The 137,682-nt window shown below is 44.9% G+C and overlaps 3 protein-coding genes across 11 annotated transcripts in view; 2 read left to right on the top strand and 1 right to left on the bottom strand.

Moving 5' to 3' along the window:
- Window positions 1–17,583: 17,583 nt before the first annotated feature.
- FCF1 (FCF1 rRNA-processing protein) lies at window positions 17,584–31,900 on the bottom strand. 3 transcript variants are annotated; one of them, XM_040477716.1, is made up of 8 exons: window positions 31,836–31,900; window positions 31,462–31,529; window positions 29,610–29,681; window positions 28,864–29,012; window positions 24,763–24,835; window positions 20,091–20,178; window positions 18,569–18,663; window positions 17,584–17,863 (listed from the first exon to the last, which is right to left on the bottom strand). In XM_040477716.1, exons 1-8 carry the CDS (start codon window positions 31,836–31,838, stop codon window positions 17,815–17,817), a joined length of 597 nt encoding a protein of 198 aa, XP_040333650.1. In that variant the 5' UTR covers window positions 31,839–31,900; the 3' UTR covers window positions 17,584–17,814. The 3 variants fall into 3 exon arrangements, with proteins under 3 accessions (XP_040333650.1, XP_040333652.1, XP_040333651.1); XM_040477718.1 differs by lacking the exon at window positions 31,836–31,900 and adding an exon at window positions 31,769–31,793 and having other exon boundaries at window positions 17,815–17,863; XM_040477717.1 differs by lacking the exon at window positions 31,836–31,900 and adding an exon at window positions 31,660–31,742 and having other exon boundaries at window positions 17,815–17,863.
- Window positions 31,901–31,971: 71 nt separating this feature from the next.
- AREL1 (apoptosis resistant E3 ubiquitin protein ligase 1) lies at window positions 31,972–80,826 on the top strand. 4 transcript variants are annotated; one of them, XM_040477712.1, is made up of 21 exons: window positions 31,972–32,092; window positions 34,737–34,806; window positions 49,096–49,410; window positions 54,117–54,177; window positions 55,060–55,286; window positions 56,246–56,483; window positions 66,046–66,215; window positions 66,455–66,635; window positions 66,842–67,089; window positions 68,811–68,888; window positions 69,776–69,917; window positions 70,049–70,170; window positions 71,141–71,216; window positions 71,960–72,069; window positions 72,978–73,157; window positions 73,327–73,452; window positions 74,149–74,278; window positions 74,366–74,424; window positions 77,073–77,162; window positions 77,568–77,743; window positions 77,849–80,826. In XM_040477712.1, the coding sequence occupies exons 4-21, from the start codon at window positions 54,162–54,164 to the stop codon at window positions 77,949–77,951; spliced, it is 2,472 nt and encodes an 823-aa protein (XP_040333646.1). In that variant the 5' UTR covers window positions 31,972–32,092; window positions 34,737–34,806; window positions 49,096–49,410; window positions 54,117–54,161; the 3' UTR covers window positions 77,952–80,826. The 4 variants fall into 4 exon arrangements, with proteins under 4 accessions (XP_040333646.1, XP_040333648.1, XP_040333649.1 ...); XM_040477714.1 differs by having other exon boundaries at window positions 34,737–34,824; XM_040477715.1 differs by lacking the exon at window positions 34,737–34,806 and having other exon boundaries at window positions 55,060–55,256.
- Window positions 80,827–122,054: 41,228 nt separating this feature from the next.
- The window catches only part of LTBP2 (latent transforming growth factor beta binding protein 2), a 105,521-nt gene continuing 89,893 nt past the window's right edge, over window positions 122,055–137,682 (top strand). For 2 of the 4 annotated variants that reach the window (XM_040477708.1, XM_040477707.1), the window contains exons 1-2: window positions 122,061–123,218; window positions 129,878–129,948. In XM_040477708.1, coding sequence (XP_040333642.1) covers window positions 122,725–123,218; window positions 129,878–129,948 — 565 coding nt within the window. In that variant the 5' untranslated portion in view covers window positions 122,061–122,724. Of the gene's footprint in view, window positions 123,219–129,877; window positions 129,949–137,682 lie in introns of all 4 variants that reach the window. The other 2 variants (XM_040477710.1, XM_040477709.1) reach the window with 2 other exon arrangements.

Raw genomic sequence — 137,682 nt, 5'->3', positions numbered from 1 at the left:
TTTTTTTTTTTAAGTTAAAGAGGTGCCTGGGTGGCTCAGTCAGTTAAGCGTCCGGCTCTGGCTCAGGTCACGATCTCACGGTGCGTGGGTTTGAGCCTCGCGTTGGGCTCTGTCCTGACAGCTCAGAGCCTGGAGCCTGCTTCAGATTCTGTGTCTCCCTCTCTCTCTCCACCCTCCCCTGCCTGTGCTCTGTCTCTCTCTCAAAAATAAACATTAAAAAAAGGTTTTTTTAAAAAAAGGTGGGAAGGAGAAAAGTGATATTAGCAGAAAGCTGAGAAAGATGAGATTAGGTGGAGGGAAGTGGAAAGGTTTCAGGGATAGTAGGTTCTAGCTGTCTTGACCACCATCCCATCTCTCAACCACCATTCGTCTTTCAGCACCTACTTGGGAGACAGCACCTTTGTTTAAACAGCCCATTCCACATTCTTTCTCCTCATTGTTTCAAGATAAAGATCCAATTGGGCATTGTTGAGATGCGATAGAAATCCTATGCCCTAGATTCTTACTCTCAGAGAACAAAGATATAGTTGGCTACTCAAACATTCTAAGCCTGCACGATTTTCAAAAATCACAGCCGCCTTTATGATACAGAACCCCTATCTATACCAGTAAAAGAAGCTTCGTTGTGTGATGCTCTCCTGGTGACATTTTAATAACACTGATTTCACATTATGTGACCAACCCCAGGCCAATTTTTCAGAGATAATTTTTACTAATCTAGCATGAAAAAAGCAAATAACAATAAAAATATAAAGTGCTCTGGGGCATCTGGGTGGCTCAGTTGGTTAAGAATCCGACTCGATTTTGGTTCAGGTCATGATCTTAGGGTTCATGAGTTCAAGCCCCATGTCAGGCTCTGTGCTGACAGTGTGGAGCCTGTTTCAGATTCTCTCTCTCTCTCTTTTTCTTCCCCCACCCCTGTGCTCTCTGAGAGAGAGAGAGAGAGAGAGAGAGAGAGAGAAAGAGAGAGAGAGAGACAGAGAGAGAGAGAGCGCTCTTATTCAAAATGAACTAAGGGATGAATTAAAGCACAAATCACACAGAAGGTTTTGTGTAGGAGATTCCAGAGGGGGTTAGCTCTTAACTGTCAATGCTGTCATAGTCAACTTGCATGAGTCTTCTCTGGAGTAGTTTTATAACCCAGCTATACTTCTCTTTTTTATGTTTCATTCTTGCTGTTGCTAGGGGGACTTGAGTGAGGGCTGGGAGGTAGCACTTGATTGGTTAGTGGTTTGAGGTCATATTCTGATTGGCTGATGGCTTACATGCCATTTTGAGGAATAAAAATCTCTGCTAGCTCTTGCAGCATGTCCTGTTCTAAAGAACAAGATCTAGAGGCAGATCATCTACTGTTGGACCTATGCATCCTTCAGCAGGCATTTCATAAGGATTTTGGATGGTGTCTAGACTTAGAGCAACCTGGTCATGCGTAACCTAGGCAACGTTAGTGTTTCTTCCCCTCCCTATTACCATGGAGTAATGTTCTCATTTTATCCTAAAGAAACCCATAGGTGTTCCTGTGGAATCCCAATTGCCATGTAGACAGTCCTTTCCACCATTCCCAATGGATCACAGTGTAGGCGAGCCCGGACCTTGAGGATGGTTGTGTCCATTACAGTTCTTTGGATGTTATCCATAGCAACAGCTGCAACTTAAAAAAATGTATTGAAAAGATACTGTGGAAGTCACAAAATAGACCAAAAGGTCATTTAACTAGATCTAGGAGTAGGAAGAAACCAAGGCAGGAGCTATTCTACCATCAAAGCTCTGAATTCTATAAGAAACAAAGTTCAACTCTTTTTTTTTTTCTTTTTTCTTTTTTCTTTTTTTTTTTTTTACACCTTTAGCCATTCAGTGCCTTTTCAGATATGTGGGATGGCGAGAGGAAAGATCTGGAAGAAAGAGCCTCCAGTGCCCCCCTCATCTTCTATAGTGAAAAGGCTGGGTACTTTAATCTCATCATAGCTGCACACAATTGGGGAGAATGTAACACTCCAAAAACAGAGCAAAACAAAAAAGTTTGGGTGCTGTTAGGAAGGAGGAGTGGATGTAGGCAAGCAAAAACAACAAGCATTCATTACCCTGGGCCTCTGTTGTCAGGCAAATATGCTTAAAGACAGGAGCATAAAAAGGAGTTAGGCAGTATAGATCAAATGCAAAAAGAACATCACCAAGAAGATCTTAAGAACAAATACAGGCACTTTTAGCAAGGGTAAAATTGCGAATGACTTTAAAACTGAATAACTCATGTATTAATTAGGATGCAGACTAAGCTGCTGTAACAATGAGACACTGAGGTATAGTGGCTTAAACAAAATAAAAGTTTATTTTTCATTTATACAACAGTTCAGAGGTAAGCAGCCCAAAGTTGTAGTCTTCAACATAAAGCTTCCACCTCTAGGTTCAAGGTGGCTGCTCTGGCTCCTGCCATCAAATCTGCATCCAGCTAATAGGCAAGTAGATGGATTAGGGAAGCAGACGTTTAAGGAGCATGCCTTTTAAAGTCATGACCCAGAAGTGATACATATCACTTTCAGTTACATCCTGTTGGCTATAACTTAGTTGGTTGGCTCTGCTTAGCCTCAGGAAGGTTTGGAAACCAGATAAAACTCATTAGATATATTATTAAGGGAAGATGAAAGAGTGAATACTGGGGACAACTGGCAGTATCTGCCACACTGACGACACCAAGTTCTAATAAGGCTGTGGAGCAACAGAAACTCTCATACACTGTTGATGGGAATACAAATGTGAACTTAAAGAGTAATTTAACAATATCTTACAGAACTGAAGACACATAATGCCTTATGACACAACTTCACTTCTAAATATATATCTTGGACTAGAGATACTTTTATACATATGTACAAGAAGGCATGTAAAAAAAAAACGCAGCCCTGTTTGTAATAGCAAAACTTGGAAACTCAAAATCTAGAGGAGACTATCTAGAGGAGAATGGATAAACAAAATGTTTAATATTCACACAAATTTCATGCAGCAATTAAGGCAAATGAAGGACAGCTAAATGTATTAACATGGATGAATCTCACAAACTTAATTCAGAAAAAAAAGACTATACATAATAGGAATATACCCAAAAGAACTAAGGCAGAGATGTGAAGAGATATTTGAATACCCATGTTCATAGCAGCATTATTCATGATAACCAAATGTGGGAGCAACCCAAGTGTCCACTGACAGATGAATGGATAAACAAATGTGGTTTATACATACAGGGGAACATTATTCAACCTTAAAATAAGGAAATTTTGACACATTACAACATAGAGGGATCTTGAACATGATGCTAAGTGAAATAAGCCAGTCACAAAAGTACAAATACTGTATGATTCCACTTAAATAAGGTACCTAGAGTACTAAAATTCATGGACCCAAAAGATAGAATCATGATTGATAGGGGCTGGGGGAAGAGGAGAATGGGGAGTTGTTTGATGGGGACAGAGTTTCAGTTTGGGAAAATGAAAAACAATTCTGGAATTGGTTGACGGTGATGGTTGCACAACACGGATGCACTTCATGTCGCCATACTGTATACTTACAAATGGTTAAAGTGGTAATTTTGTGTATTTTACCACATTAAAAAAAACTACAAATGATTTCGTTTATAGGCAGCTCACAAACATACACCTTACAAACATATTGCCAAGGTATTCAAATAATGGGTAAAACTATAGTGAAAATCAAGAGGATGACAAATACAAACACAAAATACCATTACCTCTGAGGTGGGTGGAGTTGGGAGAAGTGAATGTCATCAGGCAGGATTACAAGGAAGGTTCAAAGTTATGGGTAATGTTCTTTTTCTTAAATTGGGATGGGGTGCAAAGGGGTTCCATCTTAGTAATCTTTTACCTTAAATATGCTCCATATGGGCCGTATTTTATGTTATATTACATTTCATAATTCGAAGGCATATATATTTAAATATATAACATAAACTTATACCTTCAAATGCATATATTATATATTTTAATGTGGAAAAATTAAAGGAGAATGGAGACATATTAAAGTGGGTTAATTGAGGAAAAATTAGAAAAAATTATTAAGACACTTGTTCTATACTCTAAAACATAGCTTCAAGCTGTGTAATCCCACCTCAGTCAAGTGTTTGAGAATTAGGTGTAGTGAATACTACTGTTTGCCTGCAGAACATCCATTTCCTTCGTTCTTCCTTCTTTTTTTTTTTTTTTCAACGTTTATTTATTTTTGGGACAGAGAGAGACAGAGCATGAACGGGGGAGAGGCAGAGAGAGAGGGAGACACAGAATCGGAAACAGGCTCCAGGCTCCGAGCCATCAGCCCAGAGCCCGACGCGGGGCTCGAACTCACGGACTGCGAGATCGTGACCTGGCTGAAGTCGGACGCTTAACCGACTGCGCCACCCAGACGCCCCTCGTTCTTCCTTCTTAATAAAATTCCAATGTTGTTCAGGTGTTCACATCTCCCATTATGTATCTCATGTCAGTCAGAAAAGCCAACCATCTCCAGCCCTAAGAGTAGGTCCCAATTAGTTTAAGTCCATTGTGATTAGATCATCCCACTGACATTTACTGGGAGGTTCTGTAGGAACCTAATCAGCACGTGATATTTCTTTGGCCACCCAAGGGTTGGCATCTGCCCAAAGTTGGTACAATCATACTGAAGAAAAGGATTTTTATTAAGTGATTGGGAAAGAAGCCCTCTTTCCTTCCAGTGGATGCGAACAAGGAGCTTCTGGCTGTGATTGCTGTTTGCAGCCAACTGGGGGCTTTGATGACAAAGCCAACAGAAGGCAAAGTTGGGAATTGAGGGATGTAGAGCTTCAGATCTGATTGTACTGTGCACAGAGCTGCACTACCTTTGAAATTCCTGTTATTCAAGATGCATCTCCTTATTGTTTGCACTGAGAGCACCCTAACTGAAACCCGGATATATACTCTAAGGACACGTATGGAAACAAGAATGTCAGATACACAGTTGGGCCCCATGGAAACTCAGAAACTCCACTAGGCACTCCAAGAAGGGCCGCACCTGTGGGCCTTACAGAGATTGGAATGTGTATCAGGATATGAATGGTGCTTAGGACCCAAAGTAGATGTAGCTGTCACTCCCTCGGCATTAGAAAGTTCTTGATCAATTCCTACCCCAGGACTGGTGTTAGATGCACCCCTGCTTTTATGTATGGCTTCTACTCTGGCTATAACTGTTCAACTCTTCATGTCTTGAGACCTAAATTCCCCCAAGAGAGGATCTACTTCCTTAGGCAGAGGTACTAAAGTACTTAGGTATCTTAGCGGGTAGAGTACGTAGGAGGTACTTCCTCCAGTTTTGAGTGCTCTTCTCCTGTCCCAAGTTAATGCTGGCCTTCATGTTCTAGATCCCATCCCTCGATATTATTCCGTCACTTACCTTTTCTCTCCACTATATGTGTCACTTATCTTTTTCACTACTTTTTATTTTGAAAAATGCCAAACCTACAGAAAAGTTGTAAGAATAGTAAGTAACTAGTAAGAATAGTAAGAATAGTAAATAGTAAATAAACACCCTCTACCCTTCATCTAGGCACACATTGGTTAGTGTTTTCTTACATTCTCCCTCTTCCTCCTTCTTTCTCTCTCATCTATTTATGATCTATCGTATCTATCTATGCATCCATCCATCTTTCCCCAAACCTTCAGATACTTGAAGATACTGTGACCCTTCATACATAAACATTCAACGTGTATTTCCTAAAACAAGGGTATCCTTACATGTATCTACTATATAATGTTCATAAGGAAATATAACATAAATATAATTGTATTATCTAACCGTCAGTCCATATTTAAATTTCCCCAATTGTCCTAGCAATATCCCTTATGGCTTCTTTTTTTCTTTTAACTCAGAGTCCAATCAAGGATCACACATTGCATTTCGTTGTCATGCCTTGTTGGTCTCCTTTGATGTAAAATAGTTCACCAGCCTTTTTTTGTCGGTCTGTCATGACATTGACATTTTTTAAGAATCCAAGTCAATTATTTTGCGGAATGTCCCTCAATTTTGGATTTGCCAGATAGTTTCATCACAATTAGATTTAGGTAAAATAATTTTAATTTGGGAGAGAAATATTACATGTGTAATGTATCCTTTTATATCTATCACATCATGATGTACATTATGTCAGTTTGTCCCCTTAACAGCAACATCAAGTATGGTCATTTTGTTAAGGTAATGTCTGCTGAATTTCTCTATTGCAAAAAAATATATAACTAATTTGTGGCATGATACTTTGAGGCTCTGGAAATATCTTGTTCCCCACAGTTGTTCACCAATGGTTCTAGCATCCACTGATGATTCCTCCCTGAAACAGTATTACAATGGTGATTGTTAAACAGTGATTTTATATTTCTATCATTCCTTTTACTTAATAGTTGTCACATTCCTATGTACAAAACTCTCCAATTCCATTGTTTTTGTCTATTCTTTTTTTAAAAAATTTTTAATGTGTTTATTTATTTTTGAGACAGAGAGAGACCGAGCATGAGCAGGGGACGGGCAGAAAGAGGGGGAGACACAGAATCTGAACTGGGCTCCAGGCTCTGAGCTGTCAGCACAGAGCCCGACGCGGGGCTCGAACTCACGGAGTGTGAGATCATGACCTGAGCTGAAGTCGGACCCTCAACCGACTGAGCCACCCAGGCGCCCCTGTATTTGTCTATTCTTAATATCTTATGGAATCACAGATTCTTTACTAAAACTCAGTGTGTGTATCAACATGTTGTACACCTTAAATCTACACAATGTTATATGTCAAATATAGTTTAAAAATCAATGTGATAATCCATTACTGTCATTATTAATTTTGATAATTAAACTCTCAAATTTGGCCAGCATGAGCTTTTTCAGGCTGGCTCCTGTGTCTTTGCATAAGTTCCCATCAATTTTTGAGCAGTTCTTTGCATTTTTCTATAATTAAAAAATTTCCTTATTATGGAGAAGGACCACAATGCTGACATCAGAAACTCCTGAACTTCCCCCCTCCCAGGGACACACAGAATGTACACACAAAGCAATTCCTTCTGAGAGAAGTCCAGAAACTAGCTGAGTGCCTATTACACATCAGGCAAATGGGAAACACTCACCTAAAACAAGGTAGGAAAGGCTGAGACTCACTGTCGCCATGAAGCTCATCCTCAGCATGGCGCCGTACCATTGGGAGGGAACCCCTAACTCCCAACTTCTTCCTCAGGAGTGAGGGGTTTGGACCACACATCTAGTGCCCCAACTGTTAAGGCTGCCACACCAGGAACAGGTCCCCAAAACACCTAACCCTGAACAACACAACAGGGCTTGTGTCCACGAGTCCCACAGACCATAGCAAACAAAGCAGCAGTTCTTAATGGGAACGGTTAATGGGAACGGGACTTCCTTTGATAGTTAAACTTTCACTTCTCACTGTGTATTGCTTGGAATCTTGTCTATTTTTTATTGTACTAAAAATCACATCACATTAAATTTACCACCTGTATCATTTTTAGGTGTATAGTTCATAGTGTTAAGTATATTTACATTGTTGTGCAACAGATCTCTAGAACTTTTTCGTCCTGCACAACTGAAACTCCATATCCGCTAAACACTAATTTCCCCTACCCACTCTCCTCTGCACTTGGTAACAATGTTTCTACTCTGTCTCTGGTTTTAGCTACTTCAGATACTTCATGAGTGGAATTATATGGTATTTGTCCTTTTATAATGGGCTTATTTTGTGTTGGACAATGGTTGATACTTATCTATGTTGTAGAATGTAACAGGATTTCCTTCTTTTTTAAGTTTGCATAATATTGCACTGTGTATTTACACCACGTTTTCTTTCTTTATTCATCTATCAGTGGATATTTGGGTTGCTTCCACCTCTTGGTTATTGTGAATAATGCTGTAATGAACATGGGTGTGCAAATATCTCTTTGAGATCCTGCTTTGAATGCTACTGGATATATACACAGAAGTGGGATTGCCCGATCATATGGTAATTCTATTTTTGATTCTTTGAGAAGCCATTATACTAGTTTCTATAGTGGCTGTACCATTTTGCATTTCCACTAACAGTGACAAGTGTTCCTTGTCAGATATTGATGGCATCCTTACCAACAGTTGTTATTTTCTATTCTTCTGATAGTGGCCATCATAATGAATGTGAAGTGGTATCTCATTATGGTTTTGATTTGCATTTCACTTATGATTAGTGATATTGAGCACCTTTTCATGTGCTTCTTGGTTATCTGTGTTACCTTCTTCAGATAATTGTCTATTCAAGTTTTTGCCCATTTTTAAATTGGGTTATCTGGTTTTTTGTTGTTGAGTTGTGGAAGTTCCTTATAAATTCCAGATTTTAATTCCTTGTCAGATGTAGGATTTCTAAATATTTTCTCCCATTTCATATGTTGCCTTTTCACTCCATTGACTGTTTCCTTTGAAAGAAGGACTCTTCAAAATTTGATGGGGTTCCATTTGTCTATTTTTGCTTCTGTTGCCTGTGCTTTTGGTGTCATATCCAAGAAATCATTGCCAAATCCAATGTCCTCAAGTTTCCCCTCTACGTTCCCCTTTTAGTTTTAGGTCTTATGTTTAGGTCTTAAATCCACTTTGAGTTAATTTTTGTTAAAATTTTATGGTGTAGGAGTCATTTTTCCTTCTTTTGCATGTGGAGTTCCAGTTTTCTCCAGTACCATCTGTTGAAGAGACTGTCTTTTCCCAATTGTGTAGTCATAGCACCGTTGTCACAAATCATTTGGCAATACATGCAAGGGTTTATTTCTGGGCTTTCTATTCTGTTCCATTGGTCTATATATCTGTCTTTATGTCAGTATAACACTGTCCTGATTACTATTGCTTCGTAGTGTGTTTTGAAATAAGGAATTGTGAGGTCTCCAACTTTGTTCTTCTTTTTCAAGATTATTTTTGCTATTTGGGATCCCTTGAGATTCCGTATGAATTTTAGCATTGTTTTTCTTTTTCTGCAAACAAATGTCATTGGGATTTTGATAGAAATTGTACTGAATCTGTAGATTGCTTTGGGTAATATGAAGATTCTAATGATATTGAGTCTTCCTATCCAAGAACACAGGATGTCTTTCCATTTCTTTGTATCTTCTCTGATATTTTTAGTAACGTTTTGAAAATTTCAGTGTACAAGTCTTTCACCTCCTTAATTAGGTTTACTCCTAAGTATTTTATCCTCTGATGCTACTGTAAACTGGATTGGTTTCTTAATTTCTTTTTTTGAATTGGTCATTGTTGGTATATTAAAATGCAACTGATTTTTCCATGTTGATTTTGTATCCTGAAACTTTGCTGAAAGCATTAATTAGTTCTAACCATTTTAAAATGGTTTCTTTAGTACACCTGAAACTAATATTACACTGTGTTAACTAACTGGAATTAATATAAAACTTAAAAAAAAACAAAAATAGGGGTGCCTGGGTGGTTCAGTCAATTAAACATCTGACTCTTGGTTTTGGCTCAGGTCATGATCTCACAGTTTGTTGAGTTCAAGCCCTGTGTGAGGCTCCACGCTGATAGCACACAACCTGCTTGAGACTCTCTCTCTCTCTCTCTCTCTCCCCCCCCCCTCTGCCCTTCCCCCGCTCATTCTCTCTCTCTCTCTCTCTCTCTCAAAATGAATACATAAACCTCAAAAATAAAATTAAAAATGGTTTCTTTAGGGTTTTCTACATATAAGATCACATCATCTGTGAACAGAGATAGTTTTACTTCTTTAGATGCCTTTTGTTTCTTTTTCTTGTCTAATTATTCTAATCCAGACTTTTTAACAGGTTCTTTATCAGTTGATATAGGCTAAGTTATACTACAGTAATAAAAACATACAAAAAGCCAACCAAAACGTCATAGCTTGAAATAACAAATCCTTATTTACCATTCACTCTAATATTCCCATCATTAGGCTGGGATCTAGGCAAAGCAAGTTTCCATCTCTGTTTTCATGACTGTCAAGAACAAAACAGGGAGCATACCTAATCACGCAGGGACTGTTAAAGCTTCTGTCTAGAAATGAATAGGTCATCTTCACTCACATTGCCACACCTAACTTCAAACATGGTGGGGGACAGTATTCCTGCCCTGGGTCCATAAAACACAGTCAGAAATATTTGCCTAACAGCGCAAACAACTGCTACACTCTACCCTTTTAGTTACCAAATGTTGACCTCACTTCCTCACTTTCCTTACCAGAGGCCAGATATACACAACCCTCTCCATCACGAAGACATTCTCAAAATCTTATCTAGTCGTGACATCATGTTCAAAGCCCAGGATATCTAGGTAAAGAACAGCAGTCTCCACAGCAGGGGGTGTATATGTAGTAGTATCTTTATCAGGAGGTACAGCTTTTTTTTTTTTTTTTTTTTTTTTTTGACTTAAAGACCTATGCACCAAGACAATGCAAATTATCTGGCCTCATATACCAAATATACAATTGGTGGAATAGGAACAGGACAACCACAGTAAACACTCCCATTCAGAAAAGGAAAGAAAAAAGAACACATAGAAATAACTGGTCTCTGGTTGAGCATCTGACTTGGGCTCAGGTCATGATCTTGTGGTCTGTGAGTTCGAGCCCCGCATTGAGCTCTGTGCTGACAGCTCAGAGCCTGGAGCCTGCTTCAGATTCTGTGTCTCCTTCTCTCTCTGCTCCCCCCGCCCCCCCCCGCCCCACGCACTCTGTGTCTGTCTCTTTCTCAAAAATAAATAAACATTAAAAAAATTAAAAAAAAAAAAAAAAAGAAATGACTGGTCTCTAGCAATACTGTCTACAAGATAAGCCATGGAAGAGCACCTTAGTTTTGGGACAAAGAATTCAGAAAAAAGCTAAAAATAAAAGGATAGTCAAAGGTATACAAGGGGAATGCTTAGAAAAAAAGAAAAGAGAAAGAGAAAGCAGAGATCCTGTTCTCAATATCAGAAAAACTAGAATTCAGGCCCAAATGCATTAAATGAGACAAAATGGATACATTATAACGCTAAAGGCTACAATTAAAATATATCAGTTATGAAAACCCATGGACACAATGATACAGTAGCAACTTTTATCAAGTTGAAACTCTAAGAAGTACAAGGAGAAACAGACAAAATATACTATTAGGAAACTTCAAGGTATTTCTCTCAGCTTGAGTCAGATCAAAGTAAATAATAATAAGGTACTGAAGACCAAAAAACATGCAGGTAGATCTTATGGACAAATACCAACCTTTTACCCTGATAATATCCTGATAATAGAGATTGTGCCTCCTTTTCAAGTGTACATGGAACTTTCATGAAATTGACCACATTTTAGGCCACCAAGAAAACCTCAATAGTTTCCATCTTGCATATTCAAGCAGCACATTCTTTTTGCATGTCTTTTTCCATCTTTTAATTTACTGAAGTATGATCTACCTACAACAAAATGCGCTCATTTTGTGTGCATTTCAAGGTATTTTGACAAATCAATATATCCAAGTAACCATCACAATAAAAATACAGAACATTTCCATAACCACCACCCCCAATTCCTTTTTAATCTGTACACAGCCAACCCCCACCCCCACCTCAGGTAATCAATGATTTACTATCACTCTATAGATTAGTCTTTTCTAGAGTATAAGTGGAATTACAGTGTATTTTTTGTGTCTTTTGCTTAACTTGATTTTAAGATTCATCTATGTTGCTGTATCAGTTCATTCCTTTTATTGTTAAATAGTATTCCATTGTGTGAATGCACAATTTATCCATCTACCTGTCCATAGACACTTGAGCTGTTTCCAGTTTTTATCTATTATGAATGAAGATAATAAACACTGATATATAAGTCTTTGTGTGAATATTGTTTTCATTTCTCTTGGGTAGGTTCCCTAGAAGTAGAACTAGTGGGTTGTGTGCTAAGTGTACAACCTATCATTTCTAGCTGTTCTGTGTCATTCTGCTTTAGGTGTGTTTTGTAATACCACACGGCCACAAGATTTAAAAAACAACCAACCAGGGTGCCTGGGTGGCTCAGTCAGTTAAGCGTCCAACTTCGGCTCAGGTCATGATCTCACGGTTCCTGGGTTCCACCCCCGTGTCGGGTTCTGTACTGACAGCTCAGAGTCTGGAGCCTTCTTCAAGTTGTGTCTCCCTCTCTCTCTCTCTGTCCCTCATCCACTCATGCTGTTTCTCTCTCAAAAATGAATAAACATTCAAAAACACTTAAAAACTATCCAACCCGTGCATTCGTCTTAATAAGAAAACTTACCTAGTCACATTCATCATGAGAACTGTGCATTTGGACTTTTCTCTGCCATCTTACTTTATGTTTTCTACTTAACATTATTTCTTCTTTCCTTCCCTCGTCTGAATTTTTTTCTTTTGTGATTTACAGAGAGTGAAATGTTGAAATCTCCAGTGGTGCAGTCCAATGGGTTTTGACAAAATATATATATATTTTTGTTTATTTTTATGATTGACTTTCCCTTTTCCATTTTTTCCCTCCGTTGGTTGGGGAGACATACATCCTATATTAGTTAGGATTAGGCTTGACTATATAATGAAAGTAAAACCCAGGTCAGCTTTTCCAATGTAGGGCAAATATGATCACTCAGTTCCAAAGCTTACATTACCTAACAATTCTTCCACAGAGAATAAGAGCAACTCACCTCTCCAGTAAAAGCTCTGGTTAAGGCTAATTGGCTTGAGTTTGATCTCCCAGGGTTGAAATAATCACAGCAGCAAAGGGAGTAAGAATATTTTGATTGGTCCAACCAGGAGGTGAAACATCCATATTAGGTGTTGGGGGAGGAATGAGCCACAATCTAGTCCTAGAATAATGGTTTTCTCTAAGAGGAATTCTGTTAGCAGAGAAGGGAGGGTAGGAAAAGAATTATTTTCAGACCTTTTTCTATCCATATATGTATATTGCCATATAAATTTACATATTTTTGTGGTTTAAAACAAAGTAAAACAGGTATCATGCCATACCTAATTGTTCTATAAGTTGCTTTTTTATTTAAAAAAATTGTTTTTAATGTTTATTTATTTTTGAGACAGAGAGAGACAGAGCATGAACGGGGGAGGGTCAGCGAGAGAGGGAGACACAGAATCTGAAGCAGGCTCCAGGCTCTGAGCTGTCAGCACAGAGCCCGACGCGGGGCTCGAACTGACGGACCGTGAGATCATGACCTGAGCTGAAGTCGGACACTTATCCGACTGAGCCACCCAGGTGCCCTTATAAGTTGCTTTAAAAAATTTTTTTTTCAACGTTTTATTTAGTTTTGGGACATAGAGAGACAGAGCATGAACGGGGGAGGGGCAGAGAGAGAGGGAGACACAGAATCGGAAGCAGGCTCCAGGCTCTGAGCCATCAGCCCAGAGCCCGACGCGGGGCTCGAACTCACGGACCGCGAGATCGTGACCTGGCTGAAGTTGGACACTTAACCGACTGTGCCACTCAGGCGCCCCGTCATAAGTTGCTTTTTTAAAAAAAATGTTAATTTATTTTTGAGAGAGAGCATGAGCCGGGGAGGGCCAGAGAGAGATGGGGACAGAGGATCTGAAGCAGGTTCTGTGCTGACAGCAGAGAGCCCAATGCGGGGTTGGAACTCACAAACTGTGAGATCATGACCTGAGCCCAAGTTGGACGTTTCACTGACTGAGCCACACAGGTGCCCCTCTACAAGTTGCTTCTTTTTCTTTAAAAAAAATTTTTTTTTAAATGTTTATTTATTTTTGAGAGAGAGAGAGAGGGCACAAGCAGGGGAGGGACAGAGAGGGAGACACAGAATCTGAACTAGGCTCCAGGCTCTGAGCTGTCAGCACAGAGCCCAGCGTAAACCCACAAACCACGAGATCATGACCTGAGCCAAAGTCGGACACTCAACCGACTGAGCCACCCAGACATCCCACAAGTTGCTTCTTTTTCTTAACATTAGGTCGTAGTTGTTTCCAGGAAGTAACATAGCTCCTATTATCATTAATTGTGGTAAAACATACATAAAATTTACCATTTTAGCCATTTTAATTTTTTTAAGTTTATTTATTTTGAGAGACAGAAAGAGATAGAGAGAAAACGTGAGGGGTGGAGGGGCAGAAAGAGAGAATCCCAAGCAGGCTTGGTGCTGACAGATGGGAGTGAACTCACAAATGGTGAGATCATGACCTGAGCTGAAATCAGGAGTTGGACACCTAACCAACTGAGCCATGCGGACACCCCCATTTTAGCCATTTTTAAGTGTATAGTTCAATGTTTTTAAAGTACATTTACATTGTTGTGCAATCTCCACAACTCTTTTTATCTTGGAAAACTGAAACTACATACCCATTAAACTCCCCATTCTCCACTCCCTCCAGTCTCTGGGAACCACCTTCCTACCTTGTCTCTATGAATTTGGTTACTGTCGGTACCTCACATAAGTGGAATCACAGTTTTTGTCATTTGGTGACTGTCTTATTTCACCTAGAATAGCATCCTCAAGGTTCATCCATGTTGTAGCATGTGTCACAATTTTCTTCCTTTTTCAGGTTGCATAATATTCCATTGTATGTATATACCACATTTTGGTTATTCATTCATCTGTTGATGGACACTTAGATGGCTTAGATGACCCATCTCTTGGCTATCGTGAATAGTGCTGTGAACACGGGTGTGCAAATATCTCTTCAAGATCCCGTGTCAATTCTTTTGTATATACTCAGGAGCAGAGTCGCTGAATCATACGGTGATTCGATTTTTAATTCTTTCGGGAACCACCACCCTGTTTTCCATAGTCACTGTACCATTTTACATTTCTAACAGTGCACAGCAGTTCCGATTTCTCTACATCCTTGTCAACACTTGTTGTTTATTTACTTATTGTTAACAGCCGTCTGAATAGGTGTGAAGTGGTATCTTCTAGTGATTCTGATTTGCACTCCCTAATGATTAGTGATATTAAGCATCTTTTCATGTGCTTGTTGGCCATCTGTGTATCTTCTTTAAAGAACTGTCTTTGAATTCAAGTCTGCCATTTTTAAATCTACTTCATTCTTTAAAAAAAAAATTTTTTTTTAATGTTTATTTTTGAGAGACAGAGGGGCAGAGCATGAGCCGGGGGAGGGGCAGAGAGAGGGAGACACAGAATCCGAAGCAGGCTCCAGGCTCATAGCTGTCAGCACAGTGCCTGACATAGGGCTCGAACTTGTGGAACTGCAAGATCATGACCTGAGCCAAAGTCCGTGCTTAACTGACTGAGCCACCCAGGCGCCCCATCTACTTCATTCTTTTTAAATGCACGTGACATTCCATAGTATAGTTGACCCTTGAACAATATGGGTTTGAACTGCCCAGGTCCACTTATATGTGGATTTTTTTTTTTTTTTTGATACGGTATTAGCAACATATTTTCTCTTCCTTATGATTTTCTTAACATTTTCTTTTCTCCAGCTTATGCTATTGTAAGAATACAGTATATAATACAGGCAATAAACAAAACACACTTTTATTGACTATATGTTAACAATAAGGCTTTCAATCAAGAATAGGCTATTAGTGGGGCACCTGGGTGGCTCAGTCGGTTAAGCGTCTGACTTCGGCTCAGGTCATGATCTTGTACTCTGTGGGTTTGGGTCCCGCGTTGCGTTCTGTGCTGACAGCTCAGAGCCTGGAGCCTGGTTCAGATTCCGTGTCTCCCTCTCCCCTGCTCATGCTCTGTCTCTCTCCATCTCTCAAGGATGAATAAATGTTAAAAAATTAAAAAAAAAAAAAGCCCACTTAAGAGTAGGCTATTAGTAGTTAAATTTTGGGGGAGTCAAAAGTTATACTCAGATTTTCAACTGTGCAGAGCATCAACCCCCAATCCCTGCATTGTTCTAAGGGTCAGCTGTGTAGATGTAACATAGTTAAGATCCTCTTGACGGAAATTTACATTCTTTCCAATTTTTCTCTATTACCAACAGTATAGTAGACACCCTCCTAGACACTTCACCATGTGTGAACGTTTCTTTACAGATTTATACTTATGCACTTATATCACACTGACCATGTATTTTAAAGAAAATCACCTGTATAATACCGATAAGTAACCAAAAAATAGAATCTGGGTCTCATCAGATATCTGCAATTTTTGGTCAGCCATTTGTCTTAAGTTTGAGGGGCTGCCTTGCACAGAAATCCATAATTTTAATGTAGTCACTTACCAATCTTTTCTTTTACAGCTTTTACGTTTTCTACCTTACTTAAAAATTCTATCCAAAGAGAAGATGCATTTTTTTGTGTTTTTTTTCCTAAGACTTCCATAGCTTAAAAAAAAAAAAAAAAGTTTAGATCTTTGGTCCACTTGAAATACCTTCTCATGAAGGATATGAAGCAGGAATGCTAAAATTTTTTTCAAATAGATAGCCAACTGGCCATAATGATAATATAATAATCACTGACACTTACTGAACAACACTTAACTTGTGGCATGTACTGTTCGATTTAATCCCACTTTATCAGGCTTGTTTGGAGGATTAGACAGCACATTGTTCAGAGGAAACAAGGAAGACACCACGTGGTTATGTAGTGTGCCCAACTCATACAGAGTATTAACTGGTGGAATCCGGATTCTAACTCCAGTAGAATTACTCCACACTATTTGGCCTTCCAATAAAATTTCTTTTTCCCACAGATTTGAAATACTACCTTGATAATACACCAACTTGCCATAAATATACCAATTTATGGACTTTCTATTCTATTTCAATGATCTCTTTGTCTATTTTTACGCTACCTTGTGATCATTTAAAACATCTAATCACGTTATTCACCTTAATCACATTTTTAGTTTAATTAATTTAACTTCCTGTTGACCTCACATTCAAGTCCAAACCCTTTAGCATGTCATATAAGGCCCCCTCCCAGACACCTCCTACCTCTGGAGCCTCAGATACGGGTATAGATCTCTTTCCCTTATATTCTAGTTAGAAAAACCTTCTGGTAGTTTTCTGAGAAGGTCAAGCAGTCATTCCATTAGCATCCATGTCTCCATGCTTTTGTTCATGCTTATGCTTCCTACACCTCAATTTCTTTACTTCACATATTGGGCAAGCACCTATTCGTTTTTAAAAAAAGTCTTTTTTAAAAATGTTTATTTATTTTTGAGAGAGAGAGAGACACGGTGCAAGCAGGGGAGGGTCAGAGAGAGAGGGAAACACAGAATCCAAAGCAGCCTCCAGGCTCCGAGCTGTCAGCACAGAGCCTGACGCGGGGCTTGAACTCATGGACCGCGAAATCATGACCTGAACCGAAGTTGGACGCTTAACCGGCAGAGTCACCCAGGTGCCCCAAGCACCTATTCATTTTTAAAGATTAAGCCAAATATTACTCCTCTAGCCTTTTCTCCCTCTCCGTTCCAACCAAGTAGAAAGAAATCGTTCTTTTCTCATATATAGGTCTATTCCCTCTGACTTGTAACCTGGCAACATTATATTTATTCATATACATGTTTCTCTTTTCCTCTATAATATCAGTGTCTTGCTGGCAGGACCATACCTTATTAAGCACCTAGTATAACCTTAATAAATATTTGTTGTGTAGATCAACATAAAATAACAAGCATCAAATTATGTGTGCAATCATCTGATTTATAAAAAGATGCAACAAAATTCAAAATGATACAAAATGTCAATTTCAAAACAACATCAAAAGTGAGTGTATTCAGCCATACTCAGCTCATAACAGAGCAAATGGGTAAGAAGGAGAATAATTCCTGTTACAGCGTATTGCTACATGAACTGGCAACAGAAAAAGTTGGTAAAGGAAGGCAGAGGAACTCTATCTTTAGAGTGTTAGAATTAGAACCGAGGGGCTCCATAATCATCTGGCATCCGCTCAATGTTGTACCTGATCAGGACAAAAAAATTAACACTGGTAAGAAAGGTGGGTCCAGAACCCACCTAAAAACCCACCCTTTACTGACTACAACACTGTCATCTTCCCACTATGAATCCTTTTTGTCAGTTGGAACATTTCAAAGGGGTATCATAATAAATGATTTACAGCAAAATGCTGACTTTAACATATTATCTTTATTCTTCAAAGTCAGGAAGTTAACAAGTGAGGGAACCAGGCACTGAGTCCAGGTAAGCCCAATTCCTCAGCCCATTCTTCCCACTATGTTGTACTCACTCTTCCCACGTTGAAAAGCATTGACATGGGAACATCCAAGCAGGATAAAGACCAGTTTTTGTTTTTTCTGATAAGCTTTTAGTTTCCCAGAAAAAGCGCTAATCACAACTACTAGGCTTTCAAAAAAAAAAAAAAAAAAGATATCTCTGGCCAAACAAATTAGCTTAATTTAAATTACTGCTTTGTATTTAAAGCACATCTATTTCTTCTACTAGTCTTATTGTAACAATGCGAATGTCTCATTCCTAAATCCTAGCTTTATCTTTTGCCCTCGTTCTTGTTACTTCATCTCGTTTCTTCAACTATAACTACATAAACATTTGATACGACAATCACTTTCAAATCTTCCTGCAACCTGACCTCATTTTCAACTGATATCCACTATATACTTTTAATCACTTCCCCAAGAGACAGTCTCACCTATGGTTAGAAATGTACATGATGGGAACTCCAGGGATCTTCCGGATCCTTCGTTTAAGGTCCCGGTCAACTGTGGCCACGATGTAACACTTGTGCTGTAATGAGACACCCATTGAGTATTCACACATTGAGTCTATTACTGTTTAAACTTTTTTTTTCCCAACGTTTTTTATTTATTTTTGGGACAGAGAGAGACAGAGCATGAACGGGGGAGGGGCAGAGAGAGAGGGAGACACAGAATCGGAAACAGGCTCCAGGCTCCGAGCCATCAGCCCAGAGCCTGACGCGGGGCTCGAACTCACGGACCGCGAGATCGTGACCTGGCTGAAGTCGGACGCTTAACCGACTGCGCCACCCAGGCGCCCCTGAGTCTATTACTTTGTCATACTGGATAATGGTACACTGGCTAATCTGGAGAATTACTCATATTCACAGTAAAGAGCAAAGAAAAGGTGATAACAATTTGTTGAGTAGCTACTATAATCTAGGAGCTCTTACTTACAAAACATAATAATAAGTTACCTGGGGATAATGTAGCTCTAAGAATCTTGAGGGGAAGAAGATAGAAAAACTATTCAAAAGCTGCAAATTGGTTTTTGTCTCACAAGTGGAAGACATTTAGGGCACATTTAAGACAATTTCTTGTTTGGGAAACACCCAAAGAGACTCTATGCAAAGGCAAGTAAATATGTTAGATTAGAGGGCATAGCTTTCGCCTTTCCTGGAATCTCTGGGATTGGGCCTACTCTGAGACCTCGTAGTGGTGGAGGCAGGCTACTTCCTAGCCATGAAGCTATAACAGGGTCTCCAGGACGAGTTTGAGCCTAGCAGCTCTGAAAGCAACAACATTTAGCTGCTAGTTGTATCATATTTTACTTCCGTCATACCCAAATCTCTCATTACGTTTTGAGAAGAGTTGTAGCCTGGTGTCAGTTGTGCTGTGGGAGATTAAGGCAAATGCTGTCTCTACCCATGGGATGGAGTCGCTAAAGGGATGGAAGTGTGGTCACTAGATGAAGATGATTATCTTCAGCAAAGAGGGGCTCTAGAAAGGACAATCAATAGCAGAAGTTTTTGTGGTGCCGACAAGGAGGCCAGAACGGAAGACTCAAAAACCTAGTTATTCCAGGGTCCTTGTAAGACAGCACCCTGGCAGACTCAGATGTAACTGAAAAACATTCATGGTTAGGCACAGTGGAAAGGAATAAAATTCCTGCATGGGGAATAATGGAAATGGATTATGTTTGATTCACAGGGAGGTGAAACCTGATATCATATGTACATTCGTTCCCTTACAGCATTTTATGGAGACAACTTGTAGAATAAAGAATCGGTAAGTGCCCCAAGTCACACACCCAATAAACATAGGTGCTGAGATTTGAAACCCATGTGTCTCGCCCCCAAGCCTGCGATTTTTCCATTACAGTTACAGTATACATTTCCAACTCACTTCCTTAAGTAAATGAGGACATCCATGCTTCCTATGAAGGGAAACACAAAGTAAATATTTAAATGATGATACCTGAGTTACTCTCTGTACTAAGCAGTCATCTGCATAGGTTCCTTTGTGTGTGCATGGTAATCGTTCAAATCTTGGATCCTTGGCAATTCTAAAAGGTTACAAAACTGGATTAACAAAAATACTCAGGCAACTGGATAACTTTCTGAGTCTTGATCTGTGAAATAAGAGTGACTTGATCCACGTGGCGATTTTAAGGCCCCCCTCTCCTCTTTCAGCTTATCTTCTAATTGGAAAGACAACAGAAAGAGAAGGGAATTAAAACTTACTGCCAGCTGGTGCACCTTAGGTCATGTAATCTTCACAAGACTCTGAATTATTATATTTCCATTTGACAAATGAGGAAGCCGATTGAGAAAGATTAATTTGTTCAAAGTATACAACTGGAAAAAGCCAGGATTCAAAATCAAACAACTTTAACCTAACCATTTCCTTTTTAGAAGTTGTCTTCCACAAATGTGCAATAATACAGGCACAAGGATGGTCACTACAGCACACTTTAAATAGTGAAAAACTGGAAATAATCTGAATATCCATCAGCAAGGGAAAAAGTTAAATACGTTGTGTTGCCCCATCCTGTCTAAAAAAAAAAGGAGGTAGAGCTGTCTGTACTGATATGGCAGGACTTGTTGAATTAACAATCTCAAAAAAATTAAAATTGCTGAATAAACAAAACAGGTCATGGAACAATATACCTGTATGATTCAATTAAGAAAATATAACTCGGGGCGCCTGGGTGGCTCAGTCGGTTGAGCGTCCGACTTCAGCTCAGGTCACGATCTCACAGTTCGTGAGTTCGAGCCCCGCGTTGGGCTCTGGGCTGATGGCTCAGAGCCTGGAGCCTGCTTCCGATTCTGTGTCTCCCTCTCTCTCTGCCCCTCCCCCATTCATGCTCTGTCTCTCTCTGTCTCAAAAATAAGTAAACATTAAAAAAAAAAATTAAAAAAAAAAAACTCTCTTTCACTGTTTTTCTCTACATTTGCATTGTCTTAGAAAAAAAGTCTGGAAAAACATACACTATCTACTAACCCATCTCAGTTGTCACTCTTAAGGTAGAAAAATGGACAAAGTATGAATATACAGGGGACTTTTACCTTTTATTGTATGTATATGTTTATCTCGTTTGCCATGAATAAATCAAACATGTTACTTTCCTACAAATTTGAAAAAGAAAAATCCCAAGTCTGTGATTCTGAGAGCCATGTTCTTCCTATTATGTAATAATGACGTGTCACAAGCTGAATAAAAATACAAGGCAGCATATGGGTACCAAGTGCAAGAAAAATACTCCATGTTGCAGTAGGTCGGAGCTAAGTCACTGTGGATTTGGTATACTTTGAAAAAAATTACATGGAGATTAAACAAAATGAAGACAAAAGAACATTCCAAGCAAAGTGAAGGCAGGCACATTCCAAACAGGGCACCAACCATCTATAAAATGGCTCAGTGGTGTTCAGGGAAAAGTGAGCCCATGTTTCTGGTGAGAAGAGCGTTTATGCAGAGGAGAGGAAAATAGGACTGGGAAGACAGAACTTCTTGCAGTGACACTGCCAAACTGCTCTCCAAAGTGACTGTCCACTTTACATCCTTATGAGAATCCTCACTGCCCCCAGTCTTAACTATTCGTGGCATCGTTAAGCAGACTTCATTTCTTGCCAATCAGCTGGGTATGAAATATCTCCTTGAGAATAAGGATTTTGCCCTTGTCTTATGGATTTGTGGTTTTTTATAAATTTTGAAAATAAGCCCTTTGTTGATTATATGCGTTACTAATATCTTCTCACTATCTGTGGCTCGTCGTTTCACTTTGTTTATGTTGTTTTTTTGTTAACTGGTAGTATTCAATCTCAATATAGTCAGATTAATTCGTTTTCCATTATGGTTTGGACAGAAATTCCTGCCCACACTGAAATCACTAAGATGTTCTCTAGATTTTCCATAAAAATCTAGACACTTAATCTACCTGGAATTGATTTTTGTGAAAGAGGTGAGATAAGAACCCAGTTTTCTTTCTTTCCACAGGAATAATCAATATTTTAATAGTTTATCACTTGCCATTCATCTAAAACACTACCACTCTTATACATTAGGTTCCTGTTTTTCTTTGCCTTTAAAAAAGTTAGCTTTATTAGGTATAAGTGAAATATAATAAAATTCACTGACTATACATGTAAAATTTGATTAGTTTTGACAAATTGATATATTCACATCAGAATCTCCACACCTGAGATACAGAACATTTCCATCACTACAAAAATTTCCCTGTGTCCCTTTGCAGATGCACTTTTCTCACGCTCAGCTTCAGGTACTGGTCTATATTCCATTAGTATAGTTTTGCCTGTCCTGGAACTTCATTATAAATGGAATCATACTTCTGGATTGATGGGAATGTTCTATTTCATGATATGATGGTGGTTCCATAACTGTACACATTTGCCAAGCCCATCACATTATACAATGAAACTTGGTGAATTTTATAGTATCTAATTTACACCTCTAAAAGGTCACACACACACACACACACACACACACACACACTCATTCATTCACACACACACACACACACACTCATTCATTCACACACACACACACACACACACACACACACACACACACACACAAATTCACTGGTATATCTTGGACCCTGAATGAGTCTTTCACCCAGGCATGATTTTGCAATATTGATTTGCAATATTGATCATTTGGAAAATAGCGATTCAGTGAATCACACAAATCTTCCAAATACTGACACATATAGTTATACAATATCAAAAAAAGCACACCCAACACCTTCACTGGTCTCAACAGAAAGGTCTTGAGTATTGGGAATGTGATAAGCTCATGGTTTTCCAAAACTCTAATTTTCACTTGGAAGCCTGAACTTTCTCATTATGATACAGTAAGCTGTTTTCCTTGAAGTGACAGATTCACTGCATTAATTTTCGAGAAACTATCCGCTAAACACTAAAGTCTGAAAAACCAGTGTTTGTCAGTTATTCTTCACGTAAAAATGACACTCTATGAAAAAGCAGCTGGTCTGGCTCACAATTCCAACAAGCACACAAGAGCTGCTCATTGAGACAAGCTTCAATCTTTGGTAAGCAGCCGAAGTGCTCGAGGTGTACTTGCCACTTCATCACAAGGAAAACCAACATGTACCCTAGGGGCGAGATGTAACAAAATCAACAAATTTTAATACTTCATCAAGGATATTCTTTAAAAAAAATTTTTTTTTAAATGTTTACTTATCTTTGAGAGAGAGGGAGAGAGAGAGGGAGGCAGGAGGGAGAGAGACTGCACATACGAGCAGGGGAGGGGGCAGAGAGAGGGAGACACAGGATCTGATGCAGGCTCCAGGCTCCGTGCTGACAGGAGAGAGCCCGATGTAGGGCTTGAACTCACGAACCGTGACATCATGACCTGAGCCAAAGTCGGACGCATAACCGACTAAGCCACCCAGGCAGCCCTCATCAAGGATATTCTTAAGTGACTATGGGTTTTTGGTTTTTTTAGTAACCTCTACATCCAACTTACAACCCTGAGATCAAGAGCTGCATACTCTACCAACTGAGCCAGCCAGGTGACCCTGGGTTTTTGTTTGTTTTTGTTTTTAAATGTCATGAGTGACACTGAAGAATAATACAAAGACTACTAACATTATTTTGGTCCATTGCCTTGATTGGTACTAAGGCACCAGCATTTCTGCCATCAGTACAAATGTCAGCACAGTGACAAAGACAATGTCTTCCTACTATTGTGAAAATAGTATTGTTAACTCCTTGAAAAGGTCTCTGGGACTCCTAGGGGTCCAGGGACCATACTCTGGGAACCACTACTTTTAACTCAAGTGTAGTTTCTAGAGTAAGCTCAAAACCTAGAATGTGAATACTTTATGTGTGAGATTTTTTTTTTTTTTTTTGAGAGGGAGGGAGGGAGAGAGAGAGAAAATATGAGCAAGGGAGGGGCAGAGAGAGAGGGAGGCACAGAATCTGAAGCAGTCTCCAAGCTCTGAGCTGTCAGCACAGAGCCCAACGTGGGGCTCGAACTCACGAACCATGAGATCATGACCTGAGCCGAAGTCAGACACTTAACCAATTGAGCCACCACTTTACGTATGAGATTCTAAAATAGATATCTAGATAACAAACTAATAAAAAGACACTTTCTAATTGAAAATCTAGAAGAACTTAAAAAGAGGCCCACAAGACTACTATGACTAAATAACTTCATTCAAAAAGCTTCAGTTTAGGGGCGCCTGGGTGGCGCAGTCGGTTAAGCGTCCGACTTCAGCCAGGTCACGATCTCGCGGTCGGTCCGGGAGTTCGAGCCCCGCGTCAGGCTCTGGGCTGATGGCTCGGAGCCTGGAGCCTGTTTCCGATTCTGTGTCTCCCTCTCTCTCTGCCCCTCCCCCGTTCATGCTCTGTCTCTCTCTGTCCCAAAAATAAATAAACGTTGAAAAAAAAAAATAAAAAAAAACAATAAAAAAAAACAAAAAATAAAAAGCTTCAGTTTAAAAATCTCTAGCTTTCACATGTTTGCTTTCTTGATCATAGTTAACTAGTTTTGTATGATTTTTACTTAAACTAATTATCCAACAAATCTTTGGACAGCAAACAGATGGAGGATGGTTAAAAGAATCTTCAGTGTAACAAAATGTAGACCAGCTCCTTCCTACCTTAGAGCCACTCGATACTTTTGCCCCAACTTCTCAATTTCAGCCATTACACAGTCAGTTATACAAGGGATACCTGCCAGGGGAAAAAAATATACAGATTAATAACAGAACTTGTAAAGAAACTGGTTTTACTTTCCCTGAATTACATCCCATTATAAGTCTTTAAAAGACCCATAAGGCTTCTGAAATCACAGCAGAATAAGCATACTGAAATGAACAATAAGAACCAGAGGTAGATAAAATCTCTATTGATAAAGAAACTAGAAAACTGTCCCAGCCCCACACCACTTAAAGTGTCATAAATGTATCTGGGAGAGAAATTAAGTTGAATTCCCGTCATTCTTTCTATATTCAAATAAATTCTAGATGGGAAAAAATTTAAATGTGAGCCAAAAGAAACCATGAAATTAATCAGAAAATGTACATTTGATCATATCAAAATAGAAAACTTCTGTTTGACAGCTGTCAGTCCTATTAAAATAAAAACAAACTAGGAAAAATATTTCTACACATTTGTCAAAGGGCTACTTTCCTTAAAATACAGAGACCTTATAATGATAGCTTAAGTTATGTGCTGATTCCCAGACACTGTGCCAAGCACTTCACAAGGCTTATCTCATTTAATGTTCAGAATAATACCTATCAGGTAGCATTATTATTATTACCATCCCCACTTTATAGATAAGGAACCTAAGGCACAAAGAAGTAAGTAGAAGCAAATGGTGAAGCCAAGATTTGAACGGAGACTGTCAGGCTATCAACTGGATTCTTAACTACCATGCTACATTTCAGTTCATACACTTCGGGTCATAGAGGAAGAAATACAATGGTTGGCGAGCATAAAGGTGCTCAATCTCACTCCTAATTAAAGAGATATAAATTGAAACAAGATTTCATTTTCTTCCTATTAGAGTGGCAAAGACTAAACAAGGAAAATACCCAATACTGAGGAGACAGGTATTCTCACACTAAGTTCGTAGGTATAAAAATATGAATTACCCTTTTAGGGCAATTTTGCAACACCTATTAAAAAATATATACATACCTCTTGATACTGCAATACAGCTTCTAGAAATGTATCCTAGGGGGCGCATGAGTGGCTCCGTAGGTTAAGTGCCTGACTCTTGATATGGGCTCAGGTCAGGAGTTGGAGTCCCAAGTAGGACCCAGTGCTGACGGCGTGGAGCCTGCTTGGGATTCTCTCTCTACCCCTCGCCCCTTCTCTCTCTCCTCTCAAAATAAATATTTTTCAAAAATTACTCCACGCTAACAGAGATAAATTCACACGGATATTCTCTACAGCCTTATTTATAATAATGTAAAAACTGCAAGTAATCCAAATATCTAACGGGATATTGGCTTTTGAAAATTATATAAACAATACTCTGTAAGCTTAAAAAAGAATGAGGTCCTAGTGGATACGTACCGATACAGCAAAGGGTTCAAGATATATGTGTTCAATGTAAAAAGTAAAAGGTGAAAGATTTATTCGATCTGAAAAGAAACCAGAGTATTGTTCAATGTAAAAAGTAAGAAGAAATGGATGAATAAGATGTGATCTAGGGGCTCCTGGGTAGCTTAGTTGGTTGAGCGTCTGACTTTGGCTCAGGTCGTGATCTCGCAGTCTGTGAGTTTGAGCCCGGTGTCAGGCTCTGGGCTGACAGCTCAGAGCCGGAAGCCTGCTTTGGATACTGCGTCTCCTTCTGTCTCTGCCCCTCCCCTGCTCATGCTCTGTCTCCCTCTCTCTCTCTCAAAACATAAATAAACATTAAAAAAAAATAAAAAAAATTCTTAAAAAAAATGTCATCTAGCCATACAATAGAATATTATTTGATAATGAAAAGAAAGAGGCTTTAACATGGATGAGACTTGAAAACATGCTAAATGGAAGAGGACCAAATATTGTATGATCTCATTTTAATGAAATGTCCCAAATAGGCAAATCTATACAGACAGGATGCAAATTAGTGGTTAACTAGGGGAGGGAGATTTGAAAGGTTGGGGATGATGGCTAAGGGGTTCAGAGTTTCTTTTTGGGTAACACAATGTTCTAAAATTGAATACAGTAAAAGCCATTGAATCATATGCTTTAAGTGGTATGTGAAATATATTTCAAAGCTGTTAAAAAAGACACAAATATAAATAGTAAATAATCTATGATCCATTTTCAAAAATAAACAAAAATTACCTATAGTTCAGAGACTATATATGAGTTTTTAAAAACTGCCCCTCTCCGCCTGGGTGGCTCAGTTGGTTGAGCGTCCGACTTTGGCTCAGGTCATGATCTCACCGTTCATGAGTTTGAGCCCTGTGTCGGGCTCTGAGCTGACAGCTCGGAGCCTGGAGCCTGCTTCGGATTCTGTGTCTCCCTTTTTCTCTGCCCCTCCCCCGTTCCCACTCTGTCTCTCTCTGTCTCTTAAAAAACTGAATAAAAATTAAAAAAATTTTTTTTAAAAAACTGCCCCTCTCTGAGAAAAGGCATTAGAGGAAGCTTTAATTTTTTTATGCTAGATTTTTTTTTATAAGTACAGAGATATTTTTGGATGTGTACACAGTTAAGAAATTTTCAAGTAAAGTACCATGTCCAGAAGAAAATCAGTAAAATGGAGATCTGAAATCAGTAAGATCAGACAGTCATGGATTCAGAGAGCAATACGCACCTTGAGAGGATCAATTTCAGAGCCATACAGCAGTGAAACAAGCAAGGGCTTGCTTCTGGAGCAGGAAAGGAGGCCCAGGAAGATGACTATCAAGAAAGGGAAGGTAACAGGGAAGAGGACTCATGGACAGAAAAGAAAGCTGATGGAAAGCTAACTTATCCTCCCTCATTGGAACATCAGGCAGAAAAGGAGCTATGGAAAGGTCAAAGGGGCATCTTCAAGGGAGGAAGAAAATAAAAGTCTTCCTTCAGGTATAAAGGCAAATGAGGAACAATTAAGTAGCCAGAGCTTTAAAAACAGTTAAAGAATCTCCTAGGTAACTGAATTTGTATTGTTCTTGAATATTTCTTCAAACTTTGCTTTGGGGTATTATGTTACACAGAAGACTGGAACACAGACATCCATATGAAAAAACTGCTGTTCCCCGAGGCTTTCCCACCCCACCAATTCTAATCCTCACAGACCACTATTTTACTTCATTAGCTGTTTTTCTCATTTGGTGGTTACCTTCATATCTTGATATAATAAAAATATGCAGTCACTTTTATGTTTATTAATTTTAGGGCATTTGTCAAATGCATCTTACATCACATTCCTTACCTCATCTTCCCAACTTATTATTTTTAATAAATCTGTAAACAAAATTTACATTACTATAAGTCTACAACTATTATTCATTATATAGCATCTTTTAAAAATTAAAGGAGGTGAAAATTTTTTCCTTTGATTTATTCTTACGGCAAAGCATAAGCCTAATATTCATTTGCACCTTTAACTAGATGACTGGAAAATATATAAACATAAACCCACCACAAAACGCAACAGATCTCACTATTAGGAAGTTATTCCCTTGTACACATGGCTTAGACTTTCTTCTTACCACTCACGGTGGTGAAGGAAGATCACTTGAAGGAGGGGACACCTAAACACAAGGGAAATCTACTAATGGTAAACTGCATACCAAGGTGTAAATAACCTATTCCAGTCCTTTGTGGTACAAATAAACCTATTCCAGTCCTTTGTGGCCAAAATGAATAAACCAGCATCACTTCTAGTTCTGTGATCATAAATGGCAAAATACCTTATTTAGCTTTTTCACACTAGAGTGGAATGGAGCATGTTTCCTCCTTAATGTAAAATAATATAATAAATTTTCATTTAGCCAAAATTTTAAAATGAACTCTAAAACAAAAAATTCCCATCCTATGTTCAAAATTGATGTCCACAACAATGGTCAAAGCAGGCTAAGTGTTTTCTGAATTGTGAAAGTTTAATTGTTCCCAGTCAAATCTGCATTGTATTTCAATTTACTGAAAATGGTCATTGCTATGGTGAGCAATGGCTAGAAATCCAATTAACTAGGACCCCATTCCCTTCATGTATTTGGGTAAATATAATTTTTCTCTAAAACATCAGAGAAAGGCAAATGTATGATACTCACACTTGGCATACAGACAGTCCATCATTGATTGTACTAAGTCAAGTTTGGCTTTAATGGAAAAGTTGATAAAGTTGGTATCAACCAGGATGTGGTAAGGTGGGCCCAGCTGTGTGTTATATTGGAAGAATAAGCAGGAAGGATGTTGGGGGCTGAGGGAAGAACATACAAAACACAAAATAATGTCTACATTGATATTTTGATATTAACAATGCAAATGAAGTCTCTGCTTCAAACAGTTTGCTATAGATTAAGCTCTTTTTTCCTTACTCATTGGAAATAAATCCTAATAAATCTTGTGATGATATATCCATTGCCAATCTAGGGCAAAATGAGAAAATAAGGAAAATATGATGAAGTTTCATCAAGTGTATTTATTTAAAAGGAATGACTTTATTCTGAAATTCTGTTCTTACTATTTTTGGTGATACATTCTTTCATCAAAATGCTGGTGTGTTAGACAACAACAATGGTTTCTTTTCAAAGATCTTGGGGAAGAAAAAATTAATAATTTTAGATCTAATCCCCAAGATTTAGAGGAAATTTATTGCTCCATGAAATTGGAATTGATACATGTTCACCAACCACTGGAATTGATACATGTTCAGCAACATGACTTTCATTTGCGCAGTTGTGCCAGATTTACAAATGACTGAGCAAATCAGCTCAGGGAAAGCCTGGATTTCTAACAGTTCTATGGTTCTAAAATGTCTCTTCTAAAGGAAAACTTGAAATTTTTGATTACTTACACTTCTCTTTCCTTGAGTGCACTGGGATCTTTCTTTTCTTTCTTTTTAGGTTTCAATCTATCCTTCTCTTTACTGGAAGAAAGAGAGCAAATTAAGTGCAAGAGACAAGAAAAAAATCATAGCAGTTATAACCTCATGCAAAATTTAAAGTTTCTGAGGTGCTGTTTTTGTTTTTTTTTGGTCTACAGAGGAAATTCTGCTTTGTAACTTAAAAAAATTTTTTTTAACATTTATTCATTTTTGAGAGAGACAGAGCATAAATGGGGGAGGGGCAGAGAGAGAGAGAGAGAGAGAGAGAGAGCGTGAGCGCGACACAGAATCTGAAGCAGGCTCCAGGCTCTGAGTTGTCAGCACAGAGCCCAAGGCAGGGCTCAAATCCACGAACCATGAAATCATGACCTGAGCCGAAGTTGGATGCTCAACTGACTGAGCCACTGAGGTGCCCCTGAGACGTCTTTATGTTTATATCAACATAAACTTTCTAAGCACAAATAACTGTGTGGGAAATAGGCTGGAAGTAACATAATCAGTTAAACACTATGAAATTTAAAAATCTCTAGCCAACAATCTATAAAAATTGTCAATGAGTAAACAGGCATTATACTATTACCTATTATTTCTTTGTCAGAAGCTCTTCATATCAAGGATCAAAACCCACTTCAGTGCAGTGGAGAAACAGGCTGACATTTACCTTCTGAAGACTCAAATGCTCCAAAAGTAGGAGGAAAAAGTTTCCTCCATATGCCTCTTATAAAAGGCTAAAATGTAAAAAAATACATACATAAAATTTACCCCTTAACTGCAAATAAAATATTATCAATGAGGCAAATTCCCTAAAAATTACATAATAAATACAAACCAAAGGCTGAGAATACAATTTTTTTAAATGTTTATTTTGAAAGAGAGAGAGTGCGAGCAGGGAAGGAGCAGAGAGAGGGAGAGAGAGAATCCCAAGCAGTTTCTGCAGTGTCAGCACAGAGCCCGACATGGGACTTGATCCCACAGACTGTGAGATCATGACCTGAACCCAAATCCAGAGTCTGACCCTTAACCAACTAAGCCACCCAGGCACCCCAGAGAATACAGTTTAATAACTCTGAAAGCTATTCCTTTGTTCAAATGCTATTAAACACGATGAAGACCAGTCTTTCTTTTCTTTCTTTCCTTTCCCTTCCTTCCTTTCTTTCTCGTAAGCTCTAGGCCCAATGTGGGAGTGGAACTCATGACCCCGAGACCAAGAGTCCCATGCTCTACTGTTTACTGAGCCAGACAGGCACCCCAAGACCAGTCCTTACTGAATAACTTTGTCTATTCTTCACTGAAGCAGGGAAGCTTACAATAGGGAACATGATTCCACTCTCCCTCAGTGGTGTGGATTCTGGTACGATTTATAAAACGGAGAAGTCTAGGTGTTTTCCTACTCTTTCTTTCAGAACTATTTAAGTGGCAGGTGCTGGGGACACAAGATAAACATGGTCTCTGACCTCACCATCTTTCAACCATTTTAACAAACACTCCCCCCACCCCTGGGAGGAATGTAGGAGTGTAATGGCAAAAACATAAAAAGATAATCCTACCAAGCTTTCAGGAGGCTTAAATGTGATATGGCAGATGAAGTATACAAAAACAGTGGAACAGCGAACACTTCAGAAATGTTTAGTTTCCCATCCCCTTCCCCAGTGTAATCGCTCGGGATCTAAATGGCTGTTACACACTTTCCTAGTATCCTATGCTATATACATCCAAGACACAATACTTTGAAACGTAAGCACAAAATAACAACAAAAACTTTTACTACTTATGCCCTCTTAACTCTGCTATCTTTGGATATAGATTGATTCCAGATACTCACAGCCTCTGATCTCGGAGACTAAGCATTCGCTTCATGGTCGCATACTTTCTTGCTTTCTTTTGCTTCCCCTTGAAATAGAAATTTTACAGTTAAAAGAGCTGGAAATACATTGCATCTTCTTGAGTTTTTGCTCGTCTTTTTCCATCCCTTTCCCTTCTTCCCTCAAACACCCAGCACCTCTTAGCCTCTGTGCCCCACCTGGCCCTCTCCCCACTCGCTAGAGCACAACAGGCACCGCTCAGTGCAGTTTAAGAACTACAGTCAGAACGAAAATAATTAAGGGTAATGTGGAGGAAATCTAGCTAACTGCTGACTGGCTCTATCTCCACCCAAGATGTGGTCTGACAAAGTCTCTTCCCAGACCCTCCTCGCACCATGTTCACGCCGCACTCTTGTTTCTTCCGGAATCACCAACGGCGCGACATTTTTGCATCATCCAAATACTGCTTCCGGCAAAGGCTAGCCCGGAAGCGGAAGTCGCTTTGGGAAACGGAAAAGCCTGGAGCCGGTTCCCAGCCTGAGCGGTGATCTGTACTGGGGTCTCTCGGGGGAGGTTCTTGGGCCGGTTTTGCGCCGGGTGCTGCCGTCGCCTCCCGGAGCAGCCGAGCTGGGACTCCGCCGCGCTGCTGGGGTAACGTTTTCTCCTCCACCACTCTAGCCCGGCGCAGTGCCCGAGGACCTGCCGGCACTAGAGTTCCAGAGAGGCAGGACTGGGGTAGGGGGGACGGAATTCTGGGTTTCCCAGTAGTTTGGAATACATTCTCCTCATCCCTCAGCGCTGGGGTGTCAGGTCTCTACGTTGCAACTGGGAGGCTGTCGTACCTACCTGGTTCTCCTAGCTGACTTGGTGCTTCGTGCAGTTAGGTGGACGATTCTCCAGATTCTCTCGAGTAAATACCGTGTATTCGTTTCGGTGCAGAGGGGGATGAATCATCGTTTGAGGGCCTTTTTGAGACTCTCTCCAGAAAATTGGAGCATAAGCTTGCATATGTTACTAATTACCAAGCCAGGAAAATGGTGGGAGAATAATTGCCATTTATTGGGAGGATTTGGTGCGTCACCCTTACTGGAAAAGGGAGAGGTTTTGAGAATAAGAAGGGAAAGAGAACTTCGATTTTTTTTTTTTTTTTTTGAGTAGCTGCTGTGCACTTTGGTGATTTTTAACCTTTTGGAGATCACGTACCCCCTTGAAGCTTTGTGGAAGGCCAGGGACTTTTAAAACAATGGGTACACATACATTTGTCATACAATCGGTGAGACTCAGAGATTCCGAAGCCCATCTGTGGACATTCTAGGGTCTGTGAACTTAAGGTTAAGAACCCCTATCTTGTATACCGTACGTGGCACTTTAATTATGTTACCTTATTTGACCTTCACGATAACTTGAGTACCCTCCTTTTACATGTGGGGAAGCCGAGACTCAAACTGTATTCAGAGGTTTGTTCGAGTTTGATTTAATTCCAAAGCCTGTGCTTTTCTTATTGCACAAAGCTGTCCTTGCATTTGAAATCCAAAAAGGTTATTAGGTTAAAAAAAAAAAAAGCTGGCCTTTGCATAGCTCTTAGTATGAAACATAGTGTATTGGTTAACATGAACTTTGGAGTCTGACTAATGGAGCTGGCTCTGAATCCTCGCTCTGCTTCTTACTAGCTGTATGACATTATCTGTACCTCAGTTTCTTCATCTATAAAGTGGAGATAATCTCAGTCGAACCTGTCTTATAGGGATGTTATCAGAGCTAAATGAATAAAAATGTGAAGTCCCTAGAACAATACCCACCACAAATAAACCCTGTTATTTTCATTGTGTGTCTTCCAACATGTGGTGGTATTTGAATTTTATGCCAATTGTATTTTAATACAATTTGGATAACAATGGGTACACATACCCATTGTTTTGGACCTGAAATGTGTTGATATCCACAAGAACCTTATAAAGTTTTCAGTTCTTGGAAAGTTCAACCGCAGGGTGATTTCTCATGTTGATTTGTGTATAGGCACAGTTTTCTTCCTTCTTCTCCTTTTTCTTTTGGGCTTGCAGGCATTTAATAGCTTTGTAGTTCACATACCTGACTTTGTAGGCTCCAAATTTTTTATGTTGAAACAGTTTTATCATTGAACCATCTACAGATACTGTATGGGCCTCCTGCTTTACCCCATTTGCGATCACTGAGAGTCCCTAATCTCTTTGAGACAGCTTGTCTGCAAGCTGTCATTCGTGGGTAGAACTGAGAGCTACCACTTTTTCAATGCATTAGAACCTCTTGGTGCTTAGGCAATAACCTTTTTAAGCAAACACGATCAGTTTGTTTTAAACATTTGGATACTGATCAATATTATAGATAGGTTCAGAGGGAAAATTGCAAATAATTAAATAGTAATTTGCAGAAGAACTGACAGAATACTCTCCTGGTAATGTGTACGATGAATATTGGAATCCATGAACAATAACAATTTTTTTAAAAAGCAGTTTGTAATATCTGTTCTGAGAATTTTCTGGCTTCCTTGTTTGTTAATACTTGAGAGGGAGCAATGTTAGTGAAGGAACACCCCAGGGAATGAGAGCATACTTAGAAAAATGTTTTTGTTGAATTGTAATTTTATCGCATTCTGGGATTCTTATAGCCTAAGGTTAAAGTACTGAGATGCTCTATAGCATGTTTTGATGGTGATGGGAGTGGGGAGATGGTGTTGCTTTGTGTTGGGTGGGAGCAGAAAGTAATTGCTTTTGATTACATACTTGTGAGAAAAAGAAATGGTTTTAGTCCTTCTCAGCAGTCAAGAGGGTTGTTTTGTACTTTTCTGCAATCTTGAAAGAATTTTTTAAGGCATTCAACCCACAGTTTTGAACACATAATTGGGCTTGGAATTCATTCCATTCACTAATTGGTCTAACTTACTAATTTAATAATAAATTTCTTTATAAAATTATGGATAATGAAAGATTCCTTTAAAACGCTTGTATTTCAATGTTAGAAAGTTAAAGGTAGATTCACTTTTGTGGCCATCAAGGGAAAAAAATAACACACAGATATTTTCTTCATTTTCAAGTTACAGTTTTTACACTTATTTTTATGTCTCGTGTGATACTGAGTTCTTTCCCCCAGCATTACTTGTTATTAATTATTTTTCTGTTTACTTGGCCGCCTCCTAAAAATATCGCATGTTGTACAGCATCTTCTGCCCCTAAGATACCGATACTGAATTGGGATTGCAAAGATACCTCAGAGGTCCGTTCATTCAGAAGGCACTTAACAAGGGCCTGTTCTGCCCTAGGCAGTGTGCTGGGTACTCTTCAAGAGCTCAGGCCTGTGTTGGAGACAGACTTGTGAACAGATCAATTATGGTAGGTGGTTCAACAGAGGTATGTAAATTGAACTATTTTATAAGAGTTATTCTGCCTGTTCATTTTTATGGAAGTGGTCCAGGTTGGAGTGCCGTCGTGTAATATATATTACACATACCGTTTTAATATTACAACGTACCCTATAACAAATCAGACTTTATGAACTGAATGGGTTCTAGTGTATCATTTTACTTTTTAAATGACTTTAGTCATTAAATAGCTTAGGTTTGAATTTCAGTTCTCTTTCTTTGGTTTCTTTTTTGAAGCGTTCATGAATGTTTACCTTTTACTAATTTTCTTTTATACAGTGGTTTTCAAACTTGTGAGGTTGTTAAGCCTGATTGTAGTTCGCGTGTATGTAAATGTGCGCATACGTCAGTGTGTGCGCGCCTGCGCATGCCTGAAGCCTTGATCCGGTGTTGAATCACCATGATGTTTTCCTGGTGGAACTCTTGAAGCCTGTTCTACAAATGTGGTTTAATAGAGTGTTCATTTAGTTGTAAGAAACCACACAGTCACGGTAAACACTAGCCTGAATTGAACAATGTCATACGATTTTAATATGAATTTTTGCCTTGAATAGTTGGATAATTTGCACCATGTTTTTTTTTTTGGAAATCTAGATGCAGCATCATTTCAGTGCAGTTTGCCTGTTGGTGTTGAGATGCTGGTAGTCAGTATCTGTTCATTGTATTTTCTATTCGTTATTTTTAACGAATAGGTAAAGGTAAAGGTAATCTAAGAATATACAACATACATTTTCTGCAGGTTCTCCTTGCTCTTATCCAGAGATCTAGCCCAGGTTATTTTAACCTCTCTTTTGTCCACTTAGAGAGGTTCCCCCCCCCCTCCATTGTATGTATGAGCTAATTTTTCAAGTCTTGCTGAGGAAGGAAACCCAGCTGGGCTGCATAAATGGTTTATGGAAAAGATTGAAAAGGATTTGAAAACAAGTGTTTTAACCAAGCATTACCTGGATTGGGGTAGGGATTAAAGTGGCATGATCAGAATCCTAGGAAGAATAAGAATATAAAGTGTGAACAAGATGTAATTTTTTAAAAACATTTTATTTTGGAATAATCTTAGATTTACAGAGAAGTTGCAAAGATAGAACAGAGAGTTCCTATATACCTTTCATGTAGCTTTACCCCTAATGTTAACATCTTACATAACCACGGTACATTTGTCACATCTAAGAAATTAGCATTGGTACATGTTAACTGAACTACAGCCTTTTTTCTTTTTTTTTTTTTTTTTTGATTTTACAAGTTTTTCCTCTAGTAGCCTTTTTTCTGTTCTAAGATCCAGTCCAGGATACTATATTGTGTTTAGACCATGTGCTGTGCAGTTTGGATAAATAGGCTGGGGTTTCCAGTGGCTTTTTCTCTGCCACGCATGTGGATCAGTAATCCCCTCTGACCAGTGCTGAAGAGAGAAAGTCATTGACCATGAGAATAAACAATACTGTATAGGTAGTGTTTTAGTATCCCCTTAATTCCCAAAGCACTGTTAACTCGGTCGAAGAGTTGGCTTTGCTCCCAGGAGGGTGGTATGAAGTTTTCTGAGAAGCTAAGAGCTAATCCTGATTGAGGGGCCCTTCTTGGGCTCCACTAACAGCATGTGCTCCCTTCATAGACTTTACTACATGGAACTATCACCACTTGTTTACTTGACTATCTTCTTTACTAAACCATATGTTTCTAAGGGGTCAGGGACCATCTTACTCATTTTGGAATCCTCAGGGTCCAACATAAGCTTGGTATATGATAGATTCTTTTTCTTTTATTATTTTTGTTTAGTTTTGAGAGACAGAGACAGACAGAGTGTGAGCGGGGGAGGGGCAGAGAGAGAAGGAGACACAGAATCCGAAGCAGGCTCCAGGCTCTGAGCAAGCTGTCAGCACAGAACCCGATGCAGGACTTGAACCCATGAACTGTGAGTCATGACCTGAGCTGAAGTCGGATGCTTAACCGACTGAGCCACCCAAGTGCCCCTGTGATAGATTCTTAACACACATTTGAAGAAATTAATAAATCCTTGTTTGGTAGCATTGACTATTAGATCAACAGAAGTTTTGTTTTAATACTATGTAAGTGTTGAGTTTCTCCTTCAATTTGAGCCGTCTTAGTTTGCCAATTCTGTGGCTAGTTGAGTTTTTCTTCCTGGAATCTTAAAGAACTATAAAATACTCATTTAAGATTGCTCTTTTTTTTTTTTGATTATGTAAATAAGTTATTTCTTTAAAAATAACAGAATAGATGGTAGTAGAGGTAGAAATTTTGTTAGCTTTTAAGTGCATGTGTGACAATTCCAGTTTCATCCCACTAGGCTGTAGATCTGGCTGTGTGCCTGCCACTTCATGCACAGTTAATGAAATGACACCTTCCTAGACTTATCGAGGGAGACGGCTTGTCAGATTCAGAGAATTAGTTTAAAATTTTTCCTATTATAGCCAAGATTCAGTGGCCCAGGGTCACCTAAGCATAAAAGCTGCCATGGTATGGGAACACAGGGGCCTGTCCTGATTCTGTGGATCAGGCACAGTAGATTCCGTTTGGTAAATAGAAAAAAAAAAAAAAATCACGATTGGAGAGAGTTGTAAATTGAAGCTGCTGTTTTCTTGGTGTAGATGAAAGACTGTGATGGGGCATAGATGAGCCAGTTTTTCTATTTTGTTTTTTTCTCCAGACATCCCAGGAAGTTACAAAATGAGCAATGATAAATGGGCCCTTGTTTCCCTGTTTTACTCACATTAGCTTTGAATCCCTTTTTCCCTCCTTTCTCTGAACTATGCTGAGAATGGCAAAGTCTGTTCCAGGGGGCAGTTGAATCTAAACTGTGCTTTCATATGTACTCTTTATTTCAAGTCTGAACAACTCTGGTTTGTTTTCAAGAGAATAGTTCAATAGAGAAAATCAATATTAAAAAATGCAGAATTACTTTTATGTCTGCCAGCTTAGCCTTTATAAGCCTAACTTTTCTTTTAACCAGTGAATGATAACTTTTTTCAGCCTCCTTTCAGGTGATAGTGAGCTTATAAAAGCTTCTCTTTAAAACCAGAAGGGCAAGTAGTTCATTGTCCTTGGCTTAACCTGCAGGTGCATGGTCTGGGTTTTGGAATTTTGTTGTTGTTGTTTTAAGACCCAGCATCAGGGGTCCAGAAGGTTTATGTCAGTTTGAGGAGAGCTGAGGGACTAAAACATTGGCTACATTTAGAAATGCCATTTATTAGGTTAAAGAGTAGGGGGAATCAGCTAAAAGATTAAAAATCTTCCCAAATTCTGCAATAGGCTGTAACTTAAATCCTGCTTGGTAATATGGGAAGTTGAATTTGGAAGAAAGCAATAATAAATCTGAGTAATTAATGAAATAAAGAGAATGCAGGAGCTTAAAAAACTCTTGTTAAAAATTTTTTTTATTACAATATAGTTGACATACAATATTCTCTTAGTTTTAGATGTACAACATAGTGATTGGACAGTTATATACATTATTTTTTAAAGTTTACTTATTTTGAGAAAGTGAGCACATGCACGCACTCATGCAGGGGAGGGGCAGAGAGAGGGGGAGAGAGACTCCCAAGCAGGCTCCGTGTTGTCTGTGAGGACCCCAATGAGGCGCCGGGTCTCCAACTGCGAGACTAGGACCTGAGCCGAAATCAAGAGTTGGACACTTAACTGACTAAGCCACCCAGGTGCCCCAGACAATTATATACATAATGAGATGCCTGCTACGATTAAGTATAGTTACTATTTGTCACCGTACAAAGTTATTACAGTATTATCGATGATATTCCCTGTGCTGTATTTTTCATCCCTGTGACTTATTTATTTTGTAATAAATGCAAAAGAAGTCTGTACCTCTTACTCTCCTTCACCTATGTCACCCATCACCTCACACCCCTCTCCTCTGGCAGCCATCAGTTTGTTCTCTGTACTTATGAGTCTGTTTTTGTTTGTTTATTTTGTTTTGCAGATTGTACATATAAGTGAAACCATGCAGTATATGTCTCTTTGTGTCTGGCTTATTTCACTTAGAGTAATACCCTCTAGGTCCATCCATGTTGCTGTGAATGGCAAGGTTTCATTCTTTTTCATGGCCGAGTAATATTTCATTTTAAATATACGTGTATGTAATGTATATATATATATATACATTATATGTATATATACATTATATGTATATATTATATATGTCCCATCACATCTTCTTTATTCACTCATCTGTTGATGGACACTTAGGTTGTTTCCATATCTTGGCTATTGTAAATAATGCTGCGGTAAACATAGGAGTGCATGTATCTTTTCAAATTAGTTTTCATTTTCTTCAGGTAAATACCCACAAGTGAAATTTCTGGGTCATGCGGTGGTTCGATTTTTGATTTTCTGAAGAACCTCCAGACTGTTTTCCACAGTGGATGCACCAGCTTACATTCCCACCAACAGTGTACAGGATTCCCTTTTGTCCACATGTTCACCAACACTTTTTATTTCTTGTCTTTTTGATGCTAGCAATTCTGACTAGTGTGAGGTGATATCTCATTATGGTTTTGATTTCCATTTCCCTGATTAGTGATATTGAGCATCTCTTCATGTGTATTCCTGTTAAATATTTTAACAAGAGATTTTCTTTTGTGACACTTTTAGAGAAAATTTCTAGAAAAAAATCTTTGCCCTGGTGTTAGGTGAAGATTTTTTCTTTAATAGGATACAAAAAAACAACCTAAAAGAAGAATGTTAATAAGTTGGATTTCATCAAATTCAAAACTTATTCTTTAATACCATTAAGAAAATGTTAAAAACAAACCACAGAAAATATTTGTCAAACATGTGTCTAGTATATAAAGAACTCTGAAAACAACTAAGTAGTAGGACAAACAGCTTGATTTTTAGAAATACAAAAGATTTGGATACCAAAGAAGTGTCACAAATAGCCATTAAGCACACGAAAGCGTACTCAATACTGTTAGTCCTTAGGGAATTGCAAATCAAAACCACAGTGAGAGGGACGCCTGGGTGACTCAGTTGGTTAAGCATCCAACTCTTGATTTCGACTCAGGTCATGATCCCAGGGTCGTGAGATTTAGCCCCAGGATGGGCTCCAAGCTGAGCATGGACACTGCTTAAGATTCTCTCTCCCTCCCTCTACCCTCCTCCCTCGCTGTCATTCTCTCTCCCTCTCTCTCTCTCTCTCTCTCTCAAAACAAAAACAAAAACAAAAACCCACAGTGAGAGACCACTTCACACCTATTAGAATGGGTAAGATTTAGTAGCATGTTCTTTAACCTCCATGTGTTTAGATTTTTTTCTTGTGGTTGATTTCTAGTTTCATAGTGTTGTGGTCAGGAAAGATGCATGGTTATGACTTCAATCTTTTTGAATTTGTTGAGACTTGTTTTGTGGCCCAATATGGATCTGTTCTGAAGAATGTCCCGTGTGCACTTGAAAAGACTGTATTCTGCTGTTTTAGGATGGAGCGTTCTGAATATATCTGTTAAGTCCATCTGATCCAATGTGTCAAAGCCACTGTTTCCTTATTGATTTTCTGTTTGGATGATCTGTTCATTGATGTAAGTGGGATTTTAAAGTTCCCTACTGTTAGACTACTATTGATTACTTCCTTTATGTTTGTTGTTAACTACTTGAAGTATTTGGATGCTTCCATGTTGGGTGAATAAGTATTTAAAGTTACTATGTCTTCTTGTTGGATTGTTCTAGAATGATAAAATTTAAAAGATCAACAATGCCAAGTGTTGGCAGATGTGAGCAACTGGAGCTCTCGTACATTGCTGGTGAAAATGCAAGATGGTACAGGTGCTTTGGAAAACAGTTTGGCAGTTTCTTTTTTTTTTCTTTTTAAATGTCTATTTTATTTATTTTTGAGAGAGAGAGAGTGCGCGAGCAGGGGAAGGGCACAGAGAGAGGGGGACAGAGGATCTGAGGCAGACTCCATGCTGACTGCAGATAGCCCGATGTGGGGCTCAAACCCACGAACCATGAGATCATGATCTGAGCAGAAGTCGGATGCTTAACTGACTAAGCCACCCAAGTACCCGGACAGGTTGGCAGTTTCTTTTAAGTTAAATATATACTTATCATATGGCCCAGCAATCTCACTCTTAGCTGTTTACCCAAGGGAAGCAAAAACATGTGCCCACACAAGACTTGGGCTTGAATGTTCGTAGCAGCTTTATCCTGAACAGCCCCAAACTGGATAGAATCAAATGTCCTTCAACTGGTGAACGGATAAAGAAATTGTAATATGCCCATATAATGGACTGCTACACAACAATAAAGAGGAATGAACTACTGGTACACGTAATGACATGTACGGGTCTAAATAATGTGGTAAGTAAAGAAATGCCACAACACAAAGGTCTACATTTTGTATAGAACGCTATTCGGCATTCTGTAAAAGGCAAAACTATGGTGATAGAAAGCACATCAGTGGTTGCACAAGGGGATCATGAGGAGACTTTGGGATGATGAAATGTTCTGTGTCACCATTGTGTTTTATATCCATAACCTTATACAGTTGGCACAGCTCTAATTGCTTAAGTTGGTGGCTTTTACTATATATAAGCTATACCTCAATAAAGCTGATTTTGATAGGATTTTTTTTTGCCATTGATTTATGTGGGATTAGAGACTGGATTCAGATTAGTTCAGATCTGAATTTGTTATAGGCACTAAGATAATTTTGAAATAATCAGTATCCCTGAATTGAGTCGCAAAGAGCTTACTAGTTATCAGTGTTGGGTCAAGTTTAGGCTAAGATTTTTATTATTAGTGAGAATAGATGGAAATCAGATACACATTTTATTTGAAGTTGCTTGATCAGAGAATGAGAGTTCCAAATAATCAAGGAAGAAAACCTGGGTGCTGATTTTTGAATTCCCCCTCTGGCCTAAATCATTACTGTTTCTAATACTGTGACCACCGGTTTCTAGAAGTACTTCCTTTTGGCTCTAGTAAACCACTTTTACAGTTTTTCCCTTTTCTCTGATTGTTCCTTTTCAGTTTTTGCTAGCTCCTTTTTTGGGGGAGAAGGCAGTACGTTTAAGGTTGATCTCCTCAGAGTTGTGTAATTGGTCTTTTTCTTGGTCTACTTGTTTTCCATGCCAGTCTTGGTTTTTTTTGTTTTTTTTTTGTTTTTTTTTTTTTAATCTCCTGTGTCTTTTAACTGCCCTCAGGGTACTGGTATTTCCATGGCTTCAGATGCTTATGTCCATTTGTCTTGTGGGTGTATTCACCCAGATATCTTATAGACACTTCAAACTTAACATGTTCAGTTCTGTGCTTATCTTTCCCTCTGTACTGTCTCTGTGTCTTTCCTTCACCACCACCATTCATCCAGGCTCCCAAAAGTAAAAATTCCTGATTTGTCCTTGGTTTCTTGCTCTCCTTTATCTTTTTGACCTCATAGGTCACTAATCCTGTTGCTTCTAACTGGGAAACAGTGCCTACGCTAGCCTCTCCCCCTCTGCATCATGACCAGTTTCTCGCTGCTCCCTTGGACCAGCATCTTCTGGTCTTTCAGCCAGTGGTCTGTCCTCCTCTTCAGAGTCTCTCTCATATTACCGCCAGAGTTATTTCTTTTAAAATGTGTAAGCCTCTTTCTCCCTTAACTTAAAAAACACCTCTTGGCTTCTTTGGTTGTGGTTGCTTAAAGTCTAAAATGAAATCATATTTCTTTAAATTTCCAGGTTAAGTATTTCTTGAGCTCTCATTCTTCCTATCCCAAGAATCTTTTCTCTTTTTTTTCCTTTCTTGGGGTTCTTGACACATCAGGCTCTACATTGCCTGACTCCTTCCTTTGTCATCTAGGTAACAATAGGCAAGTTATTTTAGCTCTCTGTGCTTCTGTTTCGTAATCTGTAACATATGGATAACAATGTAGGTACTTTATATGGTTGATGTGAGTTACGTGATACATGAAGCACCTCAAACAGTAGTAGTAGGTTCTCAGTAAAGGTAGATTTGTGTTATCATCATTCTCTTTTAAAAAAATTGTTTTAATGTTTATTTATTTTTGAGAGAGAGAGACAGAGCCGAGCAGAGAAGGGGCAGAGAGAGAGGGAGACACAGAATCTGAAGCAGGTTCCAGGCTCTGAGCTGTCAGCACAGAGCCCAATATGGGGCTCAAACTCATGAACCTGAAAGATCATGACCTGAGCCAAAGTCGACGCTTAATCAACTGAGCCACCCAGGCACCCCGTTCTGTTTTTAAGTTTATTTATTTTTGAGAAAGCATGAGCGGAGAAGGGGCAGAGGGAGAGGGGGGGCAGACGATCCAAAGCAGGCTCCATGCTGACAGCAGAGAGCTCAATGCAGGGCTTGAACCCACAAACCATGAGATCAAGACCTGGGCTGAAGTTGGATGCTTCATCAGCTGAGCCACCCAAACGTCCCTGTGTTATCATCATTCTTGAGGAAAAAAAAAAAAAAAAAAAAAACAGTCCGTATTTTGGATCGTTGCTGTGGTTGCTTCCAAATGGGATTTCTCTGGAAAACCAATTAGTCCCTCAGGTATACACAGTGCCATCTTCCTAATTTACTGCAGGTTGGGCTGCCATTGTGGCCTGGGTGCAAACTTCCGTCGTAGCCGGGCAACCGGGCAGCCTGGTTGGCAGTTAAAGCCACATCCCCTGAGGCACCCGTCTAGTGCCAAGTCACCCGGGGCTAGTTTCCAGCCCTTCCTTTTCTTAGTGGATCTCCACTTTATTCCTGAGGCAACTGAAGAGAAGTAGTTTGTCCAGGATTACTCAGTAGTAAGATTCATGCTCTTGAGCATTATACTGTACTGTACTGAGAATCAGTCACCCCAGTTTGGCCCCATTTGGTCTTTCTAAACACTTTGTTTTCATAATGCTGACCTTTTTCATCCCCTTTCTTGACTCAGAACTTTTGCTTATGCTGTTTTTTCCACCTAGGGTACTGGTCTTTTCTGCCCTGCCCTGCGAATGCTTGCTCGGTCTTAATAGCTCTCTTGTCTCTTCTGTGAATGCTTCCTCACTCTCAGGCAAAGTTACCTTTCTCCTTCCTTTGCCCCCCCACACATTGTTTATTCCTTTTTTGTGGCACTTGCCTCGTTGTATTGTCCAGCTCCCACTTTGGACTGAGTTCGTCCAGGTTAAGAAAATACCCTGTCTCATTTTTCCGTGTTACTTTAGCTTTTAGCACACAGCCTGGCAGACAGCAAATGTTCAAGAAATATGAAATGAATGAAGAATGAACCTTACAGAGGAACACGAAGATGTTGGTGAATTACCATCAGTGAATTACAATTATGTTAGGCAAAGGGAAAATATAGATATCCAAGGATGGGGAACAAAGCAGAAAAAATAATTTTATTTAAAATGTGAGTGTATGAGGGGCGCCTGGGTGGCGCAGTCGGTTGAGCGTCCGACTTCAGCCAGGTCACAATCTCGCGGTCCGTGAGTTCGAGCCCCGCGTCAGGCTCTGGGCTGATGGCTCAGAGCCTGGAGCCTGTTTCCGATCTCTCCCCCTCCCCTGTTCATGCTCTGTCTCTCTCTGTCTCAAAAATAAATAAACGTTGAAAAAAAAAATTAAAAAAAAAATAAAAAAAATAAAAAAAATAAAATGTGAGTGTATGAGATGAGTGATAGTGGGGTAATAGACCATGAGTTGAGTGGGGATTGTAGTGCTTTTCAAACTTTTAAGCTCGATTACCTCTGGTGGTAGAGGATAGTGGGCATGTAACCCCTTGGGGGCTGGGAGCAGAGCCCCAAGCAGCCTTTCTGCATCAGGTATCAAATCTCTGAATATCTTGACCACACTCATATTTTCTCTTTAGACATTCACGCAAATTGTGCATTCTATTTTATTACCTATGAGTGTTTTAATGTGAACAGGGCTTCCCCTCCCCACCCACCTCATCCTTTAGTGAAAAGTTGCTGCACCAACATGTGCCATTTATCCCCTGCCTTCCAGCATATTGACATGCCCCAGTGCCCAAATCTGAGAAGCATGGAATGGGGTCATAGTCTAATATGGCGGCATTCTAGCTTGCTGTGATGTGGGGGATTGTCTACTCAGGAGTGTTATGTCATAGAACCGAGGAGGGTGAGCTCATCCTGTTCTAACGAGGCTGTTCCTGGAAGGCTGCAGTCAGTTGGAGGCACCTCATTACCAGATCGCTGGGGACCAGCTGGAGAGAGTTCACAGAAGACCCACAAGAATGATTAAGAGACTGGAGGGGCTGACTGATGAGGAAAGAATATAAATGAAAACCGTATAAGTTGGCTGAACCGAGGTAGCAGGAATACACAACTGTGTAAATATCTCAAGAGAATAAACTTGATGGGGGAAGGCAGTCTTTTATGGTGGGGATTTGGGGGAGAATAAACCAACGGTGAAATTAAGCAGACGAAAACGTAAATAATCTAAAGTATCTGATGGTGCACTTTATTTCTTAGAACCTCCTTAGGTCACTCTAAATTGTCAGCGTTTTGCTTATTGAATGATTTGTTTTGATTTGTTTTGTTTTGTTTTAATTTGATTTTCCTGGACTGTGGCTGGTGCTTATGTATAGAGAATACTGAAGACTACATCTTTCAAAGCCAATGTCTTTCTTTTGTCTTTCTTTGTGGGATTCAGTGGTTGATATTTGGAACTCCTGTCTGCTGCCACTGCCTCTTTTGTTATTCACCAGAATTCCAAAGTGGACTTTCACGTCAGTTTTTCACAGGATTTTTAATAATAGTTTAAAAGTAGATACTGAGTCAGTAATGTGTATAGTAATAATTTTAGAAACCTGGATATAGTATTGGTCCCTGAGGTACTGGTTTTAGGAAATTATAGCCTTGATGAAATGCAAGCATAATTGTAGGAAACTTGTACTTTGGGAAATGATTGTATAAAATTCCTACTTGGGGTATGGGAGGCGTAGAACTCTTTTTTTGTTTGTTTATTTTTGAGAGAGAGAGAGAGAGAGAGTGAGAGCGAGAGTGCAAGCAGGGAAGGGGCAGAGAGAGAGGAAAACACAGAATCTGAAGCAGGCTCCAGACTCTGAGCTGTCAGCCCAGAGCTTGACGTGGGGCTCGAACTCGTGAACCTTGAGATCATGACCTGAACCGAGGTTGGCCACTTTACCAACTGAGCCACCCAGGTGCCCCCGTAATACTTTTAAATAACAGTTGAAATTCACCAGGAGAAATATTTGCATAATATTGCAAGTTTTATAGCTCTTTTCCTAAGAGGGGGCAGAACTGGATTGGAAGAAAATGACTTTATGCTTTTTTTCATTTATTAAAATGAGTTAATTTAACACAAAGCAGTTATGTAGCTTTAAGGCTAAGACCCTATGCTGGAGGGTGGTAAACTTTTTTTTTGTAAAGGGTCAGATAGGAAAGCTTCGTAAACCATATGTCTCTGCAGCTACTCAGCTTTGCTCTTGTAGCGAGGTTCTGTCTGGATTTGGCCTGCAGGCTGTAGTTTGCCAATTCCTGCTCTAGACCCTTGCTCCTGGAAGCTCGATCTGCAGACCAGAAGCATCAACCTTTCCTGTGAGTCTGTTAGAGATACAGAATATCAGGTCGCTTCTCAGAGGGACTGCCCTAGAGCCTAGACCAAGCTTCTGAGACTTCAATATTTATAGGAATCACTTGGAGACTTCAATATTTATAGGAATCACTTGGGGGAACTTATCAAAGTTAAGAGATAAACCGAACAGCATACTAGCTACTGGGAGACAAAGAAGAGTAAGACCCATCAGTGTCTTCCGAGATCCCAGAAGTCATTAGGAGACACTACTGTATAAACAATTATAATACAGACTAATAAATGCTATAATAGAGATATCTTCAGCATAGGCGTATCACAGAGGAGCAAATGATTGGTTCTGCCTGGCATGGGGGGAATTCTCAGAGGGCCTGAGAATTGGACCAGGAAGGGGGATGATGCTTGAGCTGAATTTTGAGGCTTACTGGAGACACTGAAGCATTGTGAGGGGTTATGTGTGGTAGATTGTGGTGGGTGCAGTAAAGATGATGTTAGAACTAGGGGTTATTTGGGGCACCTGGCTGGCTCAGTCCGTGGAGCATGCAACTCTTGATCTTGGAGTTGAAGTTCGAGCCCCATGTTAGAGGTAGAGATTACTTACAAATAAAATCTTAAAAAAAAAAAACTAGGAGTTATTTAATAACCAAATAGCTGATTACAGGGCTGGAGGCCCACTAAGATCATAATGAATAGAAATAAAATTGCAGGGGCACCTGGGTGGCTCAGTCAAGCGTCTGACTTTGGCTCGGGTCACGATCTCCCGGTTCATGGGCTCGAGCCCCGTGTCAGGCTCTGGTGCTGACAGCTCAGAACCTGGAACCTGCTTTGAATTCTGTGTCTCTCTCTTTCTCTCTGCCCCTCCCCTTCTCATGCTCTGTCTGTCTGTCTCTCTCTCTCAAAAATAAATAATAAACATTAAAAGAATTTTTTTAATAAAATTTCAGTACATTCAGGGGTGCCTGGGTGGCTCAGTCGGTTAAGCGTCCAACTTTGGCTCAGGTCACGATCTCATGGTCCGTGAGTTTGAGCCCCGTGTCAGGCTCTGTGCTGACATCTTAGAGCCTGGAGCCTGCTTCGGATTCTGTGTCTCCCTCTTTCTCTGCCCCTCCCCTGCTCATCCTCTGTCTCTGTCTCTCAAAAATAAATAAAAATCTTAAAAAACCTTTTTTAAAAAATTTCAGTACGTTCTTTTATTTTTAGCTAATTTTTATACGCCTTATTTGAAAAAGAGGATAACTTGCCTGTTCTCCCCCAAAAAGTTATTTGTTTTCCAGAAGTAGAAACTTTTAATATGTTCTTACATCAGTAAGAATTTGGAAAACACTGAAAGGTACAGGTAGAAAATGAAAGTTGTTTATAATTTCATACAGCAAAAGATGACTAGTATTTTTATGTTCCTTCTAGTCTTGTTTATGTAATGTAATATTTTAAAAATTGCACTCATGCCATGTAAATAATTTTGTGCTTACTTTGTATTTAACATTTTATTTGTGAGAAATTTCTTTTGTTATTCCTTAAAAGGTGTCATTGTTTAATGCTTAGATAGCATTCTAATTGATCTCTTACAGTTTATGTAACTGTTATCTTGCTTGTGGATCCTGTAATCTGGTTCCAGTTGCTGGTTGACCCGGCTTTTGGCTCACGTATTTGGCAATTCTATCACCATATTTTAAAATAAATACAAATACTTGTTTATTTTTTATTATAAAAGTTTGCCAACTTGTTTGATCGGCTAGCCTTCACTTATTCTGTTCTGCTGTTCTTACTAACATTGTGGGTTTTCTTTCTTGGTTTCCCACGGTAGGGAGGCAAGTAGGGTAGTCATTAAAAGCATGGATTCTAGGTCCAGGTTGTCTGGGTTTAATTGATCATTACTACCCATGTGCGTAATCTTGAGAGAGTACCTCAGTTTCCTCGTCTGTAAAATAGGGGGATAATTCTCTTTGTGCCCTGGGGTTTTAAGTTAATATATATGAAGCACTGAGCGCGGTTCCCACCATGTGGAAAGAGAATCTCCTTTTGTTTAGCGATGAGTAGTCTTTTCTCATTTGTTCTATGGTGGCTGTTTGCGTATGCTTTGCCATAACCCCCTTTCTGCTATATTTAGTTCATGAATATCTTTGAGTTACACGCTGACTTTACTAGACTTTACTTAGTGACTTTATCTTGAAAGTCCACAGATTTTCGTTTCCCCGCTCAGAAAAGTAAATAACACTATTTAAAAAATAAAACCAGCGTTGTTAAACCATGTCTTGGAAATGCATACGTGGGCGCGAAGGGAGCAGACCGCATGGGCAGATAGATTAGGTTTTGGAGCTTTTTGGTGATTTCCCCTTTCCAAGTGAGTGTTGCCATGATTCCTTATATGGCATACGAGGCCCTCTGCATTGTGGCCCCACCTATCCTGTGCTTTCATATCTCTTCACCTTATTCTCAGCCCCTGTGCTGCAGCCCTATTAAACTGGAATTAGGCATGTGGTAGTGATGAGGCTCACTCTTTAAAGCTGTCCCTAGTTGCTCCTAATGAAGGATCGCAGTCAGCTGGAGCTTCCTTCTGGGGAGTGACACAGTTAAGGCAGTGAGGTTGCCATTGCCCCTTTTCGTGGAGTTTTAACTGGGAAAGCTTGGTCCAAGTTTACCAGGCCTTGCTTGTTTTTAGTGCCCCGGGATTTGTCCTGCCTCTTCTATATCCTCTTCGTTGTTTTCTGGGGATTCTCTTTCAGAATTAAAGACCTCTTCTACTGACCTTTTTTTCTCTGTCGGGTAGGATCCTGGGACAAGAGAACAGATGCATCCTTTGGCAGTTGATTGCACCATGCCCTAGAGAGAAGTCCGGGATAACAGGTTTTGGGGCTATATTTCTCCACCCTGGAATTCATCGAGTTCATTCCAGAACTATTGACCCTCTGCTCCTGTGACATATCCTCAGTGAGTGTCTGATGGACAGACGCTTTCCGTTGACCTTGCAGCAGTTTTCTCCCCTGTGGAAGTTGGAGGACAAGGTGAATGGTGCCAGAAGTTACCTGCTTTGGTGAATAGGAGTGCTCGACCTGGTGCTCAGAACATGGGCCCTCGTTTAAAGGTAAGACCATAGACTAGTTAACATTCACTTGTTATTGGAATGCAGAAAGTGGACTCAGGGGCCAGTTCCTAAGCCTTTTCAGCAACGGATAGCTGTTGAAGTGCACAGTTGCAGTTAGAATCGATCCCCTGCCCTAGAGCACCTTTGAGGATGAAGAAATCCGTTCTCTGTTTCTGGGAAATGACTTTCACAACCCATCTTCGATGTCCAGGCTAAAATTTATTTCCTATTGTAATTACAAATCTTTAGCCTCGTAAAAAAGCAAAGAGTTTTAGAATGTGTCCGTTAGTCAACTCTTAACATTCCCTTGAGACAGGCGTTTTCAAGTATTCCCCCTCCCCCGCCTTTTGTAGGCAATGTGAGCCAAAGTACTGTAGTATTAAGCAACTTGCCCGGGATCTTTTAGTAAGCAAGTGATATTTCTGCATTAGATAATTGGTACTGCATTCCATTTTCCTTTGTCATGCTTTATTTTTATTTCAAAAGATTTAAAAAGGGGCCATAAGCATTTATTTTTCTAATTTTAACCTTGTGCTGGGATTCCTCCCAGGAAGATTAAGTAATGTTTTTCATACTTTCTTTTACCTGTTGTTTTTTTTAAATCTTCCCTCTTCCCAAATATCTCGCTGTCCCTATGACTCCTTTCTTTTCCTGATTTAGTGTTGTATGAGGTTTAGAACATTGGGTTTCAGAGTCAGGCATGGGCTTGAGTCTCAGCTCTGTCATTTAACCAGCTGGGAGATGTTCAGCAAGTCCTTTCCAAGCCCAGCTTTGTTGTTGTTGTTGTTGTTGTTTTTGATCTGTAAAATGAGAATAATAGTTTTTATTTTGCCAGGTTGTTACAAGGACAATTACTTAGGCTAGCACATAGAAGCACTTAGTGCGGTATTTTGCCCTATTGTAAGCGGCTTAGTGAAGGTAGGGAGTATTATGTTACTACTACTACTGTTATTCTTCTAGCTTAGAATATTCCAGTTTGCTGAATTGTGTAAAAGCAAGAACACTAAAGAGATGAACTTGAAAAAAAAAAAATACTCGTGCAGCCAAATTGCATGAATTAGTATGGCAGAGGCTTAACATACTGCTTCTTTGTGCTTGAGTTAGACTTGGGAAGAGTTCCAGAATAATTTTATGAAGGAGAAGTGTAAGCAGCAGAAAGTGGAGGGTGCTATAGAAACTGTTATAGAAAAATAAAAGCTCAAGATAAGGAAGATAGAACCAGAAAACCAGATACCAGGCCATGCATGAGAACCTATGACTCTAGTTGTGGGTATTTGGTATATACTTGTAGAACTGAAGTCAGTTGGTAACTTGTGGTCCAAAGAGTTTACAGTCCCTGGCTCAAGTGAATATACTGCCAGTTACCGAAGTCTTTAAAAACTGTATCTAAAAGGAGGTCCTATCTAGAAAATTCCTGATCCCTAGGCATTCTGGACAAAGGAAAGAACAGACATTTGACCCTATCTGTTCAGATACTTCATTCATACTTATTGCAATTACTGTATGCAATTATGTTGGACGCTGTGGAGAATTCTGAAGACTAGTCTTTGCCTCATGTTACCACTCTGAAATGGAAAATAAAACAAACACAGGACTAAAATGAAAGAGAATGTAAGTGCCAAAAGATAAATAAAAGTAGTGTGGGAATTCAGACAAGGGAGGGAATTTCTAAATTGAGGCTCAAGGAAGATTTCAAGGAGGGAAGACAGGACCTTCCCTAGACTTTAGGGTTAGGAGATTGCCCACGGATGGAGACATGAGAGGGGAGTGGTTAGTCTAGGCAGAGGAAGTGATTTTGCAAAGCATGGAGATGTGTTTCAGAGCCTATATGTAAAGATAGAAAGGACTCGAGTCAGGTAGATCATAGGATAAAATAAGGTTTTGTGGAGATGAAGCCAAGGGAATACTGTGGGTGGGGATAGGAGCAGAGACAGAGCAGGGAGAGCCTTGCCAGAGTCAGAGAACAGAAAATGCTTACAGAATTGAAGTGAAGTCTGGAATAAAAATGATTTGAGTGATAAAGACAGGGAGGCTTTGTGACAGCATTCAAGAGGAACAAGACAGGAGGAAAATGTAAAAGGAAGGCAAATTCAAAATGTGACAGCTGAGAGATGGGTAGATATTTATTGTTGGGGGGTTTCTTGAGAGCTATTGTAGAGAAGTGAGAGGTTTTGTAAAAGTGGGGGAGAAAATGGACAAGGACTCAGCAAGGTCGAGCTCAGTACTGCCAGCTTCATGAGGACTGAGACTGTGGCTGTCCCAACACTGTTCCCCCAGTACCTGGCACATTAAGTAAGTACCCGGTATTTGTTGGATGAATTTGAATTCTTCATTATAAATATTTTCAGGCATAAAATTAGAATAGTGTGAAGAACTCCCATGTAGGCAGAGATTTGAAACACAGTAAGAGAAGCCAGAATTACCTACCTTCAGTAGACAATCCTGATGCATTTCCCACTGGAGAAACGGGGAGCCAGTAGAGAGGTTCCTGGAGTTTTCTACTGGCTCTGACACAAAGGGATAGTGATGGCACTACCACTATTGGTAATGATTTTAATAACAGTTAAAACTGACAACTCACTCTGGGCCAGGCACTATTCTCGGCTGTTTACGTGTGTAAACCCATTTAATCCTTACAGCACCTCTGTGAGGTACACATAGATATACCCCATCTGACAAATGAGGAAACTGGCTCTCCACAGAGAGATGAAATAACTTGTCTAATGTCGCACTGTGAGTGACAGAGAATAGGTATGAACTCAGGTAGGCCGGCTCTGGAGTCCACGCCCTCACCCTCTGTATTGTCCTGTTTGCTCTACTGTTTGATTTTAGGGTCCTGATGGCTGTGGGGAGTTATATTGAAGTCCTACCGCACTGAAGGAGATGGTGCCATAGAAATTAGTAAATCTCAGTTCTTTTTTAGCAGTGAGAGTTCCGAAGCCTGGACAGGTCACATAGTTGCGGCCTTGGAACCGGTTCGCAGGCCTCTGACTTATTGCTCATCCACCACCTCTCGCAGTAAAGCTTCTTATAGTTGTCAGAGGTAGTACATAGGAATTTCCCAGCCCTAATGCTGGGAATGCCATACATTTGGTGGTGTTCTTGTTCCTCCAAGGAGTAAGAGACTTGAGGCCACAAGTCCTATAACATCAGCCACATACACTTTCTTCTCTACTGAGTGTTACAGCTTTGCTAAGGGCCAAATTTTCATATCATGGATCAGATTGAATGACATCCAACTGAGGGAGTATTTCAGTGAATTCAGACAGTTAAACTGCTAGTTTGGGTTCTACGAAATCATCTAGCACATCGTGTAAGGTGCAGACAGATGCTTTTTGAGAGACAAAAGCAGCTTTCAGCATAAGGTTCCGGGATATGAGCTGCCTGTTTGGGCAGGAGGCTCAGTAGTTGTGATCCCAAATTTGGGGTCTATATATTGTCTTTTTATAATTGACCCTTTGGGGAGCAGCCTAATCCATGTGTATTGACTGTTGTAATGTTCCCTGTGTGGATTTCTTTGCCAGTAGATTTTAGACCAGTCTGAACAGGGATTTCTATGAAACTTGACATGGTCATTCCTCAAATTACCTACTCTCCGTGGATTCCACTGGATATATTGTTGCTATCAGAGGAGCTAATGGCCATTTTCCGGTCTCTCACTTAAAATTTTCCAGTACAGTTAGACATAAAAGCATACCCTATTTATAAACAACAACAAAAACAGAACCTGTTTTGGTCCCTCCCAAATTTGAGCCTAGAAATTTTCAGCCGTATGGTCTCTAAGTAATATTCTAGTGCAGATAAAAGGCGCTGAGTTGAGATAACATTGATAACCTTATATACATTGACTTGAATGAATTCACTGCATTACAGAATGGAGAGCTTTTACAGGTTCTACTAAGGTCAAAACTCAGCGATCGATACCACTGTCAGTGTACATGGCATTTTTTCTTGGCAATACCTTGGGTGGTTCAAACGAGTAATGAAGATTGACGTCTTATTCTGGAAACAAGTTTAATAACAGTGAAAGTGTCCCCTTGAACCCTGGCCCCTGTTTGAATTGTTCTGACCTTGACAGGCATCACTTAGGATAAATAGAATCTCCTCCTTTTGTTCCTGTCCTTGGCCTTTCTGCTGAGCTCATCTTCCATGGGACCTGTTGTCTGATTGGTAAAAGCAAAAGTGACTTCTCTTACATGCCCGCTGCTTCTTATTGGGATGACCGGTGGTTCACTTTAATTACATGCCAGCATGATGATAATAATACTTGCTTTTAAAAAATCCACATTTGATATAACTATTTCTACTTAGATGAATTACTTCCAGAAGGCAAATAGAAGGGGAAAGTGACTCCATTATCCTCTTTGCTTGTGTTAATTAGCACTACTTTGCATGGGGGAGGGAAACTGTCTTGGGGCCCTGGATCTGAGAAGATGAAAGCCATGTTATTGCATTTTGTAATTAGCAATAAAGCAAGTGGCTGTTTGTGGTATTCCTAGGGTGGTCGTAGATTGGAAGCCTTTAGGAGAAATGATGTAGTCACCATTTCGCTGAAATTTGTCATAGGGCACCTGTCAAACTGGAGAGAGAGGACAGGGACACAGTAAGGCCAGAGTCAGTTGACTCAAGCCCTGTGTTCTTTGTCTCTCTCTGAGATGGCTGTAAGGAAGAATTGGAGAGAACACTAAACAAGTTTTCTTTTGCAGCTGCAGCTGTGATCCTCGGCTGTCTGGCGGCACTGAAGGGACCTGATGTTTTACGTTATTGGTATGTTGTGGAAAGAGCTCTTTATTATTTTTGTTAGGGCTGCTTACATCCTTTTTGCCTCCCCGTCTACCCCCTTTCCCCTTGAAAATAGACTTAGAAATATTTCTGCTCACGCCAGAATGTACCTTCACAGAGTTGGCAGTGGAATTCATTCATTTGGGAAATATTTATTGAGTAATTCTGGTCCATGCCAGATACTGTTTCCTGCCGAGTCAAAGTCGGATAAGGCAAAAATTGCCTTCAGGAAGCTCATAACATGAAGGGGAAGATGCTCAAGGGGAGAAAAGCTATAATAGGTGAATATACAGGAGTTTGAGGGGGCCCAGAAGAGGGAACCCCTAACTCAGGTGAGGACTGGGGAGAGCTTTTGCTAAGTGGACAAAAGAGGGGAAGACTTCCAAATGGAGGGACTAGAATTCACATTCGTTTTACTGCTTCTGTGAGGGCCTAGCATAGGCAGGAATGTAGGGGGTGGGCATTCTTTGTGGCCCACGGTATAGAACAAGGGTTGGCACTTTTCCCGTAAAGCGCCAAAGAGTAAATATTTTGGTTTCCCAGGTCGTACAGGCTCTGTACCACTACTGGGTTCTGCTGGTTTAGGGCTAGGGCAGCCCTAGACAATAGGTAAATGAATAGGTGGGGCTGTGTTCTAATAGAACTTTATTTACAAAAACAAGCCGTGGATGGGATTTGGCCTGTAATTTCTGACCCCTGATGTAGAAGTTCCTCTCTTCACCCACAGAGGTAGTGACCCAGTACAGTGTTTCCTTGGAAGTCTTGTATCGCATCCTAACTTCTTTCACTTTTTGAAAGTTGGCCGGTCTTTTCCACAATGAGAAGCTGTAACTGGCAGGAGGTATGTGTGTTCTCTCTTTTACGTAGGTGGAATCACAGTGTCTGTGGTTGCGTTCTTCTTCACAATTAAGTTCCTCTTTGAGCTTGCCGCACGTGTAGTCAGCTTCCTCCAGAATGAGGACCGTGAGCGCAGAGGGGACCGGACTATTTATGACTACGTGCGGGGAAATTACCTGGATCCCCGGTCTTGCAAAGTCTCCTGGGATTGGAAGGACCCCTATGAGGTGGGCCACAGCATGGCCTTCCGAGTGCATGTAAGGGAATGTTTCTGTCTCCATACCCATTGGGTTTTCTGAATCACTTGCTTTCCAGAGCCCAGTTCATCCTGTTGGTGGTGCTGGCCTGGAATGTTAACATTTTTTCCTTGTTTTTCAGCCCCTCCCAGGGACTTGGGAAGTGTTAACATCTGAAGGGTCACAAATTTCTCTATCATTTTGGTCTTGTAGGTGCTTAGCTTTGAAGATGTTTAAAACTTAATGTTACTTTTTCAAAACAAGAAAACTATTACCGAAGGAATAGGTGTTCTAGACTGGGGGTTGGCAAACTATGGCCTGAGGGCCAAATCAGGCCGGCCTCTTGTTTCTGTAAATGTAATTTTATTAGAGCACAGCCACACCCATCCATCTTCCTGTATTGCCTGCGGCTGCTTTTACACTTGAGTAGTTAACCACAGTTGAGTGGAGTAGCTGTGTATGACCCACAAAGCCAAAATATTTACTGTCTGGCCTTTACAGAAAAGTTTGCCACCCCCTGTGATGACTTCTCCACTGCAGCATTCTGCTTGCCTTGATAGCCTGCGCCCCCCCTCCCCCCAGCCCTGCCTGGTGCTTTAGCTCACTCCGTGCCACTGGTATCTGCTGACTTACCTTTACGTTCAGTTTAGCACTGATAATATAATAAAAAGGGCTGCTTATACTGAGGAGGCAGCATTTGTGGTTCAGAAATGTCCAGTTGAAATGCATTCAGAAATGGCAAGTTGAAAATAAAATGTATGTTTTATCCCTGCCTTCTGAACAAGTGAAGAATCTGTTCATGATTTAATGGTTTTCTTTGAGGTGTGGTGTTTCTCTCTGTGCCTGTGAGCAGGACAGTAGGAATGAGTGGGTACTGGGATTTGCCCACTGCCTCCTCCCTGCCCCACCCCCTCTCCAGTCAGGCGGGTAAGAGTTCTCTCTTCCTGCTCACTAACGAGTGCCCTCTCTCCTCATTGCAGTTATTCTACAAGAATGGGCAGCCTTTTCCCGCACACCGGCCTGTGGGACTGAGAGTTCACATCTCTCATGTTGAGCTGGCCGTGGAAATTCCAGTGACCCAGGAAGTGCTCCAGGAGCCCAGTTCCAACGTGGTCAAGGTGGCCTTCACTGTGCGCAGGGCTGGGCGTTACGAAATCTCAGTAAAGCTTGGTGGATTAAACGTGGCCTACAGTCCCTACTACAAGATTTTTCAGCCTGGTATGTTTGTTCTTTTTTTTTTTTGCTATTTCTCTTTCGCCATCCCTTCCTTCGATTTTCTTTCTGCTTTCTGTCTTTTTAAAAAAAAAAACGCTTTCGGGGCGCCTGGGTGGCTCAGTCGGTTAAGCGTCCGACTTCAGCTCAGGTCACGATCTCATACTCCGTGAGTTCGAGCCCCGCATCGGGCTCTGGGCTGATTGATGGCTCAGAGCCTGGAGCCTGCTTCCTATTCTGTGTCTCCCTCTCTCTCTGACCCTCCCCCGTTCATGCTCTGTCTCAAAAATAAATAAACATTAAAAAAATAATAAAAATAAAAATAAAAATAAATTAAAAAACACTTTCCCATCTACATGGATTGTGGCACATAATCCATCCAGTTAAAATATACAGATAAGTGGTTTTAACAATTTAGAGTTGCACAATCATCACTGCAGTCCATTTTAGAGCATTTTCATCACCCAAAAAAGAATTCAGCACCCATTAACAGTCACTCCCCATTTTCCCCAACCCCCCATCCCTAAGTAATCATTTATTTATTCTGTAGGTTTGCCTACTCCAGACATTTTATATAAGTGTAATCATACAATATGTGGCCATTTGTGACTGCCTCTCTCTTGGCATGATACTTTTAAGGTTTATCCATGCTATAGCATGAATCAGTACTTTATTTCTTTTTATTGCTAAATGACATTCCATTGTATGGATATACCACATTTTATGTATCCATTCACCAGCTGATGGACATTTAGGTTGTTTTCGCTTTTGGCAGTTGTGAGTAATTCTGGTGTGAACCTTTATGTACAAGTTTTTGTGTGGACATACGGTGTTACTTCTCTAAGAGTAGAATTGCTGGGTCATCAGCCTAGTAAGTTCTTAAGAGGCAAGGGTGCCAGAAGAGACAAAAGGTAAATTCTTCTAATTTTTGAAATCTTTTCAAGCAAAAGCACCTCAACCTAATTCCACCCTTGCTACCAACATGTGTTTTACTTCTCATGGCAAAGTGTCTGCCCTAGCTGCTGGTATATAAGAATTGAGACCTCTATCTCTCCTTTTCCCCACCCGTATCCTTTATGCCAGATAATAGATGCTCACTGACTTGGAAGCCTGAAGGTGTAATCTCTGACTTCTGATTCTGCAACAAATCTGTGTAGTGTGTTAAGATCCTGTCTGCTCTTTGTGCCCTGCCTTGGCTTCCTTTTGAGGGTGTCATTAAGTACTGGCCAAGTTGGTATCCACAGAAATGAGAGGAGTTTGGGAACCTTTTGGAGTCAAACCATAACAAGAAGGGCTTAAGATTTGTGTATTTTTGCTTGACTGGTCCTCAGTTTTCTTTCTCTTGTAAAGGAAGAAGGCTGCGGACAAGGTGGCTCCCAAGCCATCTCCATCCCCACGTATCTCCCCCTTTACTTCAGTGACTCACAGACTCCTTTCCCCATGAATTATCATCACCCCATCCCCTTGCCACCAGGGAACAGTTCATATCCTTACAATATGTCTCAGTCCTTTTATTTTTTAAATTTAAATGAAACTCTGTTTTGAGATAATTGTAGATTCTCCTGCCGTTGTAAGAAATAATACCAAGAGATCTGGTGTATCCTTGACCCATTTTCCCCCAATGGTAGTAACATCTTACAACACTAAAGTACGATATCACAGCCAGGTTACGGACATTGATACAGTCACCACAAGGATCCTTCATGTTGCCTTATAGCCACACCTGTTTTCCCTCCCCCACCCACCTGTGTGTTTTTTTTTTTTCCCTTAAGTTTATTTTTTTTAAGAGAGAGAATCCCAAGCAGGCTCTGCACCGTCAACATGGGGCTCGAACCCATGAACTGCAAAGATCATGACCTGAGCTGAAACTGAGAGTTGGATGCCTAACCAATTGAGCCGCTGAGGCGCCCCTATCCACCTACCTGTTTCTTAACCCCTGGCAGCCCATTTGTGTAGTTTTGTCACTTCAAGAATGTAATATAATTCTCTGGATATTCATCCAAGTTGTTGCATGTATCAACAGTTGGCTCCTTTTTATTGCGGAGTTGTCATCCATGGTGTGAATGTGCCACAGTTTGTTTAACTGTTCCCCAGTCGAAGGACATCTGGGTGGTTTTCAGTTTAGGGTTGTTATGAATAAACCTATGAGAATTCATGTAGAGGTTTTGTGTGAATATGAGTGGTCATTTATTTGGTGTAAATGCTCAGGAATGCAACTGCTGAGTTGTACGGTAGTTACACGCTTAGTATTTTTAAGAAACTGCCAAACTCTTTTCCACAGTGTCTGGAGCATTTTATACTCCCACCAGCAATGCATGAACAATCCAGTTTCTTCACATTCTCGCTAGCATTTGATATTGTCACTGTTTTTTTTAATTTTTTAATTTTAACCATTCTGTTAAGGGTGTGGTGGTTTTAATTTGCATTTCTCTATTGGTTAATGATGTTGAACGTCTTTTCATGTGCTCATTTGCCGTTTCCCCTCTTTGGTGAAGTGTCTTTGCCCATTTTCTAATTGGATGCTTTTGTTTTTTACTATTGAGTTTTGAGAGTTCTTCATATATTCTACAGATGAGTCCTCTGTTACATACGTAGTTTGCAAATATGTTCCTATCAATCTTTAGCTTTTCTTTTCATCCCCTTAGCATGGTTTTTCACAAAGCAAAGGTTTTAATTTTGATGAAGTCACTTTACTAACTTTTTCTTTTAAGGGTCATACTTTAGGTATCTGAGAACTCTTTGATTAGTTCTAGATCCCAAAGGTTTCCTCCTGTTTTTTTGCCTAAAAATTTCCTAGCTTTACATTTTACATATAAGGCCTTGATCCATTTTTAGTTAATTTTTGTATACTGTGTAAAGGTTTTTGTTTTTGTTTTTGTTTTTCTTCTAGGTGTCTAGTTGTTCCAGCACCATTTGTTGAAAAGACCATCTTTTCCCTGTAACATTGCCCTTTTTTTGTACCTTCGTTAGAGTGGTTGGGCATATTTGTAGGGGTCTATTTCTGGGTTTTCTGTTAATGTTCCATTGATCTATGGGTCTGTCCTCCCACCAGTACTACAGAGTCTGGATTACTGTAGGTATATACTAAATCCTGAAATTGTGTAAACTGACTCTTCCTGCTTTACTCTTTTTCAGAATTATTTTAGCTACTCTAGATCCTTTCTCTTTTCATATAAATTTTATTTTGTTTCATTTTCGGGGGAGGTCATTTACCTGAGTATTTTTTTTAAATTTATTTTTCATTTTTATTTATTTATTTATTGGCAAGTTAGCTAACATAGAGTGTAGTTGTGGCTTCAGGACTAGATTCCTGTGATTCATCACTTACATACAGCACCCAGTGCTCATCCCAACAAGTGCCCTCCTCCATGCCCATCACCCATTTTCCCCATCCCCTCTACCCCTCACCCCCGTCAACCATCAGTTTGTTCTTTGTATTTAAGAGTCTCTTATGGTTTGCCTTCCTCTCTATTTGTGTCTTATTTTTCCTTCCCTTCCCCTATGGTCTTCTGTTAAGTTTCTTAAATTCCACATGTACGTGAAATCATACGATATCTGTCTTTCTCTGACTTATTTCATTTAGCATGATACCCTCTAGTTCCATCCACGTTGTTGCAAATGGCAAGATTTCATTCTTTTTCATTGCCAAGTAGTATCCCATTGTATATGTACCACATCTTCTTTATCCGTTCATCAGTCAGTGGACATTTGGGCTCTTTTCCATAATTTGGCTATTGTTGATAGCACTGCTGTGAACATTGGGGTACATGTGCCCCTACGAATCAGCATTCCTATATCCTTTAGATAAATTCCTAGTAGTGCTATTGCTGAGTCATAGGGTAATTCTATTTTTAATTTTTTGAGGAATTCCACACTGTTTTCCAGAGTGGCTGCACCAGTTTGCATTCCCACCAACAGTGCAAGAGGGTTCCCCTTTGTCCACATCCTCACCAGCATCTGTTGTTTCCTGAGTTGTTACTTGTAGCCACTCTGACTGGTGTGAGGTGGTATTTCAGTGTGGTTTTGACTTGTATTTCCCTGATGATGAGTGATGTTCAGCATTTTTTCATGTGTTTGCCATCTGGATATCTTCTTTGGAAAAGTGTCTATTCATGTCTTCTGCCCATTTCTTCACTGGATTGTTTTTCGGGTGTTCTTTGTAGATTTTTGATATTAGCCCTTTATCCAATATGTCATTTGCAAATAATCTTCTCCCATTCCATTGGTTGCTTTTTAGTTTTGATTGTTCCCTTTGCTGTGCAGAAGCTTTTTTATCATGATGAGGTCCCTATAGTTCATTTTTGCTTTTATTTCCCTTGCTTTTGGAGACATGTCAAGTAAGAAGTTGCCTTGACTGAGGTCAAAGAGGTTGTTGCCTGTTTTCTCCTGTAAGATTTTGATGGTTTCCTGTCTCACATTTAGGTCTTTCATCCATTTTGAATTTATTTTTGTGTATGGTGTAAGAAAATGGTCCAGCTTCATTCTCCTGCATGTTGCTGTCCAGTTCTCCCAGCACCATTTGCTAAAGAGACTGTCTTTTTCCCATTGGATATTCTTTCCTGCTTTGTCAAAGATTAGTTGGCCATATATTTGTGGGTCCATTTCTGGGTTCTCTAGTCTATTCCATTGGTCTATGTGTCTGTTTTTGTACCAATACCATTCTGTCTTGATGATTACAACTTTGTAATACAAGCTAAAGTTTGGGATTGTGACGCCTCCAACTTTGGTTTTCTTTTCCAACATTATGGCTGTTCAGGGCCTTTTGTGGTTCCATACAAATTTTAGGATTGTTTGTTCTAGCTCTGTGAAGAATGCTGGTGCTATTTTGATGGGGATTGCATTGAATGTGTAGATTGCTTTGCTAGTATCAACATTTTAACAATATTTGTTCTTCTAATCTATGAACATGGGATGCTTTTCCATTTCTTTGTGTCATCTTCAGTTTCTTTCATAAGCTTTCTGTAGTTTTCAGCATACAGATTTTTTTTTACCCCCTTGGTTAGGTTTATTTCCTAAGCATTTTATGGTCCTTGGTGCAATTGCAAATGGGATTGATTCCTTGATCTCTCTTTCTGTTGCTTCATTATTGGTGTATAGAAATGCAACTGATTTCTATACACTGATTTTATATCCTGTGACTTTGCTGAATTCATGTATCAGTTCTAGCAGTTTTTTTTGTGAAGTCTTTCAGGTTTTCCATGTAGAGTATCATGTCATCTGTGAAAAGGGAAAGTTTGATTCTTCTTCTTTTTTTATTTTTTTAAGTTTATTTTTGCAGAGAGAGAGAGAGAGAGAGAGAGAGACAGAGAGACAGAGCATGAGCATGGGAAGGGCAGAGAGAGAGGGAGACACAGAATCTGAAACAGGCTCCAGGCTCGGAGCTGTCAGCACAGAGCCCAGCGCGGGGCTCGAACTCATGGACAGCAATATCATGACCTGAGCCGAAGTCGGACACTCAACCGACTGAGCCACCCAGGCGCCCCTGAAAGTTTGATTCTTCTTTGCCAATTTGGATGCCTTTTATTTCATTTTGTTGTCTGATTGCTGAGGCTAGGACTTCCAATGCTATGTTAAACAACAGTGGTGAGAGTGGACATCCCTGTCGTGTTCGTGATCTCAGGCAGAAAGCTCTCAGTTTTTCCCCATTGAGGATGATATTAGCTGTGGCCCTTTCATATATATGGCTTTTATGATGTTAAGGTATGTTCCTTGTATCTTGACTTTCTTGAGGGTTTTTGTTAAGAAAGGATGCTGTATTTTGTCAAATGTTTTTTTTCTGCATCTATTGGCAGAATCATATGGTTCTTATCCTTTTTCTGTTAATGTGATGTATCATGTTGATTGATTTGTGAATATTGAATCAGCCCAGCAGCCCAGGAATGAATCCCACTTGATCATGGCGAATAATTCATTTAATATACTGTTGAATTCAATTTGCTAGTGTCTTGTTGAGAATTTTTGCATCCAGGTTCATCAGGGATATTGGCCTGTAATTCTCCTTTTTAGTGGGGTCTTTGTCTGGTTATGGAATCAAGGTAATGCTGGCTTCATAGAAAGAGTCTGGAAGCTTTCCTTCCATTTCTGTTTTTTGGAACAACTTGAAAAGAATAGGTATTAAGTCTGCTTTAAATGTCTGGTAGAAGTTCCCTGGGAAGCCATCTGGCCCAGGACTCTGATATGTTGGGAGATTTTTGATAATCGATTCCATTTCTTTGCTGGTTATTGGTCTTCAGATTTTCTGTTTCTTCACTTTTGAGTTTTGGTAGTGTGTGGGTGTCTAGGAATTTGTCCATTTCTTCCAGATTGTCCAGTTTCTTGGCATATAATTTTCCATAGTATTCTCTAATAATTTGTTGTATTTTTGTGGTGTTGGTTGTGATCTCTCCTCTTTCATTCGTGATTTTATCAATTTGGGTCCTCTCTTTTTTCTTTTTGAGAAGTCTGGCTAGGGGTTCATCAATTTTGTTTATTCATTCAAGAAACTGGCTCTTAGCTTCATTGACCTATTGTTTTTTTGGATTCTGTATTGTTTATTTCAGCTCTAATCTTTATTATTTCTCTTCTGCTAGCTTTGGGCTTTCTTTACTGCTGCCTTTCTGGTTCCTTTAGGTTTGAGGTTAGGTGATGTATTTGGGATCGTTCTTGCTTCTTGAGATAGGCCTGGATTGCAATGTATTTTCTCTTCTGTGTTTTTTTTCAAGCCCAGCTATTAGTCTTATGACTGTTATTCTAAATTCTTGTTCATATATATAGTTTATATCTGTTTTGAACAATTCTCTGGCAGGCATTTCTTCTTGGAATTCCTTTTGTGGAGAATTCTTCCATTTTGTCATTTTGGTCAGGTTTCTGTCTTGTACGTGTTTTATATATTTTTATGTGTTTATTTTTATTTTTGAGAGAGAGGGAGAGAGACCGAGCATGAGTGGGGGAGGGGCAGAGAGACAGAGACAGAATCTAAAGTAAGCTCCTCCAGGCTCTCAGCTGTCAGCACAGAGCCTGCGATGCAGGGCTCGAACTCATGAACCGCAAGATCATGATCTGAGCCAAGGTTGGATGCTTAACTTACTGAGCCACCCAGGCACCCCTGTCACATACGTGTTTTAATAGCTTGTTATGTGTCCCATACCTGTGAGTGCTATATTAAAAACGGGTCGGGGCACCTGGGTGGCGCAGTCAGTTAAGCGTCCGACTTCAGCCAGGTCACGATCTCACGGTCCGTGAGTTCGAGCCCCGCGTCGGGCTCTGGGCGGATGGCTCGGAGCCTGGAGCCTGTTTCCGATTCTGTGTCTCCCTCTCTCTCTCTGCCCCTCCCCCGTTCATGCTCTGTCTCTCTCTGTCCCAAAAATAAATAAACGTTGAAAAAAAAAAATTAAAAAAAAAAACAAAAAAAAAACGGGTCATACGCTGTCCAGGGTCTGGCACTTCAGGAACTGTTTCCGGAGTGTGTTGTGTGCACTCTGTTGTTGTGTATTTGGCTGCTGTATCCCACTGCTCATAGTGGTGGGTTGTTTGGACCTTCCACCAGGTGTGCTTTGACATGTTCGTTGAAGCAACCCTGGAAAAAAGGAAAGGTGGGGGAACCTTATCCCAAACAAAGAGAACAACGAAAGGGGCAAAAAAAAAAAAAAAAAAAAAAAACCAAAGGGGAAAAAAAAAAAAAAAAAAAAAAAAGACCAGGCAGAGAATCAAAGAAACTATACGGCTTGATCCAGAGAAAGAGAGGAAAATAAAGAAAGAGATACAGAAAGTGTGTAAAAAGAATAGAGTGAAAATGCCTGATTAAACAAACAACCAAAGCAGAGAAAGGAAAAAAGATACATATACATATATATTATATTTTGTATGGATCTGTATGTAATATATAGACATAATATATATATTATATATTTATATATATTATATAAGTCAGAATTGACCAAAAATCAAATCAGAAACTATGAGCCTGATTCCAAAGGGGGGGGAAAAAAAGAGGAGGATAGAAAGAAAAAGAAGGAAAGAAAAGAAAACCCAACAGACTAACATACAAAACTGCAGGACAGTTGTCTTTTGGGGCCTGGGACTGGTGGCTCTGCTGGTCTGCAGGAGAGGCCGTCTGGCTCTGTCAGTGTCACTCTGGTTTGGTCAGTGTCAGTCCCACTCCAGTAGATAAGCAGTTACCAGGTACGGAGGGGCAGGGTTTGGTCAGTGTATCGCCTCCACTGGGGGCCGCTGTCCTGTTCCCTGAAGCCCCACTGTGTTGGTGATGGGGAGAAAAATGGAGACGCCCCAGTCCCTCCTCCCTGGACCAGGGCTTGTCCCGGGCCTCCCAGGCGTTAGGCTAGTATTCAAAACCCAATGTCTTAAAGGATCCGCACCACACAGACCTGGTTCTAGGGCAACGCCACTCCACCCATCTGACAAAGGGCCTCTGGCTGGCCAGTTCCTGCAAGATCTTTTGTCCTTTGTGGGGGCAATAAATCCTCGAACCACGGTACTCGAGGGAGGGGACTGTCCTCTCCCAATGTGCCCCTGAGATCACTGCCATGCCCAGGGGCTGACTCCCTTCCCCGCCAGGCATGCACACTGGGCAGCGGCTCCGGTACAGAGAAAGTCACACACCCTTGAAAACGCTGATCTTCAGCTCCTATGGTTGTTTGCAAAGTAGACACTGGCACTCTCCGTATTTCTCGTTCCCCAGTCCGTGGTCTGGAGAGGGTTTTCTCTTGTCCAGACACAATATCATACTTCCATAGCCTTTCTCTCCCTTTTGTCTCTCCACAGAAGGGGTTCCCTCCCCTCCATTCCTACACTGCCCATTTTATCTCTCCGAATTCACATACACAAACCTCTGTCCCATCAAGCTGCTCTGTCCACTTGTGGAGATTTTTCTGTGACTCTGCAGCCTGTATTCCTGGGTGTTCCAAATGTTCTCACCTCAAAACAGCTGTGTTTGAGGGATGAGGGAAATCCCAGTCCCCCTACTTCTCCGCCGTCTTAACTCCTCTCCGTATAAATTTTAGAACAATATTTGCTATATCTACAAAAACTCTTGGTGAGATTTTGATAAGAATGTTATTAAACATGAATATCATTTGGAGAGGATTGACATTTTTACTATGTTGAGCTTTCTAGTTCATGAACTTGGTGACCTCTGACTTTATGTGGACCTTTTCATTTCTTTCACTAGCATTTTTTAGTTTTCAACATACTACATGTACATGTGTTCTTAGATTTCCACCTAAGTATTTCTGAGTTTGTTTCTTTGTTTTGCGGTTGTTTAGCGCCAATTTCTGAGGCCTGCCTCACTTGTAGGTTCCCAGTGAGACTGTAGACACAATGTAGCTTTCAGTTCTGTTTCCTGTGAGTCCTTTTCTCCTTTTGTGTAGTGCAGCAGTGGTTAGAAATTTGTGAAAATGAGTTCCCCGGTTCATTTGAATTAATCTTTTTCTTTCTTTTTCTCATCTTCTTCATGGTGGTGTTTATCCCTAAGAATTGGGCAGGACCCAGCTCTCTGGGACTCACCAATTGAAGAGATCTTTGTGCTCTGATAAGCTGCCCGCTAAGGATTCGATTCCATTGTCTATTTCAGGAATGGTGGTTCCTTCCAAGACCAAAATAGTGTGCCATTTTTCTACTCTTGTATTGACCTGTGGACAGCCACACACCCTTCAAATAGTGCCCCGAGATGAGTACGACAACCCTACCAACAATTCCGCATCCTTGAGAGATGAGCACAATTACAGTTTGTCCATTCATGAGGTAAGCAGTTTCCCTTCTCTGTGTGCTCCTTTTCTGTCATTCCCACCCTTACTGATTCACTTCCTCTCATCTCCACCTTGACTTCTGTACTGTCCTTCCTTCCTCTGACAGTGCCCAATCCCATTAGTAATTACGAGGCTTAGATTAACTTGTAATAGGAAAGTTCTTTGTAAAGAGTAAACTGCCATGCACTAGGGCAAATTTTCTATGTTCACTGATGCTCGGTTTTCCTCTTGTAGCTCGGTCCCCAAGAAGAAGAGAGCTCTGGTGTCTCGTTTGAGAAGTCTGTGACCTCCAACAGGCAGACCTGCCAGGTGTTCTTGAGACTCACCCTGCATTCTCGTGGCTGCTTCCATGCCTGCATTTCATACCAAAATCAGCCAATCAATAATGGTGAATTTGACATCATTGTCCTAAGTGGTGAGTTGAATGAAAAGCTCTGATTTAGTCCTGGTCCCAGGCCACTTGTTCTTTGTGTTGTCTGCGTTCTTCTGACCAACCTCACAAACATTTGCCATCTGAGCCACACTTGGCTTAGAGTCCTCTGGACTAAAGGTCTAGTGACAGGTCTTTCTTTTCCTCCCACGTCTCCTACTTTACAACCTTGTTCCTTGTTACCACTTCAGAGAATGAGAAGAATATTGTCGAACGCAACGTGTCCACCTCAGGAGTGAGCATTTACTTTGAGGCTTATCTTTATAATGCCACCAACTGTACCAGCACACCTTGGCACCTTCCCCCCATGCACATGAGCTCCTCCCAGCGCCGGCCTTCCACAGCCATGGAGGAGGAAGATGAAGACTCACCCTCTGAGTGCCAGACCCCTGAGAAGGTGAAGAAACCGAAGAAGGTGTACTGCTACGTGTCCCCAAAGGTTGGACCGCTCACTCTTGTCTCAAAATCCCCTTGCCTAAACCTGCATATATTTGGCGATCGGTAATAAAACCACAAAGCATTAGTGTGAGAGTCAGGGCAAGATCTTTGACTTGTAGGTTTTCTGGGATACCAAGAGAGGCTACTTAAGCTTGAGCAGAAGATTGCACCCCCCCCCCACCCCCAGTTTTGCTGCACATGTTTGGACTGGACTGGATTAAGACTCTGTCTAGAAGGTCTGTGTACCTTGGTGCTTTAGAACACCTGAGGCATTCTGCCCTTTGATTGCTTCTGGGAAGGTGTTTCAAGGAATGGCTCTCAGAGTTTTAAAGAAAGCTACTTTTGACCATTAAAAATTTTTCACTAGTGTAAAAATTACTGTTGGCCCCTTCTGCTGTTTTGAAACAATTTGATCTTTCATTCTTGGATTCATGAAACCACAATAAATGCATGTCTCTCTCAGGCTACAAGATTGGAACACAGAAATTTTGGCAGAGGCAGGGAGGTGAACTTCCCAAGGCCCCTGAGCTAAGAGGCACTTTGTGTTAGGATTTTCTTTTGAGTATTTGTATTTTGCTTATTCATTCAGACCTCGGAAAACTGAGCTCTTGAAACATCCCATTCTATCCCTTTAATCTCATAACCAAAACTGAGTCCCAATTCCGTTCTACTTCAGACTTTGCTAAGTGTCATTAAAAGCTTGTCCTGCTTTGAACTAGGGGAGTGGGAATGAGGGCCAGGGTGAGGTACAGATGAAGCAAGTTTGACCACGAGGTGGTAATTGTTAAAGCTGATGATGGGTTCATCATACCATTTTCCCTTCTTTAGCATGTGTTTGAAATTTTCTTAATGAAGAGCTTGTTTTAAGTCAAGAAAAAGCCAGATCTGTACATTTAGATAACAGGTTTTTTTTTAGATTAAAAGTGATTGGCTTTGTCTTTTTCTTTTTTATAATAGTATAAAGAGACCCTTCTTTATTCTCACCATTTTTATGTGCTTTTTTGTTTGCAACCACACGACCACCTTTACCCTCCCATCCCCCACCTGGCCTCCCATGGCAAATCCTGGGTACCATTCTTTTTTTTTTTAATGTTTATTTATTTTTGAGACAATGCGAGAGACAGAGTGCAAGCAGCGGAGGGGCAGAGCAGACAGAGGGAGGCACAGAATCTGAAGCAGGCTCCGGGCTCTGAGCTGTCAGCCCAGAGCCAGACGCGGGGCTCAAACTCACGAACTGTGAGATCATGACCTGAGCCGAAGTCGGATGCTTAATCGACTGAGCCACTCAGGGGCCCCCCTGGTTACCATTCTAATAGAGATAAAGCAGTGGGTAGGGGCCACAGGTATCTCCTGTCCATTGAGGAAGTCTGAGCAGCACTCAGCTGAACAGAAGGAGATTTTGATTGTTTCTAGGTAAAATGTTTACTCATAAAGTGAAAATCTGATCTCAGACATTTAGAACTGGTAGTAAGACTTGAATAGGAAGATTATGAAATGTCTCTGTGTGAAATTGCATTGTCAGAATAATATTTTCAATTTGCCTGTTTTAAGATAGAATTGATGTTATTTATTTTATTTTAGTACTAAAAAAGTATCCTCTTTGTCCCTAGAGGGAAAGGGTTATGAGGAATGGAGGTAGGGACTCTGATTTTTTAATTACAGTACCCAGATAGACCCTTTTTATTTATCACTCACTTCCTTTTCTGTATGTTGTCCCTCCAGCAATTCTCAGTGAAGGAGTTCTACCTGAAAATCATTCCCTGGCGCCTTTATACCTTCCGAGTATGCCCAGGAACAAAAGTAAGTTGAACCTTACATTTGGTTTATGCTGAGCAGGCTTCCATTCTGGAATGTTTCAGCCTTTCGTTTATTCCTAGAAGGGCTTTTGGTGTTTCTGGAAGTTCTTACTGTGCACACGGAATTCATTGCCGGATAAAGAAAGGGTCGTCTTTTGTCCTCACAACGTGGCATGAAGAATACAGAAGTTCTAGAAAGACACATGCCTAAAGAAACAAGAATTAGTAGCAAATCAGAATTCTTCAACAGTTCTCTTTTGCCCCGAGACTAAGTTAATGGAGAAGGTGTTGGCAGTTCTGGCCCAGGCTTGGTTTTCCAACATGCTAAAGCTAACTCTTTTAGAATCAGCATTCTCATTTATTAAAAACATTTGTTTTAACTTTCCGAGCTTTTGGAATCTAAAGGCAAATTGCTTTCCTCCAGCCAGTTTGCCCAACCTCATCAGGTATTTGTATATCCTTCCTGCCTTCAACAGTGTATGTGTGTTTCTGTATGTATATGTACACACACACACACACACACACACACACACACACACATTTACCTATAATAACCTTGATAGTTTTTTTTATTTGTTTAAATTCTCGTTAGTTAACATACAGCACAATATTGGTTTCAAGAGTACACCCCTCTTATATTTTATGTTAGGAGGTCTGTATTGTTAACCTGCGATCCTCACTAAAGGCAGTCTCTGTGACTCCAGTAATTTAACATAAGATCGGATTGTAGAGCACAGAGATGAAAAACATAGTGATACACTCCTAGTAGGTACTCACTTAGAGAAAACAGGCCTAACTTGTTGGTTGGTTGGTACTGAAGGTTAGGGATAGGGAAAGTTTTTGCTGGATTTGAGGGTTTTATACTAAACCTTTTCTTTTGTCCTTTGTTAGTTTTCATACCTCGGCCCCGACCCCGTTCATAAGCTCCTGACACTGGTGGTAGATGATGGCATTCAGCCGCCTGTGGAGCTCAGCTGTAAGGAGAGGAACATTCTAGCAGCCACTTTCATCCGCTCTCTCCATAAGAATATAGGTAAGATTGGACAGGGGTTCTGACAGGGAAGGCAGTGACCCCAGCCACGCTGGGCGTCTGAAGGTGTGGTATGGACTGCACAGGTGTCTTGAGATGAGGCTGTGATCATGATGGATCTTCTTGCTCCTCAGGAGGCTCCGAGACCTTTCAGGACAAGGTGAACTTTTTCCAGCGAGAGCTTCGGCAGGTGCATATGAAAAGACCACATTCCAAAGTCACCCTGAAGGTCAGCAGACACACGTTGTTGGAATCGGTGCGTAAAGTTTCATTTCCGTTGTCAGTTGTCAGGATTTTGCAACTAGAAACCTCTTTGGTGTTTGGTTCTGTTCTGCAGGTTGAAACCCCAATTTCCCTTCTCTTTAAACATCTCTGTTAAAAACTGCTCTTCTCTTTGTTTGATTATGTACTAAGTTTGGAGTAGATTTGTTCAAGACCTGTTATTCAGGGGAGAGACTAGTTGACACGTCGGCTTTATAATCCGTACCGAACTCGTTCCTGAACCATCTCCTGGAACTTGTGTGTGGGGAAGGTAGAAGTAGTGGTTGACAGAAGAAAGTTCTTACTCTTGAATCCCTGGAATAGAAGAGCTCTTGTTGGGTTAAAAGGAAATGACTTTTGTTGTCACTCTGGTCTGATGGAAAAGGAGCACCTGATGTGTGTCTGTCTCCACTGCACAGACACTGGCATAATTCTTGCATTCCTCGAGAATGAGAAGGCTTGGTCCCTGTCCAGAAAGTGTTTGTGATGTTTGGCTCTGGTAGGTGTGACTGGAAACCCCTTTTCTCAGCCACATTCCCTGTGTGGCATGGCTCCCTGTCTGAACATAGCCTGTGGATAAAGATTTCTAGTGAACACTGTACTTGAAAACCAGGACTCCTTGGTTCTCTTGCTGACAGCTTACCGATTTGAGTCCTTTTTATTTCTTCATGTAAGAGTTTTCTAATTAATAAAATGAGCATTAAAAAAAAAAAACTTCAAAACTTCCCAACAAAGCAATGGTATAAAGATGAATTAGGTTGTTTTTTAAAATCTTAAGTTTCTTCCGGAGATCTGTGCATTTTAAATAATAAGATGGCATGATTAAAGCTTATATCTGAGTACTGTATCTCCTCCAAGTACTAATGGTTACAGGGACAATGGCATTGTTCTTGTGTTTTTGTGTTGAACACCCAAGAGATGCCAGCCAGACTTCTGACAGTTTCCTTCCCTTCACTGCTTTTCAGTCTCTGAAAGCTACCCGGAATTTCTCCATCTCAGATTGGAGCAAGAACTTTGAAGTGGTTTTCCAAGACGAAGAAGGTCAGTTTTAAAATTTCATATTCTTTTCCTTTTTAAGTTTATTTATTTTGAGAGAGAGAGAGAGAGAGAGAGATGGGGGGTGGCAGAGAGAAGGGAGTAGAGAATCCCAAGTAGAGCCCCATGCGGGGCTCCATCCCACGAGCCGTGCGATCATGACCCAGATCAAGAGTTGGACACTTAACCGACCGAGCCACCCAGGTGCCCCTCATATTCATTTTCTTTAACTCTCTTCCCCACTCCTCTCCTCCTTACTTGCTTTCCACAAAGAACAAAAATATCCCCCCTACCCCTGCCCCTGCCCAAGCTTATTTTCCTAAAGGAAAAAGAAGTCATAAATTGAAATAGAAGATGTGGTGCTTACTGGCCAGGTAGCTTGGTGGAGCCTGTAGAGCACAGACAGAGGGACTTGGAGGCAAGCGCTAAGAGTTGGGACCAGAAGGGAAGGTAGTAACCTTTGCAGAACAAGAGAAAAGTCCATTTCCTGGGGTCTCTGATCTCCCATGTTTCCATACTAGGGGGCATTAGCTTAGTGAACAAAATACCTTGAGTCCTTTAATCCTACAGAAAGGGATGGGATTTCCAAAAAAAAAAAAAAAAGCCCGCAGTTTATGTGGGTTGGAATGGGGAAACACTCACGTAGTGGGATGGAAGGAAGGTGGAGAGTGTCGAATGATGAATAGAGGAACACAAGCAACAAGAGGTGGTAGGCCAGAGTCCCTTTTTATTTTTATTATACCTTTCAGCTCTGGACTGGGGAGGGCCTCGTCGGGAATGGTTCGAGCTAATCTGCAAAGCATTATTTGATACCACCAATCAGCTCTTCACCCGATTCAGTGACAACAACCAAGCATTAGTGAGTTTGCGACTTCCCTGTGGGCGGGTGGAAAATGTCAGTTGCATCACAATACGTAACTCCAACAGGGGTTTGAGATCATGCAACTGTCCTGGAAATCTGACAACCTGTGTCTTGTTCTTAATTTCGATACTTACAGTATGAACCAATTAGATTGCTTCCCTCCTCTCTGCCTTTATTATTTCATGTGCAAAATAAGAGAAAATGCAGACGATGAGTATTTGACTAAAAAGTATTTTAGTGCAATGACCATTCTACTAATTACTATTATAATGATTAAGCCACTTTTCTCAAAATATACCTAAGGCCATTGACTTTTGAACTAGATCTTTGACTAGGCAGAGGTATAAACAGTAGAGAAGTAGACTTCGTTTGAAAGAATTTCAGGTTTAGGGAAAAGACCTCCCATCATCCATTGGTTAACTTCCATACCCAGCCAGGGACCACAGACTTAATGTAAGATTCTTCTATTTACTGTAAATCCATCTTTGCCCTCTATCTTCCAGTCAGTCTAAATTACTCATGTTAGCTACCAAAGAACTAGTGGCATGTAGACAACTCTTTGATTCTAACGCTGAAATTCTTGCTTCCTTGGGATGGAGTTGTCGGGGAGGGTCTTTCCAGAACCAGGCTTGAAGAAAAATGGCCCGGAGCCTTTATTTATTTATTTTTTTAATACTTATTTTTGAGAGGGAGGGAGAGAGAGAGCAAGCGCATAAACTCAGGAGGGGCAGAGGGTGGGGGTGGGGGACAGAGGATCTGAAGTGGCTCTGGGTGGACAGCAGCAGCGAGCCTGATGTGGGGCCGGAACTCATGAACTGTGAGATCATGCCCCGAGTCAGGGTCAGAAGCTTAACTAACTGAGCCACTCAAGTGCCCCAGAGCCTTTTAATCTCTTTCTTTCACAGGTACATCCCAATCCTAATCGCCCTGCTCATCTACGCTTGAAGGTGTATGAGTTTGCAGGGCGGTTGGTGGGCAAGTGTCTCTATGAGTCCTCTCTAGGAGGAGCCTACAAGCAATTGGTCCGAGCTCGATTCACCCGCTCTTTTTTGGCCCAGATCATAGGCCTACGTATGCATTATAAGGTAATGTCTTAGGTATGTGTTTTTACCAAGGCTCCTGGCCATTAATTCTGGAATTCCTCCACTCTGCGCTCATTGTTCTTAAGGGGGGAGGGGTAAGTGGTTCCAGGCAGTTACAAATTGCCTTTCTGGGTACGAGTAGTCATGTTCTGTTGTCTTTCTGTCTTCTCAGTACTTTGAAACAGATGACCCAGAATTCTACAAATCTAAAGTTTGCTTCATCCTCAACAATGACATGAGTGAGATGGAGCTCGTCTTTGCAGAAGAGAAATATAATAAATCAGGTCAATTGGATAAGGTGAGAAAGAGAACCGAACTTGGGTCCCGTGGTTCCCAGCCTGCTCTACAGCAGGGCTGTCAAATGGAGCTTTCCGCAATGATGGAAATGTTCTTTATCTGGGCTGTCTTTTGGACACCCAACATGTGGCTTGTTATCCACCAAATAACTGAATTTTTCACTTTATTTCATTGTCATTAATGTAAGCACGTGAGGCTAGTGGCAACCATATCAGGACATTGCATCCCACGGTTGATGATCTTGGCCCATTTAATGGAGCGAAAGACACATGTACCCATATATCCTACCCACTCCTCCTTTCCAGTAGAAAAAGAACTTAGTGATAATGAAGTGTCACTGCATAAGTAGCTTTGGGGGAACGGCAGTGTCCCAAAGGTCAGTAGGGGCTTAATTTGGGATCATAGAGACATGAGGCTCTTGCTGACAAGGAACCGTAATATCTTCCTGTTCCGTCCCCACTAGTTGACCAGGTCAGAGAAGACTCGCTCCAATATCCTAGTAGCTAGTAGAATGTGCTGTGGTAGGACCGCTGAAGCTTAGTAAGTATATGAAACCAGGTGTGTTGCGAGGTTGAGGGTGCAGCAGACGCTCATTGCTGTGATGGAGTTCGATAATGCTGTGTTTATGGGACGTAGCGGCTGAGTGTCGTCAACTCCCAGCCACAGCCTCCCCCGTCTCTTTTGCCTCTTCTTTCAGGTGGTAGAGCTCATGACAGGTGGAGCTCAAACCCCAGTCACTAATGCGAATAAAATCTTCTATTTAAATCTACTGGCCCAATATCGACTGGCCAGTCAAGTGAAAGAGGAGGTGGAACACTTCTTAAAAGGTGAGAGCCTGTCTGTTCTTGGTCTTGAGATAAAAATCCCCATATCCAAAACGTGGGTCTGGCTTTAACTTGGCTACTTTGTTTCAGGTCTGAATGAGTTGGTCCCTGAGAACCTTTTGGCCATTTTTGATGAAAACGAGCTTGAAGTAAGTGCTTGCAATTGCAGACCCGCATTCTTGACTGGGTATTTGAGTGTGCACGCAGGAACCAGCTTGTTGTGTCTTCTCTTATGAGATGAGGTGGGGAAGTCATTTGTTCTAGAGTTGGTTTCCCTTTTGTGACCCTCCCATGCATTTACCCTTTCACCAGCTTTCAGAACATTAGAATGTGAAAATTAGAAACTGTAGCTAATTACCCTTGAAGAGTAATAATTAATAGTCATTTATTCATCAAATATTATTGATAACTGGTTGACTAGTAAAGAACATTGGTATTGTGTGCAGTCCTTGTAAATCCCATGACATTTAAAGTTGACTTTAGGGAATAATAGAATATTTTGTACAGAGACTATTGTCTCCTGTATGAGACACTTACACAAACATCCTTTGGACATTTGAAGCATTAGAGAACTAGCAGTGAATAGGACAAAGCCCCTGCCATCATGGAGCTATGTCCCAGGGAAGGAGACAAACCAAAAGATGTGACATATTTCAAAGCTTGGGGTCACAACGCTATATAGTTAATATATTCTTATTCAGATCCTGTAACAACCGAAAAATGCTATAAGATGGTGAATGCCATTCTGTAATTATCAAAATAGAACTTGTGGGCAAAAAATAAAATCAGTTGGTTACTTACTTGCTGCTCACAGATGATACATACAAGGCAACTTATCAGTTCCCACTTCACACAGCTTTTATGAAGAGTGTGTTTTTGCAAGCTGTTGCCTGTAAGGAGGAAATTCTTCAAAAATGAGAAAACAAAAAAGTAGTTTCATGTGGTCTTATAGAGTGTTTATTCTTATTAACTGAATTGGCTTCAAGAACAAGAATTAAAGCCGGGTGCAATTTTCATCACATTTGTGCCTTCATACATGAAATTCAAACAAAATGAACGCTCCATCTCTCAGCCTAAAGTTTCCCATAGACTATCATCTAGTGCTGTTTATTTTGGGGGCTGAGGAATAGCTAGCTACTGGTGTATTTTGTTTTACCATGAAGCATGGCATTTGTAACAACGTTTAAAAGTGAGTAGGAAGGAAGGACACAGTCTCTTACAGTTACTCGGCACTCTACTCGCACTCTACTCTCACTCATTAGCTTAGCAGGTTCTTCTTGAAGGAGGCAAGGCTCCTCAGGTTTAATTTGGGCTTTTCTGGTCTCTTGATTAGGATGTATCTTTTTTTTTTTTTTTTAAACATTTATTGATTTTTGAGAGAGAGACAGAGACAGAGACAGAGAGAGACAGTACAGACTGGGGAGGGGCAGAGAGAGAGGGAGATACAGAATCCAAAGCAGTCTCCAGGCTCTGAGCTGTCAGCATACAGGCTGACGCGCGGCTCAGACTGACGAACCGCGAGATCATGACCTGGGCTGAAGTTGGACGCTTAACGGACTGAGCCACCCAGGTGCCCAAGATGTGTCATTTTTTATAACTATTGAGTAAGTACTCACAGTCTGCTAAGTCACATGCTGGAGCCTGAACCAAATTAGGATATCAACAAGGTGTTTAGGCCTCTGAAGTCATTAATGTTCTCATTTTTTTGGTATACTTTTTAATTTATCTGATCAAGTAGAGGCCGGGCTAAAGGGAAGGTAGTAAAAGTTCAGTCCACAAAAGAAGGATGGATCCCAAACAAAAGAAGGGAAACAGAAAAGGCCATCTGAAATATTCATAGGAGCTGGGACTTTTCATCAGAGGGAACGGGCCTGCCTTTTCTTCCTGGTGTTCCTAGGCTCTCTCCAAAGCAGACTCAGTAAATACTTGGTTCTTTTTTTGTCTTTTGTTTCAATTCAAAATAGTCTGCAGCAGTTTTTTGTTTTTTGTTTTTTTTTTTTTAAACAAGAAAGCAGTTCTTATTCTGTGTGCCTTTTTATTTTATTTTTTTAGAGAGAGAGAGCTTGTGCGAGTAGGGCAGAGGGAGAGAGAGAATCTTAAGCAGACTACGAACCCAGTGCCAAGCCCGACACAGGGCTCGATCCCACGACCCTTGGATCATGACCTGAGCCAAAATCAAGAGTCAGATGTTGAATCGACTGATCACCCAGTAGTTTTTTTTTTTTTTTTTTTTTTCTTTTCAACGTTTTATTTATTTTTGGGACAGAGAGAGACAGAGCATGAACGGGGGAGGGGCAGAGAGAGAGGGAGACACAGAATCGGAAACAGGCTCCAGGCTCTGAGCCATCAGCCCAGAGCCTGACGCGGGGCTCGAACTCACAGACCGCGAGATCGTGACCTGGCTGAAGTCGGACGCTTAACCGACTGCACCACCCAGGCGCCCCATCACCCAGTAGTTCTTAATTAGGGGTGCACATCAGTAACAGGAAACTTTTTCAAAATACACAAGTTCCTAACCCATTCCTGGAGATTTTGATTCCGTAGGTCTGGGGTAAGGCTTTGGGCATCTACATATTTTTTTAAAAAGCTGTGTGATTTTTACCACGCTGGTTAGGAACCATTGGCCTGTTATAATTAATTTTCCTAAAGCAGAGTTCTGGCATTATGATCTCACCTTATGGTCTTTTTCCTGGTGTTTTCTTTATTCCATATTTTGCATGTTAACACAGGCAATTTTGACCTTATGTTGCGTCTTTGTCCCCTGATTGTCCTGGTAACACCTGACTATTTTCTCCAGCTGCTGATGTGTGGGACTGGGGACATCAGTGTGTCTGACTTCAAAGCCCACGCAGTGGTCGTTGGCGGCTCATGGCATTTCAGAGAGAAGGTAAGTGGGCCAAACTTCCTTTCATTGGATTTGTGCCCTGTTACAAGGAAAAGCTTTCAGAAGAGAAGTATCCAGGAATCAGAGAGGCAGACGTATCGACTGGGAAAAAATGACACATGAGGGAGAGACAGGTGGTTGTCCAGGCAGAAGGGAGCCCTGGTCCCTCGGGGCTGTTGTGCTGCCTGCCACAGGAGTCGTACGTGAGAAATGCAAAGGAATAGAACCAGGCAATCAACGACCACCCTGCTGACTGTGTGACAACAGAAATTCGTAAAGAGGTTGTCGACTGTAACCGTTGCTACCCTTGTCGCCCACTTCAGAGTATCCTGTTCTCTCCCCAGGGGTCAGATCCTAGGCTGCACACTTGAGTGTGACCCCACCTTGTGCTCTCTCTCTCTCTGGCAGGTCATGAGATGGTTCTGGACTGTGGTTTCCAGTCTGACCCAGGAGGAGTTGGCTCGGCTGCTACAGTTCACAACAGGCTCCTCTCAGCTACCACCCGGAGGTTTCGCTGCCCTCTGTCCCTCATTCCAGATTATTGCTGCTCCGACCCACAGCACGCTCCCGACTGCACACACGTGGTGCGTACCAGACCGTCCAGTGCACGCTCGCGGGGGAGGGTCGTCCCAGCCCCTGCCAGTGCTTCTGGCAGTGTGAGTTAATCCCTTCTCCCCTTGCCCTTCCAGTTTTAACCAGCTGTGCCTCCCCACGTATGACTCGTACGAAGAGGTGCACAGGATGCTGCAGCTGGCCATCAGTGAGGGCTGCGAGGGCTTTGGCATGCTCTGACCGCCCTCCTGCCATCCCCCCCGGCCCTGTGCTTTCTGGAGCACCTGGGTGCACGTAACAGCGTGATAACACTGACGCAGACATCCACGTAACGTACACGGAACCATCGGCCAGAAGCTGCTGCATGCTCCCCAGTAGCTGGAGTATTTGGTCATCTGTGAGCTGGATCCTTCCCTTGCTGCTCCCTACACATTTCTCCCACGGGCCACTTGGGCACAGTGTGTCATGTGAGCTGCTCACTCAGTCACGAGAGGAGGACCGTGCTGCCGTAACTTCATTTGGTTCTTAGAAGATCTCAGTGGCAGGAGCTGCTTCACTAGCTGAGGAAGATTACACAAAGGGCTCGGCTTTCTTAGAAGGCTGGCCTCCTCCTTGCTCAGCCTCCTCTGCTGGTGTCCCTGAGAGATCCCCTCTGCAGCCCTCACGACTTGACCTGAGGTGATGTGAGTCCCTCTTGTGGGCATGGTGATTGCCTCTTCTCACCAGGAGCCGGGAGAAGCACCGCGAGGAAGGGGCCCACATGAGCAGTCTTCATTTTTGTCCCTCTGCACAATGGCAGGCTCAGGCCATGGCACTGGACTACCTCTAATGGGGACTGATAGCACAAAAGGATTTTTTGTGTGTGGTGTCAGAACTGGAAAAGGAGCTTTTTCCCTGAAGGCATTTCTGGAAATGATCATTAATCCATAAAGAACTCTCTACGCTTTTTTTTTTTTAGTTTGAGCCAGTGAGAAAAACAGACCCAAGAATGTGAAAGATAGCTGGGCTATAGCTTCCAGTGCCGAATATGATTTTCCCTTAGGGCCCGGGACACGTCTAGGCACATGGCTGGCTTGAAGACTACTGACGTTTGTCCCTGAGTTTGTTCTTTACACTGAGGTGTGGCTGGGCCTGGCCACTTACCTTCAACTTATTCAGTCTGCTAAGAGCTAGGGATTCTTTAGCTTTCTACGGAAGAAAATTTTGTAGCAAGGGATTGAGACAGTAAGAATAGCGTGCTAACGATGCCTGGTTCTCTCTTTGCTTGGTTTTCTCTGGCAGCACTGAGGCAAGGGAAAAGGGACCTGTGGCTCAGTCACAGGTCCTTGGGGTCAGGGCACAAGGAACATACATAGAAGAGCTGTGTCAGACAACAAACACCCAGCTGCTCAGTGACTTCACTCTGTCAGTTGCCAGCAGGAGTCCCAGTGGAGGGAGGACGATCTAGTAGGTTCGGTTACACGATGACTGAAGAGAACCTGCAGCTGTCTCTTGGAAGATCAAACCATCCTTTCTCATTACAGTTTGAATACACACATCTTCAAGACTCAAACTCTCATCAACTCTCCAAATTTCTGTGTTTAAGAAGGCTTTGCTGCAAGCTACCCTTCTCAACGGGGCATTCAACTCTGAGAATATTACAAGCCATCCTTACTGCCAAAACCAGCAAGTACAGAGGCCAGAGATGAGGCAGGACTTATGGCAATGCCCTGGCCTCCTGGAAGCATGTCTGAGCCCTCCCGTTCCCAGGGATCACAAGGAACAAGCCCTCCCGAGCTGCTCCCGCTGCTGCCTGACCTCACTCCTTCGCAGTCGTCATTTGTCCTTGGCATGGGTGCCGACCTCACTCATTCTTGGGGTCTGGGATCCAGCGTCAGGGCCTCGACACCCACAGGGTCCTCCATGCCACACGGTCACTGCTCTCCTCAGGGACCAGGACAAGGTGCTGCTGCTCGCCCCAGTGTCTTCCCATGGGACACGTGCAGGCGAGTTTCGTCATCACCCTGGACAAGGCGACGTTGCCCCTCGGGCCCGGAGAGGGGCTTCCAGCTGGGGGTACGTGGGCTGGTTCTGCTGTCCTTGGCAGTTGATCCTCTTCTGGACTCTGCATTCTCCCCTCTGTGGCCCTCCAGAGACTGCTGCTGGAGCTCGATTTGATTTTCTTGGCTAGATCTGTCATTTTAAGCTCCAGTCATAGCACTTTTCAGAGCATCCTGGGTGCCACCGCGGCTGGCTGCGGCCGCTTGCGTGCCTGTGGTGGGCCTCGGCCCCAGGGTCTTTGTGTAACAAAACCCTTTGATACTGTTGTGGTTTTCTACTCTTCCAGTGTACTCCCTCTCCCAAGTCTGTTCAGAAGTATCTTTGCTCTGTTTGGCCTTTTCCTTTTCTCTTTTTTTCTAATCTTGCTCTGGTACTAGTCAATATGGGAGAAAAAGGTACATGTCAGAGAGAAGGAGGAATATGTGTCACTTCTCGGGCAATTTTTACTTTCGTGTTTCTTCTTTTGGCCGGTTCTTTTGTTTATGCCCTTGTGGCCCAGGTACTTGGGGGAGGCGGGCTGAACGACTGGCCTTTTAGTGTCTTTGAAGGAAGCCAAGCAGCAAGTGAACAGCAGGGAGAGCATCAGCGTGTTTTCTAGAGACCAAGCCCTGCTGCAGGTCCGTCAGGCCAGGCAGAGGGGCCAGGTAGCTGTGGTGAGACTGTAAATATTTTGTACAGGAAATAAATACCGAAAAGGGTTATGTAGCGAGTGACTCTTCTTTAAGTGGCGACTCAGGGCTCAAACTGGAGGTGGGGAAGGAAAAGAAAGATTTGGAAATGTTTTTGCATTTTCCCAGTAATTCTTTCAGAAGCTCCCAGCGCCAGGTAGAACGTGCGCACAGAGCCCTGGCCTGTCCCAGCTCTTCTCGCGCCTCCGTCCTTCCCTGACCGCTGTCCCTGATGCCGGGCAGGGCCATGGTGCCTGACAGGTGCTTGCGCCCACCTCCTGAACAAGAAACCAGTGTGGCAAGAGCAGAGGGTGTCTGTTTTCATCAGTCTTTTAAACATGAATTTGTTGTTTTACTATGTAAGAAACTCAGCATAGAAAATTTGCAAATAAAAAGCACGAGAGAAAGAATTCACCTGCCATCCAGCGGTAACCACTGTTAAGTGATGTGTATAGCCTTCTGGTTTGTATACAATCACGCTTATTTCCACGCCTCCTCTCCCCCTTCCCACTCTCCCCGAAGTGGGCTGGCATAGCAGACAAAAATACTGCCTCTCAAAAAGTTTGGAGGCGAGGGGCACGTGGTACCAATTCTTTTCCAACCAAAGGTAAGCGTGGCAGAAAACCAGACCTTGGGGCCCTGGCTTTATTGCGGAAGTAATCTTGGTGTCATTACTTATTGGTTCCCAATTGGGAAAATTGGAAGATCAACAAAATTCCCTTTGGAATTGTGTTTAAAGTACTGATTTTTGCCCCATTTCCCAGACCTAGTGAATTGGAATCTTAAGTTCGAACACCACCCTTAGAGCGCTGTCACTCTACTCCCACCTCCTCAAGCTTCTGAGTGATATGAGATGTCCTTAAAAAAAACACAGTTCTGCCCCTCTAACTTCATGTTTTTAGGTTACCAGTCCTGCGTCTTTTATACTTGCTGTTCTCATGGCTTTGAGTGAGTCCCTGGGAACGGTCATCATTGATTGATTTCAGCCTATCATGAAGTTATTCTTAAGACTCCAGAGGGTGGCCGGATTGCTCTTGAATTAACACAGGAAGTGCTAACTTTAGCCTGTCATGCACTGTTACCTCTGAGCCATGCAGTGAGCCCTCCGACCTCTGCCCAGCCACACTTCTCTGAGAACCACAATAGAGATTCTCTGACAGGTGGCTTGACCCAGAGGCTCCTTGTCTCTACTTCTGCTTCACTTAGACCCTCAAGCATAATCGAACAACTTCAGGTATTCTGTAATACTTTTATTTAAAAACAAATTTCCTTTTTTTCTTTTGAGATGTAACATATATACAAAGAAAAGGTCAACAGGCATGCACAATTTAATAATTACAAAGGAAGGGCGCCTGGGTGACTCAGCCAGTTAAGTGTCCGACTTCGGCTCAGGTCATGATCTCATGGCTCATGGGTTCGAGCCCCACGTTGGGCTCTGTGCTGACAGCTCAAGAGCTGGAGCCTGCTTCGGATTCTGTGTCTCCCTCTCTCTCTCTGCTCCACCCCCACTTGCAATCTCTCAAACACTTAAAAAATTTTAAAAAGAAAAAAGAAAATGACTCAGTGCTAAATTGTCTCAAAAATTGTGAAACAGGCTAATATTTCTGACTCAGAGTACTGCCTTTGTGCAGCATCTAACAGAATGCCATTCCAGAGTTATCGGAGAGCTTAGTTTTTTTGGTTTGGAGTACAGAGGGTGGATTTAGAAATGCACAGGACATATTGTGATGATTTGGATTTACGCTCAATAGAGTGATACAGAGGTGCCGCCTAGAGCTAGCTGTGCCTTGCTGTGAATACTTCCGTTCCGCCCCCTGCCCAGTTCAGTCCACTTTAATTCTGCTCACATAACACTTTGTGATAGACACAGCAGGGACCTGGGCTCAGGTGTGGTCTCTACAGGATGGTCCACGGATTCCTGGTGGAAGAAGATGTGGCGGACCCAGTCAGTTGCCAGATGTCAGAGGAACGATGGCTGTAGGTTTTTGATACGGCATCAGAAGTAACTTTAGCAAAGTGGTCCAGGTTGTCAGTAGAGCCCAGCCAGCTACAGCGGCTTCTTCCAACACGAGGTGGTACATCTAGGAGCCGGGATCAAACACATCACAGAACCATGATATCCATCACCTTACAAGAACAGTGTGGGGCTCCCCTTCTAGATCCCTTTGATCTTCCTTCAGGGAAAGGATGGATAATTCATCCAGGATGAAGCCTTTGGGTGCGGTTGCTACCCAGTTAGCAGACTAACATAGCTTTTATCATCTTTGGTGACCATGAATGCCTTAGACCAGGGTCTGCTGGCAAACCAGGTGACTTTCTGAGTGAGCAAGGTCTTAGGACTTCATCTCTTAGGGAGAACTCTAGGAAGAAGTGAGTCTTGGACTAATCAAGGAGCTGGGTGAGGAGATAAAATTTTTTTGTATGTTTTATTTATTTTGAGAGAAAGAGCGTGAGCAGGGGAAGAGCACAGAGAGAGGGGGACAGAGGATCCGAAGCAGGCTCTGCACTGACTTCAGCGAGCCTGATGTGGGATTCGAACTCACAAACTGTGAGATGACCTGAGCCAAAGTCGTATGCTCAACTGACTGAGCCATCCAGGTGCCCCGATAAATTTCTTTTATAAACATCATTGTGTCCTTGACCAGGTGGCCCACCCTAATGAAGGGAACCTACCTGTATCCTATGTTTCTGACTCCAGGGCCCCTGGGCTTGTAGCCTCCCCTGCAGCAGAGGCATCCATCATTTGGCCTTTTGTCAAAGAGGATGTTCTTAGACCTATTTGCGTCAAGTGGGCAGAAGGGGACCCTCAGAGGATAGAGAGCTGTGAATTGATGAGTTTGAATGTTGATATTTTTAACTCCATGGTTCAACCTTGGGCAGGATAATCTTTGAGTATTAGTTTCCTGACCTGCAAAATGATGCAATTAACTAAATAAGAAAAGTGGCTAATAACTTCGAGTTCTTGGGAGGTTTTCCTATCTATGGTATGTGTGCTACCATATTGCCTATGGCTTTGGGCCCCGGTAATTTCCATAGCAGGAGGCTATATGGATGTAGGAGTGGTAGACGATGCTAGAGTGGATGACTGGATTGGGATGGTGGCTCTTTTCCCTCCTTGCCATGTTCAGGCAGGCCAGAGAGAATGGGTATTCAAGATGTCTAGCCCAAAAAGCTGTGAAAAAGGCCCCCAGGTCAGAAGAGACCTCTCCTTCCTTCATAAGACTCTGCAAAGGCCAAAGGTGGTATAAATGTCAAACTTATTTCATGTGGCATAGTGGAATAGGCAATCTAGAGATAAGCAACCAAATACCCTCAACTTCCCGTAGCTCATCTGATTACTGAATCATGATAATAGTGGCCTTTTTTTTTTTTTTTTTTTTTTGTTCCTCCCTAATGCTAGGAGCTTTAATAACTATTATCTTATTACCGACAATGACCCTGCGAGGTTGGTCTCGTTCTCTCCATGCCACACAAGACACAGATAGACTCTGAGAGGATAAGTAACTGCTGAGCTTCCTTAGCGATTAAGTGGCAGAGCTGTATTTGAGCACGGGCCTGTTTCATGTCAAGGCCCAAACTCTTGCCGGTTTGTCTCAGGCAGATTAGTTTAGACTAGGGAACAGCCCACGTAGTGGGCCAGCAGGGCTCCATGACTCTGCCTTGCATTTGCTTGGTGACACTGTGTGACAGATAAACATTTTATGCTCATGTTTACCTGTCAGTCACTTGACGATTTGGGATTTACAGTAGGGAGAAGGCCTTCCTCTATTGGTAGTGGCTTTAAAATCTTTTGCATGGAGAAAGTTCCAAAGAATACCAGCTAATGGCTTGAGGGAGGTGTCTTCCAAGCTTGAATGAACCTGCATAAAGAACACAAGAAACCCTTGAGGATATAACTGAGGAAAAAAAATCCTGAAATCTTAATATCCCCAGTTTGGTAGAAAAAAATCCATAGATCGCATGCAAATGAAATCATTAGAATGAGGTCAGACACGCTACACAATACCCTGATGTTTATCTCTGGCAACTAAGTCTGCAGAAAAGGGCTCATTTAAATAAATCTTTTTGTCTCAAAACTTTCCTTACATGAAACACAGCACCGTTTGGTAAAGGCCAAATTCCTGGTGGTTATCTCACTGAGGAAGCAGGCTGTTTTCAAGAATGCCAGTTAAAGGGAGAGCTACGTCTGAAACAAGACTGATTCTGTTGGAATTATCAGCATAGCATCTTCCCCGGGTAGGGGTCCTGTACCTGTCTGGGATGAGGTCACCATTTCTACAGTCCCCACTTCACCTGCGTCATGGATTTGAACATGAAGAAAACTTTCGGAATCTTCCCATCCTCCTCCTGCAGACCAACAATGTTCCCTCTCTCCTCAGAACTCCCACTCGAAGGAATTGCCAGGACATTCCTCTCTTTGCCTATTAGCAGAGTCAGGGATATCAGAGTATTTGCAAGCCAGCTAGAGAGCCTTTGATGGCTTTTATGTTCTGTTGAAAACAAAATGTTGTGTTATTGTGTAAGAAGAAGGTTATGTGTGTGTCATCATTTTGTGCTAGATCTCATAAGTTCTAGGTATAATCCTGTTCCAGGCAGTCATTTCGTTTCCAACAAATGTACCTCCCCTGCCACCACCACCACCAAAAAACCAGACACCCAAATCTGATGTTTCTGTTCCCTCATTGGTTCTGTGGCCTCCCTTTTCCCTTTAGTTCTCTGTACCTCCTTTGCATTCTAGCAGACTTTTCCTGTGTATCAGGCATTGTGCAGGGAGCTAGGGACACACGAGACAGAATGTGATCCCTGCCTCTGAGCAGCTCACAGTCTTGTCTGGGGAGACAGACATATAAATAATCTAATTTCCTTCATTTCCTTCCCCCGAGGCTTGACCACCCAAACCCATCACCATCAATCCCCATAGGTTCTCTCATTCTTGTTTAATTTGGGTGGGGGGAAAGTTTCTGTTTATGGACTTGGAGACTTTCCATAGAATAGGAGTAACGGCTGCAAGTGAAATTTGTCTGGCTCGTTACACATATACAAAGGGAGGGAATTTATGTTCCCTGTTGATTTTCAGAGAAGCAAGAACATTTGCAAAGATGGATTCCAAGCTAGGAGACCCCCATTGTGCCATGAATTGGCCATCACCTGAGCAGGTCCTAGGAAAGGCTGGGAAAGGGAACTCAGATCTCAGGACCCACTCTCTCCCTTTAACCTTCTCTTCCAGACAAAGCAGACCTGAAGTGTTGACTTTGGCAATGGGGGAACTGGCCAGTAGCCTGCAGCTCGGTGAATGAAATTAAAATCTTGAGTGGATTGGGAGAGGGAGGTATCTCCAACACTAACAGCAATAAGGGTTCGTACAGCGGTGGCAAAGGAAAGAAAGTGATGCTATTTCCAGTGAGTCCAGCGGCGTGAAGAGACAACTTCATGAACAGCCATGAAATTGGTTGAGACCATTATGGGTGGAAACACTGAGCTTTACCCCAATTTCCCTTGATGTCCGTCACACCCAGGAAATTGGAATCCTTCGTCATCTCTTTGTAGTGCGCTACGGCAGATGCCTGTTCCTTTTTGGGGTTTGGGCAAATCCTAATGTTGATTCCCCAAGCTTCTGAGCTGGATCATAGCTGGATGGCCCTTGGGTCAGGCTATTGCCTTGAGGAAAACCTTCCGTCGTCTTCTCCCGGAGGGATTTCTCCTCTCATACTCTGTTTATGATGATGCCAGCCTGTGTCTCCTCAAATGGTCAGAGCAACGCAATTAAACTTGGGTATTCCTCCTATAGATCTGGCACTTGTTATCCTAGTCAAGGCAGACATGTTGGATCCTGATGGGCTCATGTGTGTAGCTCTGGAGGGGGGCGTGGGGGGGTGTCTGCCTTTCTCACAGTGGATCAACAATTCTGACTTAGGATCCCCCTTTTCTCCCCCACACCTTGAAAACTGTTTGGTTTTGGCATCCAAGCTATGTCTTCCAGACAGCCTCTCATACCCAGAGGCAGTATTTTAAAACTCTCTTGTCAGGCTGTATCTGGAGCTTTGGCTCCAAAAATGCCATTGTGGATTAGCTATACAGGGATTAAAACACACACACACACACACACACACACACACACACACACACACAACTCCACTCCTGCTTTTGGGGTGCAGGCTGGGCTTGGGGGCTTCGCGTGGTGGGAAAAAGGGGCCAAGATAGTGGTTGGCACAAGGATATGGAGGACTTTGGAAGCAGAGCCAGAGACTCTGAGGATTGAGGCCCGGGAAAGTTTGGCACGAGAAAAGCTGGGTATTTAACCAGGAACAGTCCCTCTATTTTTCTCGGCCTTGGCAGCAGGTCAGAGCAACAAGCAGTTCTAGCAAGGTCCACATCCTTCCTATTGTCTCCACCCCAACCTCACTCATCGTCCCAAACATCTGCTTCAGATTTGGGCCCTTGCCTTCTCCCCGATTCCTGTACCGAACCGCGGTGGCGAGGGCAAGGGACCGGTCTGCAGGTGTGGGATGGGGAAGAGGAGGGGGAGGAAGGCTCGGAAAAGTCATTTAAAGCTTTTGTTTCAGGTGCTGCAGAAGGATTAAGGGGCTGAGCTTTTGTTTTTGTTTTTGTTTTTGTTTTAGTGTGCATACACATCACCAAAATCTAACCTGTAAGTTGTTTCACTTTCTGGGTCAAGGGAGCAAGGAAGGGAGGGAATTGGGACCAGCTGGGGATGTCTTTGGGCCATCACATGGCCTGCTTTTCAAAGGAAGCCCGGAGTCACTCTAGAGGGAGCAAACTGAAGTGATTAGTGCCCACAATGCACAGTCGGGAAGTGCTAACGAGGTAGTAAACATTCTTTCTCCTGCTAGCAGCTGCATAGAAGCTGAAGCAAAGCAGAGTGGTGGACCTAGCCCAGGCCTGGAGGTGGAGGAGAGAAGTAATCCAGTGGTAGCAGTTAGTCAAGGCAGCCTCAAAGTCTCACCAGGAGGCATTTCAACTTCCTCTGGCACCTGCCCTGAAATCCCAATTCGTTTTAAGTGACAGAAACTCCCCAAGGGAAAATACTGGGGGACTTTTAGGGAGTAATCTCCAAACTCTTGTAATAATAATAGCCAGCATCTAATACCACACCCTGCCCTGTTCAAGGACCTGCCTGTGTTAACTCATTTAATCTTCACATCAATCTACGAGGTAAAGACAGTTACTACTTCCACGTTCCAGATGAGGAAACTGAGCCACCGTGAAGTAAGTTGCCCAGGGTTGCACGTCCAGTGATGAGTCTAGGTATCAAGTTGGCCCCGACGCTTTGTCTCACACGAACTCAAAGGAGTTGGAGTTTGGGGGCAGGACAGTCAAATCCAGAGAAGCTAGTAAGAGAGTTGCTAGTGCTCTGCTCATCTTCCAAACCGGAGACAGATTGTGTGGTCCTCTGACTTCTGGGACCACAGGGAGCCCCTCTGGCCGGCATTCTCCATCCGGTCCCATTGTTGTATGCCTCCTGAGGCTTCTGCTGCCCTTCCAGGGCAGAGCCGGCACTATCCACCCCCCTCTGCAGGGCAGGAGGCCGGCCCTCCTCTGATCCAGATCAGCTGGAGGAGGCGCCTTAGAAAGGCCTGGGCTCCAGGCCCCTGGTGGGGAATGGAAGAGGCGCTAAAGGGTGGGAGCTGGCCAAGGCCCTGTGGGCTGCCAGGAGCACCATTAAACTTCAAAGCTGAGGTGTGGGAACCAAGCCCATCACTTGGCTGGAAAGTTAGGAGCCTCAGTGACAACCAGCTCACCCTGGCAGGCATCTGTCTTGCAGAGAAGCAACTGTGTGGGTAGTGACAGGCTGAGGGCCTCTTCCAGACGCTCCTGCCAGTGACTTGCCAGAGCCCACCTCATGTCCTCTCTCCACTAGGACAGAAGAGTATGCTGGCGAGAGGTCACAGGAGCCCCACCTAACTGGGCCAGAGCCCCATGGACAGTGAGTCGCAAGCATGAAATAAACAAGCCCAGGACATTCCTGCCTTTGAGCCTTTGCTTATGGTGTGCCCACAGCAAGTGAGGAGTGCCACCCGTCTCTGCCCCCTCTAACTTCCTCGCCCTTCAGACCCAGCTCAGGTCAGCAGGTAAGGGTCAAATAAGAGAATTTATGAAAAGTGTTTGTACAATCTGACACATATGAAGCCTAAAAAAAAAAGTATCCTATTAACAACGGCAGATCAATATGCACAGCTTTTTTTGGCTTTGTTGTAGATTTGAATTTGGAAGATCTGGGTTCAGATCCTGCCCCTGCCCCTTCTTCGTCGAATATTCTTGGATAAATTGCTTAATTTCTCTTAACTAGAAAATACTGATTGTAACGTCTACATAGCATACAGAGGGAGTGTGTGGCTCAAAGATAATCGTTGTGAAAGATGTTTTGTAAAATCACAGAAACTCCTATGAATGTTGACATTGCCTTTCCCATTTCTTCTGGCCCAAGTGGGGCTCTGGGATTGGGGAGTCTCCTGTCCCCACCATGCCTGCCCTTTTGGGTGATCTGATTCCTGCAACTGGCCTGGCCTGGCTGTAGTTAAATCCCTGGAATTTTTTTTTTTTTTCCAGAAGAAACTTTGGTTTAAAAATTAAAGAGGTAAATTAAACCAAGAAAATGCAAAAGGAGAGCAATTTGGCTTATGAATCCTGATATCTCCTGCTGTGAAGTCCAACCCTGAGTCACAAATTCACTTTGAACGGTGACCACAGGCCTCATCTGCAATCCGTCCTTTGCCTTGCCTGATGGATTCAGGGTTGAGGGGCACCAAAGGAAAGGAGAACCCAGAATAATAGTGAGGCACCCTCTTCTCTTTCTCACACACATACAAAGGAGTGGCTAAAACCCACAGATCTTCAAGTATGATGCCTCACATGGAGTCCAGCCACCAGAAGCAGGTGTCCAGAGAAGCTAATGGGCCATATACACCCTTGGAGCTCCTGGCTTGCACGAGCCCCTTCCAAGGCCATATTTTTTTTCAAGATCATATATTTTATAAGAGATCACTGTCTCCATGACTTCTCCTCTGACACACCCTTATGTCAGGTGGGGGGAGGTGGCTGTGGCATTCAGGGGCATGACTAAGGGAATTTGAATTGGGAATACATTCAGTTGGGTTTACTGTCAGATTGCCACTTAGTTATGTTGGGAAAACATTTACTTGGGTTATGTGTATTACGTTTATGCTGTAAAATGCATTTATTGCTAGCTGACGTGGTTAGAAGTGGCTTTCTGGAATGTTCCTACTGCCCACTGTAGGGATTCACTTGATGCAGCGCCTAAAGCTTATCACAGTACCAGAAGTATTCAGGTAGGAGAAAAGAAACAAGGGCTAAAATACACAGATTCGGAAGGCAGTCTGTGAAAATTCTTTTACTCACCAGATGGTCAAAGTATATTGAGGTTTCCTGTCATCGGAAGCTAAAAACTTTGGGGATCGCTTGTTAAGAAAAATAATACAAATTAGGTATGAAGGAGGATATTTATTTAAAATAAGAAAAAAAAAGCCACAAAAGATCTTTAAGCTAGCGAATAGCACACACATCACAAAGACTAGAAAAGTAATCCAGACCAGCATCAGGATCTGCCTCTGTCTCTGTGTGGGTCTGCCATTTCCTCTCTGATGGGATATGGGAAGAGAAACAATAAAGGATTAATTTCAGGATAACCATTGGGGGTTCCCAGAGGTAGAGAAAGATGATAATGGTTAGATATGAATTTTATGCCATCTTTTGGCACCTTTTGCAGGTCCCTGGAGGGAGGACACAGACAGTCCCAAAGCTAGTGTCTCCGTTTCTTGAGTTGAGGGCTGAGAGCTAGAGGCCAGAGACCACCCTGCCAGCTTCCTATGGCACTGACCTTTGTGTGTTCAAATACAGAGAGCACAGATTTCCTCAGAGTTAGAAGCCTGTTGTCACTGATTCCTTAGGAACAGGCGAGAACCCACCTTGACCGGAAGGTAGCGCTGCACGAAGACCACTTCAGGGACACCTCCTAATGTTTATTGGGCATTTCCCAGTGTCTTCAGTTGGATTCCCCAAAAGTAGATCCTGCAACAAGGATTTGGGTGAAAGTGATGACTTCTTTAGAATATTCCTAGGAGTGGGGGAGGGTCCTGGAAGAGGGGGGCGCCAACCAAGGATGCAATGTCAAGCCAGAGGCCACAGCGGGAAGTGGCTCAGTGTGCAGGGAGCTCTGGAGATGGAGCTGTTTATACCCCACCCTGGAGCTGTTGGTTAGGGGCTGCCCTTGGGGGCCAAGGGCAGAACTCCACAGGCACTTCCCTGACCTCCACGCAGGTGGCCAACGCAGGTTCTAACAGCTGGAGACAGGTGCTGGCACGGTGTCCCCAAGTGGTACAGAGACCGGAAGACACAGGGTGGGCAGAGTACTGACGGCACCTGCTGTACCCATGCCCTGTCTGCTGCTAACTGCTTTAGCTACACGGTCCTTATTCTCTCTAGTTATCACGTATTGATTATCTCACCAAATCCTCCCAATTTCACGGGTGAAGCAACCTGAAGCTCAGAGACAGCGGCTGTGACCTGCTCCCTCCGCAACGTGCTCTCCCAGGCCCTCCCTGACCATTACCCCCGGTCTCACCACCCTTTGCTTGCTTTCTGAGCAGAGTGCCCCGATGTGGTTTGCTCACCATGTGCACGCATTGCCTAGCACAGAGTCAGCACCTAACAGGTGCTCAGGGCCTAGGTTCCAGAACCGAGGGTTTAGCCACCACAAGCCTCCAGAGTCCAGGCCTCGTGATGTGGTGCTGTGGTGATGCCCACTCGGCGCCAGCCCCAGGCTGGGGACCACAGGGTGCCCCAGGGTGCAGACCAAATGCCTGCTTGGAGAAAGCAGCCCGGAGCAGAGACTTGGAGAGTGCCAGGGAGACAGGCCCCAGCTGTATTCTGACAGCATCCTCATTCACAGCCGCAGAAGCATTTGTGAAACTGCCCTCTAAACAATTCCAGTTTCCTAGGAATGACAGCAGCCTGTTTTCAGTGTGCCCTCAAGATCCACGCCCCCCCCCCCCCGCAAAGTTGTATAGCACTCACGGCCTGTACACAAATTTAAAGTTAACATGTGAGATTACACAGAGAGACATTGGGAGACACTAGTGGCCTCGGGAATGTGCCACAAATGTCCCCGAGGCCCTGCCTGAGGGCTCAGAGGGCTGTGGACAGATTCATCAAAGAAAATAACACAACTGGATTGTGGAGCCCATATCAATTGGCTAAAGTATTTAGACTGTACACAAGCCAAAGAAAAAGCACATTTGCCTTTGGAGACTGTCTGAGGCCCCGCAGGGGTTGAAAGGGAAGGGCTGCTCCCAGCTCTTGGGAGAGCAGTGGGGGAAACAATACACACCCCATCCTGTCCTGCCTGCCCTTCACCTGGGCCTGTGTCCTTGGGGGAGGCAGTGACCGTGGTGCTCAGCTGTCCTGCCTCTCCCTGGTGCTGGAGAGGGCAGGGTGCAGACCAGGAGGCAGAGAGAGACGTCACACTGAAGAACCTCAAGCCGGAGAGGGGCTGCCGTGGAGCTGCTCTTGCAGACTCTGGAGCTCCAGGCTGGTTGCCACCTGCCCTCCCCAACTCAGACTAAATATCCAGCCCTACGGGTAAGTGAGAAATTCTTGGCCTCGGCCTGCCCAGGCCTCTCTGGCTTAAAATCTCCTTCTTTCATGGAACTGGGGCGTCTGCCCTTAGCCTGTTCTTCCTGTTCCTCACCCCAGGGGCTCAAGCTGATTGGCAGATTTATCCAAGCATGGAGGGTAGGGGCACTGGCCTTGGTAAGCAGCCAAGAAGAGGGAGGGAGTGAGAGCCAGAGACAGAGGACAGACATAGAGTCAGAGACCGTCTGAGAGCAAGAGACAGAGTAAGGCTGGCAGTGACATGAAGACAGAGACAGAGTGAGAGAAACAGAGAGACACTGGGAGATGGAAAGAGAGACAGAAGCTCAGAGAGACACAGGAGTACAGGCATATCCTATAGGAATGCAAGACAGAGAAATGCACAAGGGAAGAAAGAGAAGAGGGTCCACAGCTGAGCAGACTCGGCCAGGAGCTGGGGCTCCTGTGGTTGGGGTTGGTCCCAGGGCAGCCTTGCCCATCAGCCTCGCACAGGGAAAGGGATGAGTTCTCCAAGGTGGGCCTTAGAAGCTGGAGCAGGGACTTTCCACATCCCACATCTGCTTCCCATCTGCATCCCACTCATGGCGGATTTGCATCCCCAGGCTTTCTCTCCAGAGCCACAATCCATTCAAAACAAACCTTGGCTTTTCGTTCGTAGCTGCAAATCCGTGCAGACATCTGCAGCTCTTCTGGTCATGTGGGGCCCCTCAGCTCAGGCAATGCCAGTGTAGAACCAGGGATGTGGCGTGGGTGACAGAGGGCAGAGAAGGGGAGCCTTTGGGGGAGAGACAGCAGCCCAGCAGCCTTGGCCCTGCCCTGGAGAGGACTTGGAGTCCTCACTGAAGGGCTCTCAGGAGGCACCTCAAGTCCACGGGACCTCCCAGGCCCTTCCCCAGAGGCTGCACCTGGTGTGCTGGTGATCTGACCAGCTGTCCTTCCCACATCTGGGGGAGTGATACGCCAGAGCAGAGCCTTCAGCCATCAAGACTGACCACGTCAAAGCAAGATGCACAATGTCCTTGACAAATAGCATGTCCATAAAAAAAAAAAAAACACAAAAAAAAAAAAAAAAAAAAAAAAAAAAAAATAAAAAAAAAAAAAGTTTTACAAAGATAATAAATGAACTCTGCAAAAAGCCCAACCTCCAGGTTCTATGTGAACACTAAGAGATCTGGTGGCATATCTCTGTCCTGCCATTTTGCCATAGTATCTGCCCCATCATCCTGCCTGTCTCCTATCTCTGCTCCTCTCCTCCCTGGGCCCAAGCCCCTCCCCTTCTAGGGCTTTTTGATCCTTCTGCCACTCCATCCCAGTCCTGTTACTGTCTCTCCTTATTGGTCTATTCATTTATTCATTCGTTCACTCATTTCACCATCCATTCAGTAATTCTTTATTCAACCACTGATTTCTTCATTCAGTGCTCGTAGGCACTGTGCTAGGCTTACAGTTGCTATGGTCTGAATGTGTCCCCCTCAAATTCACACGTTGAGGCCCTAATCCCCAGTGTGATGGGGCCTGGAGGTAGAGTTTGCGAGGAAATTAGGTATAGATAAGGTCACGAAGGTCGGGGCCCACGATGAGATTAGTATCCTTATAAGAAGAGGAAGAGTCCAGAGCTCACTCTCTCTCTGCTATGTGAGAACACAGCAAACCAGGAAGAAGGCTCTCACCAGACACTGACTCTGCTGTCTCCTTGATCTTGAACTTCCCAGCCTCTAGACTGTGAGAAGTAAATTTCCGTTGTTTAAGCCACCCAGTCTATGACATTTTGTTGTGGCAGTTTGAACAAGACAGCAATCAGTCAAAGAGGCAAATCATATACTGAGTAAAAGCTAACACAACAGGGATTAGAGGACAGTACAAGAAATGTTAGTGCAGTGGTATAGACAGTGAGTTCCCTAGAATCTGGAGAAGAAAAACGGCCATGTTCTCAAAGGAAGGGGAAGTTTGGGTTCCTCTGGTCTGCCCTTAGCAAATGGCTTCTACCAGGGCACAGAGAGTTCAAACATCCTTGAGTCAGCTGCTCAGGCCTAGACTTAAGAAAGACCCTGGGGACAAGTTAGGTAATGAAAAGGGGGTCTTCTAGGGTGTGAGCCTCAGTGTGACTCCTGAGGTTGCAGGACGATCTCTCTCCTGGGCAGTACCCCTCAGTCCTGCTGGACAGGAGGAGGCGGGGCTGCAAAAGGCGAGACTGAGGACTGGGAATTCAGCTAGACTTGCCTCAGAAAGAGGACAGACGAGTTGAGAGGTGTGTGTGTTTGGGGGGCAGGGGGTAGGGTGAGCAGGAGGGAGAGGCTCCAGCTCTGGAGAATGGGGGAGGGAGGGCTGATCGCTGCTTTGGGAAGCAGGGGAGTGAGCCCGAGGTAGGAAGTGGGATGGAGTGGTGACGGGTGTGAGTGTGCGTACGTGCGTGTGTGTGATGGTTTGCCCTCGAGGTCAAGGCAGGAAACTCAATGCTTAGAGGGAGGGCAGGAGCTCAGAACAGGGTCCAGCTTCCTGCTGAGGTGTCAGCTTTCTGAGGGATTGAAGTAAGCTCAGGATTCTTTCAGTAATGAGTAGTAAAAGGGAATTTATTGGGTTGTGTAACTGAAAAGTCCAGAACAGGGCAGACTGCAGGCCCGTACTTGACTCAGGAGCTTGACTACGGCCACCAGGGCTCGGTTTTCTCCCTCTCAGCTCTGCCCTGTGTTGTGTGGTCGTAGCTTATTCTCAGGCCATCCGCCCACTGCCTCAGCTCTGAGTTCAGAGGTTCTGACCAATAGGAGCCCCAACACAAATATCTCCCTGCTTCTGATTGGGTCATGTGTCTTTGCCTGGACCAATCACTGTAGCTAGGACAGTACGATGTCTTGATTGGCTTAGACTTCAACCCCGTCGTACCACGAGGAGGCTCCGCAGAGGAAAAGGAACACTTTTACCGGGAAGGGGTGAGTGGTTTTGGTGGATGGCCAAAGCATCTGTTTCCATCCCCCCCACCACTGTCTTAACAAGTTTCGCAGCCTCTTGTGGCGTTAGGCTATTTGTGCTCTAAGAGAATGTACACTCCATGAGAACAATGACTCTTGTCTTTTGCTAACGGATGGAACCCGCTCACAACAATGCAGACCCCAATGCTCAGTAAATAATTGCTGCATGAATTCAGCAGGCTGCGATAATTGCTGCAAATGTGAGACCCCTGGCTAATGACTGTTGAATGTTTACGTGTACCCCAGAGTGTCCTAAGCAATTTAAACGTTTAAACTTATTTAGTCATTACACAACATCATGGCAAGTGCTGTTATTATTACTTGCATTTTACCACTGGGGAAACTGAGGCACGGGGAGTTTTCACAGTAAGTAGCAGAACTAGCCAGGCATCTGGCTCCAGCAAGTGTGCTCTTAAGCACCACCTCACATTGCTTAGAGATGTTAAGCCCATGAATTGAACTTGCAGGGCAGACCAATTACCCAGCCTACAGTCTCCACAGAAACCCTTTCTTCTGCCTTCGGGTTAAAAGTTTCTCCCACTTTTCCTGACCCTCAATAGGGTAGTGGAAGTGGGTGATTCTATGAGTCATGGGAACATCTATTCCTCCTTCCAGCTGAAAATGGAATTGGATGCATCTTCTAGATGGGGAATCACAGAGGGGCTGAGGTTTCTATACACGCAACTTCTTTTTCATTCTACCATTCAGTCATTCAAAAATGTTTACTGGACAAAATGAACCTGGAACATCTCGTGGTGACAGAAAATAAGGAAATGCTTGCAAAAGGATTGGGGGGTGGCAAAAGGACAAGGCACCAACGTGTGGGAGCTCCCGGTGGATGGAACAATTTGAAGAACAAAATAAGATAATAATAGTAAGATTGGAGTATAGCCCATAGAATAAAATAGCCAAGAGTCCTTACTGAGTAAAAAAAAAAAAAAAAAATTTTTTTTTTAAATTTTTTTAAATGCTTATTTTTTGAGATAGAGACAGAGCATGAGTGGGGGAGGGGCAGAGAGAGAGGGAGACAGAATTAGAAGCAGGCTCCAGGCTCTGACCTGTCAGCACAGAGCCCGACTCAGGGCTCGAACTCACAAACCATGAGATCATGACCTGAGCCGAAGTCAGTCGCTCAACTGACTGGGCCACCCAGGTACCCACCCCCCCCCCCAATTTTTTTTTAGAAAAATGGGAAGAAGGAGCTGGTCTTCTTTGTAGAAGAATTGCAATTAATAAATACAGAATGAGAGGGGCGCCTGGGTGGCTCAGTCAGTTGGGCTTCCGACTTGGGCTCAGGTCATGATCTCAGTTGGTGAGTTCGAGCCCTGCATCAGACTCTGTGCTGACAGCTCAAATCCTGGAGCCTGCTTCGGTTTCTGTCTCCCTCTTTCCCTCCGCCTCCACTGCTCACACTCTGTCTCTATCCCTCTCAAAAATAAATAAACATAAAAATACATACATACATACAGAATGAGGGAAATACAAAACCACCACCAGACAAGCACAACAGCAGTAATTGTTGTAGGCAAGATCCACCCAGTGATGGATGCTAACATTACTTGGCAAGAAGTTTGAGGACAGTCATAATATTTGCAGAGTCTCAAAAAAATCCCTCTCCTCCCCTGCCCAAGATACTAACTACAAAGGGAGGGACAGCAGTGGTTTTACAGTAGAAAAACCAATGGACAACCCCAGCAAACCCAAGCTTACCCAAGTGATCAAGGTTCACATCACCACTAATCACTTCTGTGATATTCTTGCCCCAAATGCCTAACTTTAATATAATCATGAGAAAATGTCAGGCATTCTCAAGGCGACAGACTAAAAAGTAACTGAGGAGTACTCATTAGCAAGAAAGGGACAACCTGCAGAACTGTCACAGATCAAAAGAGACTAAGGAGACCCAACAATGAAATGCCATGAGGGGTCCTGGAATAGAAAAAGGACATTAGGGGAGAGTGATGAACTTTGAAAAGGAACTGTAGTTTAGTTAATTTACCCATGTTGAACTGGTAACCGCACTGTGGTTATATGCGCTGTTAACATCAGAGGAACTGGGTGAAGGGTATATGTGAGCCTGGTATGATTTTTGCAACTTTTCTGTAAGTCTAAAACGATTTCAAAATAAAAAGTTGAAACATATTTATTGAGTACCTACTTATTGCCAAGCAGCTGGGATACAAAGCTTACTTGTCCAAAGATAACTTTGCCACGGATAACTCTTGCTTCCAATAGGAGAGTTTTTCAAACTTTAATGTGCATTCAAATTACTGGGGATCTGGGGCACCTGGGTGGCGCAGTCGGTTAAGCGTCCGACTTCAGCCAGGTCACGATCTCGCGGTCCGTGAGTTCGAGCCCCGCGTCAGGCTCTGGGCTGATGGCTCAGAGCCTGGAGCCTGTTTCTGATTCTGTGTCTCCCTTTCTCTCTGCCCCTTCCCCGCTCATGCTCTGTCTCTCTCTATCCCAAAAATAAATAAACGTTGAAAAAAAAAAACAAACAAACAAATTACTGGGGATCGTGTAGTACCCCTTTATTTGTGGTTTTGCTGTCTGTGGTTTCAGTTACCTAAGGTCAGTCATCGTCAGGTCCAGGAGCAGATGGGTCTCCTTCGGACATATCATTGGACGGTTACTGGTAGCCTAACACGGTCACAGCGCCTACGTCATTTACCTCATCTCATCTCATCGCCGAGGCATCTTGTCATCTCACATCATCACAAGAGGAAGCGTGAGTACAGTGCCCTAAGATATTTTGAGAGAGAGACCACATTCACATAACTTTTATTACAATGTATGGTTCTATTTTATTATTATTTATTGTGGTTACTCTATTACTGTGTCTAATTGATCAGTTAAACTTTCTGATAGGTATGTACCTATAGGAAAGACCATTGTGTGTGTGTGTGTGTGTGTGTGTGTGTGTGTGTGTGTGTGTGTATGGCTCAGGACTCTCTGCGGTTTCAGGCATCCACTGGGGGTCTTGGAATGTATCCCTCACAGATAAGTGGGGGGATTACTGTATGCTGATTCCGCTCCAGTATTCTGTGAGGAGATTCAACATTCCTAACAAGCTCCCAAGTGATACTGCTGCTGCTGGTCTATGGGCCACACTTGGAGTGACAGCGACTTGAAGTAGAATAGGAAAGCAAAACGTGCACACACGTGGCCACAATAAAAGTCAGCAAGCTCACTGTGCAGTGAGGGCTAGACAAGACAGGTGACAGGAGCCAGGGGCTTCTCACGCACAGGTGCCTGCCCAGAGAAGGATCCTCCAGGCTTTTCACTCCTCTGGCCTAAGCCAGGCGCCAGGCTCTCAGAAAGGTTGGCCATTTCTTTCCAGGCTCCCTCTGGCTGCAGCCTTGCCGGGCCAGGCCAGGCTGGAGCTAAGTGAAATTCCATCAGTGCATGTGAGAGCCAGGACTGAGCCTGGGCTTGCACACATGTTCCCGTTCAGACCTCCGCTGGCCAGCAGTGGCCCATCCCTGGCCCGTGGGCCCCTCTGTGTCCATACTTGCTGGGGCAACTCTACCATAGTCATAGCAAAGCAAAACATCTGCCTCAAAGCAAGCCTTGTGGTCAATGTGAAGATGACAAGGCCCACCTGACTCTGGCCCATCCTATGCCCAGGGCCTCCCAGGAGAGCTATTGTCATTCTCTCTCTCCACTCTGATGCTGGAGACCCCATAGGTTCCTGTTCAAGCTCTGGGCCCTTTGTTGGACAGCCACATGACCCTGCTTTAGAGGGGTAACAATTCTTCATGTTCCAAGGATGGGAGACCTCCTGATGTTCCACTTTTGGGTCCCATGTGACTTCTGGGATCATCTTCCAGCCTAAAAGTTACCTCTCTTTTGCTTTACCCATCCTGTCCTTCCTTCAAGTAGGGCCCACTCTGTCTAGGATGCTTTCCCTGCCTCCCCAGCACACAACATCTTCCTTCTTTGTCATTGTCCCTCATCACCAGAGGCTGTACAGTCTGGAGGTTAGCAGTGCAGGTTCTGGACTTAGCTATCAAGGTTCAAACTCAAGGCGTGCCATTTGAGAATTGTGGGACCTTGAGCAAATTATTTACTATTTCCAGGTCTCGGTTTCATCATCAGTTAAAGGGAAAGACTAAAAACAATTTCTACCTTTCTGAGTTGCTATGAAGATTAAAAGAGAGAATGTAGGTAAGCTGCAGAGTCTAAAACCTGGCAGGTAGTAACTGCTCAGGAAATATTACTTGTCAGTAGCAGTTGGTATCAACTTGCAATTCGTCATCAGTTTTATATTATCTTCTACCAAGGGGATCAGGGATAACTTGCTGATGTGGTCACAGGAAGAGGTCTCTCAATGATGATCATTGCAACAACAATATGCTGAATACGGATTCTATGCCTGGCCCTGGGTTAAGGGCTTCACTCACATTATCTCTGGGCTTCAGGAACCATCAGCCCAGTGACTGACCAATGAAATATGGAAACTATATTATGTCATGAGGGTCATTTGAAATGAAGGACAAGTACAAATACAAGGCTTTTAATTTATTGTTTTGTTTTGTTTTGTTTTGTTTTGTTTTGTTTTGTTTTGTTTTGGTCTGCATACGTGGGGAAAGACAAAGACCCAGAAGGTACTGATTCACCAATGTGTTTCCAGCTTTGTCCAGGAGGAAAAGTGTTCGGATTCTTTCCTGAGCAATAGATAAAATGTCTCAGATAGAGCAGTGGGGCCAAGCTGAAGCCCTTCAGTTTAGGATCTGGGTGACTCAGGCTGTGGCAGCTGGGAGTGTTGTACCCACCATTGCCCGTCTCTTTTTTTCTAGGTGGTTAAAAGCCAAGGTTGATTTGACTCCCTGCTCCATTCCTCACAAACTGTGTGACCTGGATAAGCTGCTCAACCTCTCTGAGCATTTGCTTCCTTATTTGTGAAATGGGAATAGTAATGCTTGTCTCCATGGGTACCCTTGAGGATCAAACAAAATAACATGTATCAAGAGCATAGGATAGTATCTGATACTTGGGCACAACCAATAGCTCTTATGACTTTCCTTATCTCAGGACATGAAAACTGCCTTATAAACTCATCTCTCCCCAGATTCTTGGCTTTTTATGTTTTGCTCTATTTTCTTCTCAGTTTTCTAGATAAGTTCCTTTTGAAATATTCTGACCGTGACTTAGATACACTTTGGGAAAATAAGGGTGACCAACCCTAGACAGGGAGTGCCATCTGCCCTTTGAGTCCAGCCACCATAGTGGCAGGTGGAAGTCAAGGGACACTGAGGTAGGTGGTGAAGTGGAACTGTGAAATGAGCTATCTGAGATTGTGGGAAGCAGTTCAGAATTTTTTCCCTTCTCACATGAAGCCATTAACCTATAGTCTCGCGACCCCAGTGAACGATAAGCCCCTTTGTTGAGGTCCTTAATTACTCTGTGACTCAATTTCTCTATCTATACAATAGAAATAATAATGGCATCAATTTCATAGGGTTGTTATGGGGATTAAATGAGATAATATATTTTAGTGCTTAGCACAAAGCCAATAGTGTGTGCTCAACAAACAGTAGCTTTTTATATTTTATGGTGTCCCTGATGCTTAGCATTGCTGGGTACACAGTGAGGTCTCTGGGTCCTGGATCCCACTCTCAGGAGTCAGTGCTCTCTGTCCTGACTCCCTGCAGTCTGCCCTAAGTTTGGCCCCACCTTGTTGATCCAACCAGGAGGTGAGGTTGAATGTAGCTGATGCTGTCTTTCTGGGGACTCTGAATTTTTCTGGACCTCGTGTGAGCAGTGTAAAGGGGACCATCCTTACAGACATCCTTAATGAGGAAAACAGGAGCTAAGTGGCTGCCAGAGGGCAATGGAGCAGAGAACACCAGCCCTTCCTCTGGAGGAGACGCTGTCTGCCCAGGCTCTTGGCTGATGTGTGTTGTGAGATCTGACTTTCCTCTTCCCGTTTTCTCTATAATAGAGAGTACCCACCCACTATCCAGCCCAGCCTCTAGCTTGGAAATGAGATGTGAAACTTTTGGAAGCTCCCCCCACTTAATCAAGTACCCCATCCTGAAAATTCAGATGTGCCCCGGTACTTCCCCGTTTCCCCCCTCCTCTCTCCCTGTCACATTAGGAGTATCCATGGTTAACTAAGATCTTTTCTTTCATTTTCTCATCCAATCATTTCTAGAGTCCTACTGTAGGTTTCATGCATCCTGCTTTTACAGAAGGGGAAGTGAAGTCTCAGAGAAGTGGCAGTCATTGCTGAAGACCACACAGTTACAATGCGAAGCAGCTAGGACTTGAATTCTGGCCTTCTGATACCTGTTCCCTTGTTCCTCTCTACTTGCCTTCCTCTGGGGGAGGAGGGGACGATGGGCAGCTGCCAGATGCTCACCGAGTGCCCAGATAAGGGGCTGAGGGAGAAGTGGGAAGGAGGAGGCTGTCGTGGCACAATTTAGCCTCAGGCCAGCCTCAGTTGATGAAACCACCTTCTGGACCCCAGGAGACTTCTTTCTCCAGAGCTGCTCCTGATCTGGCCCAGACGCAACTGCCTCTGCCTCTTGCCTCATCATCAGAGCCTTTCCACTGCCTGACCTTCTTGGCCTTTGTCCCCTTGCATGGCTGCAAAGGGGTCTGTAATGCCTGTCTCCCTGGCCCCTGCTGGGGGGTCTTGGTCCAGCTTCTGTCTTCAGGCTTTCGCCTAGGAGCTGCGGAAGGCCAGTGAGGGTCTCCAGAGAGGCCAGACCCTGGGGTTTAGTTAGATGAGGACCAGCCGAGTTGGGGCAGGAAAATCCCAGCCTCAGCTCAGACTCCTGCCATGCACCCCCCTTTCTTATAGCCAGCTTCTCTTTCTGCTTCCCCGGGCTACAGCTGGTGATCTCTTTCAGACCCCTCCTCCCCAGCTTTGCTTTGCGAGCGGGCTGGCTGCTCTCCTCTCCAGACTGTCTTCTCAGTAGCCGCCCTTGTAGCTGAGGGCAGTAGCTGTAGATGTCAGGAGGCGCCTCCATTCCCCAGGGCTTGGGAAAATACCCCACACTTGACCTTGACCCCCGGGTGGAGAGGAATGTTGAGGCTGGAGCTTGAGTGGGATCTGCTATCCTGGCAGGCAGCCTTCCTGTGCCTCTTGATGAGTGATGGGGAGGGGCCATGGGTGTCAGGGACTCTCTCAGCACAGGGGGAAAGACAGGGGCAAAATCCCATCCTTGGGGCTGGCCCCCAAGACCGCCCCCTCCTTCTTGCAACAATTGGTTGTGCAGTGTTCTCAAAGTTTGTCCCCGGATGGTATCCGGCCAACCTCTCTCCAGGGAGGCTGGGTGAGGTGCCCAGAGTTGACAGAGAGGGCACTGGGGGTGGATGACTGCCAAGTCTCTCTCTTCTCATCTGAAAATGGCAAGTAGGGCCAGATTAGGAGTTTCCAAGCTGTGTTCTGATAAACTCTGCGATTCCTCCAAGATGTTTCAGCGGCTACAAGGCAAGTGGATATGGGCGTGTGTGTGTGTGGCAGGGAGTAGGAGGAAGGCCCCTTCTCAGCTACAGCAGCTCCCCAGTTTGCTGCCTCCATCCTTGAGCTGGCCCACGAGCTGGCATTCTGGTCCCTGCATCCCTTCACCTTCTTGCCCTACCATCTGACTTGCCCGGCGTCACCACAGCGACCTTCTGCAATTTCCTCCGACGTAAGTGCTTTCCAACCTCAGGGATTTTTCTCATAGTATCCCCTGCCTAGACCTCTCTTCTCCCTGTCTCTTTGCTTGTTTCCTATGCACCTGCCAGATCTCAGCTCATGTGTCACTTCTCTGGGGATACCTTCCCCAACACCAGCCCCCAAGTCCATATGAGGCCACCTAGCCACATGCAACTTTTTTACAGTTCTACTTCAACTGTAACTCATTATCGATCTACTTACCTCCTTATTGGCTTAATGTCTGCCTCCCCCTGCTAGGCCATAAGCTCGCGAGGGCAGGAATCATGTCCGTACTGCCACTGCTGTATCCTCTGGCACAGTGCCTGGCATACAGCAGGCATCCAATAAATATTGTTGAATGCTGAAACACTGCACAAAGATTTTTTTTTTGCTAATTTTTTAAAAAGTTTGAAAACCATGACCTAGAGGCCTCCTTGAGCCCCGTTGAGTTCTGCACTCACATGTTTAAAACTTAGATGCAGTTACTTTCACCACCAAAATATTTCTGGCCCTCCCCATCAAACCCTTACCTGGACTTCTCCTAACTTCCAGGGTGCTCAGAGGGAGGACTGTGGACAGGAATGGGAAGAAAAATAAAGGAATCCTAATAAGGACAGGGTAACAGCCCCTCCTTCACCACTGGAGAACCAGGTGGGAGTGGGGAGGGCAGCCATATGATTGATGGAGGAAGAGGGCAGGACCCAGTATTGAATCCCAGGGGTTTTGCTCGTCCCAGGACACACTTGTCCCATGTCCATCAAGCTGCCCGGTGGGGGAAGGGTGTGCAGCCGCTTAGGACACAGTGACCATGGCTCTCAGGCCAGCTGTTTCCTTGCCTGGGAATTGGTGGCTGACCCTGAGCTGTCCCCGGTCTGTTCCAAGCAGCCTGGGAGACTTCCAAGCATGTCTCTTGCAGGCCAGATGTGTGTCCATTGGCTGTGAATTGTTGCATGGAGAACAGGTGGGTGGTAATGACTCTAGCAGAAGCCGAGTGTGACTGGAAGCTGAGGAGACAATTCTATCGAGCTGTCAAGACCAGAAACAGTGTTCGCTTTTACAGGGGAAGAGGGAGATGGAATTCAGGGCTGGAGCAAGAGCCTTGGCCCCTATGGCAGATTCTGGTGTATCCTGGAAATTCCCACACCCCACCCCACTCATCTCCCTCCACTCTAAATTGACATGCCATGTGTAGTGAACATCTGTTGTGTGCCCACCACCCCTTCCCCTTTCTCCGAGGAACACTCGTACACCCCAGGTACACTCATCAAACTCTCTCTTGGGGAATTCGAATCTGGAGCGGGGCCACTACTGACCACAGAAAACAGTTGGCTTGGAATCATCCAAGCCAGCCAGCAAATGGGTTCCTATGACCCAGACTCCCAGAGCTGCCCTGGTTCCCTGGCTTCCCAGGCCTAGCTAATTGAACACCTCCTTCAATCTCCTTCACTTCTTTTATGGAACAGATGCAGGGTACTTTCTTTCTCCCCACTTAAGTTTGCCTGAGTCAACTTCTAGAACCTGAAGCCAAGGCCGATGTGTATCTCATGCACTTGGACCAGGCCTTCTTTCCCAGAAAATGCTCACCTTCTGGTTCCACCTGCAGACTCCTTTGCACTTTCCACACCTCGTGGAAATGCTCATAGCCCTTTTTCTTCTATCCAGGCCTACTCTCATGATTTATATTTCAGAGTGAATGAAAATACTGTTTTCACTCTTCCAGGGGTAGATGCATTTTCAGCTCTATATCTAAATGTTGCCTTTTGTTTCAGGAATTAGAAGTATTCTTGAAGAGGCAGAAGAGATATTTTGGGGGGCAGAGTGGGCCTTCCCCCAAACACCTCGAAATGAGCCCTGACCACTTCTCCCCAGCACTCATCACTTGGATGCCTTGGGATTTGCCTTGTCCCAGCCCTGGTCTGTTCAGTAGCTGATTCTATCTGCCCTCCACACATTATCCCCTGATAGTCGTTAGGTTTTGTCCCCACTGCAGTTACCTGCTTCAAGCTGTTAGATCTTCAGTCAACGAAACTGCACACCTAAAGCACACAAGACCCCAGACCATCTGTATCTGGAATACAAATGTCCTTAGTTGTTGATGCTTGCAGTCTTATTGAGCAAATAGACCCTACTCACCCTTGTCTCCTCTATGAGCCGAGTGCTATTGGAAAGCTGAGCCAGTTGGAAAGCAGGATCACAAAGGACAGAGGCCTGTGGAGAGGAGGGGCCTAGCCTCTAATCCATCTAGCCTCTCTCTCTCTTGCTTTGTGTATAAATTAGGGTTCTTTGGCTGCAAGCAACAACAACAAGGACTCTGACTAATTTGTACATAAACAAAGAGTGGGGTTACCAGTGAGATTTTAGGAGCAAACAAAATGAAATAAGAATTAAACAGGTAGATATCAAGAAGGTCAGGGGGCGCCCGGGTGCTCACTTGGTTAAGCATCCGACTCTTGATTTCGACTCATGTCATGAGATTGAGCCCCGTGTTGGGCTCTGCTCTGGGCATAGAGCCTGCTTAAGATTCTCCCTCTGCCCTTCCCTGTTCATGCTCGCTTGTGCTCTCTCTCTTTCTCTGTCTCTCAGAGAAAGAAAGAAAAGAAAAGAAAAGAAAAGAAAAGAGAAGAGAAGAGAAGAGAAGAGAAGAGAAGAGAAGAGAAGAGAAGAAAAGAAAAGAAAAGAAAAGAAAAGAAAAGAAAAGAAAAGAAAAGAAAAGAAAAGAAGGAGGAGAAGGAGGTCAGGAATCTAGGCAGCAATAAGGGTCTCAGCCCCAAGAACTCCTTGGAGTGTTTTTTTTTTGTTTGTTTTGTTTTTTGTTTTTTGGTTTTTTTTGTTTTGTTTTTTTTTTTGTTTTGTTTTGTTTTTTTGGAAGCTGCCACAGTTATAAATGTGTGTCTCTGCTTCCGGATCAAATCATGGAAGAGAATCTGATTGGCTACTTTGGATCATGTGCCCTGTGGCAGGTATTGCAATTGGCTGCCCCATTAGAATGATCTAGAAAATGGAAGGAAATTCCGTAAAGAAAAAGGAATCCTATTCCCAGAATAGGAGAGAGCAGGGATGCTTGGCAGACACGTTGATAAAGCCCACCTTCCTCACAGGCTAGTGACTGCCTGCCTGCCGGGTCCACCTTTGACTTGGGCTGTTCCCATGGCAACCGCAGGCTGAGGGAAAGGCTATACCAATGAAAATCATTGCATACAGAGCTCGCTCAATCTCATGTTGCAGGTGGATAAACTGAGGTCCCAAGACAAGAGGTGACTTGTCCCTGGTCACAGCCCCAGTTCAGGTCACAGCTTCAGTCAGTGCTGAACAAGGAGCATACAGATCAGACCGGTCAGATGGGCTTCTACTTCTGGTAGATTTCTGCCATCCTGCCCTGGCCCCACCTGACACTGGGAGGCAGAGTTGGCTCCTGCACACCAGCGCCGTGCCTAGGGTCCAAGCAGAAATGCCAGGATTGAGTTCCCGGACCCTAGGCCCCTGAAGGAGTGACCAACCCACCTGGGGCTCTGTCAGCTCCTGGTTCTAGTGGGGCTTTGTGAGCTGGCTGCGGAGCTCCCAAAGTGTCCCTTCCTCCAGGACCTCTGGACAGTTCAGTGAAGAGAATGCCAGGCTCAGCCCTCCATCTCAGCCCTACCCCTCCCCTGCCCAGCCTGGCCAGGTCCCTGCAGACCCAGACAAGCCCTGTCCCTCTTGGTGTTTACAGTCTGTGAATACTTGTGGCCATTTCTGCCGCCCCGGCGGGGTTGGGACGACTCATCCATTCTGTCTGCCCTTATTAAGCCAGTTGGCCATGCAGACTTTGCCTCTGTTCAGTTTCTCTCCTCAGGATCTGTGGCTACAGCTGATGACCCCCCTGGGGCCTTTACCCTCCGCAGGGTTGGCAGGGTGCCTCTGTAACCCCTTGGCTCTCTCTCCCCCTATGCCACCGACCCTTGGCATCTTTCTAATCCCCTTTCCCCCAGGAGGCCTCATTCCGGCCTCAGCTGATTTGCCCTGACCTCCCAAGTCCCTTCTCCTGGAAGTCCCAGCCTCCAGTTTGTGAATTCAGGGTGTGGAGAGGGGACGGGCTTTGTTCCCACCCCGCTCGGTCCTCTCCCGTCCAGCTGGCATGGGGAGGGCCTTCCCTTTGCTGGCTTTCACATGCTGAGCTGTTTCCTCCTGCTTCCAGCTCATTAGTGCAGGTACAACAGGAGCCAGACCGGTCTCCCACCCAACACTGAGCTCACAGCCTGCTAGGGGCCCCTTCCCGCACCCCTGCCCCAGCGCCCTCTGTTTCTCACCCAGTATAGAGCGTTTGGCACGCAGCATGCAGCCCTCCTCCCCTCGCCGACCCCGCCGGTCCTCTCTCTCTCTCTCTCACTTTCCCTGGCCTGGCTCTCTTTCCAGGGTCTGGAAACGGGGAGGCCATTCTGCTCAGGGATCCCACCGATCTAACCCAACCTTCCTGAGCTAACACCCAGCCAGCATGAAAGTCCCCAGATGGGTTTTGTTGGGGCGATCTGAGAAGTCATGAGCGCTAAGGGCTAGACAAGACCACCTCAAGCCACGAATCCCTTCCCCATCTTCTGAAAAAACAACATTAAAACCATTCCAGATTGACAAGAATTTAACCAGCCTTTAAGGACATCTGCCTTTCTTTTGCCTTTAACAGAAGGAACGTCACATGAACCTCTTTCAGCGTGTAAAGCTCTTGTTGTCCCTTCTTCACATGTACTCACCTGCAAATCCTGTGTGGAACTGAAATCTGTTCCACTGCAGTATTCTGTCGTCTTCCCTCCACACTGTCGTCAGCAAGCATGAAGAATATGTCCTCACCGTTTCTCTACATTAAACAAACATCCTCATACATATGAAGACCTGATAGAATCTTCCTTTGCCTCCTTTTTCTCTGAGCTGAGGGGTTCAAACCTTACTTCTGGGGCATATACGTTGACGATCCCAGTCACTTCTAAATGACTGGCCCCCTTGATTTGCCTAGTTACCCGACCTCTTCGGGACCACAGTCCTAGGTGAGCATTGTAATATATTCGTGAGTTGTGAAATCAGTGTAGTGAGTCACAAACAGCACTCCAAAAGAAAAAAAAATGAGAACACATCGCATGTAGCAAGGGTAATTTGCTCGTTAAGGATATGGGCCCATGTGTGGTGAACCATGCTGCAAGATGTAATTCTTATCATGAGCTGTGGTTACAGAGTTTGAAAGCCACTGGTCCCGGCTGACCTGTGCTTCTGGTACCATTTGGTGCGGAAGTAGGGAGGCCACGATCATCTGAGAAACTGCCAGGCTCTAGGACCCCCTGGGGTCAGGGCATGTGGAAGGAGAGACCAGAGAAGGCAAAACCTGGAACCCTCTGTCTATTGGAATCTGTGGTTGTTGGGGGAATTGGAGGTGAGGTGGATGGGTGGAGATTAGGTGACTGCTGAGGTCCCTTTTGATTCTGAGATTCTGCTGAGACCCCACCTTTACACTGCACACCTTGATGCTTTTCCTTTACTCCTCTCGAGTGCTGGGACAGTAACCCAGGCCCCTTGGTTCTGATTCCTCGTGGCATGAGCTACGGCATTAGGAAAAGTAGTTCTGGTTACTTATCTCATGCAATGCCCCGGTGGCTGGGAAAGCAGCAATCCAGATATCGGTAATGTCATCTATCCAATGAGACAGCAACCACACACTGTTGCTGTCTCCTCCTTCCTTCTCACTTCTCCAGCTGTGGTTCTTGTCTAGAGAAAAGAAAGACCGCTGGGTTTGATTCCATGAGGCAGGCTCAGAAGCATGCGCTTAGCTCGTCTTTCTCCAGCTCTGTTACCCACCTGGGTGGGCATATTCCCTGGAACTTTGGGCAGTCTTCCTTGTACCTCAGAATGAACAGACTTCAAGCTCTGTGAGGGGCCCTGGCACATGGAAGATTTTCTGGATGAATGAATTGCCTTTTGAGGGTCTGCTTTGGTGACCAGGAAGCACCGTAGCTTGTCAGGTCCACTAAGGAGCTGAGAAGGATTCTTTCCCTTTTGCATTGGAATCAGAGTTCATGCTGGAGCAAAGCCAGCAGCGACAGTCATGACCATGGCTGCTCGGGCCATCCAGCAGCTTCGCACAGCCTTCCAAGTCCTTGAAAAATAGACTCTTCCAACTTCTAGATGTTGGTTTTTATTTCTATACCATGGAAGCTATTACTGGCAGGTGACAAAGATTGGGCACCAAACAAACAAACAAAGCTCCAATTAATAAAGCTGCATTAAATTCTTCTCAAATCCACTCACACGGTGGGTCCCGCTCCCTTTTGCCCCTCAGGAGATGTGCATTTACATTTGTGTTTCGTCTCCTCCTCTTCTTCGTATCTCAGGACCCCTCCCCACGGTGACCGTGAACTTCATCTTGCCTTCTCTCCTTCCCATGTCCTAATTCTGGGGGGATGGTGGACAAGTGTGACTTTAAAATGAGCACTAATCTTCTCGTGCCATCTCTCTGGCTCTTCAGTCTATTTTCCCCTGTTCTCCCAGGACTACTCGATTCTTTGCATTGACTTTGGTGCAACATGCTGTTGTACAGGCTGCTACCCCCTGAGCTAGCTCACAGCTCTAAGGAGCCCTCAGTGGCTGTAGGACTCCTAGGGTTTCAGGAGGCAGAGCCACTCTGCTTTCCCAAAGGGCAGCTCTCAATGTCAGAGACGAAGACCTCAAGGCCAAGAGTGGAGAGGAGGCCTTGGACGAAGAGAGGTAATCAAATCTTCGGAAGACCCTGGCCCTTCACAGACTCAGATACTCCTTGGAGGTCTTCCTCCCACATCGAAATCCTTTCTAGGATGCCCATCCGGCCTCTCTGTGAACACCTTCACTGTCACAGAGCTCATTACTCAGTAATGGGATCTGTCCTGCTGTTGGACAACTCCAAAAGTTGCATCTACTGTCAGTGGCAATCTGTTTTTCCTCATTTCTGATCCTGGATCTGGAACAACACTGTGAACTCTGCTGTGGCAGAGACAATACTATTAACATTCTATGTGTCGTCTCAATAACTTTGGTCAGAGTTGTCATTTTTCAATCTTCTCTTTCCTTGGATTCTGTGTCACTTCCTTCTCCCACTTTGGATATTCTTTTTTAATTTCTTTTATAGGATTATTCTCCTTCCCTCAACCTTGAAGTACTAAATGCTTAACTCTTAAAAAAAATTATTGAGGCATATTTGTATGTAATATAATTCACCATCTTCAACTGTAGAATTCAATTATTTTTTAGCAAATTTACCAAGTTGTACAACCACCACCTACACTCAGTTTTAGAACATTTGTATCACCCCAGTAAGATCACTTGTGCCCATTTCTTGTTAACTCCCCTCCCCCTTCTCCCATCCCTGTCCCTGGGATCTACTTTGTCTCCACAGCATTGCCCTTTTCTGATATTTCATATAGACGGAAGCATACGATATATGGTTCTGGGACTGGCTTCTTTGACTGAGCATAATGTTGTTGAGGTCCATCCATGTGGTAGCAGGTACTGGTAGCTCACTCCTTTTTACTGATGAATGGTATTTCATTGTATAGATATACCAGATTTTACCAGTTGATGGGCATTTAGCCAATAGCTAAGCTTTGGTTTTTATGTATAATGTTGCTAAGTCCACATTGTTTGTGTGCAAGTCTTCATGTGGATATATCAAACTCTGAACTCTTCCCACTCCTAACCCACAGCCTTTTCCTCCAGTTAGATTACATTCTCCAGCCTCTTTTGTTGCCAGGTATGATCATGTGACTGTTCTCCTCAATGGAATGTGGACAGAATGGTGCTTGCTTCTTCCAGACATTGCCCTTAAAAACCCTGTGCGTCCTCCACCTTTTCTCCCCCTCTCTCCCTCTATTTATTGGCTGAATTAGGAGGAGGAAGAATCTCTATATTGGAGTTCCATGAGGGAAGGATCCTAGGGGGCCCTGCATGACCCTGTGAATTGGAATCCTACTTGACATGAGCAAAAATTAACTTACTCTTTTGAGGTTCTTTGTTACTGAAGTTAACCTGTTATGACTAATGCAAACACAGAACAACTGTGTTATTCTCTTACCCGATAATCTTGCAAACAGTTGAAAATTGCTAGACTCTTCTCCAGTATCTCAAGTACTCCTCCTAGGTTGTATTTATCTTCATTCAGGTCACCTTCTCCTGGGCATGCTTCGGAGTTGTAACAAGCCATCTAAAACATGGCAGCAGGGGCGCCTGGGTGGCGCAGTCGGTTAAGCGTCCGACTTCAGCCAGGTCACGATCTCGCGGTCCGTGAGTTCGAGCCCCGCGTTGGGCTCTGGGCTGATGGCTCAGAGCCTGGAGCCTGTTTCCGATTCTGTGTCTCCCTCTCTCTCTGCCCCTCCCCCGTTCATGCTCTGTCTCTCTCTGTCCCAAAAATAAAAATAAAAACGTTGAAAAAAAAATTTTAAAACATGGCAGCAGCATTAAGCACAAAACTGCCATTCTAATCTTTGTAGCTTGGAGTATATTGTTGCCCTTCCTGTTCTAAGCCCTGGATTCTGTCCAAGATGGCACTCGACTGTTTAGAAGTTTGCGTTGTTAGTTTATTTCAAACCGGTAGTTAACCGAGATCTCCCTTTTGGACAGTCTCTGTACCTCCCCTCAACACCCTGCCCAAATAAAGTCCTTTCACATGAATTTCTATCAAAGTAAGTATCGTTCATCCTTTAATCGTTACTTATTTTGGACCAAGATGTAAGACTTTTCCACTTATCTCTCTTAAATCTTGATCTATCTAGATCAGTTTATATCTTGCTTCTATCATCCAGTTTTTATCATTTATTCCTCCAGTTCTATGTCATGTGAAAAGTTCATAAAAATGCTTTTTCTGACTTCATCCAAATTACAAGAAGTCTTGTGAAGGTGCCAGCCCTGGCTCATATGCTACTATAGACCTCAATGATCTCCACCTATTCTTCAATGTGAGGAATGGTGGTTTCAACATCTACACATAATTCTAACTGCATTACTGTAGGCTCCACATTTCCCCAGCCTATCCACATTGAATATCATTTGAATATCATTTGACTACCATTCAAAAATCTGGCAAAAACTTTTCTGATCAGTAACTCCATTGAAAAAGGAAATGGGGTAGACTCTGGCGTGGTTTAATTTTTGCAAACTTGACGCTGGTATTCATTGCTGTGCCTACTCCTCACTATCCTTTCCTCCTGCTCCAGGCTGAAACTTGTCCTACTTTCCAGACCCTGCTCAAATGGCATCGTCAGTAGGATCTTCCCTGACCAAAGTTGCCCCACACTCCCAGCTGGGAGCACTCTGTCCTTATATTCAGTGATATTATATTGAGCTTATCTCCATCATAGCCTTTACCGTGATAGATGTTGCTGCCTTTCCTACCACGACGGATGCTCCTTGAGGATAGGGACTAAGCCTTATTCTTCTTGGCAATCCTGATGCCTGACAAAGGGATGATTAATAAATGATGGCTGAAAGGCACCAGGCACTCCCCAGTCCTCTGTTTGACGTCAGTGCATATGGCTTATCTATGTATGGGGCAAAGCTAAGCTGGAGGGTGCAGAGTGGGACTTGGAGATTCACGTTATGGTATGAGGCATGACATAACTTCAACAATATGAATTTATGGGATTGGAGAGGAATCTGAGACCAAGCAAGAATGAGACTGGGGGACAGGAGACTGACTGTGGAGGAGGGGGGAGCTGAGTCTCCAGGAAAATCTGGGTCCAAAGAGAGTGGGAGAATTCAGGACAGTACTTGGTGAAAGGGTTGGAAAGAGTTGGTGGGTCATAGCAGTAGGAGGCTGGGGACAGGCCAAACCTGCCAAATTGGCAACTCCACAATTTCTATAAAAGTGGAGCTGTGTGGGGGAACAGACTGATTGGAAGTAGGGCTTGGGGATTGCTTTTAAGCACGGCAGACTCACTGGCTTTATGTCAATTGATGTTTGTTTGGGGTGGCTTTCTGTGGGTTGACAGGTTATGAGTTATGAGTATGCTGCTTCCTCCCCATACAAATGACCCCCTGCTATTGACCAAAGGACATCAGTTTCAGAATTCCAGATAAATGGTCTGCCCCTCCAGGGTGATGGCTTGGATGTGGGGAACAGGTTCATCTCTCTGAGAAAAGGAGCAGACTAGAGTTAAGCCCCCCATGAACTGACCCCCGCCTACCCCTCATCTCTCCTTCCATGACCTCTGTTCCTGTCTAAATTCCAGCCACATGAGCTTATTGAAATTCCCCCAATAGCCCAGACTTCATCTAACATCCTGCCTTTGCATAGGCAGTACCTGTGCTTGGCACATTCCCCTCCCCTACATGGTAAACTCTCCTTTAGGCTTCAAGATTCAAGTCAAAGTCAAGACTCTTAGAAATTCCTCCTAACCAACTGCCACTCCGCATGGCAAGCAATTCTTCAGTGAGCCCAAGAGACTATTAATTCCCTATTGAAGCACCCACCATCGCACTGGCAGTGAGGATGTCCAACCCATCCCCAGTGCCTAGTGCAGTGTCTGGCAAATATTAGACCTTCAAAAATGTTTGTGGAATGGGAGGGCATCATGACAGGTCAAGCATCAGAAGGTAGACAGATGCTTAGCGACATCTCAAGCAGTGAAAGAAATTCCAGGTCGCACCAAATAGTGCCCTTGAGGATATCAATACACATCTTGAGACCAAGGATGTGGGGTGACAGTTTTCAGCAGCTAGGCAGGGGTGGATAGTGTATGTGTGCATGTGCGTGTGCATGTGTGTGTGTGTGTTTATGAGAGAGAGAGAGAGAGAGAGAGAGCTGCCAGCCCTCCATGGAGCAATGGCTCAGTCAGAAGTGGGGGTTGTTTTCCCTCAATCATCATGGACCCTTCTCTGTTTCTTCTTGCCAACTGGAAGAGGAGAGATGCTGACAGCTTATCTCCAATACACCCTCCCTGGCTCCTAGCCGCATCCCTCCCCACCAGCAGCTTTGGCACATGTACCTATCCTGTCGGAGATGTTCCCAGGCTCTGAGGCTCTGCTGCTGACATGCTTAGCCACTCTTGGCTCCCCTGGCTGAGACAGCCAAATAGCTCCCAGCTTCTTGAGGGAGTTGAAAGAGAAAGACTTGAGAGGTCTGGGAGTCAGGAGACCCGGGTTCAAGAGCTGAGGCTGCCAAGAACCACTCATGTGACCTTGGACAAGTATCTCTCCCGCTTTGGGCCTCAGTTTCCTTGGCTGTAAATTGAAGGAATGGGCTGGCTGATCTCTCGAGGAGGTCCCCTCCAGCATTCACATTCTGTGGCTCCTACAGTTCTTGGATCCATACCCACCCCTGTCTGTCTGCTCCTCAAATCAAAATCTTAGTGTTGACATTGAATTTGAGTTCATCCAGTAAAATCCTCTCTTTTTAGAGATGGGGAAACTGGCGTCTGGAAGAGGAAGGGACAGGAACAGGCAGGCACCAGGGGCACATGGGGGACTAGAACCAGGGCCTTTGCTCCCTGCTGTGATCTGACCTTGTCTGTTAAAGGCTTCCTTCAAGGGTGTAGCTCTTTGTGCAAAAGCTGGGCCGGCACAGGTTGATGCAGGCATGGTGGCTCCTTGGTCTTCTTCAGACAACTAGCTCAGAGTCACATGCCTTTGAGCCTGTAGCAGGGGCCAACCACCCTGGAAGAAACCCAGCTCTAGAGATCTGAGCTCTGGCCCTCTCTGTGTTTCTGACTAGCTGCGTGACCCTGGGCAAGTAGCTACACCTGTCTGGCTTTTTTTGTCCTATGGTTATATGAACCACCTTGGACTGCAAGCTCACAAGAACTGGGACTTGCCTGTTCTGTTTTGATCCCATGGCTTGGCTTTCAAAGTAAAGTCTATTAGTTCAAATCTTCAACACAGAATTTGATTTTTCCAGTAACCATTGATGTCTGCATTCAAGTCAGACTGCAGAAGTCTTAGGTCACTGACCAGCTAACGAAAAGGCTACCCTTGGGTCAGGTGCTCCTCTCTGGCCTGATCAGTTGTACCTGCAGTGTTGTGTGGTCGGTAAATGCGGGTGCTCTGTCTAGATGTGATGCTTAGAAAGACACTCATTACAGTTTCTATTTCATTGGTAAGGAAACTGTGGCTCAAACAGGTTATGTCACTTTAGCCAGGGACACGTGGCTGGTAAACGAGAGTGCAGAGTGGAACTCCAAAGCCCCATGTATTTCCCACCACTAAGGACTGGCAGCTGTGGACTAGTCATGTAGGGTGGAGTGAGGTACACTGAGAGCTACAGGGGTTCAGTGGAGGGAGCAAGCTTTCCAGACTTGGGGTGGGGTAGGGGTTCTGGGACGTCTTCTTAGAAGATGTGGCCTTTGAGATACGAGTTAAAGAAGAGGCAGGCAGTGATGGGAAGAATATTCCAGGTGAAGGAAATGCTGTGAGCCAAGGTATTTGGGTGAGGAGACAGGGGGAGGAAACTAGGGGCAATTCTGAGCAAGTGGTAATACCATGAGGGGACGTGTGTGAGACAAGCTTGTGTGCTAGGCCTAGTAAGAAGTTCATGCTTGATTTGTGAGGCCATGGGGAGCCACTGAAGGTTGTTGAGCAGGTGAGAGGCCTGATCAGAACTCTGTTGCCAGAAAACGTGTGATGAGCTGTTTACAAGTCTGTTTCTCCTCCACTGTTGTCTTCAGGCAGAGGTGGGGAGGAGTGCAGTGGAGACGAGGAGTGCCCATGGCACAACCATCTTTGGGCGATGACCTGAGGAGGAGTGAGAAGAGAGTGGGCAATGGCCAGGGCTTCACGACTAGATGTAGGGGATAGAGAGGAGGGGGAGATGTCGGAGATGCCTTTCCTTCCTCCCTTGGCCATCATCGCCCTCTGGCCTGAGGTCTGGTCTGGTGAGGCAGAGCACAGAGCATGCCTCTGCTGTCTGTGTAAGTTCCTGAGCAGTGAGATCTTTAATTTTTGTCTGCTGAGCCCCGATGGGCGAGGGGCCAGCCTATGTTACAACCTTCTGGAGGCCCCTGGGCCAAGGCACTCAGACCAGAGTGGACAGAAATAAGGAATGACTCATGCAGGCAGGCTGGGGCCCACTGGGATCTGGCTGCACCTCCTCCCCCACTCCCCAGACTGGTGTCTGTGCCCTGTCTTGAAAAATTTTAGAGTCCAAGCGTATCCACAAGGGCTTGGGGTCCTAGAGAGAGTATTGAGGGCACCAGGATATCTCCATTCTCAGCCTATGATCCAGGGGACAATAGAGGTCAAGAGATGATAGCAGGTGTTATCCCCCTTTTCTTTGCTTGGATGATAAAGAACGCATGGGAGGCTGCTTACGAGCCTCCCTGGGAACGGCTTTTTCTGGAAAAGACTGGACAGCACCTTTTGTTCTCTATCCCCACAACTCTTATCCTTTGGGGCATGAGAGAATGCCACTGCATCCAGCAGGAAGCCATGGTGGGGACAGGCTGGGAGACCCCAAAGACAGCCAAAGGAAGTTGTTCCTACTTGCCTTGTCCTCAAATTCCAGTACAGCCATTCCAGAATCCTGGCTAAGTCTACACAGTCCTTTGGCCCATGGGACTACAGAGTAAGGGATTCCTCCCCATCCAAATAAGCCCCCGCCCCCACCCCCAGTAGAGCACGTGAAGCCCCTGTGGTCTTACTGGAAGGAAATAAAAGGAGGATCCCTTCCAGGCTGCCCACGTTGTTTTCTTGCTCAGGTCTTCAGAGACTCTGCTTGGAGAGAAGCTATGCTTCAGCCCTCCAGGAGTTCTAGGAGATTCTACTTTGGCCAGAGGCTGAAGGAATTTATGCAGGTGAATAGAAAATGTTGCCTGAGCTTGAGCTAAGTGCCCAGAACTTTCAGATCAGCCCACTCTGAAAGAGACTGGAAATGAAGAGAAACGGAGTAAAATCAGTTATTTTGAAGAATTGCATTTCCACATCATTGCAAAACATTCTGGAGCAGGTGTAGCGTGCTATAGTGGAAACAACATGGGCTTTGGAGCTGTCAGACTCTTTAGTGGAATTCTGGCTTGACTCCTAGCTACATGACCTTGAGCAAGAGTCTTCACCCCTCTGGGTTTGTGAAATGGGAATCACAATGCCTACTACACAGGGACGCATACGTGCTCTATTGATGTCATTTTTCTTTTCCAAAGAAAAAAGCTGAGGGGGGAGATGAGCCTTACTTAGCAATTGAAACCGATTTGGTGTAGGGTAAGCTTGATTCCCTCCTGCTCCTTGATGAGAGGGAATCAGATTCACTGAAACTCCCCTTGGCTTGATAACATTATCTGCCCCTGACCCAAAATGGATACCTAGCTGTAAACAGACTTGAGGAGGGTGGGGTGTGCTTGGTGGGGGCTATCTTATGACAGAAGCCCAAGTGGCCATCGGCACCCCCCCCCCACACACACACACAACAACACCCCACAAACAGCTGTGAATGTTTCCAGTTCCCAGTCAGAGGTGCGGAGAAATGGTCCTCTGGAAGCTGACATTAGTTTCATGTCTGAAACCAGACAAGCCAGGAATGAATCCTAGTAGAGCCACTTACTAGCTTTGTGATTGTAGCTAAGCCTCTTTACCTCTCTGATCCTTCATTTCCTCGTCTGCTCCATGATGAAGTAGAGCACTGTGAGGATCAGATGAGAAAATGTCTGTGCAACACTTAGCACAGTGCCGGGTACATTTTAAGCACTCAAGAAAGATCAGCTGGCAGATGGAATCATGGTAATTGATTCCCCGTCACGGGTTAGATGGGCTGCTTATCTTATCTGCCCTGGAGATTGGGGTGGCAAGAGGAGCGTCTTTGTTTCCATTTTCAGATGAGGAAATAGAAGCCAAGCACAGCTGAGAGCTGAGCTCAGTTCACAGAAGACAGAGGCATTCATGCCCACCCGGAAAAGACAGTACTGGAAGACCAAGGCAGGGTGGTGAGCTCTGGGCAGATGCCAGGCCGTGGCGTCTAAGGTGGAATGGTCTCCGCAGCCCCTGTGGGCCTTGAAGGCCTCATGCAGGAGGAAGCTGGGGACTCTTCATCCAGCCCCCACCTTCCAAAAATGGAGGCTGAGGCTCACAGTGTAGAGGTCCCAGCTGCCCAGTGTCTGGACAAGAACATCTGAGCCCATGGGCTGTTCCAGTCTGGAAGGCTGGGGGCCCAATCCAGCTTCCTTCAGCTGTTCTGCCCACTGATTAACCAGGAAATGTGTTATTTGTTCTGAGCAGGGGAACAAGCTCTCCTGGGGAGAGGAATTCAGGGCTGGAGGTCCAGTCACTTCCAAGGAGGAAAAATCCCTGGAATTCTGTTGGAAGTCTGGGTCTCAGCAAAGGGAACAGAAATTCATTCCTTGCTTTTGGTCCCAATTTACCAAATTAGTTTAAGTTCTGGTAGCTATGTGGCTGCCAGCATTATCCCCACAAGACACGGGAAAGCAAAAAGGTTGCCCTGGGTGTCCAGCAGACTGTCGTGGCCTTCTGTGGTGCATGCGTCCCGGCAAACCTTTCCCACAGGAATCTTTTATCAGTCCCTTCTGCCTCTCTCTGCAGGCCTTCCAGAGATGGGGTGACTAGGCTCAGCAGCATTCTGTGCCTCATTAGGGAGGAAGCTGGGATCAGGGGTGAGGAAGTGACACACAGTGAGTCAGGGGCCATGCTGGAAACAGTTAGCCCCCTTTCTCTTACCGGACAGATGGGTAGAGAGGGACAGAAGGTTCTAGGAACTCATTACAGGGGGAACTGAGCTGTGGGCTCGCAGGCAGGGAAAGGGGCAGTGGGGAATATACAGTGGACGAGCTTAGGTAGTGCCAACAGCAGAGGTGCTGGGAAAGGTACCACTTCAGCTATGAGGAGCCCTGCCCAGGCCCAAGCCCCGGGTTAAAACAGCACGATACAGGCTTCCAAGCTTGGCTCAGATGGAAATGGCCAAAGTTGGAGTCCTGCGTCCGCTACGTGCCAGCCGAGTGATCTTGCACAAGCAAGTCGGTAGCAATTCCCAGCCTCAGTTTCCTCCTTCGGATACGGGGAAATCATAATGCCTCCTCTATTTCCTGAAATGAGCCAATTTACGTAGCACGCTTAGCACAGTGCTTGGGCCATAGTAGGCTCCATAAATTCTGGCAGCTCAAAAACAGAAAAACAAACAAAAAGCTCAAGTGTTTATGGGACTGGAGAGGCTGAAGAGCTGTAGCAACAAATCCAGTTATAGGGAGAGGAGGGATGGGCAGTGAGCGGGAGCCAGGACAGGAGGATGGCACCGGGGTGGGGCAGAAGGAGAGTCTTCAGGGTAGATTAGCCAGGCTGCCGCCCCGGGAGACCAGGGTGGGAACTTCCAAGGACCACTTGTACTCACCAAGGAGTAGGCGGGGCGCCTAGTGGTGAGGGAAATGTGTCCGCGTGAGGGTTTTGGCTGAGGCCAGCGGTGAGAGACTGAATGGGCGGCAGACTTCCAGCAATGCAGACGAAGGAGACGGAGCAGTAATAATGACTTGGACACATGGGAGGAAAAAATAGCTCAGGGACGAAGATGACGCCAAGGTTTCTGGCCTTGGGAGGCTCGTGGGGCTGTAAGGTGAGCATCGAAGGATGAAGCGAGCTCCTGAAGGAAAGGGGCAGGTAATGGGGAGCCCAGAGTTAAAGAGTGGGGTGGATCAGGGGGCAAGGTGGCGGGGTGGAATGTGAAGCTGAGGTTTTCCCAAATCTGGGAAGGTGCAGTGTCTCAGGGAGAGCACTGAGCATTCCGGAAATTCAGATGGCATTCATCTCAAAACACAAGGCACAAGAGTCAAGGAGATCCTTAGGACCAGCCTTGGAGGAAGCCAGACATGAACTTAGACCAGTAACTAATACCAGGAACTGAGTTTTTCTCTCTTAAAATGGATCTAGTGATACCATCCCTTAAAAAAAAAAAAAAAAAAAAAAGTTTATTTATTGATTTTGAGAGAGAAGGAGAGAGAGAGTGACCAGGGGAGGGGCAGAGAGGCAGGCAGAGAATCTCAAGCAGGTCTGCATTGTCCGCACAGAGCCCGACATGCGGCTTGATCCCACCAACCGTGAGATCGTGACCTGAGCCGAAATCAAGAGTCGGACGCTTAACCAGCTGAACCACCCAGGCGCCCTGAAGCCAGCCCTTTTTACTTGATGGGACCATTGTGTCATTCGTGTACTTAACCACCCAGTGAACACATATTTTATGGCTGTCTATTGGAATCAAGCACTGTTCTGGGTTCTGGAGAAAGAGTGGTGAGCCACGTGGACAAGATATCTATTCCTTTATCATTGTGGCTTGGAAAACCAGACATGATTTTATAGGTTGTTGAACAGGATTTTTCTGTGATCTTTGAATTTCTTCTGAGGCTGCACAGCCTAGAACAATAAGGACTAAATATTCTCACATTCCAAAGAGAAGTACTGGACACCTTCCTAAAGGCAGAACAAGTTCAACAACACTTAGCCACATCCCTCGATTCCAGTCTATACATGAAAGGGATTGAAGAAAGTTGTTGAGGTAGGGAACCGCGGTATTAGTCGGCAAGGCTGAGATTTCCCCCGAGGGCACTCCTCAATGCAAACCAAGCCCCAAAAGAACCAGTCATAGAGATTGGGGGCCTCCAAGAAGAGGAGACTAGCATTCTCCTTCCATGGATGCTGGCCGAGTTGCTGGAAGTCGCAAGCATTCCAGTGCCCCCAAGCACATCAAGGACATTCTGGAAGGAGCCCAACACATGTCTTCAGGATTTGAGGATGGGCATAAGTGAAGAGACTTGTGTGCATTTCTTTTGTCTGGAGAATTCTGACTGTGGAGCCTGGCTGGAGTGGCCTCTATGGCAGAGCAAGAGCAGCCAAGTCACCAGTGACTTGCTGGCATTGGCAGGCAAGTCCCACAAGAGGCAGGAAATACAGGGGTCTGTAAGAGGCTGGCCAGAGAGTGCTCTGGTACAGCAGTGCAGGATGGAGGTCCTGCAGAGAGCCTCCCAAGAGCCCACAAAGGTGCCCATGAAAGGGCAAGCGCTTGGCACCTGCCAGCCAGGGGCACCTGTCACATAGGATTTTGCCACTTTCCCTCTGACACCTCTCCCCCAACTCTGACACAAGGGAGCCACAGCAGCAAAGGAAGATTAGAAAAACAGACCATGCCCTACTCTCCCCACACCAGGATCTCCAGCCAGGGGACAGGCCCATGGGGGAGGGGAGGGGAGGAGTATTAAATTGGATGCGAAGATTGATTAAATTGGATGAGGTTTTGATTTGGATAGGACCAGACTTTTTAGTGCCTGGAAATTGGTCTTAATTGCAGAAATGAGACTGTTCTTGTGAGTGGTGGGGATGGGCAAGCCAAGGACTCTGCTTGAGATGTCATTAAAGGCGGAGAAGAGGAATTCACCGTAACATGGGTAAAGGCAGTGAGGGGAGGAAACTGTAGCTGTTTCCCGATAGTCCCTCTTCAAGGTCAGCCCATTCAATAGGTCAGTTGCACAGGCAAGCAAATAAAAAGGATACTTTCAGCTAGGCATTAGAGCAATGACCGCCAAGCAGGGTGATGTGCTTGCTGCAAGTGAGCGGGAGGGCTGCTCTAGATTGGAGGCTCAGAGAGACCACTCCAGGAGGTAGGTGATATTTGAGTTGGGAGGGGAAGTGACAAAAAGCTAATTCTGTAAAACATCTTGGAGGTGAGTGTTCCAGGGAGAGGGAAGCGGGCATGAATTCCAACATCAGGTGTTGACCGACCGTACTTTGGTAGTGTGGGAAGTTATCCACTGGTGCCGTCCTGCCTGCTTTGTCATTCTTCCTCTCTGGGAAACAGGAGGCTGTAGAAAGCCACCCGGGACAGCATGGTTGCCAGGCCTTTAGACTTTGGGGCCGAGGGTCATGGTGTGAATGAGCTCACTGCGCACACCCAGGTCAATCACAGACTCATCGAATCCGCCCGCTCCCCCACCTCCGGGAAATTCCCTTGGGAAAGAGGGGCTGGGGGTCCAGAGTATGGGCTTCTGAGCTTGAAGCAGGAGGCCAGGATTTCATTCCCTTTTTGGATACACGCTGTTTCCTGTGTGACCTTATTCTAGATCCTCTATATCTATACCTTTGTTTAAAAGATGATATCTCTTCCAGGATCCGCCATCGCCGCCTCAGGCCTAGTCTGGACCCTGACGCAACAGGAAAAGGATTAAGACCTAGGAGCGAAGGCTGCCGGCAGCGGCTGCAAGGTGGCGGAGGACGCAGCCAGCTCCACTAGAGGGCGCGCGCCCCAGGCAGGGCGCGCGCCCCAGGCGACCTTCCAGCGCTCACGCGTCCTGCCGCGCGGAGGGGGAGGTGAGCTCCGTGCTCTGCCCCGCGCGGCCCCGCCCCCGCCGCAGGCTAGCCGATCCCGCAGCGGGCGCCCCCAGTGGCCGGGGCGGGAAGCGAAGGGGCCGGACGGCGGTCCCGCCGGGCCAGTCTCTAGTCACGCCGTTCTTAATACCTCTCCTGGCCTCCTTCAGACCTTCGAGGCCGCAGCCTGGGTCACCCAACCGGGAGTTTGTCCCCGAGCGCGGGGGCAGGACATAAATGCGGGACAGGTCAGCAGTTCGAGCTCGCCCAGCACGAGAGAAAGGTGACCAGGTGCCCCCGTCCCGGCAGGCGTCGTCTCCCCCGCCAGCCGTCGGGTCAGCTCTGCGCTGCCCCCAGCTCCTCACGGGTTAACCCCCCTCGCCGCCCGCTCGCGTCCCGGTGCCAAAGTGGGTGTTGCTGGAATTCCTCTCTCCCTCTCCCGTAATGAGGGGGCTGAGCTGTCCCTCCGAGGAGGGGGCATGATGTAGATAAAAGAGACGAAAAAACAGGGGGAAGTTTCCAAAAATAAAAGCGTCCGTCTCCCCTTCAGAAGGCCGCAGAGACCGGGAGAAGGCGCGAAAAGTGCAGCGGCGGTGCGCACCCGGCTGGAGACGAGCGGACGCCAGGCTCGGGGCGCCCAGCCCCGGAGCGCTCACGCCGCCCAGCCCTCGCCCGGGGAAGGCTGGCTCGGAGCCCCTAGACCAGGAGTAGCGGGCCGCCGGCAGGGGAGCGGAGCGCAGGCGCCGCAAGCCCCCGGGGCTGTTCCCCGCGCTCACCGCTCTCCAGTCGCCCCCGGAGCCATGAGGCCCCCGACCACCCACCGCTGCACCGGGCGCGCCCTGCGGAACCCCTGCGGGAGCCTCCTGGCCCTCACCCTGGCTCTCTTCGTGGGCATGGGTCACGCTCAGAGGGACCCGGTGGGAAGATACGAGCCGGCTGGCAGGGAGGCGAACCGGCTGCGGCGCCCCGGGGGCAGTCACCCCGCCGCGGCTGCGGCCAAGGTGTACAGTCTGTTCCGAGAGCAGGACGCGCCCGTCCCGGGCTTGCCGCCCACGGAGCGGGCCCAACTCGGCTGGGGGAGCGCCCGGAGGCCCGCCAACGCGCTGGCCAGGAGGCCGCCCCGTGCGCAGCAGCCGCGCCGAGCCCAGCCACCTGCGCAGACCTGGAGAAGCAGTCCCCTGGGCCAGCAGCAGCCCGCAGTCCGCGCCCGGGCCGCCCCGGCTCTCCCGCGCCTCGGAACCCCGCAGCGGCCCGGGGCTGCGCCCCCAACCCCGCCGCGAGGGCGACTTACGGGGTGAGCACTGCAGAGGGGTCGGGGGAAGCGAGGGCGGGTCTCCGTGTGCTCATTAGTGGAGGGATGGGCAGGCGAGAGGAGAGAGGGCCCCGGGCTCGTGTCCTTGGTTCTTCTGGCCTCAGGACTGCAAGCAAACAGCACCGGGGTCCCGAAGCTGAGGCTCGGAGATCCGCCCCACTTTCAAAGAGTTGAGGGCAGAGACAAACACCATCCTCACTCACCCTTTCGTGCCAGCTCGCCGAGACCTGACGTTAAATCCTTTCGCAAGGCGCGGGTGCATTCGCCTGCCCTCCGCTAACTGGTGCCGGCAAACTCCCGCAGCGCTGCCGGGAACCAAAAGGGAGCCCCGAAGGGGCAGCGGGGTGGGCGTTCCAGGCGCCTGAGACCCGAGAGCGGTCGAGCGGGCTCAGAGCGCAGGTAGGTAGAGGAGGTCGGGGCTCCAGAATGCCAAGGCAGATGCATCTCCGGGAACGGAGCTGGCAGCGAAGCCTCAACTTGGCTACAAGTGTATATACAGTTGGGACGCAGGTCTGCCTGGGCCCTCGCGTGGCTGGACGTGGGAGGCGGCATGGGCTTAAGGGCACTTTGGGTTCGAAGCCTGTTCCCGCTCGAGCTGGGGTACAGTAGGTACGTGGGAGAATGGGTCTGTGTGCTCGTCTGTGCAGCTACGTGTCAGCGCGACTCGTGCAATCTACAGGACTAAGTCTCTCCCCAACCTTGTGAGTTGCTTTTTTCCCCTCTCCCCGGGCATCCCTGCTGCCCGCGGGGGGCGCCCTCGCAGCGTCGGGAGCCTCCCAGGCAGCCCTCATCCCAGCTGGGATCCTCATGGCTGAGGGGCACTGGCCTTGTCTGGGTATGACAGGTGTCTCTAGAATAGAGGGCACTGGAGCCCTGGGCAGTGAGCGGCTGGTTGGGGGCAGGATGGGGGAGGCTGGGAAGGGCTCTGGCTTTATGGCCTGGGCCCAATATGCCAGTTGGTTTCAGTCCCGGTGCACAGTAAGGACACTTGTACCCTCAGTTTTATCCTGGAGGACCATGTGCCTCATGGCCTTCCACCCCGGGTTTTCTTTGGCTGCTGCACTCTTCCCACTTCAGCAGGATTGCCTCCCTTCGTTCAGATCTCTGCTCAGACAGGTCTCTGATTACTCCTGCCCCACCCTCTCTCCCTTCACTCTGCTTTACCTGTTTCTGTTTCCGCATTTATGGTTTGGTCTCCCAGCCCACACTAATGTAAATTCTATGAAAACAGAGGCTTTGTTTTGTTCATTGCTATATTACCAGTGCCTAGAACAGTGCCTGCATATAATTGATGCTCATTGAGTATCTGTTGAATGAGTGGATGAAGTCCCTGCTGCCCACGGAAGGCCCAGCTTCGAGCAGGCCGAGAGTACACCCACGCACTGCCAAGTTGCTTACACCCAGGATCAGCCAACAAGGGTTAATGGAGCACCCACGTGTTTCAGTTTTTTTCCTTTCCTGATGTGTGCAAGTTGATACATGCTTCCTAAGAGCTAGTGTGCAGAGCAGGGGATAGGAGATGGCAGCCCAGTGACAAAGGCATTGTTCCTGCAGGGAAAGCAACTCAATTACTTAAAAGTTAGAGAGAGGCAATTAGAGAGATGAACAGATATGTGCCAGTGAATGTGCTTTCTAGTAACGGAAAGTTCATGTTAAAGCATAAAGAAATGGGACAGCTATGGCTGAGGAGCTCGGAGGAGAAGGCAGCCCTGTGAGCTGCAGTCCCTGGGGGTCAATGGACAGTTTGTGGGGAAGCAGAGGGGAGGCGGCAGGAGTGGGGTCCAGAGGTGTAGCAGTGCCCGAGGACAAGGCCCTTTCACTATTGGCACTGGCCTGGGGACAAGCGGGCGCCCTGGTGTAGGGAAGCCATAGGAGTGATGCTGGAGCCATAGGTTGGGCGAGATCATGGGGGAACTTATTCATTGGCATTTAGGTGGAAGTTGGGGGGAAGGTGGGATAGTGCAGGGTGGGAGTGGAAGGGTGCACTGTTAGAAGTTGTGAAATGAGGTGAAGATGTGCAAAGCAGATTGTCACCACAATAGAGCCGGTATATGTGCACAGGCGTGTAAGGACATGGACGGGGTGCCACCCATAGGCACCTATCATACACAGGCGCACACACGGTATCACAAGTTGTGTATCGGGGGGTAAGGCTTCTCCCCCAGATAGTCTTCTGCAGCTTTGATAAAGGGTGGGTTCATCTGGCAGTCCACACAACCGCTCCAAATCAGCTGGGGAGGGCTGAGTGGCAGTCTTGTCCATCTGCTTCCTCTACGCAGGCCCATTCTGGCTAATGGGTTCTGGCCAGGCTGACCTCTCTGGCAATTGCCTCGTGGGTTTCTCAGGGCCAAGGACCAAGTGCCACCTTCTGGTGGAGCTTGGAACTGCGTTACGACTTCCCGGGATTCTTTATTCTTTCAACAAGTACTTGAAAAGCCCCCTATATGCCAGGCGCTGTGCTGGATCATGGAGATAACAGCAGTGGCGGGCACAGCGCGTGTCCTCACGAAACTGGCATGTAGTGGGAATTTATTGCACACAAGGATGATTTAGTAAGCATGTGCGAGGCACAATGCTAAGTGTGTGAGATACATTGTAACCATAGGCAAAAGATCCTGCACTAATGAAATTTATGGTCTACATGGGACTTAAAAAATGTTTTTAATGTTTATTTTTGAGAGAGACAGAGCACGAGCAGGGGAAGGGCAGAGAAAGAGGGACACACAGAATCTGAAGCAGGCTCCAGGCTCTCAGCTGTCAGCACAGAGTCCTCAGACTAACGGTGAGATCATGACCTGAGCCCAAGTCTGTCGCTTAACCAACTGAGCCACCCAGCACCCCTACAGGGGACTTTTAAAGCCATTGTCTCAAAATAGGCAGTATATCTTGAACTAGCCTCACAGCCAAACACTTTTATAATATTTTCCTTGATCTTTTCCCTCTTCTATTATTTTCCTTTGAATTTATATACTGTTAAAATAGCAGGATTTTGTATTTTATCAATTTTAAAGTATTTTATAATGTGAAGTTTTGTGCAAACATACAAAAAGGTATTGGAAATAATATGCCTAACAATCCAGATTGTTCAAACCTTAAGATTTTGGCACATCTTGCTTCTGATTTTTTTTCAGTTGAAAATTCCTCTATAAATTTCTCTCTCTCTCTCTCTCTCTGCCCAGAGTTAACCACTACCCTGAGTTCATTCATGATTCCAGTGTATGTTTTTACACAATTACTATGAATGCATGGCTCCGTAAAATACACAGTATTGTTTTGCATATCTTTAAACTTAGATAAGTGAGACCATACTGTATTATCCTCCTACAATTTGCTTTCTCCCTTCCTCATTAGATTTTTAAGTTTAACCAGTTTAGGCTAGTATATTCAGCTCACGTTTATTCAGTTTAACTGTGGTTTATTATGCCATTGTCTGAATATACAATTATCCACCCTCCTGTTTTTGACCCTTTAGATGATTTACCTTTTTTTTTTGCGATTGCAAATAGTGCTTGGCTCATTTTTCTACATAAATAAATTCATTTTTCGAGGACACTTTGTATCACTCTTATTGAGCCGAAAATAGTACCACTTGTCACAAAAAGAAGGTGATTGCAGGAGAATTGAAATAATGAAATGTTCTCAAATTCTAGTTATCTTAGGAAGCTCACCCCTGTGGTATGCTTCCTATTGAAAGAGGAGACTGGGAAATGTTAGGGGAAGGACCTGGCGTGGAGACCTAACCTCAGGCAGATTTTTTTTTTTTTTTCACTCATCTAATCAGGCTAGAAAGATCACTGAAAAGGGAATCTCTTGCATTGTCGAATGCTATGATTGTGGAAACCTAAAACCCCCTTTCCTACTCTGGGTGTGGCTCCCGTTATTTGGGAAACAGTGGATTAAGTGAAACAAAGAAGTATTAAATGTATACCAGGTGTCAGGCATTGTGTTAGACACAAAGAGGAATAAGAAAGACTTCTCCAGATAGTCAAGATGGAGACACACATGACCAATAACCCAAGACATCAGTTCTAAATCTTTAAAAAAAATTTTTTAATGTTTGTTTATTTTCGAGAGAGAGACAGAGACAGAGACAGAGCATGAGCAAGGGAGGGGCAAAGAGAGAGGGAGACACAGAATCCAAAGCAGGCTCCAGACTCTGAGCTGTCAGCACAGAGCCCCATGCGGGTCTCGAACCTACAAAACACAAGATCATGACCTGAGCAGAAGTTGGACACTCAAACGACTGAGCCACCCAGGCCCTGAGACAATCCGTTCTAAATGAATGCAGTGGATGGGGAATGGGAAAGGCTGAGTGTATATCAGGGGAGGTTCACACAAAGGAGGTAACATTCGATCTGGAAGTCTTGGAGTATGCAAAGGGTTTCAATCGGCAAAGAGAAGGAAGGCATTCTAGATAGAGAGCAGTTTAAGCAAAGGCATCAAAATGTGACCCTATGTGGTCCAATTCAGGGACAACACATTTTGCAGCCTTGGAGGATCATAGCTTTGGTTGTGGAAGGTCAAGTACCAACGTGACCACGTTGGTCCTAGGTGGAACAGCAGCTGTCCCAGGCTGTTAGCCAGATGTGTCCCCAAGGGCTGGACAATGATGCTGGATACTGAGTTGATGTGTGCTGAGAGGTGTCACCTGGAAGGTTGGGCTCAAATGACCTTCCAGGGAGTCAGAATCCCTGGGTCATATATGCCCCAGCTAGTCAAACGCTTGCTCCCTCCAGCTAGCCAGAGCCTGCCGAGTGGTCATTTCCCACCTCCCTGGGCCTCTACCCAAGATTCTGATACTGGCCTAGAAGGAACTCTCAGAGTCCTCCACTGAGTACCCAAATCCCTCTTGAGTGCCCTTCCAGCCCCATTCTGGCCCCCTCTGCCTGGCAGTCTTTGATTCTGACCAGGCTTCACTGTGTTCTACCACTAGCAGGCAAGGCAGAGCTGGCTGCTGCCTCCTATACTCAGCCGCAAAGCTGTCCTGAGGGCTTTGGGGGTGACAGCTGGCTCAGGGGGCCTCCTTGGGCTGGGCTCCATGCCATGACCTTCTAGCCACATGGGCCCCTCAGTCTGTGCTGTCTGAGCTCTAACAGACCTTAGTTCTTAGGAAACTCCCAGGGGATGCAGACTGTTTCCTTTCAAAGACCCCTAGGCCCCTGTGAGGACTTGTCACTTACGAGTGACTTACAAATGGGTGGGTAAAATATCCACCCCTTCCACCGGCGTGCACACCGGCGTGGGTATGAGGACCAGCCCCTTCCCCAGAACCCAGTGACTTGGGCCCTGATGGGGAGGAGGTCCTCATAGAGCCAGGAAGCTGCTGAAGGCAGTGGTCCAGAGAGGCTACAAGGTGGCCGGAATGGCACAGCTTTTGGCTGGGAGGATATTCTGGGAGCTCCCTGGGAGGCAGTTCCCCACAACTCTGGGCCAAAGGGCTAGAAACGGGCTTCAGCTTTTCCAAGCTGCAGGGATTTATTTTGAATGTTTTGTAAGACTGCAAAAACCACACAAGCTTTGGGGTCCGTTGAAATGTCAAATAAATTCATGAGCGAGACCGGATGCTTACTCCCCGGGCCACAGAGGTCACAGGAACAGGCCCCTTCTCTGTCCTTCGCCCTGATTCTCCAGCTCGTGCTCTGCTGCCCCACTCATCCTGTTTCAGTGAGTGCTCAGTAGACCATTTCTGATGCCAGTAATGGGGCCCATGAAGCCAGGGCCAAGGCCCTCAGAAGCCTTCTCCAGGAAGAGTCCTTCTAGAGAAGCCACCCAGGTCTGGGCATTTGAGTCTTCAGACGAAGAGTGGGGGGCTAGTGAAACCTGCTGGGGCTACGGGGGTCTGATCACACAACTGAAAGCAGAGTGCGAGTGAGCTGGGTAAGTGCCCCAGCGATCAGTATAGACCAGCGTCTCCTGCGGATGCCCTCGGTGCCAGAACCAAGAAGTAGCTGGGGAAGGGCTATCCCCCATGGAGTGAGTTCTATCAGCCTGCCCAAAGAAAAAGTGTGCTCGCTATGCAGAGGCAGCTTAACCCAAGTACACAGTTTCATCTTCTTACCAGCTCACCACCTCAAGCCCCTCCTCGATAGAAATTCTATAACCCCAGGTCCCTCTGTCCCCACTGCACACCCACTGGCCTGCCAGAGGCAGGCTTCTCCCCGTGTGCATGTGTGGCCAGGTGACGCATATGTAGGTCCTTAAGACTGTTTTACATGTGTTTTCCAGCTTCCCCTACATGGTCATTATTTGTTGGGCAAAGGACCATGGTGTTTCGTTTTGGTGAGAGGCAGTGTGGGGTCGGAGCATGACTTAGAGACGGGCCAACTCAAGTTTGCATTTGCCTTTGGCACTTACTCATTGTTTAGCCTCGGCAAGTGACTGAACCTTTCTGAACTTGCTTTTTTCATCATCTGCATCTCAAGATCACTCAGAGAATGGCAGTCAGGAATCAGTGTTAGATCTGCAGGATGTCAAAGTGCTTACCCCTGGGCCACGTGGACTCCCCAGAGAAGGGGGACAGTGTGGCCAGCCTGGCAGTGTTCCCCCAGGCCCTGCCAGTAGAGGGCGGGACCACCAAAGCAGCTCTGTGAATAGTACCACTCTGAGCACCCTGTGCTGACCCCGTTTTGCTGATCTGGCAGGAGGAATGTCTGCGGGGGACAGTGCTGCCCGGGATGGACGACGGCGAACAGCACCAACCACTGTATCAAACGTGAGTGGCTCCGCCACATTCACCCTTCTCCCCCCTCTCTCCCTGGAGGTTGTCCAGGCCAGGAGCCTATGGTGGAAGGGAGGAGATTTTAAAAAGGCCTCCAGCTGGAGCAACTTCTCGGAAAAAATCCCCCGATTATGTTTTTTAAAGCTTCCTGCATTCCCTTCCTGCTGCCCCACTGTGTCGCTACCCCACTTGCCCCGTCCACGGGGTCCCTTAGGTGCCCACACGCCCCTGTAGTCTGCAAAACATGCCTGGCCCCAGAGTCTCCGTGTCCCACATTTCTAGCGGCACCATTCACATTGGGTGCCATGGGACTCCACCCTGCCATGGCCCCTGGCCCTGCTGGTCCTGGCCTCTGTCAGGCGTTTGCCAGGATGAGGCTGTCAGATGAGGCTCTGATCCCACGTCTGGAGAGCCTTTTGAGACTGCTCTGAAGCTGGCAGGCTGACCCCGATGAGAGAAAAGAGAGAAGAGTCATCTTAGTTACATGGAAACCAGGGAGCCAGGCAGCAAGAGCCAGGGGTCCATGCCTAAGCCTCTCGGAGGGGCTTCGTGGTGTACAGGCGGTGACAACGACAAGAGCCAATCCCTACACAGGACTCGCTTTGTGCAAGCTACACTTTATATGGCCAGGGGGGCAGGGAGTACTACTCTCCATTTGGCAAATAAGGAAACTGAGGCACAAGCAGGTCACAAGCAGGTTCCAGGTCACGTGGCCTGGAAATGGCAGGGTTTGAGCTCAAGTGACCTGACTCCGGGGGGGTCCCTCTTCTTAATCACTGGACCCTGCTGCCAGATGTCTTATCTTACCTTATTTTTGTGGGCCTCACTTTCTACACCTGTGAACTGGGATCACTACTGCTATTCCTACTGGCTAAGAGCTGAGCATTCACTGTGTGCCTAACACTGTGCTAAGCCCTTCACGTACATTATCAAGACTCTCAATAATCCTGTAAAGTGGGTATTTACTGACCATTCCCACTTACGGGCAAGGAGGCTGAGTCTTGGGTTGATTAGGAAACATGGCTCCAAGCACTAGATCTGGGGCTGGATCCAGGCATTTTGACTTTAGAACCCCATACTCTTCTCTATGGGGGGCTGTTCCCTCCCGACACTAGCTGAGGCCGGGCCTTCTGGAATTTGTAATCCTCACAGGTGAAAACATATGGGGGCTCCAGAGAGCCCCTTGGATCTTTCTCCTTCACACCCCAGGGCTCCTCGTGAGCACTCATCAGCTCCCAGGGAGCCTCACTTGTCTCTTCCTGCCACTACCTTCTCCCAGGCCCTAAGCCTGGATACAGAGATTCATTCTCAGCAGAACCCCTTCCTGCCCAATGACAAGCCCCAGGCCCTTTTCAGCGCAAGGGTTTCACAGCTAATGGTCTGGGTATTTGACCAAACCTGTGACGTTCCTAGCCCTGATGGATGCCCTCATCTCTCCCGAGATGGGGATGACAGGGGACAAAATGGGCATGCATCTATTTCTGTGGGGATGGACCTACTGGCTCCCCAAGCTCCTGGTTCTGCTTCAAACTCCATGGCCCTGACCCTCTCCTAGCCTGACAGCAAAGCTCAGGCAGAAGCTTGGGTCTCTCTAAGGGTCTCCAGATAGACCAAAACCCCAAGCTCAAAAACAAACAGCAAAGCAGAACTTTCACCTGAAAATTCTTTCCTTTTCAGGGAGCCTGGATTAGTGGGGCTCTCAGAGGACAGGCCCTCTGTGGCTGGTGGCAGAGTTGGGGGAAAGACTCTTTTCCTTCACAACTATAAGATGAAGTCATTATGCCTCGGGTGGCTTGCGTAAGGTCACAGGCTCACTGGGGGAGGATCTGAGCCTCAACATCAGCCACACCGCTGGGCAGAGGAGACAAGGGATGTGGGTAGCCAGGTGCCTTTATGCTCAGCAGAAGATTTGGAGTTAGAAGCTAGGGCCTGGGCACTGGTATATTTTTAAAACAACCCTAGGGCAATTCTCACCAGGGCTGAAGACCACTGAACAGAGTTTAGTCAGTCAGAGGAAGATTTGCCTTGGGGGCCCTAACTCAAATCTGCGATGTTCCCATGACTCCTCTGGGATCTTACTGAAGTACAGATTCTGACTCAGCAGGTCTGGGGAAGGGGCTGGAGAGTCTGAGTTTCTAGCAAGCTCCCAGGTGCTGCTGGTGGTTCAGGGACCACACTTTGAATATCAGGGCCTTGGGGCCCTCTGGAGGACTGGGGAGGGATTCGGGATTGGGGATGGAGAGGAAGGTTGATATGTTCTAGGGAGCTCGGCAGAGAGTGTTGTTGAGAGTTGAGTCAAAGCTGGAGCGGGGTGGCTTTCAGAGGGGGTGGGCTTCTCATCAGCTACCTGAGGGGTCTGGGCATGGGCCTCGCTCGGGCCCTCCAGCCCTGGAGGTTCTCAGTTTCCTAGCTTGTTCATGATTTTCCAGCGTCAGTCTCTGCCCAGCTGGAGTGTTGACTCTGGAAACTCAAAAGTTGGGGGAGTCTGCAGATTGTCAGACCCAACACGCGTGCGTGAAGTTGTCCCCAGCCAAGGGATGCGCCGGCATGCGGACAAATCCCCAGTCCACCCTGGGAGTCCTCAGCCCCCGTATTTCTCTCCGGGTCCCCTCGCCCTGCTGTTCCCCTGGTCATCCCCCCTCGACCCTGGCACGCAGCTGGCAGCTCTCCTGGGGGAATCGCCAGGGGGCCTTTCCCAACTGGAGGTTGGCTTGCCCACCAAAGGTCTGTGTGCTGGTTAGCTGGGCCTTGTACTGTTTGCTTGTTGCTGTTTTGCTGCTAAAGAGCCTAACGAGAACCACGTGGGCGGTGGGGTGTTGGCTCTGTAGAATGTGGGGCTCTTGGCACCACACCCTGTCAGCTGGCTCTCTCCTGCCTCCCCCTGTTGGTTAGTATCTTCCTCTCCCTTCCCCACAGCTGCCCTTCTGGCTGGAGCCAAGGGTACCAATGCTGGAGAATGCTCGGGACTCTTCCCTAGCACTTTCACACATGTGGGGTGCCTCCTTGGCCAGCAGGAGAGGGAGGCGGACGAGGAGGACTTCCCTTACTTCCAAGAATGAAGTCTAGTCCCAGGACCCTATGGAGACTCAGTCTGTCCCCCGGTCTCTCCCAGATATCTGTGGGTCCAACCCACTGCCCATGCACAGGGAGGGATGGTCCTTGCCTGCTGGGCCACACCCCGGTCCCCTCTCACCTCCTCTCGCAGAATCCTCGGTGGCTGTGACATACCAGTCCAGCCGCCTGGCCCCTTCCTTCCTCCCTGTCCAGTGTCTGGACCTCAGGGAGCCACTGCGTCTGCAGGCGGCCATTGTTCGAATCCCAGCTCCTCACTCCACCTTGGCAGGGTCGAGAGTTGGGCTCTAATCTCTTCTTCTGCTCTTGGTCTCTGCCTTCCCGTTTGTGGCTTTGCCAGCTCTGCCCCAGGATTTATGTGTTTATGTATTTGTGGAGGCAGCTGACGGGGGCCTGCCTGAAGTCCTTCCTGAGGGGAAGCACCGTAGAGTGTGGGCTGACTGGATCCTGTTTATAGTTGGGGCATTTGGAAGACTGTCCAGCCTTTCCAAACTGGCTCACCCCCATCACCACCCCAACACACTCACAAGCTTTGGGGGCTTCTGAAGGCTCATGCGGGGAAAGAAGCTTTGAAGAATTCTTTGATTTCTCATTTTCTCAGCCTAGATGCACAGAGGCTGGGACTCTTCTGGGGAGGGCAGGAGGAGTCCCTGTAGCTGTTGAGGGGGCTAGGTGGGTTACCCCACCGTCACCACCACCAAGCAGTAAGGTTCAAGGTTGAGAGCGTGTGCTTTGGATTCTGGTGCCAAATCTAAGGAGTCGTGGATTTGAATCCTGGCCCTGCGTCTTCAGGCAAGTGACTGGCCCTCTTCTACCATAAAGCCTCATCCGTAAAATGGGTGCAACCATCTCTACAGTGCTGTTTTTGAGGATTAACAATAATAACAGTCTGTAGCTATTACCTTCGAAGGACTTTATGTTGTTCGTTTTTAATCCTCACAATCCTATAAGTTCGATTTGATCTTTCTGTCCATTTACAAATGAGGCTAACTGTTCCCCTAAGCCATGCACCTAGGAATCGGCAGGGCCTGGCTGTGAATCTAGGTAGCCTGGCTCTGGAGGGACAGGACTCTTGGTCCTGATAAATGACAAGTCTGTGCAGAGAGCCTGGCACTTGGTAAGTTTGGCTGTCATTTTAATCCACATCCAGGAGATTGTGCTGACTCCCTGGGTTTAAATGCAAGCTCTGCCACTGAGCTATGTGACCGTGGGTGAGATGCGTAAGCTCTCTGTGCCTCAGTTTCCTCACCTGTAAAATGCGACTAATAGTAGTCCCTGCCTTACAGAGTTGTAAGAGACAAATGAGATAACTCAGGTTAAACGTTTAGCTCAAGGCCTGGCATGTTCCCTGTGCTCCGTGCATGTTTGGCCTTGATGTCGGGAGAAGGGATTGTGTCTAAAGGCCCTCGGCGTGCAGCACAGTGGCAGGTGCCCATTGGACATGATATAAAAAGGCTCAGTCAGCATGTACTGAATAATACAGGGCCCATCCCAGGATTGTACTGACTGCTCTCAGCCTCAGTTTTTCCACGTGCCAAACAGGGATAAGAATGGCACCCGTAGTAGTTATAAAAATGAAGAGGAGTGGCACATGTAAAGAAGTTAGCCCAGGGCCTCATAATGGTAAATGCCGAACAAACATTAGGGGAAAGAGTCACAGCACGGGTGGGATCTTCACTGACTGGTTAGGAACTTCCAGGAGCCAGTTTTGAGCCTCTGTGTGGCTTGTCTCTGGAAGAACCATCCTCTGAGACTCAGTAGTTGGCGGGGAGTGGAGGAGAGCAAGGTGAGAAGTGGCCAAGGGGAATAATCGCACAACTTCAGTGGAGACCCAACTAACATGAAGGTACAATCCTAGCAAGAGACCGTCATCTCTCCCCCTGATCATATATGGGTACCTTAGGTTTTCCTGGTGGGCAGGTATGTGCCCCCAAGGCTCTTTGCTCAAAGAAGTATTTAGGAGATGTTCTTACCCAGGGATCATGAAGCCAGGTGTTGTGTCCTGTTGATATCAGTGAAGTGTCTACCTGGTCCACGTGTGGTAAAGGACCGAGTAGGTGAAGGATCACATGGGTGGCCTGGTAGCTTCCTTCTGCCATCCCCAGCTGCCTCTTCTCACCTCCTTGGCTGGAGTCTCCTTTTCTTTTTCTTTTTCTTTTTTTTATCAAAAAAACTTTTTTTAATGTTTATGTATTTTAGAGAGAGAGAGACAGAGGGCGAGTGGGGGCAGGATGGAGAGAGAGGGAGACACAGAACCGGAAGCAGGCTCCAGGCTCTGGGCTGTCAGCACAGAGCCTGACACAGGTCTCGAACCCACAAGCTGTAGGATCATGACCTAGGTGGAAGTTGGACGCCCAACTGACTGAGCCAGCCAGGCGCCCATCTTAATGCTGGGATTCCCCAAGACTTTCCACAGATCTTTGAAATCTCCCCCGCAAAGAGGGAGCCCATGGGAGTCAACCCAAACATTAGTCGTCCCCCATTATTGAGCCCTAGTAGGCACTCTTAACTGTCAACAAACACACAACAATAATAGCAGCCATGCTCTGTTATAGCCAGGGACCACACTAAACATTTCACCCCCTTGACCCTGTGAGTGGTCATCGTGTGTTCTCTGCTGTGCTCCCTCTTCTGTCCCGGCTGTGGCTTGTCCTCTACCCAGTGACTAAACATTGGGTTCCCCAGGACTGAGTCCTGGGTCCACTTCCTTCTCGCTGTACCGCTCCTAGAATGATCTCACGTATCCCCATGGATGGAAGCATTATCTCTGGGCTGACGACACCCAGATTTATATAGACGTCTTCAGCCAGACCTCTTTTCTGACCTCCAGACTCCTTCGTCGTGATGCCTACTCAACATCTGTTCTTGATATTCTCCAGACATCCCCACCCTCAAATGGTCCAAAAGGAGCTCGTCGTTTCACTCCCTCTGCCAGCTCTCCTGCCCAGGTGTTACCCACCCTGTTTAAAGCCATCCACATCTACCTGAATGCTCGAGTCAGATATCTGGGGGCCATCCGGGACACCCCTCACTGAGCCCTCTTTGTTTCACTTCCTAAATCCCTCGGGGCCTGTCTGCTTCTCCCTGCTGCCCCTGCTGCCTCTCCAGTCTAAGGAGCCAGTATGGGCTCCCGGGTGACTGCCGCAGCCTGCTGGCTGCTCTCCCCACTCTCTGGGTCTTTCTCCATAAACCGTATCATAACACATCTCTGTTCACTCCTTCCTGCCGCGGTGTACCCAGCCTCGTCTCCCAGAACTCCCCCGGCTCACCGAATCCAGCCTGGGTTCCTGGAAGACACATCCTCCAGGCTGTTGCACATGCTGCTCTGTTTGCTTTTCCTTCTCTCTCGATGCGGCCAGCTCCTTGTCATCTTTCCCATCTCTGTTTCAAGTGCCTCTCCTCAGAGGAGCTCCCCTAACCTTTCCGTCAGGGCTTGCTCACACCAGCCTTGTTATTCTGGATCCTAGCCCCCTTGACTTTTTCCCCTCCATGACTCATACCTTGATTTGGGTTTTCCTATTTATGTGTTTACTTGTTTTGTGACTTTCTAAGTTGGAAGCTCTATGAAGGAAAGGACAATGTCTGTCCTGCTTACCATCCTAGGTAAATAGTAAATGTTGGATGTGTGACCATTTTCTAGATGACACGGAGGCTCACAGAGGTGAGCTAAAGTCCCACAGAATCTGAACACAGGTCTCTGACTGCAAGGTTGTTCTCCCCTCCGTGCTTCTGCCGTGACCTTGGCTGAATTGTAAGCAGGAGTGGTGTATTCCCCGCCTCCTGATCTTCATGGGTCCTGGGCAGGGATCTGGTGCTCTTGGAGAACAGCATGGTGGGCTTCATGTCAACCACAGAACTCTCTTCCATGCCCTGAAGCTACTCCCCTGGAAAAGGCTGGTTCCTGGACTCATCCCTGTTGGAGGCTGTCCTGGGGCCCCAGCCCATCCTTCTCTCCTCTCCAGAGGCCCCTCTGGCACTGACACCTCCAAACCCTGCCTGTTCTCAGACAAGGGCCCGGGGCTGCAGGGGTAGTGGGGTAACTCTTCTGCTTTGGCGCAGGAGCTGGAGACAAACCCAGGCCTGAGCCCTGGGCCGTGAGCCCTGCCCAGTGGTCTCCCTCCTCATGCCTGCTGGAGCCGGTGGGAATTGGGCCTGCTCTCTGCCCTTGGCCTCCTGCCCCTGACTGGCCCAGCGTTGTGGCATTTGTTAATGCAATTAGCAGGGCGGTCCATGCCGAGGGGCTGGGGGCCAAGGTCTGACTCACACCTCCCCTTCCTCCCCTCTGGCCGCCAAACGGTAGAGGCCCGCTTGGCCTGCCAGACGGCGTCTGCAGAGAGCACACGAGGGGCCAAGAACGGCATCTTTCTCTCATTAGAGGCTTTTATGTGAACACAACTGCTATTTTGGAGCCGGGTGCTTGGCTGGCCCCTGAGCCCCAGTGCTGTTTCCAGCCGTCCCGAGAACAGCTGCGGCGGGAGCTGGGCAAGTCCTTGAGGACCCGACTTTTCCCACAGCCTGGGGTCTCAGGGCCCAGATTGGGGCCTGGAGACACAGCCGCCGGGCAGAGCTCGGGTATGGACAGGGCCTCGGTGGACTCTGAAGTCGTCTGGGGACCCGACGGGCATTTCCTTGCCTCAGAGATCTCTGACAATCAAG

The sequence above is a fragment of the Herpailurus yagouaroundi genome, unplaced genomic scaffold, assembly GCF_014898765.1.
Source record: "Herpailurus yagouaroundi ecotype Mexico unplaced genomic scaffold, PumYag 141, whole genome shotgun sequence".
In the NCBI taxonomy this organism is placed as follows: Eukaryota; Metazoa; Chordata; class Mammalia; order Carnivora; family Felidae; genus Herpailurus; species Herpailurus yagouaroundi.
Note: the sequence above shows the minus strand (reverse complement) of the source record. Positions and strands in the feature narration are given on the sequence as shown.

Coding starts and splice junctions, on each gene's coding strand:
- FCF1 (XM_040477716.1), bottom strand. Junction 29,013..29,609: donor GCACTCAAGGAAAGAGAAGT/GTAAGTAATCAA, acceptor TTCTTCCCTCAG/CCCCCAACATCCTTCCTGCT. Junction 17,864..18,568: donor ATGTACATTTCTAACCATAG/GTGAGACTGTCT, acceptor TGTCCTGATCAG/GTACAACATTGAGCGGATGC.
- AREL1 (XM_040477711.1), top strand. Junction 72,070..72,977: donor GTGACAACAACCAAGCATTA/GTGAGTTTGCGA, acceptor TTTCTTTCACAG/GTACATCCCAATCCTAATCG. Junction 77,163..77,567: donor CATGGCATTTCAGAGAGAAG/GTAAGTGGGCCA, acceptor TCTCTCTGGCAG/GTCATGAGATGGTTCTGGAC.